The sequence below is a fragment of the Phocoena sinus genome, chromosome 1, assembly GCF_008692025.1.
Source record: "Phocoena sinus isolate mPhoSin1 chromosome 1, mPhoSin1.pri, whole genome shotgun sequence".
Lineage (NCBI taxonomy): Eukaryota > Metazoa > Chordata > Mammalia > Artiodactyla > Phocoenidae > Phocoena > Phocoena sinus.
Window position 1 is genome coordinate 150,655,510 of NC_045763.1, and position 129,667 is coordinate 150,785,176.

General features: G+C 43.3%; 4 protein-coding genes across 21 annotated transcripts; 2 read left to right on the forward strand and 2 right to left on the reverse strand.

Moving 5' to 3' along the window:
• Window positions 1-4,521: 4,521 nt before the first annotated feature.
• C4BPB (complement component 4 binding protein beta) lies at window positions 4,522-16,161 on the reverse strand. 5 transcript variants are annotated; one of them, XM_032640762.1, is made up of 8 exons: window positions 16,063-16,161; window positions 15,125-15,310; window positions 14,481-14,680; window positions 13,748-13,918; window positions 11,828-12,004; window positions 7,733-7,826; window positions 5,709-5,832; window positions 4,522-4,726 (listed from the first exon to the last, which is right to left on the reverse strand). In XM_032640762.1, the coding sequence occupies exons 3-8, from the start codon at window positions 14,536-14,538 to the stop codon at window positions 4,583-4,585; spliced, it is 768 nt and encodes a 255-aa protein (XP_032496653.1). In that variant the 5' UTR covers window positions 14,539-14,680; window positions 15,125-15,310; window positions 16,063-16,161; the 3' UTR covers window positions 4,522-4,582. The 5 variants fall into 5 exon arrangements, with proteins under 5 accessions (XP_032496653.1, XP_032496679.1, XP_032496644.1 ...); XM_032640788.1 differs by having other exon boundaries at window positions 14,481-14,589; window positions 16,063-16,155; XM_032640753.1 differs by lacking the exon at window positions 16,063-16,161 and having other exon boundaries at window positions 15,125-15,534.
• Window positions 16,162-19,969: 3,808 nt separating this feature from the next.
• On the reverse strand, window positions 19,970-45,528 carry PFKFB2 (6-phosphofructo-2-kinase/fructose-2,6-biphosphatase 2). 9 transcript variants are annotated; one of them, XM_032606921.1, is made up of 16 exons: window positions 45,276-45,405; window positions 44,047-44,151; window positions 38,034-38,159; window positions 37,421-37,517; window positions 36,927-36,993; window positions 36,720-36,794; window positions 36,296-36,352; window positions 35,274-35,398; window positions 33,265-33,472; window positions 32,506-32,652; window positions 31,640-31,744; window positions 30,755-30,884; window positions 29,922-29,984; window positions 29,600-29,664; window positions 28,813-29,004; window positions 19,970-22,217 (listed from the first exon to the last, which is right to left on the reverse strand). In XM_032606921.1, the coding sequence occupies exons 2-16, from the start codon at window positions 44,129-44,131 to the stop codon at window positions 22,155-22,157; spliced, it is 1,605 nt and encodes a 534-aa protein (XP_032462812.1). In that variant the 5' UTR covers window positions 44,132-44,151; window positions 45,276-45,405; the 3' UTR covers window positions 19,970-22,154. The 9 variants fall into 9 exon arrangements, with proteins under 9 accessions (XP_032462812.1, XP_032462864.1, XP_032462885.1 ...); XM_032606973.1 differs by lacking the exon at window positions 28,813-29,004 and having other exon boundaries at window positions 19,971-22,217; XM_032606983.1 differs by lacking the exons at window positions 19,970-22,217; window positions 28,813-29,004 and adding an exon at window positions 23,380-24,991.
• A 397-nt stretch (window positions 45,529-45,925) lies between these two features.
• YOD1 (YOD1 deubiquitinase) lies at window positions 45,926-55,038 on the forward strand. Its single transcript, XM_032607007.1, has 2 exons — window positions 45,926-47,549; window positions 48,541-55,038. Exons 1-2 carry the CDS (start codon window positions 47,207-47,209, stop codon window positions 49,242-49,244), a joined length of 1,047 nt encoding a protein of 348 aa, XP_032462898.1. The 5' UTR covers window positions 45,926-47,206; the 3' UTR covers window positions 49,245-55,038.
• On the forward strand, window positions 47,427-85,448 carry C1H1orf116 (chromosome 1 C1orf116 homolog). Of its 6 annotated transcripts, none has more exons than XM_032606883.1 (4): window positions 47,427-47,549; window positions 79,019-79,204; window positions 81,572-81,749; window positions 83,141-85,448. In XM_032606883.1, exons 2-4 carry the CDS (start codon window positions 79,100-79,102, stop codon window positions 84,676-84,678), a joined length of 1,821 nt encoding a protein of 606 aa, XP_032462774.1. In that variant the 5' UTR covers window positions 47,427-47,549; window positions 79,019-79,099; the 3' UTR covers window positions 84,679-85,448. The 6 variants fall into 6 exon arrangements, with proteins under 6 accessions (XP_032462774.1, XP_032462764.1, XP_032462757.1 ...); XM_032606873.1 differs by lacking the exon at window positions 47,427-47,549 and adding an exon at window positions 73,486-73,554; XM_032606866.1 differs by lacking the exon at window positions 47,427-47,549 and adding an exon at window positions 73,497-73,677.
• Window positions 85,449-129,667: the final 44,219 nt, after the last annotated feature.

The following is a 129,667-nucleotide window of genomic DNA, read 5'->3' on the forward strand; positions in this document are numbered from 1 at the left end:
CTTTCTTGATAACATGTCACAATTGTTTACTTTCTCCTCTGCCAACCATTTCCCCTAAGTGGAAAGGTAATATAAATTTGACGCCAGAATTCGTTTTTTTCTTTTTATAAACAAAAGAGGGTTATACAAGATGCAAACCAGCCAGCCTGGAAACCTTAGATACTGCAGGATACAGACTAGGTCCACAAAAATGATCCACTTTCTGTGATTCTAGGTCCAGCAGGCTTTCTTTGGGTTCAGGGACAGATGACCTTCCCCTGTACTGGTCTCCAGCCCACTCCAAGAAAGTACAGAGGGTGCTGAGTTGCCTGGCACATGATCAGTACTCCAGAAATACATGACCTCCAGAAGTTGGTCTATCACTGAGTGGTCCTCAGAAGGATGCAACAAAGGGCCAGCCATGTTTGTTATCACATGTGGTCCTAAGAAGGACCACAAACCCTGACATTATCCAATTAAGCTCTTAATCCTCAGGATTAAGGTTTGTATGCCCAGGGGACTGCTACTAAAGAGCAATCCTTCCTGACCACTTCACCTTTTCTGTAATAAACACCAAAAGTCCTATAAAGTTTTCAGAAAAGGAATTGAACCACAGCAGAAGATTTGACGAAAGATAGGAGATTTGAGCAGGGCTTTGAATGAAAAGTGGAAATTATTAGATGAAAATGAGAAAGATACTAGAGGTAAAGAGAACATAGACCAGGAATTCCCTGGTGGTCCAGAGGTTAGGATTTGGTGCTTTCACTGCTGGGCCCAGGTTTGAGCTCCGGTCGGAGAACTAAGACCCTGCAAGCCATGTGGCAGGGCCAAAAAAAAAGAGAGAGAGAGAAGCGTTTAAGCATGGACCAAGTCACAAAGGTGAGGCTGATTTGCTGATTTTTGATTTGACAAGAATGAGTATAAAAGAGGATACAAAACTATGCAGTCTTGAGAACAAAGTTGGAGGAAATATAACCTTTAAAGCTGGGTCTTCAAATACCATTTCTCAATCAGCTGGAATCCTTTTCTTTACTTGCCATAGTAACTGTTCCAAATTTTTCTCTCCAGGTCACCAAATTGTCTTACTCTCAGCAGATGATCTTGCCTCCTACTTTACTAAGAAATCATTCCACGTTAGCTTCTATCTGCCTCAGATTGTCTTCCCTATTCACTCCTGTTTCAGAAAAGGTTTCTTTTCTTTCCTTCCTTATTTTCAATGTATCTTCCATCCGGAAATGTTCCCTCAGTCTTGCCAAAACCTCAAATTCAAGTTTTCTTCTGCTGTGAGATGTTGAACTGCTCAAAAGAATCTCCTATGTTTCCTGCCTACTTTTTCTCTATAATCACTCCCCACCTCTCCCATTGTGGTCTTCAGTCTGGCTTCCTCCCACCTTTACTGACACACCTCTGTGAGCTGCGCCCTTGTCTCCAAATCCAAAATTTCTTTAACTCATCACTTACGACTTCTCGGCAGCCTCTAATGCTGCAGATCATCTCTTTTCTGAAACTCTCTTCTTTGGCTCCCATTACCCTAAACATTCCTGATTTTCCTATCTTACTAACTGCTCTTTTTTCATTGTTATTACCTGTCTTTCTACTTTTCAACCCTAAATATAGATAAATCCCAAGTCCTTCCTTTTAAAAATGTTTCTCTTTACATCTATCTTACCTGTTCTCATGGCTTTAACTGTTCCCTATAAGAGGGCTACCCCATAACTACATCTTTATCTCTCATTACTCTCCTAAACGCAGACTTACATTTTTCATTGCACCTTTATACTCAACAAAGGAGAACTTCTCATTTCCTGCCCAGAAACTTTACCTTCTGACCCCAAGATTAATCCAGGCTTCCTGGAATGGAATTTCAGCCTCACCTTTAAACACTTCATCTCCCTCATCCTCCAATGTTCAATCAGTTAACAAGTTGTTTTGATCTTGCAATGTCTCTCAAATCTGCTGTCTCTCTTCTATTTCTAATGTCATCAAAGCAGTTCAGGTCATCATTGTCTCTCGGGTGGATCTATTGCTATAGACCTTTCATTGGTTTCTCTGTCTCAGTTCTTTTCCTACTACACCTGACCTACATACTGTGGTGAGAGAAATCTATGTTCTTCCTTGCTTGAAAGTTTTCCATCTCTACTCACTGCCTACGAAATAAAGCTTAAATTCTCTAACTTGCCCTTTAAAAGCCTCCATAAACTGGCCTTTTTTTAACATCTTTATTGGAGTATAATTTCTTTACAATGGTGTGTTAGTTTCTGCTTTATAACAAAGTGAATCAGTTATACATATATATGTTCCCATATCTCTTCCCTCTTGTGTCTCCCTCCCTTCCACCCTCCCTAACCCACCCCTCTAGGTGGTCACAAACCCCCCAGCGGATCTCCCTGTGCTATGCGGCTGCTTCCCACTAGCTATCTATTTTACGTTTGGTAGTGTATATATGTCCGTGCCACTCTATCACTATGAATGAAATTTTGGTCAATTTAGATTAATCGTAGGAGTAGGAGTAACCATTTACTTGGTTAAAAAGCTTATGACTCTCATTTGCAACACTGTGGTTGGACCTATAGGGTATTATGCTTAGTGAAATAAGTCAGGCAGAGAAAGAAAAATACTCTATGTTATCCCTTGTATGTGGAACCTAAAAAAATAAAATAAATTAATGAATATAACAAAACAGAAACAGACTCACAGATATAGAGAACAAACTCGTGGCTACCAGTGGGGAGACGGAAGCAGGAAGAGGCAAGATAGGGGTAGTAGATTAAGAAGTACAAAATACTATGTATAAAATAGTTAAGCAATAAGGATATATTGTACAGAGCATGGAAATATAGCCATTATTTTTTTGTAACTTTAAATGGAATATAATCTATTAACAATTGAATCACCATGTTGTACACCTGAAATTAATATAATATTGTGAATCAACTCTACTTCAATTAAAAAAAAAGCTTATGACTTTTTACTACATTTCTCAGATCTTCTTTCCACTTGGAACATCCTTCTCCCTAATCTTTGTCTCTAAATCATAATCACTTTCAAGGACCCAAAAACCCATGCCGTTTGGGCTTCCCTGGTGGCGCAGTGGTTGAGAGTCCGCCTGCCGATGCAGGGGACACGGGTTCGTGCCCCGGTCTGGGAAGATCCCACATGCCGCGGACCGGCTGGGCCCACGAGCCATGGCCGCTGAGCCTGCGCGTCCGGAGCCTGTGCTCCACAAGGGGAGAGGCCACAAAACTGTGCCGTCTACCTTGACCATTTTCCTGCCTCGTCCTCCTCTTAAGACAGAAGTCAGCCTCCTCCCATGCAAGCGCCCATAGCAGTTTTCATGAGAGGGGTGTGCTTCATTCTAAACACACTGAATTAATGATATGTATATATGTGTCTATTAACAGACTGTAGGCTACCCGAGAGGCTGTTTCTTGTTCTCCCTCATAACTTCCCCTAGAGATTTTCCATTATTTCAGGCTCTTTTCTGTATTTTGTTTGTATTTTACCAAGTGTTCCTATGCGTTTGGAGTAGAGGTCAGAGTCAGAGATGGGAGAAGCTTGTCATACCAGATCAGTATAAAATCTTGACAAGAAAACCTAAGGATTCTTATTACTTTCGCCCTCTGATAAAAGAATAAGAAAATATATTCAGGGCTTCCCTGGTGGTGCAGTGGTTGAGAGTCCGCCTGCCGATGCAGGGGATGCGGGTTCATGCCCCGGTCCGGGAGGATCTCACATGCCGCGGAGCGGCTGGGCCCGTGAGCCATGGCCGCTGAGCCTGCGCATCTGGAGCCTGTGCTCTGCAACGGGAGAGGCCACAACAGTGAGAGGCCTGCGTACCGCAAAAAAAAAAAAAAATAGAAAATATATTCATATGTGTTGCAACATCTCAAATTGAGGGCTAAGTTTCATCCAAAAGGCAGTGAGCAATATTACCACAGAAGGTTTGGAAACCTGGTTTTATAAACAGGATGTCTGGGAGATCCAGGTGAGAGTTTGGGTTCTAACTCTACTTTTGTCTCCATAAGTCATTTTAAGGCTATAGCTGTTCTGAGCCTGCTTTCCCAAAATGAGACATTAATTTTTGCCTCATAAGTTTTGGTTAATTGGGGGTTAATTTTTGTTAATAACTTGCATCTCATATTAAAAAATGAAACAGTAATTCCCTGGCAGTCCACTGGTTAGTACTCCACGCTTTCACAGCCGAGGGCCCAGGTTCAATCCCTGATTGGGGAACTAAGATTCCTCAAACCCGTGCGGCACCGCCAAGAAACGAAAAGAGAAAAAAAATAAGGCATGTACCTTAGCTGTGATCTGAGCTTCCCATTCTCTTTCAGACAGGAAATTAAACCTTTCCCTCCCCATTTTAATGCGTTTCTAATTCTGGTCTTAGACAATCACCACACTTGGTCATTCTACATCCAACACACACGCGCACACACACACACACACACACACAGACACACCCCATGTGTCATGCAACTGCAGCTGGTTACTATGAAGTTGCATTTTGGCCCAAAGAAAGAAAAATCTGAAACCAATTTCAGAGCCAAGAGGAAATTTTATTCATAGGAGTATTTCTATTACCCAGTCTGCTCAGACAATGTCAGGGCAACATTTTTGTCTTCAACTCAGCTTTCCTTATTTCCAGAGAACATTTTACTTTCTCCATCGTTAAGCCACTTTTCTTTAATCTTTGTGTAAAGTTCTCTATGGATTTGCAAAGTTCCTTACTCTCCTGAAAGGCAAGCTGAAGAAAGAACATTTTTTGAAGTTAACAGTTTAAGAACTGAGACTCAGCTCTACACTCGGAAGGTAATGAGTAGTGTTTAGGTGCCCAAATGGGGGCTCAGAACAAGGCTAGCTTCAGTACGGATCTGGGTCTTCAACATGATGAATCATTTAAATTTGCAGGTTGGTTGGGGGCTGCCTAGGGCCCTTTTCAGGATGCTGCCAAGTGTCCCTCTCTTCTCCCTGGGGTATAGAGATATGCATAAAATCTTGCAACTTGGTGTGTCTTGGGGGAAGTTATCACTGCCTGCCCCTGGGGTACTTTATTATTTTCTGAAAATAAAATTTAGTGGCTTAAATCTACTTGTCACCTCAGTAATAAATATAGACTAAGAGAGGAGTCTCAATGAAAATGGATCTGTTCAGCATTTTTGTGATTTTTTTTTTGGAAGTCTAGAAAAATTTTAGAGACTTTTTGCAGCAATACTTCCAAGTCTAAGACATAAGTTTATGTACCTTGCTCTTTATATATTTTATTTATTTATTTATTTTTGCGGTACGCGGGCCTCTCACTGTTGTGGCCTCTCCCGTTGTGGAGCACAAGCTCCGGACGTGCAGGCTCAGCAGCCATGGCTCACGGGCCCAGCCGCTCCGCGGCATGTGGGATCTTCCCAGACCGGGGCATGAACCCGTGTCCCCTGCATCGGCAGGCGGACTCTCAACCACTGCACCACCAGGGAAGCCCTACCTTGCTCTTTAAAGCACATGAGACAACAACCCCTACCAAAAGGGCCTCATGAGGTATTAACAATGGTGGAGAATGGGAATTCATATACAAAAACATGAGTTACTAGTTTATAGGCCCCACTCTACAATCAGGCCAAGACCAATCCATTCAAAGACATTCCAAATTGAACAGCTATTTACTGAGCATATGCCAACAGCGACACCAGGCCCTGGAGGCACAGCTGTGAATAAGACAGAAAAGAGTCCACTCTTACCGCTGCCTTCTCCAACTCCAACTCAGCTGGTTTGGGAGCTTCTCGGATCAACTCACAGACCGGAAGGGTACTGCTCCACTCCCCATCAATGCACTGTCGCTGCTGTGTGCCCACCAGGTAGTACCTGGACGCAAGTAAGAATGGCAACAACGTTTACACTTCCACTTCTTGAACTGGGCAACTAAAGCTGGTTTTATGTAACAGTATTTCACACTGTAATAGAATCTACTTTTCTGCCCCAGAACCCTAATGCATGCTTAAGTTATCTCAATATCACAAAGCAGTCATAAAGTAAAACCATTCTCCTGGGGGTGGAGAGGACCCAAGTGATGAGTCAGACTGTAAGACATGGAGGAGTGAAAAATTCTAAATATGTGTTTTTACACACACAGTTTTTGGGTGGGAAGGGTGAGGAAGGAACCTCTTCATTGTTCAGTACTTTAAAAAGGCATCTGTCAGGCTTCCTTGGTGGCGCAGTGGTTGAGAGTCCACCTGCCGATGCAGGGGACACAGGTTCGTGCCCTGGTCCAGGAAGATCCCACATGCCACGGAGCGGCTGGGCCCGTGGGCCATGGCCGCTGAGCCTGCGCTTCCAGAGCCTGTGCTCCGCAACGGGAGAGGCCACAACAGTGAGAGGCCCCCGTACCGCCAAAAAAAAAAAAAATAGCATCTGTCATCTATGCTCTAAAAAGGAGTAGAAAGCTAGAGACAGCCTTCAAATAAATCTTGGGGAACTGCTTAAAAGGAGCCTCAGCTCTTAATCAGAAAAATATGAGAGTTGATGGCAAAGTGCATTGGAGGTAAATAATGAGATTGAAATGCCAGTGAGGTCACATGACTCTGAGTTAATAAGATTGAGGCCAGGAAAAGAAAAGGTTAGGAGATCTGTAAGCAGGTGACCAGACAGTCTAAGTTAAGGTTAGACTTTAATTACTATGTCCTAAGAATCTCTACTCTAAATAATTCTATTTCTGTACTTCCATATATTCTGTGGTGGGTTTTTTTTTTGAGGTTTTTGTTCTGAGACTGTTTAGAAAAACATACTTTTTTTGGGGGGGTGGCTTCATTGGGTCTTTTGCTGTGCGTGGGCTTTCTCTGGTGGTGGCGAGCGGGGGCTACTCTTCGTTGTGGTGTGCGGGCTTCTCATTGCAGTGGCTTCTCTCGTTGCAGAGCACAGGCTCTAGACGCGCGGGCTTTGGTAGTTGTGGCACATGGGCTCAGTAGTTGTGGCACACAAATTCTAGAGCGCAGGCTCAGTAGTTGTAGTGCACAAGCTTAGTTGCTCCACGGCACGTGGGATCTTCCTGGGCCAGGGCTCGAACCCGTGTCCCCTTTATTGGCAGGTGGATTCTTAACCACTGCACCACCAGGGAAGCCCCAGAAAAACATACATTTTAAATATTTTATCTTGTCTTAGCTAAGAGAAAAAGGAGTGATACTTCTATTAGGATAAATAGGAGGATCAGTCTGTCTTCTAGGGCTTGTGGAGAGCTGGCAATGGGCTAAAGCAGCTCTCAAAATCAGAATGTGTAGGACTTCCCTGGTGTCACAGTAGTTAAGAATCCACCTGCCAATGCAGGGGACACGGGTTCGAGCCCTGGCCCGAGAAGATCCCACATGCTGCGGAGCAACGAAGCCCATGAGCCACAACTACCGTGCTTGCACTCTAGAGCCTGCGAGCCACAACTACTGAGCCCACGTGCCACAACTACTGAAGCCCGCAGGCCTAGAGCCTGGGCTCAGCAACAAGAGAAGCCACCGCAATGAGAAGCCCACGCACTGCAATAAAGAGTAACCCCCGCTCTCTGCAACTAGAGAAAGCCCACGCACAGCAACAAAGACGCAACGCAGCCAAAAATAAATTAATTAATTTTTTTAAATGTTTAAAAATCAATTCAAAAAAATATATATCGGAATGTGCTAGGTAATCAGGGGACTAGGCTGAGATAGACTGGGTCTTTTCCAAAACAAGGCTACTAGTCAATGGGCAAGTTCTCATATTTAAAAGGCTGCAATACACTTACCTCGCTTCACAGTAATAAGTAATGGTAGATCCCGAGTTGAAATCTATTCCTTCAAAATAGCCATGAGTTGGATTCTCAGGAGGGCCACAGTCTCCTGAGAGACAGGAGTATAAGAATGGCAGCTGTGAAGTCCTGTAATGCTCAATTAACAACGCCAGGCCCCTAAGTGCAACTGTGTAGTCCAGCACCTGCCACCTTCACAAGCCCATGTGGGATCTGGGACATGTTCTCCATTCATTTCCTTCTGGTCAAATCATATTTATCCATGAGAAAGACTCCCTCCCCTGGCTCATTCTATGAGTCATTAGTGATGTGAGAGTACCTTGTGATTGGCAGGAACTTGAGGAAAGGAAGGTTAAGTTGTAGAGATGCTAATTGTCAGTGTACAAGAAGGGAAAAATTAGGCTATAGGTAGAGATGGAAGAAGTAACTCCTGAAACAGTAAATAGTGTGAGCTCAAATGGAGGTTGACTACCCCTGTGTGACAGTTGTTCCATATGAGAGATTCAGCAAAAAACGGAGAACAGAGCTGTGAGGAAAGAGGATGAGTCTGTAAAATTATGGAAAGAGAGTCGGACAAGGTACTAGATGTTGTGAGTTTTGGTTTTGGCTCTTCCACTGACCACATGGCATGAAAGAAGCCATTTTACCTTTCTCAGCTTCCTTCTTTTTAAATTAATTAATTAATCAATTAATTTTTTTTTTTGGCTGCATTGGGTCTTCGCTGCTGCACGCAGGCTTTTTCTAGTTGCGGCGAGCGGGGGCTACTCTTCACTGCGGTGCGCAGGCTTCTCACTGCAGTGGCTTCTGTTGTGGTGGAGCACGGGCTCTAGGCCCGCGGACTTCAGTTGTTGTAGCACATGGGCTCAATAGTTGTGGCTCTCGGGCTTTAGAGCGCAGGCTCCGTTGTTGTGGCGCACGGGCTTAGTTGCTCCGCGGCATGTGGGATCTTCCTGGACCAGGGCTCGAAACCGTGTCCCCTGCACTGGTGGGTGGATTCTTAACCATTGCACCACCAGCGAAGTCCTCAGCTTCCTTCTTAATCTGTAAGATGAGCAGGCTAAATAATATTATCCCTAAGGTCCCTTTCAGCTCTGAGGTTATATGAGTCTAAACTTGTTGATCAAGATTAACAGCTGGGCTTCTCTGGTGGCTCAGTGGTTGAGAGTCCACCTGCCGATGAAGGTGACATGGGTTCATGCCCCGGTCCGGGAAGATCCCACATGCCGCGGAGCAGCTGGGCCCGTGAGCCATGGCCGCTGAGCCTGCGCGTCCGGAGCCTGTGCTCCGCAACGGGAGAGGCCACAGCAGTGACAGGCCTGCGTACCGCAAAAAAAAAAAAAAAAAAAAAAGATTAACAGCTAAATTAAGAATAATTATGTATTTACTGAAACACAAAGTCTTCAAAACAAATAGATAACTAAAACAGCAAAGCATAAAAGAGCATGTATAATACAATACTATTTTTGTAAAACACAGGCACATACCAACATATATGAACAGAAAGAAAAAGTCTGAAAATTATATACCAAAGTACTCTGTTATCTCTTGGTGGTAGGTTTGTAGGTAATTAAATGTTTTCTTCTTTTATTTTCTGTATTTTTCCACAACAGATGTATTACTTGAGCAGTTAATAAATAACTTTTAAAAGATCAAAACCTGAGTTCAAAAGTTGTGTAGAAGAAAGGAAAAAGAATTTCAATGAGTTGATTAAGGAACTCCAGTGTCCCAAATGGACACCTCACCAAAGATATACAGATGGCATATGAAAAGATGCTCTACATCATATGTCATCAGCAAAATGCAAATTAAAACAACAGTGAGATACTATTACACATCTATTAGAATGGTCAGTCTCTGGAACACTGACAACACCAAATGCTGGGAAGGTTTTGGAACAACAGTATTGATACATTGCTGGTGGGAATTCAAAATGGTAGAGCCCCTTTGGAAGACAGTTTGGTGGTTTCTCACAAAACTAAATATACTCTGACCACATGATCTAACTCCCAAAGAAGGTGAAAACTTACATCATAGAAAAAAAACCTTCACATGGATATTTTTAGCAGTTTTATTCATAATTGTCAAAACCTGGAAGCAACCAAGATGTCCTTCAGAAAGTGAATGGATAAGTAAACTGTGTACATCCAGAAATGAAACATTATTCAGCACTAAAAAGAAATGAGCTATCAAGCCATGAAAAGACATGGAGAAACCGTAAATGCATGTTACTATGTGAAAGTAGACAAACTGAAAAGGCCACACAATGTATGATTCTAATTGTATGACATTCTGGAAAAGGCAAAACTATGGAAACAATAAAAGATCAATGGTTGAGAGGGGTGGGGGAAGTAAAGTGATAAATAACAGAGCACAGAGGATTTTTAGGGTGTGAGAATACTCTGTATGAGATTATAACGAGGTACGTATGTCATTATACATTGGTCCAAATCCATTGAATGTACACCACCAAGAGTGAACTCTTAGGTAAACTGTGGACTTTGAGTGATAATGATGTGTCAGTGTAAGCCTATCAATTGTAACAAATGTACCACTCTTGTGAGTGACGTTGATAATGGGGGGGGCAGGGGGGAGGCTGTGCCTACGTGGGAACAGGGGCAATAGGGGGAATCTCTGTATCTTTCTCTCAATTTTATTAGAAACCTAAAACTGCTCTAAAAAAATAAAGTATTGAAATAAATAAATTTGCAATGTTGGATGTGTACCATTCCAAATGAGATTTTAAAATTAATATTTTGTTTCCTATTTTTTAATTTAAAATTCTGGTTAGGAGTGCATTGTAATACCAAGTCTGCCCATCCAGGATCTTTTCTTTTAGTCATGTCTTATTTTATGTCCTTTGGTAAATTTTCCTATAGGTGTCATGAATGGAATTATTTTTACATTTCAATATCCATCTGATAACTATTACTAGAAAGTGAAAACTGTTGATTTTTCAATATTTATTTTGTATCCAAGAATGAAGTTTTTAGTAGAATTTCTTGGATTTTTCAGGTGTATTTTGCAAATAATGATATCCTATGACTCACCAATCATTCTAGGACTCTATCTTATAGAAATAGTAGCATAAAGATGTATGTGTATAGACATATATATATACAATAACATTCATTTCATCATTGTTTGTAATAGCAAAAATATGGAAGTATAATAAATGTTCATCAATATGAGAGATATGGAATAAATCATGGCATATCCACATGTAGTTAAAAAGCAGGAGGTAGAGCTATACATACCAATCTGAAAAAGATTTCCATGTATATTGTTATATGAAAAAAGAAGGTATTTAAAAAATATGTATAGCAAAGTCCCATCTTTGTAGGTATATATGTGTGTTGGTATGTGTGTGTGTGCATTTATTTAAAATATCTGTGTAGGGACTTCCCTGCTGGTCCAGTGGCTAAGACTCCACGCTCCCAGTGCAGGGGCCCCAGGTTCAATCCCTGGTCAGGGAACTAGATCCCACATGCCACAACTAAGAGTTAGCATGCCACAATGAAGATCCCGCATGCTGCAACTAAGACCCAGCTCAGCCAAATAAATAAATAAATATTTTAAAAAAATAAATAAATAAAATAAAATAAAATAAAATATCTGTGTAAACATAAGAAAAAGTCATTAAACACATCCAACTAATTACCTCTGAGAGCTATGAACTATAGTGATAAAAGGAGGTATTTTCAACTCTTATTCTATATAATTTTGCAATGATGAGTTATGGTCTTTTTTCCCCCTGTTCTTGTTTATCTTTCAAAAAAAAAAGTTATCACATAATCTTGAAATTTAAAAAAAATATAGTCTGATGTCCCAAACTACCCTGTGTTAGATCTAGTAGTACAGGAATCCTACTTGGGCCGGGGGTGGGGGGCGGGTGTTGTTTATTGTTTGGGTGCTGATCATTTCATTAGAATGCATTGCTTGTGTTGAGCTTGGCTCTTTCTTGGCTGCCTGCTAGATCCTAAACCCTTCCCAGATACATAAAAGAGGACAGTGTTGTGGGCATGTGGTGAATGGCTAGACTTTTACTGCCGATCAGTATCTTTGGGATTTACACTTTTTTTCTCTTATACTTACTGCTCTTGCAGACAGGAAAGGGAGGCACCCAGGTGTGGTTCTCTAGGCACCGGCTCCAATTGCTGCCCTTGAGGACGTAATGCTCATTGCACTTAAACGTGACAGTGTCATTCACGTTCACAGGCTCCAAGGAACTAAACTCACCATTCACCAGCAAAGGGTCAGGACAGTGGCCCACTGAAGAAGAAAACAGGCAGAGATCTGAAAGGGCTATGCGGAAACCTAGCGCAGCAAAGGCTAGACCTCCTCAGGCTTCATCAAGAAAATTGAAAATGAGAAAGTAAAACTGCACCTTTTAATATGGACTGGTACATGGTACGAAACCATATCAATGCAGAATGAGAAAAGACTGGGTTGCCCTTAACTGTGGTAGAAAATGTCCTTATCGTGCACAAGAGTGACAACTGACATTTGAACTTACTAAAATTAAGCATGTAACCGGAAATTACCAATAGCATGTTCATCATTCTCTTATGTTAAGCATTGCTCAAAATTCTTGAGCCCATGTTTGAGCCAAATGTTTCCTTCCCTTTCATCCTGTCAAATACACACATTAGTCATCATTTTTTACTTTGTTTTCTTTTGTTCTGCCCAGGTAGAAAAACAGGAGAATACAAAGGGATGTGAATTTGGTTGTATGAATAAAGGATAAATATACAGGTGTGCTTTAAGGTATAAAGGAGAACTTTACACTCTAGGTTTAAAGGAGAACTAATCCAGCTATTCCTAAAAACAGTATTAATAAAGAGAATGTGGACTAATTATTCTCCATCTCTACAGACACCACAAATGAGTTTTATGTACCTGAACAAATCACTTAGATTTCAGTTATCACATTTGTAAATTGAGAACATAAATTTTCCCATTTCAAAAATTATATGATGGGGCTTCCCTGGTGGTGCAGTGGTTAGGAATCCACCTGTCAATGCAGGGGACACGGGTTCGAGCCCTGGTCCAGGAAGATTCCACGTGCTGTGGAGCAACTTAGCCCATGCGCCACAAGTACTGAGCCTGTGCTCCAGAGCCACGAGCCACAATTACTGAGCCCACATGCCACAACTACTGAGTCCACATGCCACAACTACTGAAGCCCGTGCGCCTAGAGCCTGTGCTCCACAATAGAAGCCTGCACACTACAACGAAGAGCAGCCCCCACTCACCACAACTAGAGAAAGCCCGCGTGCAGCAACGAAGACCCAACGCAGCCAAAAATAAAGTAAAAAAAATAAATTTATAAAAAAAAAAAATTAGGGGGCTTCCCTGGTGGCGCAGTGGTTGAGAGTCCTCCTGACAATGCAGGGGACACGGGTTCATGCCCCAGTCTGGGACGATCCCACATGCTGCAGAGCGGCTGGGCCTGTGAGCCATGGCCGCTGAGCCTTCGCGTCCGGAGCCTGTGCTCCGCAACACGAGAGGCCACAACAGTGAGAGGCCTGCGTACCGCAAAAAAAAAAAAAAAAAATTGTATGATGGATGAAATGAAATAAGATATATTTACTTCAAAATAATAATAATGCAAAGCAGAATTGTAGATTTAAAAAGTCATGTTGATCATACATATGAATTCATTTTACACTTCTGTCTTTTGTATATATTTAAAATTTTTCATAACTTAAAAATTTTAAAGCAATATGATATTAAACAAATTACAGCCCCCCCCAAAAAGTAGTTTTAATATGTAGAAGAAATCCTTTCCTTCTTGTAGGGATGATTGCGTCTACTAATTCAACTAAATTAATACTAAGAGCTGATTATGTACCTACTAAGAGAAGTTCCACAACTAGAGTGCTTTAAAAATGTATTACTAGAAGTTGAGAATTTTTTTTCTTATAAAGTCTTACCATGGCCTACTGGAGGTACGATATGAAAGAATACAGAGGGATGACAAGGTGAACAAAGTAGCAGAAAGATCAAACTTACAGCGGCACTCTGGAGCAGAGGCATTCCATCCCTTAGATGCATTACAAAAAAGGGTTTTCTCTCCTACCAGGTGGTAGCCATTCTTACATAAGTAAGTCCCCAGAATTTGTCCTTCCCCCTCCTTTGCAACAAATATGCTATTGTCCACTGGGGGATGTTCTGGACAGATCTCTGTTGGAGGGGAAAAAAAAAAAAAAAACAGATTCGTTTGACGTATCACATGCCCTGAGGAAGCACTTACTAGATTCCCCATCCAAGTGTATTTTGGCTCGATTATTAATTCTGATTCCTTGTACTCTTCCATGTCCATGTACATCCACATCCCTTCCCGCCCAAGGACTCCCAAAGTTTTGTTTTCAAAAGAATAACAGGAGTTTTACTCAAGTTCAGCCATAAGTTATCCACTCCTAAAAAAAACAATCCCCTTTCCAAATAGTGGTCCTGAAGTTTATCATAAATAAGACCTCTCAAGATTTTGAAATTGGTACACATTTTGTTCCCAGAACAGAAAGGGAAAGTAGCAGACAATGACCCACTTCATAGAGCAAAATCGTTAAATATTTACTATGTCCCTATTGAGTTCAGAGCATTAGGCCAAGTAATTTGAGATTTTTCAATGAAGGAAATATATTTTATAAACTTCAGTTTCATTAAAACCCCAGATAGAATGCCTCATAATCCACAAACTGATATCACATGCCTTACAAACTGAGGTTTAGAAAAGCATACGTACCATATGAGGCAGAAATCAGCCACATATCCACAAGACAGCACATAAACCAGAAAAACATCTTGCGATCAAAATTATTTGACCCGGGTTGGAAATAAGCCAGCCTAGGATCCTGGTTTAGATCAAAATAGGTCTTCTCACAACACTTGAGATCAGACCAACCACCTCCTTCCTAGAGAAGGGGTTGTCTTGATTCCTCTTCCCTGGAAGGAAAAAAAATTCTACAACAGGAAATAAGAGTAGCTGTAAGGAAGTTGGTACAAGGAGGGATTTTGCAAAAACCCAAAGGGGTGATAAAAAAGAGTTGCCAGTTTTAAAACTCAGTTTCAGAAATAGCCCAAGTGTTGCTTATGCAAATCCAGTTGACCAGTCCCTTTGAACTGCAGGCTGATCCTTCCTCAACAGATTTGGGCCAAATGGTCTTGCCATGACCTTCACATCTGTCGATATTTGCCAGTGTTTACAGTCCACCTTCTGCAACTCTCTCCAGCATTGTGGGTAGAGGCGGGGAGGTGTGCATTCCTTGTGCTTTCCCAAGTAAAACCCAACTCTGGGTGCTACCTCCTCCCCCTTTCTTAAATACCAGGTATCCTAAGACTGTAAGCAGCATTGAAGTCTAAAAGCTCAAGGAAGTCAACTAGCCTTACCTGTCTCCAACCTTCCAGACCATGTGGCTTCCCAGAAAGCAGCTGGTCCTGGTGGATTCCAACCTTGAGAAGGACTCCAAAGTCCTGCAGCAACACAATGTCCTCATTTGCCAGCTCCGCACCAGGCTTCCCATTCCGTGGTCTTCTGTGCAGGATTTGACCTGAGTCCAGAGTCAACCAAATGAGCTAAGAGAGAGATGAGGGGAATGCTTTGGTCTAGGGAATGAAGAATGTAAAATTGCTTTTGGGTTCCCATAGCTTCTTACTCATGATGATTACAGCCACTAGCTAGTTGTCTGTGCTCCAATTACAAAACTGGGGTAAAATTCCTACAAAATCTTAAGTTTAAATAAAATAACAAATATAAAGCATAATAATAAATATAAAGGCATAAAAACACAGTAAGGTCTCTAATGTTATTCTCATCCCCACCCATTATCATTACTTTGTTTTTTTGTTTTTTTTACGGTACGCGGGCCTCTCACTATTGTGGCCTCTTCCGTTGCGGAGTACAGGCTCCGGACGCGCAGGCTCAGCGGCCATGGCTCACGGGCCCAGCCGCTCCGCGGCATGTGGGATCTTCCTGGACCGGGGCACGAACCCACGTCGCCTGCATCGGCAGGTGGACTCTCAACCACTGCACCACCAGGGAAGCCCCATTATCATTACTTTGTAATGATTTGTTCATGTCTTTCTCCCACACTAGACTATGTTAAAAAACAAAATTCAAGATCTAATTGGCTTTATTCAACAATTCATTAATCGGGCAGCATCCCACCTAGTAAATACAAGGGCACTCTGAGGAGTTGTACAAAATGGAGGGTTTTTATAGAAGGAGAGTGGGGCAAGGAAGTTACTAGCAAAAGAAAAGGAAGAATTCTTTCAGGATAGGTCACCTTCTTTGGGGGAAAAAATGAGAGTCTAATCATGCAGATTACCTCATTAGTGCTGACCAGAAAATTCCAGACTGGCCCAATTAAGAGTATATTCCTGGGGGCTTGTGCTCCGCAACAAGAGAAGCCACCACAATGAGAAGCCCGCACACTGCAGCGAAGAGTAGCCCCCGCTCGCTGCAACTAGAGGAAGTCCGCATGCAGCAACGAAGACCCAACACCTCCAAAAAACAAATAAATAAATAAATCTCTTAAAAAAAAAATGTCTCCAGTGATCTCTGTTTGTCTAGTTCCAAGTTTTGAGCAATTTTTAACATATCACATGTTCTATTTCTTGAGGAATACATGTTCCTCAGTATCTAGTGCACATAATGTTTGTACAATAAATAATAAAAAATGAAAGAAAATTTTGTTTATTGCTACATAAACGAGTATAAAATAGAGCATTATTACAGGAAATAATTGCAAATAAGTCTTCGTCTCAACGGCTTATTTTAGATTCAGAATGATTAGGACTTTAGAAAGGTACAATATTGCTTATAATACTGTCTTCCTAACATTTCTTCGTGAAATGTAAAAATATTTACACTAAGTGGGATATAGAGAGACTATAAATATCCTCACAAAGTTCAGGTCAGGTTTTATGGTCAAATAAATTAAAAGAAAACTTTGTTTTCAAAGCGTATTGAATTTTGTACTTCCATATAAGGGATTACGTGTTTTATTATGGGTGTCCAAGGTTGAATAAACTAATAAATGAGTATTAACTGACGCTTCTAGACTGTTGAACAATTTGATCTAATCCAGATTGTTTCCTGGAGAACTAGGGTAATAAATCAGGTGCAGAAGTTGTACTCAGACTGGTTTGATTACTTTACAGAGGGATGGCGGCCAGTAATTAGCGGAAGAGATCAGAAGGTGAGGGCAGAAGGGTAGAAAAACAAAAGTCCGCAATGCCTAGGCTGGGGGAAGAGCTGTGGGGAGTTAAACAAGGGGAACACACCCTGTGATGTGTGTGTGTGTGTGTGTGTGTGATTTTAAGAGAAATGGGAAAAGATTTTTAAAACTTCTACAGTACGTTATGAATGAATTTCCTTCGGGTCTTTGTCAAGACAATTCAGAAAAGATCTAAATTGCTTCTCTGATTATTTTTTATTTACCGAGTTGATGTTTCTTGAATGCCTCATCACGAAAAACCTGGGCCAGAAAAGTAGACTTTATTCAGATTACATGAGAATAAAATATATAAATTTTAAAAAGGTCAAACTGTTCATGAAGCATTGTAGAATAAGCTTCGCTTGTGAGTCAAAACAGACATGCACTACCGCAAGATCAGACTTGATGAATGACGAATAGTGTGTCTTTAAGTGGTGGCAATATAACTCTTCAAAGACTACTGCTCACCTTGTTATGTCCCTTCAGACTTACTGCAAAGTCCCTATTTCCTACTGAAGCAGATTGCTATTCATTCCCAAAATGCCTTCCATCCTTCTTCTTTAGTAATTAAACCACAATTATAGCTGGCACAAGGTCACTTGGAATTTTTTTTTTTAAATACATTTCAGTCTGCCTGCAGTAATATATAGCCATGAGCTATGAGAATAAGTACTGCGTGCAACATTTAGAAAACACCCTTAAAGGAAGGTGGTGTACCCTTTTTGCTCCCTTTTTACTGACTGGAATGTAGACATGATTCCGGTAGCTCGATATTGTACTATGAGGTAGAATCCAGCACATTGTAGGCGAGAGTAACCTTCTGCATGTGTAAGGTGCTGTTATTTTGGATTTGGTGACACCTTCAGCTGAAACCAACTCTAATCTGAAACACTCATGAATACAAGAAAATAAGGGCCAACTGGTATTTGAGTGAAAGGACCCAGGAATTTAAATTTGGAAAAAAATGTTTAATAGACTTTACTAAATTGTGCCTAGAGGCTGTTTTCCATCCCACGCACAAATTCTAAAAAAGCAACGGATGAAAGAGAAAACCTAGGAAGTGAAAACTGAATGTAAACAATAAGGTAAATGGATCCCTAATGAAGAAAATCCAAAGGGATAAACAAGCTATTCCCGGAAAGTAGGCTGGATACTTGGTGAAGGGCATTACACTTTTTGAGGCGAGGTCCCATTAGATCTGGAATGCTCTTCCCAAGGGTTCCTATGCTTCTGAAATTATTTCACTTAATTGCAAGGAGAAACTCACCTATAGAATCTGACTTAGTTTTCAAATGTGCGGTATCACATATACAACCGAAAAGCGTACCTAAATGTCTTTGGGAATTCAGAAGGGAGTTATTCTGCCCCAAATGCAGCTGGCTTAATGAGAATAAACGAAGAAAGACTTTGTTCCCTCAAGTTAAGAAAACGAAAACATTACTCTCCATGATTAGCAATGTTATCTTATTACAATCTATTCAAATTCTTGACTAATCCACAATGTCCAGTTAAAAAAAAAATGAGCATTTCAGAATCTCATATATTCCCCTTCTCTGCTTAAGAGTTAATATCAAATAGATGTCTTCATTTTTTATGTCAAAGGAAAGAAAGGAAGATGAGGTGTATCTGTATGTGTGTAGATTATCATCTACCTCCTGGTTTCCTACCTTGACGTCCAAGGATAGGCTTCAGGAGGTCATGACCCCCCACTAAATTGTATGTACAACTTATGTGTGTGTACCTTTTTATGGGGAGAGACTCCTTAGCTTTTATCAAATTCTCAAATGATTTCAAGACAATGAGTGTAGGTTGGATGGTGCAGAATACTTCAAAACCATAAAGCATGGTAACAGGCTATTGCCAGACTGCCAGAGGAAGTATCAGTGGGGTTGTCACCAACAAGGACAAGCTAGTGAACCCAAAGGCTGACCCTCCTCATGGTGAGTCCCCAGTGAAGACCCTGGAGAAATTTAACATATGATGTAACAATTACGGCTACAGAAATAAAGCAAATAATGACTCTTACCCAACACGGGAGCACTCTCCAAAAAGTCATTTTCTAATCCTGATAATCTTTTAAGTTTCCAGCTATATTGAAAAGTAGTATGTTATGTGTTTATTGGGCCCTCACCATCACAAATCTTATAATTTGACAAAAACTCCATCATTATTGAGGTGAGTCACACAATAAGGGTGTTCATTCACCTATTTATAAAACAGGGAGAATGATCAAAGACACTCCCCAGCCTTCTTCAAACAGTGGCTTGATTGCTGAATAAGAGAAAACTTAACAAAAGGGCTTGGAGAGTTTTCCAAGGAAATCACACCCTTGACACCTTCGTTATTGTTACTCCTCCAGATACATTACTAAAGCTCATACATTTAGCACTTTCTCTCAATTTCAAACTGGGAGAATTCCTAAGTCATTTTCATGCTATCAGAGCCCTTGAGCTTATAGAATTTATAATTGTTTTACTGTTACTATGAACGTTTCATTTTATCTCCATTGCTAACCACCCTACAGTGTTCCAAGTTCCTTATTCATAAATATTTGCATAACTATCACCTAAAAATGGTTTTGGTCAAGGTCATTTATAAGGGGAAGGCATTCCCTCCCAGAAGGGAGGGATGGGTTACAGACTTGCTGTTAAGTGTTTCCTTTCTAATAATAAACACTAGAAAGAGGACAGACTGTGTTTTAGTCATTGCATGGCAACCAATAGGTGATCACTAAATATCCATTAAATAAATTAATAAAGCTCTAGAATGTTGATAATGCATGGCAGTAATGATCCCACTAATATCATTTTGAAATGTTAATGGAACTTGATAAAGGCAGAAGTCACCAGTTAAAACCACCAGTTGGAAATATATACACAATCTAATAATTTGAGAATCATTTTAAAGAAGCTAGCTTCAAATACATTATGCATGATGTTACTATTGTGTATGTATAAGGTACCAAATATTACCTTCTTTTGTGTGTGATTTTAAAAATTAGCTGCACTTTTTAATTAAAAATAACTTTTATTACATTTCTTATTACAAAAGCAATACATATTATTCACAAATTTTAGCACAATCTTATTTATCCAGGAGGTAAACTTTTCTCCAGAGAAATGTATCTCTTGGTTTATACTTATAATAAAAATCAATGAAAAAAAAAAGTATTCAAAAGAAATCCACTGTGCCTTCACACAGTTATTATCCTTTTACAGAAGACGGATACCTACATTCTGAAATTTTAATTTAAGGTAATACTATGGACTTTAAACACTCAAAATATCTAAATTTCTACCAAACACAAATTACCTTACATTCTGATTAAATACATGCAGATATTAATATGGGGACTTAAAAATACCTTACATGGGCTTCCCTGGTGGCGCAGTGGTTGGGAGTCTGCCTGCCGATGCAGGGGACACGAGTTCATGCCCCGGTCCAGGAGGATCCCACATGCCGCGGAGCGGCTGGGCCCGTGGGCCATGGCCGCTGAGCCTGCGCGTCCGGAGCCTGTGCTCCGCAACGGGAGAGGCCGCAGCAGTAAGAGGCCCGCGTACCGCAAAAAAAACAAAAAACAAAAAAAAACCTTACATGGATGAATAAATAACTAAATAAAAACATTTATCAGATCATCAAAAGACGGTGTATTTAGATGCAGAAAGAAACCTGCATCACAAGAACAAAATCATTACAGCACAACATGCTATGAGCAGCTAGATGAAAATTACCTGAAATAAGCTCCTAGTTGGTTGCTGAACTGCCAGCAGCCCAGCACATCACATCTTAGGTAACAGGGTCCTGTATCATCCACAGTATACAAGAACCATTTGGGAAAATTGCATTGCATCTTCTTGCTACTCACCCTCTTGACCAGCAAGTGGGCATCCGAATGAAAAGGGGGAAAAAATTTAAAAAGCTAATAACTTACTATTCTTTTTTTAAAAAAAAAAAGATTTTGCTTGTAAGATATAGTATCCTTGGGAGCTTCCATGCCTTCCTTCAGGAGCAGTGACGTATTAAAATCACATCTGCAGGGACATATTTATACATTTGACAATCACTGATCTAAGGAATAATTACCTGGTTTATCTTTAAGGGAAACCACATGATTAATGCATTGAGGGCTTGGTTCCCCCCCATCCCATTCCTCCAAGGTTCTACATAAGAGAACAGTAGACCACAATAGTGACAATTAGCTAAGAGGAAGGGATTAGAAGACCAGATGCTCTTGAAGTCATAACCACAGCTTTCTTAGAGACCGCATCACGGTAGCAGACCCCACAGAAGGGCATGTCTCCCTGCACCTGTTCTGAAACCAAAAGAACTCCTTGGGAGAGTTGATTCCCAAGGAAACTTCTTTTACTTCTTCATGTGATCCAAATGGCACCCTACTTTTCTCTCCAGCCCTCATTTCGAACCACGAGAGAGGATGACGTCAGCCCTCTTCAGCTTTGAGAGGCACACAGTATCAGGTAGAAAATACAGTAGCTACAAAAGAGAACTCAGAAGAAGGGTACATATTTTGTGGAGTCTTGTAGTCAGATCCTGCCCTCAAGGGGCCTGAAACAAGAAAAACTTCTCTAAACAAAAAGATGGCTACTAACGCTGCTCTTCCGTCACCGCAGAAGAGACGTTTTAGGGACTGAATTTCTCAGATACCCTCCATTCACCTGGTGAATTTGTCTCGTTTCCAATGTGACAAAAAAGTGACCGCAAACCTATGTATATTGTACCCTAGCCTGCGCACTTGTAGTGGATGTAGAGACCAGCTCTTACAGCACAGAAATGGTTTGCTGGAGTTCAGCCCTCTCACTTGGGAACAATTAAATCTGAAGAGGTACATTTGCACACTAGGCAAAGAAAGCCAGCTAGGGATACAGTCACAGGTCAGATGTTAAATGCCAAAATGGAACAGGATTGACCAACTTGGGCCAAACCTAGCAAAGAAATGATCAAAACGAAATTGGTTCAGGCTGTGAAATGTTTTGAGGCACAGGGAAGTCAAGTTTTACAGTGTAACTGATATTCCCATTAGGCATGAGGGGAAGAAATGTGGTGCAGCTTTTTCAGGGCTCATTTGGGTGGCCCCGAATGTCCAATCCCCACTGAACTTCCTGTTCAAGCCCCTTTGGAGCTGACATGCCAAGTTTTTCAGTAGGCCAGTCTCCCGGACAGGTCTGGCCTCAGCCTTCACATCATCAGGAGAGCAATGGGGGGGAGGCCGGAGAGGAGAGCCTATGCACAGCCAGCGAGGTCTCCGCCTAGGAGCCAGAGAGGAAGAGAAATAAAGCCATTACACCGCCGCCAAATGACTAACGGAGGAAGTTGAGCAGAACCCTCACCCACCCTTCCAGTGCTCCCCGCGGCTCACATCCCCACATCCGCACACGTGAGTTAAAACGTCGGTGGGCTAGCACATGCCCCTCTACCCTCGGGAGTCAGACAAACTCTAATGGCTTAGTCCTGAGCTTCTTTCCCTGAGGAACCGACCTTGTGACCATGTTGGACCAAGCACTCCTTTCAGACCTGGAGCTAAGCTACATATCCAAGATAGGAGGCGGAAGCAGTAGGGAGCCCCGTGGTAAAAGGAGAGTATTTAGGCTACATCAGCCAAAAGACCAGGCCAAAAAAATGATACTGCGGGCAGGGGCTACTTGGCTTCTGAGGAGGGTCCCTACCGCTGTAGTTATCCCGGTCCATCCTACCATCAGTCATCAGAGCAGAAGTCAACTTCCTCCCATAAACTGGGATCCAACGTTTGAACTTGTGAGAAATTCTTCCCCCGAGAACAGTGTTTCTCGAATGTTAAATGTGTGTCTGAACTGCCTCGTCATCCAGTTAAATTGAATATTCTCATTCAGCAGGCCTGGGATGGGGCCCAAGAGCCTGCATGTCTAATGAGCTCCTGGTCCTTGTTAAGGTAACAAGGAATAAATAAGGCATGAGAATAGTGACACAATCCCACCCTATTTTCCCATCCCAGAAGAAGTTAAATGCCATTCTACCCCACCAGCTGTAATCTCTTTAGAAACAGGAAGGTAATATTTTAGAAGGAAGAGTCCACTAAATTCTAAGAGATCGCCAAAGGTTGTTTTTTTTTTTTCCACAATAAATAATGAGTTCCATGTTGCTAGTGCGAGTCAGAGCACAGTGTGGTCAAAGGTAATTTTTTCTTAATTCTTGTAGAGGCGCCAAAAAGTACACACGACTAAGTTCAGGTGCCTTCTATAATGTCCTTCCCACCTTCCCCAGAAGGTGGTGCAAGAGAGCCACGCCTCCACCAAGGACTCCAGTCACTCTGTGGGCTGGCTTTTGCTGGTCTGACGCTCAAGTGCCAGGCAGCCTGAGGCAAAGTTTTGGGGGTGGGGGAGTGGTGGAGAACACAACCCAAAATACAAAACAAAAAACCCAGAAGCCTTCTGATAGATTCAAGTTACTCAACAATTTTATTTACCCATTCTACACACACACACACAAAAACACATTTCAAATACAATTATACACCTTATGTGGATCTGAGTGCCATATTTTGACATCAGTGTCACCAGATTAAATTAGAATGCCCCTAAGGATTAACATTCCTTCTTTCAACACAGCTTTGCCTAGGAAACATGCAGGATAGCGCTATTGCTTCGGTTCCCAACTCAGTCCATTCCATTTAACCCAGTGGTGCTCAGCCCACTCCCAATCCCTCCAAAGGGCACAGCTGGCAACAAGTCCTTTGCTTTTGCCACAGCAAAACCATCACCATTATCAGAATGAATTCATTTTGTTACTTCAACGCAAGAAAAAAAAAATGGACACAAGCAATTCAGATACAAAAAACACGGAGTAGCTAAAAATTGGTCATGGATCCCCAGTGAAAGCCTTACTGAAAAGAATACTTTTGCCAAAATTTCCTTTGCATTTTTATTGATTATATTAGAATTAAGAGGCAAATGGGTAGCGGACTAAAAACAGCAGCATTATCCAATGGAATGCTACAAGCCCATAGCGGGGAAGCGGAGGACACAGAATGTTCAGAAAGTGAAGTCCTGCCCAGAAGTGGGGGAATGGATAGGATGACTTCAAGTAAAGGTAACAGTGTCAGGCTCTGAGCAGGCATTTCCTTAGCTGAGTTGACAAAATAACTTACACGTGATGTTCAACCTTCATTTTCTACAAAATGATTAGGATTTGGCTGCTACTCTAAAGGAAATATCTGTGAAAAATCATAGTGTACAGAACTTCCCCCTAAAGAAAACACGTGGAGCGGTTACTTCCTTTCTTTGTAGGACATGTACAATAGACAGAGAATTGCAGTAACATGCATACACTGTCAACTGGTACAATTAGAAAACAGTCAGACTTGTCAGCTTACAGATCTCAGTAGAGACTGCTGGTCAGTCAGCACAGGGACCCTACCAGAATCTGTCGGGCAGCATGCGGACCCTACCACACTCCGTCAGGAAGTCAGCAGTCAGCACATAGATAATTCGAGATACAGTGTTCGGGACATGACGAGTCTAAATTAAATTCCTGGACATACTTCTGATGTCTGTGTCACCTCGATCGGAAGTCAGAGGTCAATCCTGCCAATGTTGCAACCTGATTCAGATTAAAATATTTAATTCCAATAAAATTATTTAATTCAAAGTAAAATATTTTAAAACGCAAGTCAAAATGTATACCGGAAAACCTATGTAAAGTTATCAAATTTCTGGAAAACAAACACAACATGGCCTCTGGGCTGAACAAAGACAATGGAATGTACATAAGGCTATACAACCCAGATAGAGTTCCCTCAATTATTAGGCACTTATTCCCCTTGTCCTCCGGCTACCCCAAGCATCAGTGAGCTTCTCTGGTACTAAGACCTTCTACTCACAGATACACCATAAGATGGATTTATTTCCAAACAGCCGTATCATGTTTCTTCAAAATGCCAGTGTCTCTGAAGATGAAATGTGGGTTGCAAAGAGGAACACCCAGATCCTCACAGGAAACACTCAACCGTTCAGTCTAGGATACAAATATCTTGCACTCCTAAACCTAACTTCTTGGGAGGTAGTGGGTGGGTGGGGGATGGACAAAAAAACACAAAAAAACAAAAATCAGAGATAAGGATATGGGGCAGACCCCTGGCACAATGCGTGTTTTTAACAGATTTTCTTATTCTACTTTCCAACTGAATGCAAAACAATCTCCTTACCAAAACAAAAGCAAAAACAATACAGATAATAAATAAGAGCTAAATTCCAATTTAAGAATTAAGATATAGGAAAGGAAGCTAGTTGTCTAAATCTGCTTTAGATTCCTCTTCACATCTGTCACGCAATTCCTCATTTAGTTTTTTTTTGTTTTTTTTTTTTTTTTTTTTTGCCGTACGCGGGCCTCTCACTGCCGTGGCGTCTACCGTTGCGGAGCACAGGCCTCGGGCGCGCAGGCTCAGCCGCTCCGTGGCATGTGGGATCCTCCCGGGCCGAGGCACGAACCCACGTCCCCTGCATCGGCAGGCGGACTCTCAACCACTGCACCACCAGGGAAGCCCCTCATTTAGTTTTAAAGCAGGGAAAAGATAATCAGTGATTATCAAAGATAATACAGTGATTTTTTTCCTTTCCTAATTTTGTACCAGTAGATTAAATGCTAAAGCCTTCACCTATTTCTCCCATAACACAGCTGAAAGCCTCAGCAAACGGTACTCTGGAGTTCATCCTTTCTTACTAGCATTCGTGATAAACACATAATCAGAGTAACGTGTATATACTACCGACACACATTCAAATAAGAAGGGGAGAGGAGGACAGGAAAGAAAAGATAGGGAACAGGAATTCTCTAAAAGGTAGAATAAGAGCTCTCTTCTATTCTATGCTCTCCTGGCTCCTTTCTGCTGAAACTTCTCTGGAGGGAGCTTGCTCTAAAAACCAAACAACGCTGAAATCCTTGCTGTTGTCAAGTTCTAATTTCTCATGTCCAATCTGAGAATTATAAGACCGCCTCACTCCTCTTCTTGGGGAAGCAAAGTAACACATGGGGAGAATGGCAAAATATCGGCAGGCTGAGAACCCAATGAACATCCCAGTGCCCTGTGTCTAATGCAGGGGTTTATAACAAGGTAAAACAATGCTAGTTTGTTAGAGAATTCGCTTCTCACTAGGAGTACGTACAGCCCAAAGCCAAGTCTCGGATCAAAATGCTCCTTCTCATGCATTAGTTCTGAATCACTCTCACCTCACAGCAAGAGAAAAGACTGAATGCCCATTTGGGCTAAAGATGCCACCAGCCAAGCAAAGCTAGACAAGACAACCTTGTAAAAGTACCACACACACACCTCCTAGACCACATCATTCTGGGGGACATTCCCACCTCCCAACCCTTTTAGTCTCATACATGTAGGACAAGAAAAAAGTCAGAAGGAATCTCTACTCCACTTCGATGTCCACATTTACAGACTCAACGTGTTGCTCTTTCACAAATGTTCATTTATTATAAATTATATGCTCTTTCTCTAAAATAACTTTTTCAGGGCAAGGACCTTTTCTGCTGCTTTGGTGTCTCCTTCTCCCACCACCACTCCACCCAGCCCAAAGCCCCACAAACATGGACACTAGGTACACGTTATATAATGGCTAAACAGGAATAGGAAGTTACCTTATGTCTGGAAGGCAATTTAGAGCAGAATCTAGGCAAGTGGCCTTTGAGATTGGCTGTGATGTCCTACTCAGGATGTAGGAATAAAGGACTCAAGGTCACAAGCCAGCTGCCTGTGATGATAACCTTTATCATCCCACAAGTTTTATCTCAGTACCTCTCTCCAGGGTGCTTAAAATTCTCAGCTATTATCATAGGACATTTATACGACATAGTGATTTGTTCCACATCACCCTGCAATGTAAAGTGTTAAAGCCGGAACAGGCTGCTGCCTGAAGTAACAATGGGGGGGTAACTTCATTCAGTACTGTGATCTGTTCACACATCTAACTCCAGGGAACTGTCCTTTCAAAACCATGAGGAATTCAGAATTCCCAGGTTGACGCTTAGTCCAAGGAACTACTGTTTCTCCACCCAACAACACAAAATAGAGTTCTAACCTGGAGTATGATTCAGAATCATAAGAGAAGCCATTTAAACACATGCATGCCCAGACCCGAATCCCAGAGACTGAGTCAGAATTAAGCCTAGAGTGGACACAAGCAAGTGCATGTTTCAAAAGTTCTGTAGGGGATTCTAATGAAGATTCCTAGGTGAGAAGCACAACAAAAGGCCTCCTATTACCAAACAAAAACACCCCTGGCAAATAGCTAACTTGCTCTCACTGGTCACCTCTAAGAGACAGATTGATAACTTTAAGGTACGGAGTCCTCTCTCTCTTTTAAAAATCTCACGAGAACTCTAGACTCACCTCTCAGAAAAATGCACATACGTATATTCATATATTTTGTATACAAAACTGGGGGAGGTATACCATCGTGGGCCACCAAGGGGCTAAGGATCCCTACTCTAAACATAACCTTGCAGAAAAAAATAAAATGACACAAGTAAATGCATAAACAGTCAACAGCTAGACCCCACAGGATTCTAAGACTACTCTGGACATCAAGATGATGTAAATTAATACCCTAGTGAGGGAGATTTAATTTATCACCAGGCTTTCCCAATATCTGGGGAAAAAAATCGCTCACGCAAAAAATTTTTTGACTTAAAAAGGAGACTATTTTGAGAATTACTAGAATGTGCTGAAAATTACTAGTTCACTAGCAGCTCTAGTGAACTCTTCTCTGCCTTTCCCTTGAGCAATTCAAACCTCAGCGGTGACTCCTAAATCTAACTCTGTCCTTCTCAACAGTCCCGGAGGTCACTGGCTTTGGCAGGAGAGTTCCTGTAGTTGGCAAAGAAGCCAGGAACCACTGGAGAAAATGTATGACACTCCTCCAAGAGCCCTGTAAGAGCTAGAGGCCAGCCTACTCTCCTAAACCTTACTCCTCTGCAGCCCAGAGACCTCACACCTCTGCAGCCCAGAGACCTATGTCTGAAAAATACAAACCAAGATATTTCACACAGGCTGAAAGCCAGCTTCCCCCCGGGTACTGAAGACTTTAGGATCGTTTCGCATGAAAGGAGGCAAGAACTCTCATCCTATGTCTACCTGCAGTGTCTAGAGCACCTGTGGATGTTCTGTAGCCTGGGCTGACCCTTGTAGGACCTGGCTTGAGAGGAAGGGAGAAGGGAAAAGAAAGGCTCCCCCAGTCCAGATCCATCTAGGCCCACTGCAGAGAACATCAATGGAGGGCAAACTTCTCTCCCACCCACTGCCCCTTCCCTCCTAGACAGACACACAACGATGCCATGCATCACACTGGGCAATCCAAAGGGGACATGAGAGGGGGGAAGAAAGCGGGCAGGTCAGGACTGTGAGTAAAGCACACCTGGAAGAGACAAAGGTGGAGGGGAAATGGGCTTCTGTGTCCCCCTCCACCCTGCCCCCACTTTACCAACACAAGGACATTAGTGAGTTTAGACACTGTGGATGGACAAGAACCACGGCATGCTCAGCCTCAGCCCCAGCCCCAGCTCTGCCAATCACCCCAGGAGAGTGGATCCCTTTTCCTCCTCCTCCAGACCCCCCCCCAGACTGAGGACCTGTCCTAAAACACCCAACTCGCCAGCTTGCCCCTGGGCGAGGAGATGTCTCACACCGTACACTAGCTAAGGTTGGTCTGGAAACACGTGACCTCACATTCTCTGCTAAGATCCACAGTGTGGGGCTGGTGGGGGTCGGGGTGGGGAGGTGGGAGCTGGAAGTTAAATGACTCCTTGGTGATTAGTGACAAGGGCAGGAGGCCAGGATGGGAGGGAGACACACGGTTACACCACCGGAATGCTGACTTGGGTCTTCGGCTGGTCGGCCCCTTCTTGCATGTCCAGGGCACGGAGAGGGCTGAGGGGCTTGAGGGGCCGGCTCCCAACACTGTAATTTCTCGGACGCCTTACTGTATTCGAACTGGACAGAGGCGTAAAGCTGTTCCTTCTCATCCTTACAGGGGTTTGGTTCTTGGGGAAGTTGTTCTGATTGGAAACGAGGGACACCACACAAATGAAAGCCAAGCCAAAAGCTCACTCATAAACCACAGCAGCCTCCTGCAGATGGGGTCTCTCCTAAGACATGGGCCACGGCCTGGTCCCCCAGCCCCGGGAGACTAAAGGTTGTGGGGGTAGAAGCTCCGTGAGCACCATACTTCAAAGCAGGAAAGAGGCTCAAGAAAGGAAGGGGTTTATTTAAGATCACACACAGATTACCAGGACAGACCTAGGAACAAACCTATACCTCCTGACCCCGCCTTACAGGCACCTCTGGATCCTGCTTTCTAAAGGGAGCGCTTTCTGGGGGGAAAATTTGCATTTCATTTCTGCCAAACACTTTCCATAGTTCATTGGATTTCCAAGAGCCAATCCGCAAGGTTAAGACTCAGGAAAGAGATACTGATTTTAAAAATTAGTAATTGCAACATCTCTTCTTTTTGGAAGTAAGCAAACTACATGGGACATGAGTTCTGGATCGGTTTTCCTTTGGTACGTAAAAGAAACCCAGTCTCTCGATGTCAAAGGTTCAAAGACTCGAAGTGGTGGGGAACCAGCATGTCATCCGTGGGGAAATACTTACAGTTGGCTTGTCACGGTGAGTGTTCACAGCCTCCACGTTAAGTTTAATTGTTTCCACTTTGCAGCCTGAGAAAACAGGAAAGTGGAGAGGGCTTCAGGAAAAAAGCTCAAAGAAAAATTCCTTAGTTTCAGTATGGTAATAAAAGAACATATATATTCCCCAATACATACATACATCCCTTTAAAAATGGAAGGCACTGATGGAACTTCCCTGCTAGATACAGGTGAGGAAGTTGAACTTCTAGGCAAACTTCAGAGAAAATTCAAAAACCCTGACCTTCCTCTATCCCCACCTCCTGCCCAGCTCCTAGGTTCATAGTTACCGTAGGCTACAGGAGTAAGTTTGAAGATGGTATGGAGAGGGCACCTCAGGTACGGTAGCTCATCTGAAAGCAGAAAGACCAGGTGGAGGAAGTCTCAGTTATTATGAAGCAAGGTTAAGTTAGTGGAAGAGAGCATCTAGGGCGCTCCTGAGTTTTCTTTACCCTGACCTGGAGTTAGACATCTCCTCCTCTAAACCCCCAGACAATTATCAACATAGCCTCCAAGGAAGCCACCCCAGCTACTGAGTGGCTAAGAAAGGAAAAAAGCCCACTTTAGATCCTTCCCTGCAGGCAAAACGAGAGGAAGTGCTGCAGCCAGGGCCCCACACACGGGAAGACTGGGGCACCGCGGGTACCCCAAAGGTCAACCTGCAGGCTTCCCAGCAGCTCAGGTAGATCAGGAAGGGAAGGGAGGGGAGTATCAGAGAAGACAGCAGCACTTCCTTATTGCTCTCCCCAGAAACCATCTACCCTGAATCCAAAGGATGAAGATGCTTCTAAGATAACACCCTCCTAGTAGCCCAAGTAACAAGCCGGGAATGTTCAACCACTTTTCTAATGCTGCCAGGAGTGTTAGCGCAGTGCTGTCCCTTTAGCCAGGCAGGACCAAGAGCTAAAGCAGCAGTTGCTCTCCACTGGGGGTTTTTGCATCAGCAGAGTAAATTCAGCAAGTAGTTGGCCCAATGGCTGCTGGGAGCCCCACACTGTTGCCTGAAGAATGTACTCTGATTTGAGTGGAAGAGTGGGAGGTCTCGTTGCCAGGGATCCTGGTGCCACCCCAAGTGCAGCCCCCTCCCTGTGGATGTGTGCCCGGCCCTTCCCTCCAATGGCACCTGCACCCTTGTCCAAGAAGTAGGCCAGGAGGCAGCGCATGACAGCCTGGTGGGAGATGACGAGGACGTTGCCCTGACGCTCCAGCTCCATGATGACAGGCTCCAGCCGCTGTACCAGGTCCTGGTATGACTGTGGGGGAAGTAGGGTGGGTTGGTAGGAGGTGCAAGCTGGCAGCCAAGTCGGTGGCTGTGTCCAGAGTTAAGAGGCCGCTTCTCCTTTCTCCCCAGCTGGCTTTCCTCCTGGAGGTTTGGCGCCTTCGTGTCTCCTGCTAACCACCCCCAGCCCTGGTACCTCTTGAGAATATTCAGACTTTTCAAGAGCAATGTTCAGACTGAGAAAATTGCAGGTCAAGAAGAGAAAATCTGAATGCAGCCTGTGGGGTTCTTTTTCTCTGGACAGAATAGGCAAGAGTGCAAGGCAACAAAGACTCCTAGGGATTTCCTAGACCCCTGTTGTTTTATTTACCTTTGCCTCACACCCCTAGACTATGAAGCCACTTGGACCAGCAAGCAGCCTTAAACACCACAGATGAGAGGAAAATCATTCATATCCCATATATTTACTTGGGGCCTATACCTGCTTGGGTGGGGGTGGAATGAAAAGAAAAGAAGTTACAAAAGACCATGTGGATTCTAACATATACTCAGCAACAGAGGCTATCTTGTTACCCTTTCTCTGAAGATCTTAACAAATCAATGAGGCATTGGACTGCCGACTGCCAGAGCTGAATTAAACACAGCAGGCCCCAAAAGTAGGAAGAGAAACTAAATGATGTCTTAAGTACTCTTTCTCGGTCCCTAAACTCACATTCAATCCTTCCCCAAAATTCAAGCTAAGCCCCTAGCAAAGGGTGGGGCAGTCACCCCTCGTGAGGGAAATCTCACCTCCCCTCCAGGATATCGATACAGGTATTTCTCTTCATCTCGAAGCGCAAACTCGTCTGGGTACCGCTCCTTAATCTCCGCATAAGTCATCTCCTCGCACACGCCCTGCAGGAGCCACACGGCTGGAAGAGGCGAACTGGACCCACACAGCCCCCCAAATGAAAAGGCGGCCGTGAAGAATATTAGGCATTCGTGCCAGGCACTGGGCTGGCTCCCTTCATGCACTGCAACTGACCGACTAGCAGGGTGAGGGGCCCCTGGGAGAGGAGGCCGCCTCTCTAGCTTAAGCTGCTGCTTTCTCCTACTGCTGTGGGGAACTTAGAGGTCAAGAAAAGTCAGCAGGATAAAAGGAACAGGAAGCAGGGAAGGAGGGGAAACTGCAGGCACTAGGGAATTCTTGTAGAAGGCATAAAAGGGTACAGAGGAAGGAAAGAAAAAGAAGTGCCTACTTTTGCGCTCAAGGACACAGAAAGCCAAGAACAAACTGGAAAGGACTTTTCCAGAATAGCTGACCAGGTGGCCTAAGCAGAAATTAAAGAAGTGAGTTGTCAGCTATTTCTTTTTCCTAGGAGGAAAATATATGAAGGGTCCAAATGGAGCTTCACTCTCTCCAGGTGCCAGGGGCTAGGTCAAAAATTGGTTCAGGTCCCATCACTGGCACAGGTGTGTCAAGCAGGCAGGAAGCCCTGATTGGGGGTGCATTGTTCCCACTTATTCCCTAAACTGGCCATAGATTCAGCTTCCTCAAAGTCTCTACTTGGTGGTTCTAGTTTTCTAGATGAACGGCCCACATGGTGACTTCTGAGTGTTCCTGCCTGAATAGGAGACCCTTACTGGCTTTTTAGCCATCAGACCTTCCTACTCACAGCATCAATCTCATTCAGAATCTTCCACTGCTCATAGGTCACCCCCAGAGATTCAGCGGTCTGGATAGTCCTCTTCAACTGACTTGTCCACACTTTGAGGTCTGCTATCTCCTGTTCCTCCAGAAACTTCCTTAGAGCCTGGGCAAACTGGGGTGTGAAATAAAATTTTTAAAAGAAAACACACACACAGGGAATTCCCTGGCGGTCAGTGGTTAGGCCTCCACGCCTCCACTGCAGGGGATGCGGGTTCCATCCCTGGTCAGGGGAACTAAGATCCTGCAAGCCTCGCATGGCACGGCCAAAAAAAAAAAGAAAGAAAGAAAGGAAATAGAGACACACACACAGACACACACACACACACACACACACACACACACACAGAGGACTGTTAACTCAGCCTGAAAAGGACAATGTGTATGACCCCAGTCAAACTCTGAAAGGTGCTACATAGTTATAACAAACCCAAGAGGAAATGAACTTTAACCAGAGCATCCTGTACCGTGCTGAGCATACAAGTTGAGCTCAATAAACATGGGACGGCTGAATGATCACAGCAGAAATGGTTCCAAGTTACGCACCCTTCAATACACAGCTAGAACCAGTGAATAAGCAAACGTCTCTTTACTTGCTTGACTATCTGAAACCACAGCCTAAACTCCAATAGGATTCAGTAAGAAGTAAGGGGATCAAAGAGATGACATCCACCATGCCCTCCTAACTCTAAGCCTGGGAAATCCAGCCGGCTGGCTAACTACTCACCTGTTTTCCCCGCACGGAGAGGCCTGAGTCACCCCCAATCTTTCCCAAGAGATTGAACTCGCTCTCTCCGTGCCGGCAAAGGTAAATGGTGCGAGGATGGACATGGATATTCATGAGGTAGTAGACGATCTTGCTCTGGATGTAGTCCTGGACTTTGTTCACTAGAAATCGCTGGCCCACGTTTATCACCTTGATGAAAGAAAGATCCCTGGGACAGAGCAGGGAAAAAAAAAAAAAATGTCCCCTGGGTATGAAAATCTGAGGATAACAGGAGGAGGGGAAAGGATCTGTATAGTTACTTGCAGGCTCCCAGCAGCTCTTCTGCCTCTCCTGCCACACCCCGACCCAAATGTAAGGAATCAAATGGAAAGAGATGGATGGCTCCTCAGAACAAAGATGCAGTAAACTTTCCTGAACTTCTCATCAGGCAGTACCATTTCCTCAGTGCCTACATTGTGCCAGGCACTGTAGCTAAGTTAGATAAACAGAATTCAGGCTTCCCCTCAGGGGCTAGACTAGATGGATGACCTGAAGATTTTGCTAACCCTGAAGTTTGTTGAGAAGCACAGAGCCCACCTGAGGCGGTCAAGACGGAGTCAGAGTGTGGCATCTACCAGCGGGGAGGGGCGAGGAGGGGGGTGCAGAACCATAGACAGAGATCTCTGTGCGTTCCCCCCCATCTACATAAATCAAGTTTCTCTCAAAGGCACTCACATAGACTGTTTGCTTTATGGCCATCATGGAATTGTTCTCACTATAGAAATAATGTGTTTATTCCAAAAAAAATTTTTTTAAGAAAGAATGATGCAAATAAAAATTACCCATAGCCCTACCACCAGAGGTAACATCTACACACACACACACACACACACACACACACACACACATTCTTCTAGAATATTTTTCTATGTAGGACTTTGGGCTAACTGAGGAATATACTATTATACCATATCTAGGGCAGTGGTTTTCAACTTCTGTATTAAGAAACACCTGCAAACACTAACATTGTGGGCAACACACTTGAAGGAACTGAAAGACTCGAAAGATGAAGCAGACCACTGAAGCAGTTTAACCGTGGCTATGCACACTGTCTTGCCATTTGCTTGGCTTCAGGGCTGTATTCTTATCTGACTAGAGCTGTACTGACTGCATGCTTTTTCAAAGGCCACCTTCTCACGGGTCTCCCTGTGCACATGTCATTCTTCAACATGGACTTGGCATCTTGCTACGGCTCTTTTCGCCCACACACGTCAAGTTAACCTGTGTTCTGTGCCACACTGCTGATAGGCACTGCCATAGTAAGTAATATCTAAAAACCACTTAAACATATATATTTATATATGCATACACATGTACAATATATTGTTTTATGCAAAATAAATTTACATATTATGTTATTTTACATATGGAATATATGCACATATATTCATATGTATTACTATATATTTTTATACATGTACATATATATATATATATACCTATACACACACAATAAACTTTAAAAATTGATCAAAAACTGATGACACACCTCTAAGAGGTGTCCTACAATACCCTAATTCAAAACTACTGATCTAGAGCAGTGGTTCTCAACAGGGTGTGATTTTGCTTCCCAGGGGACATTTGGCAAAGTCTGGAAACCTTTTTGGTTGTCACAGCTTGGGAGTGCTACTGGTATCTAGTGGGCACAGGTCAGGGATCCTGCTAAAGACAGCTACAGCACAAGATAGCCCCACGGCACAGAATTATCCAGTTCAAAATGTCAATCATGCTAAGGTTGAGAAATCACGCTCTAAAGGACAGACCAGAAGAACTCAGGATAAAAAACACTCCAGTGTTCAGGTATAAGATTCAATCTGCCTAGAGGCCACAAATCCATACCTTGTTTCCCTGGAATGATGTAAACAGAGGTCTGGATGGTCAGAGGGAAGTCTAGGGACAAGGGGAGAAAGGCTCTTTTCTCAAATGAGACCCCTGCCTCAGGCCCTTCAAACCTTGGCCTTAAACCTTACTTGTCATAGTTGTCTGGGTCAAGGGGTTGATAGGTGACTTTGTAGCACTCAATTCTCTTTAGGAAGTCCTCCATCACATTCTCCCTGTTCCTTTCAGGGTAGTCAGGGCTCGACACCTTTACTTCCTGGAATCACAGGGAGAGCAGGGCCTAGTCAGAGGTCTGCCCTTAACAGCCCTCCTGCCAACAGCCACTGCTAAATAAAGAAAAGGAAGGCCATAGAAGTGGCCTTTCACTGGAGCATTGGCAATCCCCATTCACTGAGCACCCCCTCCCTGTCCTGTGACCCTGGCAACCAAGAAGGGAAAGACAACTGGGGAGTCATGTGCCCGCCCTTGGCTGAAGGACAGAGGCAGTCACGCAGCTGAGGCAGTTCTTGGGCCCCAATCCTTTTATGTACCTTCCTGGGAAAACAGAATGGGATCCAATTTCTCCCCAAGGGCAATTAGAATAGGGTGCTTGATCTGATACACTGCTGACTCAGACCAGACACCTCTTCAGCAAGTTCCCACACTGCTGGGAGAGCACCACCATGACACAGCGCATGGATATCCACTCAGCACAGCACAGCACAACCATCAAATGGGCACTGGCATAAGCTGTGGCCACACACAGCACGAGGTGCCCAGTGCATAGAATGCTGACCTCAGCATTAGACAATTGGTGGGCAGATGACCTTCCTGTAAGGTGGCCCTGACGGATAATAAAGAGTCTGATCTATTCTAAGAACATACCTGGGTCTCAACATCTAGCTAATACCCAGAACACAGGGCCAGGGCTACTACAGTTTAAGTTTGGCCTCTGTTCAACAGCTAATTCTTCCTTTCTTCCTCAAAGCCTCTTTCTTTTCCCAAGGAAAGAGTGTGGAAGTACAAAATGGTGTTCTGGCAGATCAAAAAGATCACCCTGTGTTGTTAACCATGTCTATTTCTCTCTTTCATTACCGGGTTGACTCCCCACACCACCCCCAGCAACACACACACGAGGCATAAAGAGGTGGTGGTGTGAGGGGATGTCACCTACCAGGATGTTGGCAGCAATGACATCGGGATCATCGCAGACAGATTCCACAAAGAACACCTGGCCAGGGAGAGAAGGCAGTGATCAATGAGTCAGTAATGGCCAGGCTGTTATTTAAGAGCACACGCTCATATCTGCTCCACCGCAGCCACCACATCCCCTGGGATTTTCTTTCATGAAAGTGGCCTTCAAGGCCTCTTCATTTAAAAATAGCTCTTACCACGTCCCCAGGGCCTCATACATACAGGCTAAGGAGCTGAGAAAGGACCTGAAAGAAAACACTCAAGGACTGGCGGTGACTCACCGAGAGGAGAGAATCAGATGTCCAATCCTGTCCTCACCCACCAGAATCAAACAGATCTGCGTGTCCCTCCTAACTCCCCACCTCCACTCACCCCTCCTCCTCCAGCTTGGAGGCAGATTCTACCTTGAAGGAATTCTCCTCGGCAAAGTTCAGAATCAAGGCCCTCCTCTCTCGAGTGGTATTGGTAGCATCAAACACCTGGGAAGAGAGCCCACAAGACAGATGAACGGGGGCCGAGAAATGAAATCCCACCAAGGCGGACCCCAGGTGGGGCGGTGCAGTCAGGCTGCTGGAAGGGGGGAGATGGGGGAGGAGGCAGGTGAGGCTTACCGCAATCTGCCCACTGTCCTCCGTGAGATACGCCTTCACATCCTCCAGCGCCACCAGAGCACACTGTCTGCCAAGAGAGCAGAGGAATCAGCCAGAGGACTGGGCCAGGGCCAAGCTTAGGCACAGACAGAGACATGAACAGCTGGGGCACCACAGGGATCACACCCCTTCCTGTTCAGTTTCCCCACTGATCAAAAATTTTCCCTAATTAGACCTTTCAACTTGCCCGTTGAGATTTTTCTACCATCCTATGTCTTTCCTCTTCCCCTGTCCCATGCACGTGTCTTACCCCTCTGGAGGCTTAGCCTACAAACACACACGCAACTTTCTGAGCCCTGTTCTACCCACCCAAGCCCATGGCGAGCTGCCCAGCAGATAACTTCCACTTAAAATCCCCACAAGATATTTACTGAAAGGGAAACCAAGCCCCATCACATCCAGTCTCATGACGTCCAAGAAAGAGCTGGCCTGGCAGTCAGGCCTAGAAGACTCACTTGCGTATCTTCATGGCCTCCTCGTTGTCATGCCGGAAGAAGTCATAGGATTTATAGGACTTGACCGCTTGACGCCGATACACCCCAAGATTAAACACTGCAGAAGACACCCATACCCTCCAGCAGTGAAACAATACGATGTCCCAAAGGGGACTTCTTGGTCTAATGTCAGAGTGGCCAAGGGGATGAAAAAAGCACCATGGTATGTTGGAAACAACACCAGATTAAGAATCAGGTTAAGTTCAAGTTCAGACTTACTAGAATTTGGACAAGTCTTAAATTGTCTGACTTTCAATTTCCTCAGCCATTTTGGCTATTCCACATGGATACTGCTAGATAACGTAGATGTAAGGGATTTGGAAATGTAAAGCTCTATACTCATTTAATTCTTAATACTCCTATCAAAGGCACTGCCCCCAAACTAGGCCAATTGAGCCAGGCCAGGAGGAACAAGTATATGGACAGGGAATAAATCCAGTAAACCAGGAAGCAACCACTACTGCTGCCAAGAGAACACTGTATCCTTGATGCCAGGGAGAATAAGTCTCCCAGAGGCCTGTGAGGCCCAGGAACTGATCACTTCCTTTCCCAAGGAATGCATGGTTGCACCTACCTTTGGTGGGCACCCCAATCCAGTTGAGGTAGCGTGTGAGTTTCTTGGACACGTAGGTTTTGCCCCGGGCTGGTAAGCCAATCATAACAATGAGGGTCGGGGAGTTGGTCATGTAGGATGCCCACGCTAGAGGGAAATGGAACAGAACAAAACTAAATAAAGAGGGGTCAAGTAAGGTTTGTGCATGGGGCTGGGACTTCATGGTCAGGTTTGATCCTCATACACCTCAGTGAGGCCAGTGTCCAGGAGGACTGGAAAGGCAAACCGAGCAGATATCGGGGAAACCCTCCTGAAAGACAGTCAAAGGGTCATGTAGACTTCCAGAAAGTACCCAAACTAAGACACGTCTTTCCCACTTGTCCAAGGTCTTCACAGAGGTGCATAAGATGGAAAGAGGAAAAAAAGTGGCCAGGATTAGAAAGACAGTAACCATAGCATCTTCCTTAGCATGAGAATATCTAGTAACACGGCAGTGATAAAGCCATGAAGGAAAGTCTTGGGCCTGGAGATTCTACCAGTGCAGCACTGAGCCAGTTCCTATAACAGATCCAACAGAGTTTCTACCCTGAGGATCCCATCTATCCCTTCAGAACCACAGGCAAGAGTCTGGCCACGAAAAAAGAGCCTGGCCTTAACCCGTTTTGGCCTTTGTGCTCAGGCCACGAGTTTAAGCCAGAACTTCTAAACCATTTAGACTGTGTCAACGCCTACCTGACAAAGGTTCTGACTAGACCTCAGGAAGCTTCGTGGTAAAGCTGGCCCACAAGGGCATCACAGCCAGCCTGCCTCAAAGGCCCAAGTGAAAGCAAGACAGTTTAAAAGCAGGAATAGCCATTGGTCCGCCCTTCTTCAGAATACAATTGATTTCAGGAATGCTCATTTACAGAGACAGGTCTCACTGGGCAGCTGGGGGCAAAGTAGATTCCCAGAGGCCAGGTGACTTGCCTAAGGACACGCAATGAGTCATGGGAAGGGCTGGCCCTAGAATCCTGATCTTGTGCTTCCTTGGCAGCTTTTCTCCATAAAAAGAGCCTCTGATTCCGCCATCAGCTTGCTCACAGGCGCTGGCTCCTTCCTGTCCATCCTGCCACGAAGGAGTGGTGGCAGAGTGCCCTGCAAGCTGCCAGCCACATTCCTGGGGCCAAGACCCAAACTGAGGTCATCTGGGAGGGCTCAGATGGGAAAGGAGGGAGGCCCTGTGTGCAGATGGGGAAGAACCACTTTTGTCTTCGTCTTCCCAGCACTGTTTTTCAGAAGGTGCCCCACAAGTAGTTGCCACTCTTCTTCCCTGGGACAAGGTGACCCTGTCAGGCTAAGAAACGATTCAGCAAAACTGGGGTACTTGGATGGGAACGTCATCCTTTCTTTTCTGAGAGGGGAATGTGAAAAGATCTCAGTGGAGAAGTGGGCAGAGAGGTGTGGGTAGAGAACAGAGCTCGGAAGGAAGAGAGTTTCCTAGGGGTGTTTGGCAAGAAGTACCCAGAAGCCAAACAGGGCCCTGGCGGTGAGGGAGGGGTGGATGCCCAGACTTGGGGTCAGAGGGGTTGGCTTTTAGTCCTTTACCTACTACGCACACGGAAAATTCCCGGGCCTGAGCAGGAGCCCCTCCAAGGTAGGCAACGAGCAACAGAAGTGATTTTCATCTCTGTCCAAACAGGGAGCACAAAGACAAGCAAACGCCATGCTGCAGCCTCTGCTGATGTTCATGCCTAATCTCTGACCCCTAACAGACAGATCAGCTGCCTCAGGTTTCAGGAGTGAAATCCTCCTGAGTCTTCACTTTCTCCAGCTCTGCACTGCACTCTTCTCAATCACCATGGCTTGGCTCATTACCTGCACTTCTAGTACTGCTTGGTCCACACCTTCCAGCCCATTAGGCACTTCTCCCAAAGGTCCTGTTATCCTCCCTGAAGCTGAAAATGAACTGATACTTGGGAGACGCTCTGAGGCCGACCAGGGAACCAGCTGCTCCATGTTTACCAAACTGGACAGAGAGTTCTAAGAACAAAAGAAAACACAGGCCACCAAGGACTCCCCACGGTGGCCCCCAGCACCACACCTCCCACCTCTGCCCATAACACACCCACGTACACCTGCTGCAACCAGAGCTGCTCAATTTCCGGAGGACAAAACTAAACCACACTTCCTATCTCGAATTGCCACATGGGCAAAACTAGGTACATTCTGTCCTGCCTGTTAAAAAACAAAGCCATCACCACCTTAATTTGAACAGTAGACACTGTATGCTGATTAATTTTGGAGACAATGTAACTTACCCCTTGACAAAGAACGGAAAGCTGTTTCAATCCTGAAATTCTCTTCTACCTTCTTTACACAAGGTTGAACTCACTTTCTCAATCTTAAACTTATTTTCCCTTCATGAACACGCTTCGAGGGGATGAAGGTGTAATAACTTCCCTCCTACGGACAGAAAACCTCAAGCCCAGAAAAGGGAAGAGCTTGGCCCACAGTCCCTCAATAGAAAGTCAAGGTCAGGGCTCTGACCAGACTCCTGGTTTCATGACTGCCCAATCAGTCCTAGTACCAGCTCTTGTCAGCACCTGACAAAGGGAGCCATGTGGCCAGCATAACTCTGCTCTCTAATCTAAACCTGAAGGGTGGTCTAGAAGGCCAATGGTTCCCGGCTTTCTCATGACCATGTCATCTTCCACTTTTTGCTCTAAACAGCCCCAATATTTTGAAATATGCTGCCCTTTAAAGTGTGCTTCATTAGTAGTACCTTCTTTTTATTCATCAGAAGTCATAAAACTGCCAATTATGTCCTGCCGTTTGACTGATAAGCATAACATATCGAAGTTCTGCAGCCAAACGCTAAGAAAGTTTATGCTTTAGTTAACCATCGAAGCTATAGTTTAATGCCCAATTTCTATCACGCGCTTTGAAATATTAAAAACAGCTAACAATATAGAACTTTTGAGGGATGCTGATCAATGTTTCAAAGGTGTCTACCTTTCCTCCTGTTATTTCTGTAGGGAAAGCTGCTAGCACAAACAGGTGTATATGCAAGGATGCTCACTACAGCATTGTTTGTGACGGTGGAAAATTAGAAACAATGTAAATGTCCATCAGGGAGAGGCTGGCATATCCACACAAGGCAATACCATGCAGGATGAAGTAAATGTGAACTTATCGACATGAAAAAAATGTCCAGAATATAGTTTAAAAAAAGTGTGTGTGGGGGGGGTGATGGTAGAACAAAATATGTACAGTGTGGACCTATTTCCATTAATAGGATACACCAGAATAAGATTTTGGAAAGAATCAAACATAACAGGGACAGGAGAAATGGTGAGATTTTCTTGCTTTTTACTTTCCTTCTGTATTGTGTGAATTTTTCATGAACATGTATTGCTTTTATAATTAGGAGAAGGTTCATACAGGGACTTGTCTGTTCCAGACCTATTCAAAATATCAAAGAATAAAAGAAACAAAGAAGGAAAAGCATGTAGACCTTCCCTGCTACCCCTAATTCCTGCTTTCACTGAGCCCTGAAACCAGTTATCTGAGCACCTTAAGGGCACCTCAGCCAGCACCAACCCCCCTTCTCCCCCATCCCTGGAGCAGCTGAAATTCCAGTACTGCTCCTTTGGAGGTTCTGGCTCCCTAAAGACATTCTTCAGCTCTCTAGTTCAGGCACTTCCCAAGTCAAAGTCAGCCAACGACAGGTATAATTAACAGCAATGGGATAACAGGAAAGCTATTAATAAAGCAACTGCTGGGTGTGAACACGAAGCAGCCCAAGAAGCCTGTTCCAAGATACAGGAAAATAACAGAGAGAAGGGAAATAAACTAACACATACTCTCATAGACTGTCACAGTCCCACAGTCCAACCACGAAAGGAGAAGAGCGGGGGGCGGTAAATGAATGACAGTGGCTTCAGGATAACCCAGATACCTCCAGTGGGGGAGAAGAGGGTAGAACTTGGAAAGGAGATCAGGAATTAGAGTCTAGAGGAAGGAAAGAGACCTGGGATTACTGCTTCTTTGACTAATCAAAAGCCCTCAAGGCAAAAAAAAAAAATGCAAAAAAAGTTAGGAAGGCAGGTAGGAGAGTCCCACGGAGAAAAAGCAGAACTAGAAGGACTGACACTGAGCACTGCACAGGGTCAGAGACTCCCACAGTTATCAACTCCCCCTGACCCCCAAACACCACCACCTGTTCTCTGCTCTTGTTGGGCTCAAGTGTCCTAGTAGCACGAGGGCACCTCTATTTAAAGCGTGCATTCCATATCCCCAAATCTGGGTTACCATATTGTCAAACAAGAGGAGAAAACATTTTTGACTGAAAATATAATTCTTCACAGAGCTCTTTTAAAAAGTGAGCTCCCAGCACAGCATCTAGACTATAATTCAATCTATATATAATGTTTCAGGAACAAACACAACATGCAAATAGAGTCACCAGTGAAAAATAACACAGTTTAGCCACATGCCTAGTACTCTTCTAGAAGCTGTCCTGTATTTACTCATTCAATTCTCACGTCACTCTGGGGAGAGATACTATTAGTATCCCCATTTTATCAAAAAGTAAACTGGGGCATGGGGCAGAAAAGCAAGTTGGTTAAAAGCCCACAGTTAGGCAGTAGTGAAACCAAGATTTGAACCCAGGCAGTCTGACTCCAGAGGCTGCACTCAAACGTCATGCTATACTAGTTATCTTCCACAGGGTGTTTGCCCTCAGTACCTGGCTTCCTGCCCTGGCGGAGAAAGAAGACCCTAATCATAGAGGTGCACCAACCCCAGTATCACACCCAAACAACCTGCCTCTGCTGCAGCCCAAACCCCCAAAAGCCTCATCAGTGCTACGTGAAAACAGATGACCATCATGAATCACGAGACTGGCAAGGACATCAAGGTTGAGACTCTGGGGAAAGCTTGCAACATGAGATAATTCCAGGTCTCATGCTAGTTGGCTGTTTCCACCTGCTGATATATATAACCACTGAAGTGAGAAGAACTGACTGATAGCGTTCCAGAGGGACCTGGTAGCAGGGACAAGAGTTAGCTTTCCTAGAGGTTCCCCAAAACATCTGGGGACAAACTGCTCAGGACCTTTGGGCCTAGGCTCTGCAGTCTTGCAGTCTATAAGGATGCTTAGGCATGCAGACGCATGGGGACAGGAAACAACACTTCATCTCTCTGCAAACCCACCTGCTGTCTCTGTCTAAAAGATGGGCATGGAAATGCTCCTGTGAAACCCATCCCCAGAGCAATGAACCTGCAGGGAAAATAGTCTGCAGAGTGTAAAGACTAAACCTGTGAGAAAGTAAGGTGCCCAAGACATGGCAAGAAGTGAAATATCAGGGCCGATTCCCCTTAGGCCTGTAGAAATAAGCTAATGGTTCTTACCTGCAATTTCTGCTGTGAGCAGCACCCTCACAAAACTTAGCACAAGAGATAAAGGGAAACTGTTAACAGTATCAACTCCAAGGAATTCCTGCACCCTGCTACTCAGCCTTATTCACTGCGTGTACAATAACACTGGCTCTAACTTTCAGCATCAATCAACTGTGCAGATACCCCCAGGGTGGGGGAGATAGAGATTCAGTTAAAGAAAGCAGGAAGAATATGCTGGGCTAGGGCTTCCCTGGTGGCGCAGTGGTTGAGAGTCCGCCTGCCGATGCAGGAGACACGGGTTCGTACCCCGGTCCGGGAAGATCCCACATGCCGCGGAGCGGCTGGGCCCGTGAGCCATGGCCGCTGAGCCTGCGCGTCCGGAGCCTGTGCTCCGCGATGGGAGAGGCCCGCATACCGCAAAAAAAAAAAAAAAAAAAGAAAATGCTGGGCTACACCAGCAGTCTAGCCCCAAGGACAGACAATTCACTGAGTCTACTTGTTTCAGAAAGGAAATTCCCCTAGTAGACTTTGTTTTAAATTACCATGTCGAAGAACTATTTCTCACTCCCACCAAGCAGCAGAGTCTAGAATTACAGCAATATTCTCAAGGTAAAATCCTGGGAGACAGCAGCCCCTCCTCTTTACCAACACTCACAACATTTCTTCTCTGACATTCGTAGATTTGTTTTCGTTTCATAGTTGTTGTTCTGTTCTGACGAAGGGGCAGAATTCCCAGACATGGCAGCTCTTCAGGGGATGCCTGGAAGGGACAAAGGGGATGTAAGGAAGGGAAGGAAGGAAATATCCCTCAAAACACTCAAAAGAGGATCAGTGCAGTATAAGTGAAAGAACCCTCGGCCAAGGGTCAAGTCCAGCCCTCCTTCTCCCAGTTAATAGCTACATGCCCTAGGATAAGTCATGAATGTCCCTAGCCCTCTATTTCCTTATCTGTGAAGAGTTGCACCAGAACCCCGATCTATAATGCTGACTTAGGAGTTTACATTCACATGAATTATCTCCTTCAATCCTTCCAATAATCCCATAATAAAACAGATTTTGCTACCATTATTACTTCTCCCCATTTTACAGACTGAAAAACTGACGTTTATCAAACTAAGTGGCTTATCCAAGTTCCTTCCTGACCTCAGATTCCAATTTAAGAATCTGAGGAGAGTAGTGGCAGCAGCTGGGGGTGGGATGGGTTGCAAATAGATCAAGTTCATTATCATAAAGTAATTGCAGTCCAATGGTAGAATTCAGTTCTGAAAAAAAAATTAGTGGGGAAATCTCAAACATGTTCCCTTAAGGAAAAACTGTAGCTAGTCCCGGGGACAGCCCTAGCACGTCACTATTTCTCCTCTGGTGTTTTTACTCTCAAGCCCTTGTCCGCACCCTCTCCCCATCTATCTCCTAGGAAGCAGTCTATGGAAGAAACACTGGGGAGCAAAGAGGTGGCAAATAACTTCTCTTATTCTGGTGGTAAATAACTTCTCTTATTCTGAAAGATCACTTTCAGAATAAGGGGTAAGTCCTGACTCGAACGGGGGTGGGAGAGCCCCGAGTTCACTGCGCAAACCCAGACAAGGGACTAGTGAGGAAGGAAAGTCCTACTGCTTCAAGGATCTTGCACTGTTATTCCACTGACCACACAAATCCTCTAACTCACACGTCAGCTGCGGCTCTGGGTCCCTAAACGTCCGCACTCCGGCAATGCCTGGGGGCCCGCACTTCCCCGAAACAGCTAGGCTTCATCTTCCCGCTCCTCATCAGGGTGCACGCAGCCCCCCTTCTCTCGCCCGCCTAACCCCTTCAAGGTGCTGTACAGCCGTCGCTCACCCTAGGATCCCTCCTAAGATCCCTCCGGGCTGTGGCCCCAGCACCTACCCGGTAACGATACAGCCAGGAGCCGACACGGTGGCCGGGGTCCGGCACACCAGTCTCCGGCGAATCACGTGCCCTGCCTGGCTCCGCCCACTCTCGCGTTGGCCCTCACCTGGAGAGAATCGTCCACCAATCGAGCGCCCGCAGGCTCCAGGGGGCGGGGCTCAAATCGGACTCGCTGTCGCTAGCTCCGGAAGAAGGTTGGAACTGTGAAGGAGAAAGATCACAAGCTCGCAAGTTTACCAGCACTGTGGCTATTAGTTACATCGTTGCCTGGCAACTAATAGGGATGGGGGCGGGGTTAATTAAAAGCACGACGTTTTTCATACTCTCGCGAGAGTGAACTAGTAGACGTCTTGAAAGGGTGTGACTTTCTGGTGACGGGAAAAGTTTCTGCGGAGATTAACGCTCTCCTCCCTGAATCCCAGCGGGACCTCGTTAGATCCATGAATTGAAAAGTAAGCTATAGAAGAGGCTTTGCTAGAGTAAACTACCAAAGTACTTAAGCTGATTACATCTTAGGGTGTTTGCATATTCCCTTAGGTCAGACACTGTAAACTAAGAAAATCAACTACTCTCTTCGCTGAACCAGGGGCTTCCCTGGACCCATGCACATACTCCAGTGGACTTACCACCTTATTTATTCTCTCGCTTACAGCCCACGCTGTAACGTCTGTTATGGCCATCTTGAAGAACAAAAAAGGAAAACTGCTCCAGGAGAAAACTGGCTCATGAAAATTTTGAAAAGATGCATAGTTTCCATATAACTTATTCAGAGGCAGGTTTTTACAGTGGAGGTGAGTTTGCACATTTCAAGTGAACTTTTCACAGTTGCCCCCAGGCCCATCTGATGCTTGATTGTGGTGATAAACCCCCTCTAAGCAGGGTAGGCTTTGCTCCTCTGGATCCAGGATAAAAAAAGAACGAGTACATATTTCTCGGAAGAGAGGTAAATTCAGAGGTGTTTTTATTCCTCTTTCACCTGGGGATTAAATTCATCCTTCAAAACAGCTCAAATAGTACCTCCTCTTTGAAGCTTTTTACAACTCCAGTATGTCACAGTTGCCCTCTCTGTGCCTATACAACTCCGTTTTATCCATTCAGCAAGTATTTACTGAGCACATATTTGCGAGGCACAGTCCTTTGTTCTAGGGATACAGGGTTGAAAAGGGTCACATAATCTAGCATTATCACGTTGCTATGAAATTCAGTAGTTATATGTCCTTTACACACCACCCTCTCTCTCGATTACGTAAGTAATTTGCCATTTTGAAGGCAGGAATGGAGTCGCCTTGGTATTTGTATACCTAGGTCCTGAACTGGAATCTGGATGACACATGTTGGTCTTCTTCATTCCTCCTTATACTGCCACCACCTCCTGAGTGTAGCAATTGCCCTCAGCCCAGATGCTGACCTCATATTGCGCTTTCTGATGTGGCAAATGGACGTTTTCAAGTTACAGTCTTATGGAGGTGGAAAGGCCAGTCTTCCGGCCCCCTTAACCTCAATGAGTCAATGTTTGCTGCAGCCATGAGTCTAGCCACGAGTATTTGTTTGTCTTTGACTGGTCATTTGAGTCACAGACCATTCTTGGCATTCGTTTGCATTCCGAACTATGATTCTGTTTCTCCCGGTGTAGTTTGGAAGCCCCAATTTAATCATTTCCGACCTAATTGCAAGGATACATTCCACTGTATTCGATTCAGGAGCTCCTTCCGCCGCTCTCTTCCCTTAAGCTTATATGCTTCCGACGCGGAGGGTACCTCACTTGCTCTACAGGTAGCAAGACCAGTCGTACGTTAGGAATACGGGTAAATCTTCATCCTTTGCCTCCTGAAGGGGGTGATGGTGAGAATCAGTTATCACTTTAAGAGTGTGCTAAAACAGAAGCCGCAGAGTATCGCGAGAACTGTAACAACCAGCGACATCTCGCGATGTTTGGACCGGCAAAGGGTGGCTATTTTGGAGTCCATCCGCCGGCTTCTTACCCCGGCGGCGCCTGCCAACCTGCTGCCGGGACCAGAGCTGGCCCCACGGGTGTCTGGCCTGTGGCCGGCCGGACCGACACGATGTGGCGGCTCCGCTGCAAGGCCAAGGATGGCACCCATGTTTTGCAGGGGTTGTCCAGCCGGACCCGGATGCGGGAACTCCAGGGCCAAATTGCCGCCATCACCGGGATCGCCCCCGGCTGTCAGCGAATCCTCGTAGGATACCCGCCCGAGTGCCTGGACCTCAGCAACGGGGATACCATTCTGGGGGATTTGCCCATTCAGTCAGGTAAGGGAATCGAGGCTAGGCCAAGGCTAGTCCTGAGAGGTCGGAGAGAGGCATAAGGGAGAACAAACAGTCAGGGCGAGGTGGTGTGGGTCAGCTGGGAGCTTGGAGGAACAGGATAGGAAAGATAAAAGAACAGAGAACTCTGACGGAGGCCAGGGCAAGTGTCTAGCAGGGAGGGCCCAGCCTCTGTGAGAAGCCCAAAGCCTTGGACTAACCTTTCCTCAATCTGCTTTCTGGTCTCTCTTGAAAACGTCTCATTCATTTTGTTTCCCTCTGCGTCCGCAAAAGTATTTTAAAAATGGGACCTATTTTCTCTGTCCTGATGGCTCTTTTCCCCTATATCACTGAAATAAGACAGCCGGTCTGAAGGATGTAGGATACTTTTTTGCTTTCCTGGTTCATTTTTGCAATCACCTTCATATATACTTACTTTGACAGTTGTATTCGTTTTAGAGTTTGCTCTGACACACCCAGTAAAGGCCCTTTCAAGTTCTAGACAACAGCAGTTATTTCTGTGCAGTATTAAAACTTGAACAGCAATAATGGTAATTAAAAGCTTTCCGTTGTTGTATCAAGGATCCTGTAAACACTGAACAGGATAGGTATGTAAGTTTCGTAAGGAGAGGACCCCCTAGTGGCCGAGTCTGTGACAAACACCTTTTGGAAGTGTTTTTAAACTGCAGAGAGCAAGCTTAAGAAAATTTTGTTCTTGAAATGTATCTTTTTAAGCAAGTATGAAGGTGTATAATTCAGGCCCCTTTACTAAATGAGGTGCAGCCTAAAGTGTTTTGCTCTTTGTTCCATTTGCGTCTTTATGAAGATACAGTGAACAGAAAGTGTTACTGGTCACATGTTTGCAAAGCTGTATTCTCTCTAGTAACCCCAGCTTATACCTTAACTCCTTCTGTTTGTAATTTACAGACTTGGTTAGTGAACACCCAATTTCATCTATACTTTCTCTTCAGTTCTGGATTTGTTTTATTTTTGACAGGCGACATGCTGATTGTTGAAGAAGACCAAACCAGGCCCAAAATGTCACCTGCATTTACAAAACATGGTGCTCCTAGTTACATCAGGGAAACTCTGCCTGTGCTTACCAGAGCGGTGGTCCCAGCAGACAACTCTTGCCTCTTTACCAGTGTGTACTATGTTGTTGAAGGAGGAGTCTTGAATCCAGCTTGTGCCCCTGAGATGAGACATCTCATAGCACAAATTGTAGCAAGCAATCCAGACTTCTATAGCAAGGCAATACTGGGAAAAACAAATCAAGAGTACTGTGACTGGATCAAAAGGGATGATACTTGGGGTGGAGCTATTGAGATATCCATTTTGTCTAAGTTTTATCAGTGCGAAATATGTGTGGTGGATACACAGACAGTACGAATTGATCGTTTTGGGGAAGATGCAGGATATACCAAAAGGGTCCTGCTTATTTACGATGGCATCCACTATGATCCGCTTCAGCGTGTCTTCCCCAACCCAGACACCCCTCCTCTGACCATTTTCTCCTCTAATGATGATATTGTTCTCGTGCAAGCACTGGAATTAGCAGATGAAGCTAGAAGCAAGAGACAATTTACTGATGTAAACCGCTTCACCCTGAGATGCATGGTATGTCAGAAGGGATTAACTGGACACGCAGAAGCAAGGGACCATGCCAAGGAGACAGGCCATACCAACTTCGGAGAAGTGTGATCCATGCATAATGAGGATTGACGCCTACTACCTCACAGATCCAGAAGGTTCTGGGTTTTTCAATAAGCTATTCGTAACCCTAAAGAACAAAAGGACACAATGCTTGAACCATCCTTTTAACCTAAAGCCACTAAGACACTGAATTCCTTGTTAAGATTAAAATCAGTGTGCAAGTTTACAGATGTGTGTCTACAGTGGTGATACATGCCCTCTCTCTGCTGGGGTGACAGAATATAGGTGGTCCTTGCTACCTACTGACACTAACCTGAAGACTGAGTTTTAGTATTATAAACTAGCACCCAGCAGCATTAACTTGTAGAAGAAAACAACTTCATATTTTGGGTAATGCGAAAGGCCTCAGGTGAGGCCACCGGACATCAACCACAGTGTCTCCGGTAATTGAGTCCTTTTAAAAACTGAGTTAATAGTTTCTAAATTATGAATTGATTCCTCAAGTGAAGATACTCAGAATTGTCAAAACTGATTTATATTGCAACTTGGTAGACTTTATAAATGTGTACTTCACCAGTTAAAAGTACATAAGAAGCAATTTTTACAGGGTTGAGTCTACTCCTTGAGAATGTTACCTAACAACAAGAATTAATAGTGCCCAGTTAAGGATTTCTAGTGTTATAAAAGTAGAATGTATTAGAGAGGAGGTGCCGGAGCAGATTACTGAAGCTTTAAAAGACCGTTGGCCTCATGTTTTGTTTTGTGGTTTTTTTTGTGATACGAGGGCCTCTCACTGCTGTGGCCTCTCCCGTTGCGGAGCACAGGCTCCGGACGTGCAGGCTCAGCGGCCATGGCTCACGGGCCCAGCCGCTCCGCGGCATGTGGGATCTTCCTGGACCGGGGCACGAACCCGTGTCCCCTGCATCGGCAGGCGGACTCTCAACCACTGCGCCGCCAGGGAAGCCCGGCCTCATGTTTTAATGCAACTCATTTATTCATCTTTGGCGCATTGGATAAAACTTTAAAATTAAGCAGGATATTTTTTTTAATTGTAGTTCCTTGAAATTTGAATGCTCTCTTTTTGCCTTTCTACCTAAGATTTGCCTTGAGGGATTTGATTTCCTCAGCCTTTTGTTAAGAGCACTTCCTCCGACTCCTAAAAAAACTTTTCATCTAAAATTATAACGTGCTTTGGTTTGGTTTTTGTGAGATCTTTGGCTAAACGGAATTTGTTTTCATGCTAGCCTTATCCCACCACTAATGCTCTTTTAAATGATTTCATGTGTCTGAAAATTAGCACTTTTATCCACCATCTTTTACCTTGACTTTTGCATAGTTTTAAAGTAATCGGAATAATAATATTGAATGAATTTGTTTCACTTACAAAATATGACAGTTTTTAAATCTTTGCCTTATTCAGCCTTCTCAGAATTCTGCTTCTTACTGATATTAGATGTGTAGCCATTTGCTTGGTGGGATAATCCACAAGGCACACCCTCTAAAACTTAGCTTCACTATGAGATCTTCCAGATAAAAGTTTTCTACCTCTTTTCTTAATTCTTCTGACGATCAGGGATGCTAAATTATAATTTGTTATGCATTATCTTACATAATGTGAAGAGGCCTGATGTTGTAAAGTTTTATTATCTTGGTCTCATTTTTGATTAAGTATCTCACTTAGAAAACCAATGGTATGGGAATTCCCTGGCGGTCCAGTGGTTAGGACTCCGTGCTTTCATTGCCAAGGGCATGAGTTCAATCGTTGGTTGGGGAACTAAGGTCCCACAAGGCGCATGGCGTGGCCAAAAAAAAAAAAACCCAATGGTATACTTTAAAGCACATGTATATTTTAGCATATCTTCTTGGCAAATGTTTCAAAATTGAGATTTACTTTTAGCACTTTCACTTGGTAGAGATAGCCATATAAAATTAAGGAATATGTAAACAATTTAGGAGAAATGTACCTTTAAGAAACAATTCACAAAATATGCTTGAAATCATTAGATGACATTTCTTGAGTACCTTTTGTGTGAATAGGTCTTTTAGGCATTATAAGTTATTGTGGTCACTGTAGCTCAAAAGTGTTTAATTTTCTATTTAAGCCTTAAAAATAGCACTTGTGAGTTTGTGAGACTTAATGTTTGGCGATCATAATGTGTACAAGTGAATATGATTGAATATCTCTTTGTACCTGTCATCAGGTCTAAAAGGATTTTGTATCTTATTTCCCCCAAAAAATATTAAATTTAAAGCTGTAGGTTAAGAGTATACCACTGGGTGGCACCCATCAAATTGAGCTTTATGCATCATTATTCATAAACCTTGCCTTCCTTTCTTAAGTATTTCAGGGGCCAAACTTGATACTTGCTTACTGGAATTTTAGAGAAGTCTATTCATGCAACAGATATTTATTGAGTAATTTATGATGTCAGGTATATATTGATGTTTCCCAGCATAAATTTCTGTTGCTTTAAAATTGAGTATCCTTTATCTATCAATACATTTGATTTTTTTTTTAATTTTAATTGAAGTATAGTTAATTTACAATGTTGTGTTAGTTTCAGGGGTACAGCAAAGTGAGATATATATAATTTTTCAGTCAATACATTTGATTTTAATTTAACAAATTTCCAATTTAACAAATGGAAAGAAATAGAACCTGATATTTTATAAAATTAAACCTGTTATTTTAAGTGGTTTTGTTTGCATATTTAAGCTTATGCTTTTATAACAAGTCAAATATTTATTCAGGGGCTCTTAGTTTATTCTGTTTTACCTGTTAATTAGGTTGTGCATTCTTCAGTTGGACACTGATAGATCGCTCTCAATTATGACTTTTTAAATTAATCAGCTGCTGAAATTCAGCACTAGGACTTTTAAGTAATGTTCTGATCATGGGGAATTCAAGATGAAGCACTATTTGCAGATCATTTAATTATTGAGGATTTAAAAACCTAAACTTGTGCTAATTCTGAACTCAAGCTTGTAAGCCTCACAGAACTTAGATGTTTTTAATTGTACTTCTTATACTCTTGAAATTAGTTTATTAATGTCTGTAAATTCTAATCTTGAGAATTTTGAAATCTTGCAACAGGATTAAAAGAAACTTTTTCTTAAATTTGCTGTTGAGTAGAGTGAAACCCCTCTTCCTATTCATTCAGTTTTTGACTGCCATACAAGATTTTTTTTTTTTTAATTAAAACGAGGATAGTTTACATTGGTAGCAGAATGAATGAAGATTGTGCTTTCCCATCCCCCACTCCTCCTTTCCCTTATTCTTCTTTTTCTTACTCTTCTTTGGATTTAAAGATTAGATGTAGGGCAATGAATGTACTTCTAGATAGAGAGAGTGATTTCAGAAGTTAATATCTCTGGGAATTTTGTGATGTGATAGCCACGTGAAGACATCAGTATGGTACATCTTCTGTTAGTGGTTCATGGTTGATTTCTTAATGGTTTTCCATGAATGGATAATGGGCACAGTCAAGTGATACCCTTGAAAGGTTTGGGGGCTGGTCAGCTTGAGGCTGTTGGCAAAAACTAATATAGTCATACCACTTGATTATTCCATGAAGTTCAAGTCCCGGCAAAATCATAATCAGGAATGAATTAACGTATTATTTAGCTATACATGCCCGTAAATGTGCCTAACTTGCATGTCTAGCTTATCCTTTCTATCTTGTGTAGGCATTAAAACATGAATGTTGCAAGTTGCCCTAACTGAACATAGTTTTCTATGTCTGTTTTGAAAAAATTGAATAGGGAGTATAGAAGATGAGCAGCAGAGTGATTTTTTGTTTTCTTTATGTGTCAGGTGGCCTTCCTAAACTTCCATATATTAAGATTTTTATGTTCTTTCATGTATTGAGAACACACATTTGTTATTATTTGCAGCACTTTAAAAATATGAAATAAAAGTTTACATGTTAGCCCTCTCCGGGGACCTTGTCAAAGACATTAAAATATAATTCTGGAACTGCCAACTATCAGTTCTTCTTAATCAACAGTTACCATCAGTGAATAGTGTATCCAATGGTACAATGTTCTGGTGTTTTGGTAACAGTAGAACTCCATTTCAGTAACTATTAGCAGCATGCTCTGTGCCCTAGCATTCAAAGTGTTACTTTTTTCTATAATGTGATTGTTCTTTATTCATTGTACAAGGCAGTATTCAAATTTGTCCTTGTAGCACAAAGATGACTACTACAACCCTGAAAAGATTAGATTCTTAAAACCCTTCATTTGTTTCTAAGCAAAACGATTTTGAGCTGATTTTTGAGTCAAAGGCCTTAAAAGCATCATGTGTAAGCAACATCATTAAGTCTAAAGTGAAACACTTGATTTGAATAAGCTAGTTTATTAAGTAAAGATGTTTTCTTACTAAGAGTTGTGGCATTTCGGCACATTTCATCCAACTTAAAAGATTATAAAGCTTCCCTAATTGTGGAAAAGGGTTTGTTTGTTTGTTTTTCCTTCTCCAGAAATTAGTTGGCATTTTGTTTACAGTACTTTGAGTATTTGACTAAGAAGAAATTATTACATTGATATTGAATTGTGGGGTGCTGCTTTAGGTCTTGGTTGATAGAATTTAGAGGAGATTGGTAACCCTGCTGTGCTGTTTCAGAGTAAAGGGAGAAAGGGGCAAGAAGATAAAGTGCCACATAAACAGAAGAGATCCTCAAATGAATGCATTCCTAGTCTTGAATTATGCTTTTCAGAAAATTTTTCAAGCAATGCCTTTGCATCACCTTAACCCTCCTCCCCCATTTCTTGGCATAGAATGTAGCAAGGCCGTAATGGAAAGGCTTGTCAGTACAGTATAAAACCATGACTACAAGGATTTTGCTATAATGCTTTTTTTTTTTTTTCCTGCGGTACGCGGGCCTCTCACTGTTGTGGCCTCTCCCATTGCGGAGCACAGTTCTCCAGACGTGCAGGCTCAGCGGCCATGGCTCACGGGCCCAGCTGCTCCGTGGCATGTGGGATCTTCCCGGACCGGGACATGAACCCGTGTCCCCTGCATCAGCAGGCGGACTATCATCCACTGCGTCAGCAGGGAAGCCCTATAATACTTTTTTATACTTGTTTTTAAAAATACAAATCTATGTCTAAGAGTTTAGGGATAGTGAAGATATGATTTAGTTATGTTGTAGGCAAACAGGTTAACCTAAGAAAGGTTTACAATTCCTACTAAGATTACATGAGCGTGACTCTGTACTGGTATAGGATATGTAGTTAGTTGTAGCCTGTAAGTTACTTAAAAGGACCAGGGCACCTAATTCTTGTCAGTTTTCCAGTTCACTTTGGTGCCATTCATCACATAAGTTGTTTACAGGAAATATAATTTCCTTAGCAAAGAGTAACTTTTTTTCCTTTAAAAAAGTATTAAGTTTAAAATACAGAATAAGTACATATAGTTTGTCAAAAGGAATAGAGAATGACAATAGTCCTATATTTCCTATATTAATGCAGTAGAGGTTGAAATTACTGAAGCAAGAAGAAACCCATAAAACTGTCAAATTTAGAGCTTTAAAATATGACTTGAAAAGTATAGGGAAGGACAAACAACAAAGTTCTCTTTCACTTGGCATAAGAAAATATTTTTTCTTAATGAAGATGGACAGTGCTTTCTTGTTTTAAAAATATTTTGTCTATTTGCCAGCATCTTTTCAAAGTTAACGCACTGCTGCTACTTGGGAGATGTCTGCTTTCATTTTGTACAACTCTTATGTGATTTTGCCATTGTCATTAAGATGCATTGATTTTATGTGGTGTATAATTTTAAATACATAAATATTGTATGAATTGACTTGTTTTAAAGGAATAAATGAAGTGAAAATATTGTTGTCTGAGCATATTTTGGGGAGGGCAGAGGGCCAGTGAACAGCTGCTACAGTCAAGTTACATATTTATCATCACTGCTTTGACTTATGTACGAATATCTGCCAAATCTCACTAGGTGGAGTCTTAACCCACTTGGATAAGAGAAAGTAAAATGTTTTTTCTTTTTAACACCAGAGGGCATTTGAAATTTCCCGTCTTTGACTCCAAACTTTCTGGTATGCAATCAGCTCCTGAAAGTTGTAATTCAGTGTCTGTTGCTGACAAAGTGTCAAAGTGGAAAGGCTGAATGTTCCCTTTCATTTATAATAGACTGAGGTCTGTGTGAACTTAGATCTATCTGTTTGGAAACTGCAACATCTCTCTGGGAGAATTTATTTCACCTTTGATAATATCAACATTTAAACATTTATTTGAAACAGCACTGGGGTTAGAATTGGCCAGAGTTTCGGCTCTCTAACTAAACTGAACTACTTACCCTTTCCTTCTCAATGGAAGCATAAAAATTATGGAAGTGGAACCATAATGCAATCTGATCAATTTGTGCATCAGGACAAAATGTGTCTTTGGGGGTCAACATAAATCCAACCTTAGAATAAGTCAAGCCAAACATCATATTAAAAGGTTTGTAAGGAGTCTCCTGGCATATGCGGTGGTAGTTTGTTGAACAATTAACTACCCATAAGGCAATGCTTCTCAAAATGTGTGCATCACATTGCCTGGGAACTTTTTAGAAATGTAAATTCTCAGAAGTCAGAAATAAATGAGGCCAACAATCTGTTTATCAAGCCCTCCAAATAATTTTGATGATAATAAAAATTTGAGAACCACATCTATGACCACGGTTATATAAACGAATCAGTGTCAACTTCCAGAAACCTCTGATGGCTTATGTCAGTCCTATATCCTTGGCCTCATGCAGTCCGTCTTCATCCACTATTTAAAGACAGTTATTAAAGTTACAGATAACAATAGATGACAATTCAAAAATCTCAACAGGCTGAAAAATCCTAAGATTGAATACTCATAAATGTGAAGTCCTGCCCTTAAGTTCTAACACAACACATTATGTGAGTCCAGGATGAGTAAAACCTGGCTTTATAGTTGAATTGAGGAAGAAATAGCAATAGTACTTAACTATTATTCTGATCCCAACAGGGTGATATGACTTTGGTTGCAGAAATAGCTGCATTTTAATAGTTAAAAGATCTAGAAAAAAGGAAGCAATAGTATTAATGTATCCTGCTTTAATCACATTGCATTGGTTTGGATGAGGGTTTTACTTGTAAAACATAATGAAAATCTAAGGTTTGACAGCTGTAATGGGATATCTGAAGGAACTGTAGACAATTACCTGTAAAAGAGAAAAGGGGTCTCAGATTGATGTGACGGCTAACTTCAAATCTGGGAAAGTGTTGTGTGAACGATGAAGTACATTTATTCTCCGAGGCTCTGAAGTACATTTATTCTCTGAGGCTCTGAAGGAAAGAACTCAGACCAGTAAGGGGTGAATATTACAAAGTAAAATTTACCTGAAAAACCTAACACAAATAGAAAGGGATGCTTTGATATTAAGGTCAAATATTGTGATGTAACCTCCTGCAGAGTGAAAAATAGAGCTACAAGTCATTAGGCCCCTGACATCTTGAAAATTTTGTTTCAAATGCTAGTTATGAAATGAATAATTAAAAAAAGAACTTCTTCGCTAGGAAAAAAAAAAAGCATGTGGTTTTCTTTCTTTTTTTTTTTTCCTCTCTTTTTCTGCTCTTACCATCCAGTTAGTGTTTGGAAAGGAATGGCTTACATTCTTATTTAGTAATAAGGTGGAGGCTACAAAGTAGGGCTTCAATAATTAGGAGTAGTATATACTATGTTTATTATATCTCTAAATCTAAAATGAGAGGTTCAAGAATAGAAAAGCATCTCAAATACATTTATGTTTTAAAAATTTGTTCTGACTTGGATTGTCTTTATCTCTATTGTGTTTATAGATTTTGAGGGTATTTATCAGATGACATCAAGTGCCAGGGTATCATGAACGTATTTTCCTACACTCACTAAAACTTTTATGACTTCCATATGTGTGAGTTTAGTAAAAAATCAAGAATTCATGAGAAACCAGCTTTGAGAATAGTCTTTTGTCTTTACTTTGGTAACTGCCTTCCTCATAACTGCTTCTCTGCCATTCTATCTTTCTAAAATTCCTTCTGTATAACAAGAAGAGTTTTCTGATCTTACTATGATGGCATTTCTCTGTATTCAATTGAAGGGCTTCATTAATTAATCTTGTTAATAATTAGAGTAGGTGTCACAGTGACTTCGCCAGGTCTAAAACCCTAATGATGGCCCTCTTGAATAATTGCAGTAGGCTGAAAGCTGTTAATTTGGAATTGAAGCTTACTCAGGAGTCAAGTTCAAAATCAATGCTGAGGTTAAATACAACATATAGACAAAATTATTCCTGATAGCCTCTTAACTGGCTCACAAAGTAGAGTATATAGACATAACCGTAACTTAGTAAGTCCAACAGAGCTAGTCCCCATCCCAGTGCTGGGAGAGTTTACGCTCACTCTTGGGTTACAGCTCTTTGAGGTCCCAACCTGCAGTGAGTGTGGTTTACTAGGTCCCAACCATTAGTGGATCTGGACTCCAATCTGATCCCTTGCTTCTGTGGAGCTATCAGAAGCATCCCTCAGCATCTCAGCCACCCATTCTGGAATAGAGGAATGTCTCCAGAATAAAAGTGGTCCAAATGTTGGTTGCATCACACCTGACTTCTATCCTCATCCTGATACAGGCTTTGGCAAGCCTTCAAATTCTTCACTGTATTTTTGGCTTTCCACTGCTTCAGCAAGAAGGGTTTGTCTGAATGCCTAGCCCAACATTACTGGAAATGGAGGTCCACAGCAACACCTTTTTTATGATATTCAAACAAAACTACCATAAAATGTGTTTTAAAAAAAGGTATAACGTTGGAAATGGAAATATCACTTATGAAGCAAATGATTTAATAATTTTAGGGCTTCCCTGGTGGCGCGATGATTAGGAATCCGCCTGCCAATGCAGGGGACACAGGTTCAAGTCCTGGTCTGGAAAGATCCCACATGCCGCAGAACAGCTGAGCCCATGCACCACAGCTACTGAGCCTGCGCTCTAGATCCCACGAGCCACAACTACTGAGCCTGCGCACCGCAACTACTGAAGCTCACACGCCTAGAGCCCGTGTTCTGCAATAAGAGAATCCCACACACTACAACAAGGAGTGGCCCCCGCTCACTGCAACTAGAGAAAGCCCGCGTGCAGCAACAAAGACCTAACGCAACCAAAAATAAATAAAAATAAAATAAATTTATTTTAAATAATAATTTTACCATCAACAATGGAGGGGGGGATAGTGAGAATTTGTCAGTATTTATTTTAAAGGAAGAAGTACTTTATCAAGTAACAATGAATATGTCTAACACAGTTCACTTCAATCCTGTTGGATATTTATGTTGAATTAAATAGAAAAAGAAAATGTGTCCTTTATCATAGAGTAAGAATCATTTTTAGAGTTTATTACATGGGATATTTCACAAAATTATCCATCCTAATTGTGGACATAACTTTACAACTATAGATTTCCAAACTTCCTTCTACTATGACTCAAATACTTTGTATTAGGATTGATAAATCTTTCTCTTATGAATTTTATTAGACTGAATTACTTCTCCCAGAGCTTGAATATTATGGAATAAACTAATCAAGTTTTTTAAACCTACAAAACTAAGGAACAGACTTTGAATTATGTTCACCTTCTGCCAAAGTGACTCTTCTCATTAGACCCTTCCTTTAACATCCAGCCGTATTTTTTTTACTCTTACTCTATAACAGTGAAGACTGAGAAAATGATCTTGAATTTGGCTAGAAACAGCTAAAGTCAATATATCTCAGATAAATTGTTAAGCAGTTTTCTTTAATTTTACTTCTTGTACCATATGGTATCAACTACCTCAGGATTACAGGGATAGTCATTCACTCAATAAGCATTTTTGAATGTTCATGTTGTTCTAGGAACTGCTCTAGGTACTGGGTATACACAGGGTAGGGGAGGGGAAACACAATGCTATAAAGAAATAGAAATACAGGTGCTATGACGAGAATAATGGGGTGGGAGAATCTAAAGTGATTAATCTGGGAAAGCCTTTTTGAGAAAGTGACATTTGAGCTAAAACCTGAAGCATGAATAGGAGTTAGCTGATGAGTAAGAAGAGCATTCTAAGTAGGGGCTATAACACTTGCAAACACTATGTTGCAGGAGGAAATGAAATATTTTCCAGGCCAGTCTGGCCATAGTGTGGTAAGCAGGGAAAGAGGAACATGAGATGAAGTTTTAGAAGCAAGTATTCAGATTCGCAGCATCTATAAGCTATATTAAGCACTTATCCTAATTCATATTTACCACATGTTATTTGCTTATTTTATGTGTGTCCCCAAATAGTTTGTCCATGAGGGCAGGAACCAGTTATTTCTTATTACCATTCTATTCTGAACACCTAATAAGGTACTAGATATATAGTAGGCATTCAATATTTATTCAAATAAATGAACATATAAACAAATGATGTTAACGTGTAATTTAGGAATATCCTAAGAGCACTGGGAGGACAAAGCACTTTAAAGAGGGCATCAGATTTATGTTTCTCCAAGTTATTTTAACTGCTCTGTAGGGAATGGATTAAGGGGGCAAGAGTGGAAGTGGAGGACCAGTTAGGAGGAAGCTACTGCAGTAATATGTATATGTGGTGATGATGGTGATAATAATTATAATAGCATATGTTGAGTGCTTACAATGTACAGGGCATTGTCATGTATTATCTCATGTAATCTTCACAGTAACTCTATGAGATAGATATTATTCTGTATTTTGTAAGTATGGTTACTGAGGATTAGAGAAGTTTGATAACTTCTTCAAGGATCAAAAGCCAATAAATGGATAATAGCTTGGACTAGGTAATATCAACAGAAGAGGATCATTTTAAGATTTATTTTGGAAATAGGATCTCCAGGACTTGGTGACATGAGGAGTAATAGGGATGCATCTAGAATGTCTCTCAGGATTTTTACTCAAGCATCTGGTGGATGCAAGTGACATTTTTTGACCCATGGAAGATAGAGGGGAAGAATATTTGGAGGAAAGAGAGAAAGTAAGACTTTGGACATGTTAGGTTTAAGATGTTTGTGAGTCATCTGAAAGGAAATGTCATAAAGGCAACTACAGGCCTGAAGTTAAAAAAAATATGTCCAAAGATTAAGATTTAAATTTTCAGTTTCTTGACCTATAAATAGTTACAAGATATAAGAGTGGAAGAGATCAACTAGAGAGAGTGTGTAAAGAGAGGAAGGCTCATCACCAAACCACAGAGAAACTACCAACATCTAGAAGTCTGTTAAAGAAGGAGAGCCACCAAGGATAACTGAGAGTTCAGAAGAGATCAGAGGTGTGTAAGAATTTCTTGTCATGATATCCAAGAGAATATGGTTATTTAAGAAACAGAACTGTTTGTTGGATGTTATACAAAGGTCAAATTAGAGGAATCTTAGAGGAGTCTGTAGAATTAGGCAAGCTAGAGCTCACTGATGAACTTAACAAGAGCTATTTCAGGGAAATAGTAGAGAAAGAAGCTAGATGGATGTGGGTTGGAGTAAATAGGATGTCTGGTTAAAGATAGCAGGTTGGGGCTTCCCTGGTGGCGCAGTTGTTGAGAGTCCGCCTGCCGATGCAGGGAACACGGGTTCATGCCCCGGTCCAGGAAGATCCCACATGCCGCGGAGCAGATGGGCCCGTGAGCCATGGCCACTGAGCCTGCGCATCCGGAGCCTGTGCTCCGCAATGGGAGAGGCCACAACAGTGAGAGGCCCACATACTGCAAAAAAAAAAAAAAAAAAAAAAAAAAAAGATAGCAGGTTGAACATATTCATTGGTCATCTACTCTCCCCAAACAGCATTAAATAATAATTATGGGATTTTTAAAAGGCAGAAACTCTCAAGGACAAAGAGATGATAAATAATACCAACAAAATTTTGGAAGATAGCCAGGAGTTGGATGAGTGATAACTGACCTAGCAGATTTGAAAAAGCTGAATCCTAAGGCAGCAACCCTATTTTTCCATGGAGCTCCCCTCAAATTCAGGAATTGGTGGTGTTAATACCTCTGGAAACAGGGGTGAAAAAAAATCATGAAAATGGAGAATCTGGTTAAGAAATATACCTTTCAGATCTCCTCTCTCACTCCGAGCAACTAAGTGCTTGCTACATCGCCTCTAGTTGAGGGCAAAACAGAGGGTCTCTGTACTAAAATAAAGAGGATGACGCGGTGTTTTTATATGCTGAATGTTGAGACAAAAAACCTTCTTCTGCCGCTAGGCTCCAAGAATGCTAGCTGCCAGAATTATGCCCTTCAGGCAGGATTTTGGAAAACTCTTCTCTGAGGAACCACACCAACAAAAAAGACTAATGATATTGACATGAAATATTTTCCAACCAGCTGGCCATACATGATCACTCTACAGTAAATTCCACAGTAAACCAGCCCCATCCACACCACAGAACTTAGTTTTTGCCAAATTCTTAAATTTGAGTGGATAGTCAAGAATCATCAGACATCTGAAGATACTTTTAATAAGAAATACAAAAGTGAAAACAAACTTAGAAAAAAAAATAACATGGAATAAACAGAGACTATGATGACAGAAAAATACTAACATTGTATTTACACATATATTCTTAAAGTAGTAAGAGAAGATTTTGCATCGATGAAACTACAGAAAAATATGATAAAAATTCAAAAACAAACAGTAATTCTTTGAAACTAAAAATGCAACAGAAAGCTGTAGGTAAATTTTAAAAAAGCTCCCAGTAACAGAGAGATAGAGGTCCAGTCCAGGAGGTCCAACATCCAAATAGTGGAAGTTCCAAAAAAGAAAGAATAGAGAAAATGGAGGGAAGGAATCCAACAACTAATAGTTCAAGAAAATGTCCCAGAACTGCAGGTCATGAGATTCTAGATTGAAAGGACTTACCAAGTACCCAACATAGTACACAGATCCACTCCAAAACACAGCATCATGAAAATTTGAGAATACTGGAAACAAAGAGAAAGCCCTAAATTTAGAATCATAAATCCTTTTGGCTTTTCAACAGCAACACTGAAAGCTAGCAGACATTAACCTAAAATTCTATACCCAGCCAAATTAGCAATCAAACATGTGGATGAAATAAAAGATATTTTCAGACATATAAGATCCTATGTGCTCTTTCTCAGGAAGCTACTGGAGAATGTGTTTTGCTAAAATAAGAGAGCTAACTCAAGAAAGAGGAAGAAGATATGAGATCTAGGTAATACAACAAAAGAAAGAGGTGAAAAGATTTTCCCCAGTAGGATGATAAAGGCAGATATCAAAATGACAGACATGCAACAGGCTGGAGGAAAACCTATCCAAATGGAAGTAGATCAGAATGCCCTGGAAAATATTTCTTCAGGATGAAATTAATAGAATACTATTAAATCTGAATGTATTGAGAGAAGATTTACATAATGGGTGGGGGTGGACAGACAAAAAAGATATATAGAAAAGGAAGAGTAAACATAGTATATCTCAAAGCATTAACTCTCAATAGCATTTATTTAATGCAAAAGCAGGGAAGCAAATCAGGCAGTTTGGCTCCAGATATACTATACTATAGTATTGTACATTTGAATGCTGACAGGAATTCTTATAGAAGAAAGGTCAAAATGATGATGTATAAGAGAGGATCACAGGGATGGAGTTCATAAGATGAGATCCAGAGTACATGTACCTCATCTGGTTTTATAGGAAGAATATTTCCTTTATTGTACCAAAAGAAGAATAACATGGGTGCAAAGGAAGGTAGGTTTGTAAATTTGGTGATGGAAATATGGAGTTCCTGCCTACTGGCTGCTGTTTTCTTACCAAATTTTTCTAATTTTGTGGCAAACTCATTTTCTGAAAATAAAGGAAGCAAAAGAGGAGTGGAAAATTTGAGGAAAGAGAGGTCTTGGAATATGGGAAATCCAGCTTCCTAGAGAAATGTGGTAATTGCCTGGGAGTATACAGTACCCATTTGAGGTTGTTATTCTTGAGTTTATAATAGCGCCAATCTTCTTTACTTTGAATTTTTTTTATTGAAGTGTAATTTACAATATTATATTAGTTTCAGGTGTACAGCATAGAATTCAGTATTTTTATAGATTATACTCCATTAAAAGTTATTATAAAATAATGGCTATAATTCCCTGTGTTGTACAATATATCCTTGTTGCTTATATGTTTTATACATAGTAGTTTGTATCTCTTAATCCCATACCTCTGTCTTGCCCCTCCCCTCCCCTTTCCATATATATATATATATATATATACACACACACATGCCACTTTTTCTTTATCCATTTGTCTGTTGATGGACACTAGGGTTGCTTCCATATCTTGGCTATTGTAAATGACTATGAACATATGAACATTGGGGTACATGTATCTTTTCAAATTAGTGTTTTTATTTTTTCCAGATATATACCCAGGAAAGGAATTGCTGGATCATATAGGAGTGCTATTTTTAGTTTTTTGAGGAAACTCTATACTGTTTCCCATAGTGGCTACACCAATTTACATTCCCACCAACAATGTACAAGGTTTCCCTTTTCTCCACATCCCTGCCAACATTTGTTATTTGTGATCATTTCGATGATAGCCATTCTGACAGATGTGAGGTGGTATCTCATTGTTGTTTTGATTTGCATTCCTCTAATAAATTGTGATGTTGAGCATCTTTTCATGTGCCCACTAGTCACTGTGTCTTCCTTGGAAAAATGTCTATTCAGGTCTTCTGCATATTTTTTGATTGAGTTGTTTTTATTTTTGATATTGAGTTGTATGAGCTGTTTATATATTTTGGATATTAACTCCTTGTCACTCATATCATTTGCAAATGCTTTCTCTCATTTCATAGGTTATCTTTTCATTTTGGTGATGGTTTTCTTTGCTGTGCAAAAGCTTTTAAGTTTAAAAGAAAGATTCACAGATATGGAAAATAAACTAGTGGTTACCAGCAGGGAGAGAGAAGGGGGGAGGGGCAAGAGGGGGAGGAGATTAAGAGGTACAAACTTTTATGTATAAAATAAATAAGCTACAAGGATATATTATACAGCGAATATAGTCAATATTTTATAATAACTATAAGTGAAGTATACCCTTTAAAAATTGTGAATCACTATGTTGCAACCTGTAACATACAATACTGTACATCACTATACTTCAATTTTTAAAAAAGCTTTTAAGTTTAATTAGGTCCCATTTGTTTATTTTTGCTTTTATTTCTTTTGCCTTAGGAGACAAATTTTTTTTAATTACTGAGATTTACGCCAAAGAGTGTTCTTTCTATTTTCTCTTCTAGGAATTCTATGGTTTCAGGTCTTACATTTAGGTCTTTAATCCATTTTTATGTTATTTTTGTTTATAGTGTAATGAAATGTTCTAATCTCATTCTTTTACATGTAGCTGTCCAGTTTTCCCAGCACCATTTATTGCAGAGTCTCTATTTTCCCCATTGTATACTCTTGCCTCCTTTATTCTAGAATCATTGAGCATATAAGCGTTTGGTTTTGGGCTCTCTATTCCATTCCATTGATCTATGTGTCTACTTTTGTGCCAGTGCTGTACTGTTTTGATTACTATAGCTTTGTATTATAGTTTGAAATCCAGGAGTGTGATAACTCTTGCTTTGTTTTTTCTCAAGATTGCTTTGGATATTTGAGGTCTTTTTTGTTCCACACAATTTTAGGATTATTTGTTCTAGTTCTGTGAAAAATGCTATGGGTATTTTGATAGGGCTTGCCTTGAATCTGTAGATTACTTTTCATAGTATGGACATTTTAACAATATTAATTCTTCCAATCCATGAGCATATTATATGTTTCCATTTCTTTGTGGCATCTTCAATTTCTTTCATCTTCAACTTCTTTCATCAATGTCTTGTACTTTTCAGAGTATAGGTCTTTCACCTCCTTGGTTAAATTTATTCCTAGGTATTTTATTCTTTTTGATGCAGTTGTAAATAGGACTGTTTTCTTAATTTCTCTTTCTGAGAGTCTGCTATTAGAGTATAAAAATGCAACAGATTTCTGTATAATAATTTTGTATCCTACGATTTTACTGAATTCATTTGTTAATTCTAACAGTTTTTTTGTGGCATCTTTAAGGTTTTCTATGTATAGTGTCATGCCACTGGCAAATGGTGACAGTTTTACTTCTTCCCTTCCAATTTGGATTCCTTTTATTTCTTTTTCTTGTCTGATTGCTGTGGCTAGGACTTCCAATAAAATTGGTGAGAGTGGGCATCTTTGTCTTGTTCCTGAATTTAGAAGAAAAGCTGTCAGCTTTTCACTGTGGAGTATGATGTTATCTGTGGGTTTGTCATAAATGGCCTTGAGATATGTGCCCTCTATACCAACATTGATGAGAGTTTTTATCATTAATGGATGTTGAATTTTGTCAAGTGCTTTTTCTGCATCTATTGAGACGATCATGTGATTTTCATTCTTACTTTTGTTAATATGGTGAATCACATTGATTGATTTGTGAATTTTGTTCATCCTTGTGACCCTGGAATAAATCCCACTTGATCGTAGTGTATGATCCTCTTATATATTGTTGGATTTGGTTTGCAAATATTTTGTTGAGGATTTCAATATCTATATTCATCAGAGATATTGGCCTGTAACTTTCTCTTTTGTAGTGTCTTTGCCTGGTTTTGGTATCAGGGTAATGGTGGCCTCGTAGAATGAATTTGGGAGTGTTCCATTGTCTTCAATTTTTTGGAATAGTTTGAGAAGGATAGGTATGAGCTCTTCTTTATATGTTTGGTAGAATCCCCCCTCTGAAGTCGTCCAGTCCTGGACTTTTGTTTGCTGGGAGTTTTATTGGTTATCAATTCAATTTTACTACTAGTAGTCATTCTGTTCAAATTGTCTGTTTCTTCTTGATTCAGTCTTGTCAGGTTATATGTTTCTAGAAATTTGTCCATTTCTTTTAGGTTGTTCAAGTTGTTGGTATATAACAATTCATAGTATTCTCTTATGATTTTTTTGTATCTCTGTGGTATCAGTTATTTCTCCTCTTTCACGTCTTATTTTATTTGGGTCTTCTCTCTTTTCTTCTTGGTGAGCCTGGCTAGAGGTTTATCAATTTTATCTTTTCAAAAAAAACAGGTCTTAGTTTCACTGATTTTTTTCTATTGTTTTGGGGGGGTCTCTATTTTAGTTATTTCTTCTCTGATCTTTATGATTTCCTTCCTTATGTTTACTTTGGGCTTTATTTTTTCTTCTTTTTCTAATTCCTTTAGATGGTAGGTTATTTGTTTATTTGAGATTTTTCTTGTTTCTTGAGGAAGGCTTGTATCACTCTAAACCTCCCTTTTAGAACTGATTTTGCTGCATCCCATAGATTTTGGAAAGTTGTGTTTCCATTTTCATTTGTCTTGAAGGATGTTCTGATTCCTCTTTGATATATTCATTGACCCACTGGTTTTTTAAGTAGCATGTTGTTTAGTCTCCACGTGTTTGTGCTTTTCCTATTTTTCTTTCTGTAATTGATTTCTAGTTTTATATATTGTGATCAGAAAAAAAATGCTTGATATAATTTCTATTCTCTTAAAGTTATTGAGACTTGTTTTGTGGCCTAGAATGTGATGCATCCAGGAGAACTTTCCATGTGCACTTGGAAAGAATGTGTATTCTGCTGTTTGTGGATGGAATGTCCTGTAGATATCTACTAAGACCAACTGATCTACTGTGTCATTTAAGACCACCGTTGCCTTATTGATTTTCTGTCTGGATGATCTGTCCATTGACTTAAGTGGAGTGTTAAAGTCCCCTACTATTACTGTATTACTGTGAAGTACACTTTTTCCCCACAGCTGATCACTGCCCCCACCCTGTTGTGGAGCCACACTGCAGGGCAGGTGGTACCCACATGGATTCTTCATGTGTATCAAGGTGTAAGCTGTGGTGGACTGGCCACCATCAGAGTTCTGGGTCTCTTCTGAGGCCCTGCTTGAGCACACGCCAACAATGGCCACCACCACCCCACCCAGATGACACTCTGTGACCCCTGTTGCCTCTGTGTCCCACGGCCGAAATTCTTCTCTGGTCACGGCAGCCCTAGATCCAGTGCTGAGCTACAACGTGGAGTAAGTGAGACTGGACCATTTACTTGGCTCAGACTGGGGCACACACAGAGGTGGTCAGGGGAAACCCAGCAGCCACTAGAGGAGTCTTCAATCCAACCTCTCTACTCTGCCTTGGGGACAAGCCAACATGCATGCACTCCTCAAGGGCAAAGTTCAGGCTTCCCTCAGCCCTCCTGTTAGTCCCAGTGGTCCTCTGACCAACCAAGGGGCTCATCTCCCTGTGTAGGACCCCAGGAGTGGGGTGCCCAATCTGTGGCTCAAACCACTTACTCCCCAGTGTGGGTCTCTGCCCGTGTAATCTCCCTTTTCCTCTGAGTCCCCTTCCAGGGGCACAGATCCCAACCTGATCACTTTTCTTTCCTTCCTATCTGATTTTGTGTGGATCTTTCTTACAGCCTTGTTTGTACAGAAGACTTTCTGCCAGTTTACAGTTAGTTTTCAGAGAGAATTGCTCCACATGTACATGTATTTTTGATGTGTTCATGAGGGGAGGGGAGTCCCACATCCTCATACTCTGCCATCTTGATTGATTCGTGGTGTCAGTCTTCTTGTTGTGTGATCAACAAGAGATGTTAGTAATTTGAAGGAATCCAATGATAAAAAAAAAAAAAAAAAGCAAGAGCAGGAAATTCTGACACGTGGAGTAGAAGGTTAAAGTTTACATTTCTGGGTACCTAGACACTAGCAGATAGGAGGGAAATGGTTACAGTCTAATCCATCTGTCTGGCTTATAACTGTTACTATAATATAAGTATGTATTCCGTGGTCCTGCATACTGCTAACAATGAATAAAATAAATGTTAATATATTATACTCATAGTATACTTAATGCAAATTCTATGACAAGTGTTCCAAGAAATAACAAGTTTGAGAAGCAAAATATATTCTTGAATTGGCAATTTCAACAAATGACTTTGTGTAGAGCTATGAGGAGCTTGCTGGGAGATCCAAATATTATCCATTTATGTTCCCTAGTATTTTCCAGTATTGAATATTTGCTATAAGCTACAGTTCTTTGTAAATACTATTAAACTTGATATTTCTCATTTATTAAACAATGTTTCAATACAGATACCGATAATAATAAATAAAGAACATAAAGAATGTTAGAAGCATGTTAAGAAAGATAATTGAAATCAGTCAGCCCATTGCCAGATGCGTTTTAAATTATTGCAATGTAAAGTATCGTCAATTGAGGGCTTTCATAATACCTCAGACTCATAGGTATATTCATAACATCAAAAAGTCAAAAACCTCTGAAACAGTCCTGATGAGCCAATGCCTACTACTTTTAAGAGTTATGCACAGTTTAATAGTATGTCAAGGGACAAGATTTGGGGAAAAAACAATAAGCAAAACTGTAGCAGTAGATGGGTTATCTACAGACACTATCTCCAAAAAATGACTTTTTTAGGGCAAGTTTGTTAAATAAAGGACTTCAGTTTCCCAAAAGTTTATCATCAGTTTTGACATTAATATATAACTACTATAATATAATAGAAGAATTATACATAGAAAAATTTGGTGCCCTTCATGAATTCAAATTTTTCAGGGAGAGAAAGAGGACAATTACATCCTAGTGGGTTAAATCTAGAGATATGTTCATTGTGTTAAGAGATTGCAGTGAAGCAGTACCTAACATCCTATTCCAAAAGGTGGTACTTGGGCTGAACCTTGAAGGAAGGCTAAGACTAAGCCAGGAGAACAGGGTGGGAATGGGTCCAAGCAAAGGGTGCAGCCCAGTAGCATGAAAGCATGACAGTTTCAGAAAAATTAGATGTGACTTTGGTAAGGAGTATGGATGAACATGTGGTGGGGAAATGCACATAGGCCGTTTATGAAGGTTTTTTAATGTCTTATAGGGACTTTGAATTTCATCCTGAATGCTATGAAAATGCCTCAAAGTATTTTAAGGAGAGGAATGACAATTCAGATGTGCCTCTATAAAATGAAAGATGTGAAACAAGGAACTTCTGTAGTTTCTTCCATCCTTAGTGGTCTGTGATCCTACAAATAGTGAAGTCCAGATCAGAGTAGAGAGGATGAAGAGCCGGAGACAGTTATGAGAGTGATCTCACAGGAGCTATGGGAGGATTGCTGTGAAGTATTGAGTCTGGGTGCTGCAGTTAGCTGGCATGGGGATAGAGGAGAGAGGCCAGAGGTAAGACAGGTTCCATTTTGAACATGTTAAGATTTGGCATTCCTTACAAAACCCACTAATGCTACTAGATGATCTCAGCTCTCCCCTCAGACTTTCATTAACACTGGGAAGAAAAGGACTACTGAATCCTCTAAATTTTTATGGTAGGTGGGCCAACACTGCTCTCAAAAAAGGGAGAAAAAAAGCTACTCCCAGCAACTACTTAACGATTAAGTCATTTCAGAGCTTCATCCAAATCCACTTAATTACACCTTTAGTTCCCATCTAATTAGTTTAGGCTTAACACTAATATCAGTTTGGTGAGAACTTGCTGATCTATTTGATCTCTTAGTCTGGCCTATCAATTCCACAGTTTATAGGCAAGTTATAACCATCCTCGTCTGAATCCTTTCCCAACTGTTCTCTCTTTAAAGCAAGTTCTCGCTACTACTTGAAGAATAAAACCTTCCCTCTCCGCAACAGTACATTCAGAGACCCAGCATGGAGTACCATGCCCTACACCATGAACATAGTGGGTACCCAGCATTTCCTAGGGCTGGTGATAATACATGTTCAAACTTCATTTTTTCCTTTGGAGAGGAAAAGGAAAAGAAAAGCATGGCTAGGATGTGACTGTAATATGAATGAATAAGTATCATGAATGGTTAGAGCGGAGGTCCACTCTATTTTGCAGAGAGTCCAACTTTATAAGGGGCCCAAAGAGGAAAGATTGACCAATGACTGATTGTGGTATATTTTGGTTTTAAGGTGGTGTGTGTGTGTTTGTGTGTAGGGGAAGTGAGTTGCCTCAATGGGGAGGTGGTACTGAGAAAGGAAATAAACTAGTTTCAGACAGTCGAGAAGATGACTGCACCACAACAGCATGCAAGGATGGAGAAGGAGTGAGGACACAGATGAGTCAGGTGGGCTGGACTGTAATTAGATTCCACGGTCAGGTCATCAAATAGGAATTCATATACAAAGAGCAACAACACACACTGCTGCTCAAATGATGATCTACATCAACCAGGGAGCCTTAGTCTCTCAGGTTTCTGACTTGGGAAATCCTCTCTTTCCCCTGGTCCAGACCTCCCTCTCAATTCTCTTGGAACCTTAGAGACTTGGTATTTTTCTTTTTTTTTTTAGTAAATTTATTTATTTATTTTTGGCTGCGTTGGGTCTTCACTGCTGTATGCGGGCTTTCTCTAGTTGCAGCGAGCGGGGGCTACTCTTTGCTGTGGTGCGCAGCTTCTCATTGCGGTGGCTTCTCTTGAAGCAGATCACGGGCTCTAGGCACACGGGCTTCAGTAGTTGTGGCTCGCGGGCTCTAGAGCGCAGGCTCAGTAGTTGTGGCGTGCAGGCTTAGATGCTCCGGGGTATGTGGGATCTTCCCGGACCAGGGCTCGAACCCGTGTCCCCTGCATTGGCAGGCGGATTCTTAACCACTGCGCCACCAGGGAAGTCCCGAGACTTGGTATTTCTCCAAGCCAAAAATAAAGAAAGCAAATCAAAACGAAGAAAGATTCCAAGCAAAACATTTAAAGATATGGAGAATGAAAAACACCACATTCAGAATAGTGATTTATTTCAGCTGGGGGTGTATGTCTGTTTGGAGGAGGCAGGAAGGAGTGGGGAGCAAAGTTTGTTAGCAGCTTGAACTGTAATGTTAATGTTCTATTTCTTGAACTGGGTATTAGGTACAGTGGTGTTTTTATGCCAGAATATCTGAAATATTTCATAATTTTCAAAAAGAGATGTTAAAAAAAGGAAAGAGGAGCTTCTCTGGTGGCGCAGTGCTTGAGAGTCCACCTGCCGATGCAGGGGACACGGGTTCGTGCCCCGGTCTGGGAAGATCCCACATGCCGCGGAGCAGCTGGGCCCGTGAGCCATGGCCGCTGAGCCTGCGCGTCCGGAGCCTGTGCTCCGCAATGGGAGAGGCCACAACAGTGAGAGGCCCGCGTACCACAAAAAAAAGAAAGAAAAAGGAAAGAGTAACAGAAAGATCATTTTGTCTATGCCCCTACTACTACCTGGGAAAAGATAGGGGCCCTTCCTAATTATTCTACTTTTATTATAAACGGAAAAACTGTTCACAAACAAGACTGTGCCTCCTCTCATCTCTGAGGTTAATGCTCACAAGTCAATTCATTTTTTTAGCAAATGTTCAAATCACACACCTATGAAGCTCAATCAACTGCGGTGACTCCATCCATGGGTGTAACACTAGTTGCATTGAACTTCTGATTTGTAACTTCCTGTTTTGTTAGTATTATGACATCATACATGTTTGAATGACACATCAGGAAGAGAGGTCATCCTCCTTAAATGTTCGATCAGTTCTGTTATCCACATGCCGCTGATAGGGTACTGAATTATTCCAGGCTTCCTCAAACCTCCTTTCTCCTCACTAGTCCTGCCCTACCTCTTCTGTACCTAAGCCCCAGGGTCACTGCAGCTCTGCAATGATCACATTGCAGAGACCACACAGAGAAAAGATGAAAGCCATGTGTCATCTTGTTATAAAAGACATGAATAGAGCTTCCCTGGTGGCGCAGTGGTTAAGAGTCCGCCTGCTGATGCAGGGGACATGGGTTCGTGCCTCGGTCCGGGGAGATCCCACATGCCGCGGAGCAGCTGGGCCCGTGAGCCATGGCCGCTGAGCCTGCGCGTCCGGAGCCTGTGCTCCGCAACAGGAGAGGTCACAGCAGTGAGAGGCCCGTGTACCGCAAAAAAAAAAAGACATGAATAGCTACAAGACAGAAATGAGACAAGACAGGATAAATCTAGCTATTAGAATTAGACCTGCACATTATCTGTGTATTTCATGTTTCCTACTTGGGATTTTTCTCCAAAATAGAGGCTGATTGGCATCATACTGATAGATGGCAAGCTTGATGTCAAACTGCCTGAGCTGAAATCCCTGCTCTGCCACATCATAGCTACAAGATCTTGAGCAAGTTATTTAACCTCTTTGTAAAATTTGTATATTAATAGTGCCTACATTCTGAAGTTCAGATAAAGAGTAAATGAAATGATGCATGAAAATGCTTAGCACAGCACAATTCCCAGTGCATAGCAAGAGCTTAATAAATGTTGGCAATTACTGTGTGCATTGATTTTAATTTTTCTTTCTGCCCTCTGGTATTGAGGATAACATATATCCAGGAAAAACCAGCTTCCAAGCAAAAGGCACATCTGGTGAAAGTGGCTTCCATTCCTGGAGGAAGATTCCTTCCTGACTTTTGGGTTCTTCCAACTACTCTCTTCTCCTTACTCTCTTCTGGTTGTTTTAACTACAGGTGCCAGAAATCGGCTACTGGAAGGAGATAGGAGTTGCTAAACTGGTTGGTAGCTTCCTTTGTTTTCATTTCTTAATATTCATTGCTACCTTCCATGCACAGCTAAAAGGGACCAAAGACCCAAATGACAGCACGCATGTTCCCTCCCTCAAGGCTGTCCAGTCGCTTTTTCATCAGAACAGGGACCTCTTGGGGGAGAAAATGGTTTTATTTCCCCCAGAAGTAAATGAGGCCAAGAAGGTCGTTGGCAAACTGTAGGGCAATGGTTGTCTCAGTGCCAGCATCTCTTGCCTTAGACGCCTTTTTCTGTGGTCCTGAGTGGAGATGCTAGGATTATGAGCCGCTAGGAAAAAGCTTGAGGATGACAGTGACTCTGAAAAGCTAAAAAACCGAGTAGCAAAACTGGCCACAAAGGATTTTAACTTGCAGAACTCAGGGGAATATACTTCGAGAGGAAGAAGGCAGTTATAGATAGAAAATCAAGTTTCAAACAGACACACGGAAAAGCATACTGCCTAGTGGACTGTGTTTCTTTATAACAATATATTTTTTTAAATAACATGCCGACTCTCCTTCCGTCCAGTCTCAGCACAAACCGGTCCCCCTCCTTCCAGCCCTCCTCTATTATTAAAGGCTCTTTATTGGCTCTCAACGAGGAAGGGAGGGCAAGAGACGATTGGCTAAGTGAGAGCAGCACCGCCCTGCGCCATCCCCTCCCACGCCCTCCCTGGATAAACAGCTGGAATGAGAAGCAGGGAGGGAGGGCTGGGATTGGCTGAGTGTCAGTTGCCAGGGTGGGGTGAGGCAGCGCGGATGAAGACTTTACCTGTCTAGGTAAGTCAGGGAGAGGTCAAAAGAAGAACAGTAGGAAGCAGGGGAAGCAGTCTCTGTCTCCGTCTCTGCCCTTTGAAGTATAAGGGTATTCCTTTCCTCTCTTCAGCCCCCCGCCCAGTGAAGGTGAGTTAATTCCTATAATTCCTAACCAACTAACTATTGCTTATTCTGCAGCGGGGTGGGGGGGGGGGTGGCTTCATGGGAAGTCAGAGCTATAGAGTTGCGGGGAGCCCTTTATACACCAGGTGGGAGTCTTTCCTCTCTGTTCCTCAACTCCCTGTGTCCAATACGGGATCAAAGTGAGTTGGCAGCTTCTTGAGACTGGAGTGTTTTAGTGGAGACCCAGGCTGAGACACATTTCTTTTTTTCATCTGCCTGTTTAGGTTGGATGAGCATATTGTGCTGACAACAAGAAAACAGATTTGCTTTAGAAATTTCCATCTCTGAATAATTGAAGTTGCACTGTGATTTTGGAAGAGAATTGTTAGAGGAGGTCAAAATGGAAAATCTCCTGGGGAAGAAAAGTGCTTTGGTTTTCCATTCTAACAGGCAAATCTCTCATGGCTTTATGAACTCAATGTCTATTGTTATTTAAACGAAGGGTGCAGTGTGTGTGTGTGTGTGTGTGTGTGTGTGTGTGTGTGTTCAGTATTGGTAGTGTAATAATGGAGCTCTTTGTGGATGGGTATGTAAGATGTGAGCTGTGCTATGTTTTTGTAAGGGTGTGTGAGATTTGGTTACATTGGGAAAATGCCAGCTCAGGCTACCAGCTCATCTCTGGAAAACCCACGGATAGTCTAGTTGCAAAGTCAAGCCTATTTGAGTTCAGCTTCATTAAATTTCTGACTTTGCCTGTTAATAGACACAGGGACTGGCAAGCAGGAAGCTACTCAACTGTACCGGGGCCTCACCTACATTAATATTTCACGGTAGCAGGTTGAGTCTAGTAGGAATTACGAGTGGGGCTCAGGCCAAAGCAGTGTGGCAGAGTCCAGAGAGGAGAACCGGACCAGTGTTGTGGTTTTGCTTTGACTTCCTTCGGGTGTCCCAGTTGGCAGTCTGTGTGGCCGGATTCCCTGCACAAGGACGCTGGGTGTAGAAGTCAAGTCAGAGTAGCAAGTCAGCTCTCCGCCATCCAGCTTGTGGGGATTAACACTCTGGTCCCTAACTTCTCCCCTTTTCCTCCTGCTTCCAGAAAGAGGGAAGTGGGAAGACCCAGTGCCAGGATCCCAGAGCCTGGCACACAAGCCCTGAGTGAATATATTGGGTTTTGTCCTAGCAACTGAAGCTTTAGGCTTTATTTAGCTCAGCCCACACCACAGAACCAGTCCACCAAGCTCACTGACTGAGGGCTGCCATACATGGCGACCTCATCGGCAATAAAGGTAAGCTGCAGTGTCAAGCAAAGTTCTTCTGTGCAGGTGATATTTCCACCCACCCTCTCCCTCAAACCCACTGGTGAAAGAGGCGATTATATCATTGCTTAAACACAAACAGAAAATTGCCCATGTGCTTGTGGAGAGGGATACACACACAGTGCAACTTTTAGTCTTCTTGGTCTTTTCCTTAGGATGTTCTCCAGCCCAAGGCACATTTTGGGTGGTCAGCAAAAAGCAGAGGCACCTGGTCTAAGAGAAACAGGAAATCTCTTTGACCGCTGGGGAGAGAGCTCAGCTCTTGGAGGATATAGGAATGGGCTCACAGGAAGAGGGTGATAGGGGGGCCTTGGGTCTGTTCAGATGGTACAGAGAAGCCAAACAGGAGTGGAGCTGGAGGCCTCTTCCCACCCCGCCCCCTCCAGATGCCAGAGTTCCACACGCCATTTATTTACTCTCCTCCAAGGCTTGGCTGGTTTCAGGGAGTAGTTAATATTTAATGTACCTTTGCATGGGTGGCCCCGATATAGGCTGTGCACATTTCTTAACCTGTTCCCTCCTCCCCTCAAGCTGCCCAAGGAGGTCAAGGGTTAAAAAATACAGAACTCTCACCTTGAGTGTTCTGCGTGCTGTTCAGGCTTCTTACCAAGTAGAAATACCTCAGGTTTCAATGGCTGCCCTGAAGTAGCCCCCAAGTTTCAAGGTTGTAAAGTTGGTGGAAGGAAATTCAGCCTCCAGGTCAGGCCAGACTGGTGAGGGAAGGAGAGAGTGGTGAGAAGAAGAGAAGACATCTTTATGGTTCAGACTTTTAGGGTCAGGACACTAGGTGTGGTGATGAGGTGTGAGCACCTTAGAGCTCATTCAGCTTCGGTTTCAGGTTCAGGTTAATCTCTGCAGTGATTTCGTTGTGCCTATGACTTGAGCTTCAGTGGCATTGGGTGTCTTTTCCTTATTCTGGAAATAGCAATTTTGGGGACAAAAAGCTGGCCTGGATGCATAAATCTGAATCAGAGAGAGTGGTCTTAGGGCTTTCGGTGTTTAGTCAGATGTGGCCAGTGGCCCTTCTTTAGGTACCCGGCCCTCTTGCCTCTGGACAGCTGCTGTAATGCCCTCTAGAAGGGCTGGGAGCCACAGGCTGCCCAACAGATGCAGTTATAAATCATTTCCTACTTCCCATAGGAAGGGGAGGTAGAAAGAGCCCCAGCGTTTGCATCTGTCAAATGGAGAAAATGCCACATCCTGCCTAAGGTATCAGGTTATCTGAAAGCACTTTGTAAGCTATACCCTGGTATGTTTTTTAAAGCAATGCTGTTCATATTGTTTCTGTCTCTTCCAGCTGCTTCAGGCCATCCTTTGTTCCAAAGTGAGAATGTGTTAGGCTGCCCTGGGAGGGAGGAGAGGCTAGCACACCACTGTAAAGTCCAAAGTGTGCTTGGAAGAACAAGGGTAGTCATTTTTCTCTGAAAGGGAAAGGTAGCGTCTGCTCATCCATTCACAGAGAACATTCTACAGTGTGTCACTTTTAATAGTTACTGCCCCAGTGTAACAGATAGGAAAACTAGAGCCAAAAAAACAGACCCTTGGATCTACACTGACTTCTTGGAAACAATACCTTTGTCTTAACAAAGTTTTGCATGCCCCATGCCTATTAGGTACTCATAAATGTTAGTGTAACTGAAAGCATTGCCCAAATTCCGTTAAGCCGTATATTTTCTGGGAAACAAAATAAAAAAGAGCTTACATGGGGCTTCCCTGGTGGCACAGTGGTTAAGAATCTGCCTGCCGGACATGGGTTCGAGCCCTGGTCCAGGAAGATCCCACATGCCGCAAAGCAGCTAAGCCCGTGTGCTGCAGCTAGTGAAGCCCACATGCCTAGAGCCCATGATCCACAACAAGGGAAGCCACTGCAATGAGAAGCCCGCGCACCGCAACGAAGAGTAGCCCCTGCTCACCACAACTAGAGAAAGCCCGCGTGTAGCAACAAAGACCCAATGCACCAAAAAATAAATAAATAAAATAAGTAAATTTATTAAAAAAAATTTTTTAAAGAGATTACAGTAATAGGGTAGAAGCCAAAAAAGAGAACTTCCAACAGTTCAACTAGTTCTACCGTCTACTGAGTTCTAGTGTCAACTCAGTAGACACTAGAACAGATGACGTTTATTCATCAGCGTTTTTTGAATGCCTTCTGTGTGCCTAGGCTAACGAGAAATGGGTCCTCTTTGTTGTAGTGGTCTCAACCCTTCAGAATTTTAGGAATGAGTTAGTACTTTTGGAACCTAGACAGTCATTAATGGAGAGGCTAGCTGAGGTGACTGAACTTCATCCACATGACTTCTCACATTTCTGTTTCTTTGGGATTCTGGATAATGGGGAACTAACCTCATGAAGGAATCCCAGGAGTTATCTTACCCCATGTTGATGTATCACTGGGTTTCTTTGGTATCTCTGTCCCCTCTGGTTCTCCCTCTCTCTCCTGAGAGGCTTTGGACCCGCGTGAACTACATGTGTCTTGCCCATAATGGATCTTACCTCTTCCTTCCCCATTGTCCTGCCCCCTCCCTACCTGCCCCAGTTGAAAGAGACTCTCCTCCCAAGCAGGAGGGGAGCTCTGTGAGGCCTTGTGTTTGTCAGCTCTAGGTGGTTGGCAGACTGACTCACCCAACACAGCCCAAACCTGACTTTGGCACTGGAAGCAATTATTGGCAGAGGCAAAAAAGACAACCCGCCTTGGAATCTAAAGCCCAAGTCTCAAGATCTCAAATAAAACTCAATTTTCCAGGACATTTTACCTAGTAGTCAGAAGGTGGGAAAGATGGTAGAAAATAAAGCATGGCATTGTGGGGAAAATATGGATTCAGAATCAGACAAAGTATACTCTAATTCTAGCTCTTCCCCCAGGTCCCTACTTGATCTTAGAACTGTCTTTTAATCTTAATTCTTCTAGAATTTCATTTGAGCATAGGAGAGTCACCTTTGGCCTTTCCAGCTCTGGTGGAGTTTTTCCCACAAACAGGAATATGAAAATCCCTGGGATTCCCTGAAGGAAAGATGGCACTACCTTCCTTTGCTATTTCTGTTGGCACGATGAACTTGAAACTGTTCTTTCCCTATGAGTTGGAGTTGGGAGAAAGCTACCTAGAACATTGCTCTTGTCCATTTGACACAGATTAGGGAATCTCATTGGGAATAAATGCAACATCAGGAGGGTGATATACAAGAGGGAAACTGGGTTTCCGTCAACCACTGGGGTGCCATGCACATCCCTCCCAGACTAGGGGGATGACGGTGGCTGGGGTGGGGGTCATTGTGATGGTGCTGATGATGTGGCTATGGTAGCAGCTGAGTGTTACAGGGCCGTGCACTGCACAAAGTGTTTTCCATGGAGTATTTCATTCTATAGTCACAAAAACCCTTTAAGGTAGGTACTATTACGGGCCCTGTTCCTTTTTTTTTTTAAAAAAAGCTTTTATTTCCCTTGCTTCAGTCTACTTTGATCCGAGATGGATCTTGTCTTTTTCTTATTACAAAAACAGTAGTAGTTACTCATTTATTCTTTAAGTGTTTGCTTACTTACTACAAACTAAACTGTGCTATCGGCTCTCCTTTAGTCTTACTATTAACCCTATTTAATGAAGAAAAACAGATTCAAAGAGTAATTTGCCTCGTCACAACACTTTAAATGGTGGAACTGGAATTTGAACCCAGATCCAGCTACCTCCAGAACCCAAGCTTTAACCCCCGGAATATGTAGTGTTTATAGTAATGAAAATGTAGGTTAAGCTCCCTGGTTCAGAGAAAAAAACGTGACCAAGAGAAATGATGGAATCTCTTTTCTGACTAGACTGCTTCTCCACCACCTAAGTCTGACCTTCTGCATGTATGTAAGCCAGCTTATGCGTCCTTACATGTCCAGCTTATGTGTCCCCCTGCAGGCTGGGGATTTGGGTTTGGGTCATGGCTGAGCATGGCCCCTTCCAGCTCTCTGTTTGCTTGGTGTCCCTGCTGCCATGCTGCTCCAGGGCCTGGGCAGAGCCTTGCTGGAGCCTGGCTCAGCTCACACGTGGCTTTGATTCTTCTCTTTTCAGGCCCGGCCTGGGACATTCTTCGCTTCCCTTCGCTTCCCCTCTGAGAGCCCCTTTCACCACCCCTGCACCTTGCTTCAGGCGATGCCCGAGAGAGAGCTGTGGCCAGCAGGGCCTGGCTTGGAACCCGTGACCCACATTGGCAGCTGCGATAGCATGATGAGCACCACCTCCACCCTCTCTGGATCTGTACGTACTTTCTGTCTGCAGCCTGGCCCACTCTCCGCACCCCTGCCCTGCCCTGCCCTACCCACCACCGTCCTTGCTCACTGCTCCTTGTCTTTCATCTTCCTCGTCAGGGAGTGAATCACACCAGTTGGTGTTCTGCCTCTGAGTCACCCCTGGTTCTACAGAGAATAGAGTGGGACAACCCCAGAGAGTAATAGGACAAATGAGAGTTTTTCCCAGTTTTCATTAGGTTGGGTGGTTTAATTGAGATGAGAGAGTGGGTCAGTGATCTGAGGTCACGGTGGAAACTAGAACATAGATCCTTGTAGCACGTGGATTCCTCAAGTCCTCTGCAAAGAACAGCGTTACTTCCGTCTTTTACAAAGATCAAAGAGCACGGAGCAGTTAAGAGCCTGGGTTCTGGAGCCAAACAGATCTGGGTTCTCTACTTATAAGCTCTATGACCTTGGACAAATTACTTAATTTCTCTAAGCTTCAGTTTCAGTTTTAAGATGGGCATAATATTAATACCAAATTCATAGGGTTCTTGAGGTGAGTAAATGAAATGCATGTAAAGCACTTAGCACGTGCTTCTATGTAGAAAAGAAATAGCCTATCTGTAAGTAGAGACTGAGAATTTTCCAAAGTCACTGTGTTTAACTATTTGTGAGTGACATGTAATAAACTGTAATTTTTCTGGACATGAATTTAAATCTCAATTCTTATAAGGTTGGTGTGACAGAGTAAATCTGTCCTATGTCCAAATGTAAGCATTCCTTTGTTATGGGTACTCATCACATACATAATAACCCTTGAGAATTTATACTTTATTGTTCTATATCCTATACATAGAGGTATTTGATAATTTAAGGATCGTAATGATCTCTACTGAATGTCAACGATGTTTGATACAGTCGGTGAGTTTTGATATGTAAAAATGAAGTGGAAAAAGCAGCACACAACACACAGAAAACCTAAAGTGCAGACAATCTGTAGATAATTTCTTTTTAACCCTAGATGATGGGACCTCACAGACCGCGTTCAGTTTCTGTTAAGCAGAGGCCAACATGAGTAGTTACATACCACTGGACACAGAATGTGACAGGGATTAAAGGTTTTCAGAGTGAATCATCCATAAAGGAGAAATTCAGAATTGGAGTTTTGGAAGATTATTTTAGTAGGAAGAGGGCAGTAGAGAAGATTTTGTTTAGGGAACCTCTGGGGTCTGCATCAAGGCTTCCAAGGGCTGTATTCGGGACTTCCCTTTACAATGTAAGCCTCCCTCAGTCAACTGACAGATGATTCTTTAAGGAGCCTGGGGAACTGGAGAAGTTATTCCAACAACCATCTCCCCTCCCCCTAAGATATTTTTAGGGCTTTCTCAAAATCTTTCCTGGACATCTGAGTGGGTCTGGAAAATATATAACTCTGAAGTATCTCCAATATTAGGAAGAGGGGTAGAGACGGCAGGAAGGGACTCAGGCCAAATTTCCTATATTCCCATCTGCCCTTTTGGTCCTCCCTTCAACCTTCAACTTTGGAGAGTGGTTATTCCATTGATCTTCCTAGCCTTGTAGAACATAGGCAGTAACCATCTGAAATGGCCTCACCTGTTCTCCCAAACACTCCTATGTGCTTTCTCATAATGAAAATTATTTATTTTAATTTCTACTTAATATTTAATACTAAGTTGCTTTCCCCTCACCCCATACCAGTTTCTCCACCTTCCTCCCTTAAGTTAATATTTGCTTAAGAAATAAATGCACACGTTTTTGAATGTTAGCCAGAGCCAAATGCTATCAAGAAAGTAAATACACAAAAGGGGGGAAAAAATCCTGTATGGAATGCATTTCAAAGTCAAGTGTAAATTATTTAGTAAATTGATTTGTGACTAGTCATGATAAATTGGCTGTCTTTCCTGTTTGTCCTCATACTGTCCTTGACATGCCAGATCAAGAATGCAGAAGTACTTTGAAAAGTTAAGAGCAATACCATTCAAGTTTAAGGTCAAATCATTATGCTGCCCATATAGTTTAGAACGACATTGGAGACATGCGAAATGAGATACTTGACATAGGTTACACAGAAGAAGTGGAATTAGAACCTGGGACTGCTTCTGATCTTTGCTCCTAAGCATTCCGCCCAGGAGTGAACAAAAGAAAGGTCATTTGCCATCTGCCTGCCCAACTGGGTGCTACTGGGACAGCAGCCCGACGGTCTCTGCCCTCCTTGGTGCCCGCAGTTTCAGGAAGCAGCTCCAGCAGGTCTGCAGAGCGGCATGATGGAGAGGTTTCCAGCTCTTCAGCAATCCTTCCCAGTGCAGGGTGGTTCTCGGGCCCCGCCAGTTTCTGGGGAGCTACTTCTCACAGCGCCCTCTCCTCGCTCTAGAGTGACAGCAGCTACGACTTCCTGTCCGCTGAAGAGAAGGAGTGTCTGCTCTTCTTAGAGAAAACCATTGGCTCATTGGACACCGAGGCTGACGGTGGACTGTCCACTGACAAGTCTGGGCAAGCCACAACTCCCCAAGGTCCCCGAACACTGCCCACGACCCAGCCTGCCGCCCAGGGTAAGAGAGAGTGTCTAAAAAAATCAAAAAAGGGGACTTCCTTGGAGGTCCAGCGGTTAGGACTCTGTGCTTCCACTGCAGAGGGCACGGGTTCGATCCCAGTTCGGGGAACTAAGATCCCGCCCACATGCTGTGAGGCCAAAAAAAAAAACAAAAAATAAAACCCCCAAAAAAGCAGTACATCCTCTGGCCACTCTCCATCTTGTCTGCCCTCTGCTCTAAGGGTCACAGGCAGAAGGAGGAACAAATGCTCTCCTCTGCATTCTCATGGCTGGAATTAAAGACTTGTTGTCCCTGCAGGGAAGGAGGGTTTGCCGATAAGCCAGCCTTCTATGTCTTTCTATGAAGTATCAGAGGCCTGGGAGGGAAAGGGGTTTGAGCGGCACCCATCCTCTTATGGAGAAATTCTAAAACAATATGACCACAGAGGTGAGGGAGAGATTCAGGGAGGGGTGGGTGGTTGGCTCTGGAAAAACTAAGTCAGTCTGTGGAGCTAATCTGGGTGACCCAGAGGATGAGGCTGCAGGAGATAAGAAGAGGGAAGGGCTCCCTTAACTTCAGTGGGTGACGTCTCAAGGGCCTTGTGAGAGAGTATGGAGTGGCGTTGAGGCTCAGTAGACGGGAAACAAGATGACACGTAAGTGTGGCCATGAATGCAGGGCCATATGCCCCAGGGTGAGGGGGGCATTTTACTCCTGAAGACAGACCCATTGGTATCAGGACTGTGATCACTTATTCATTCATTTAGCAAATATTTATTGACAATGTGTTAGACCCTCCCTGAGATAGAGGAGGAAGTGGGGACGTGGGGCTTCCTCTGCTGCCTGGTGCTGATTTCCTGGTCCAGTGGGCCTGATACGTGTGCTTATTGCTGGAAGAAAAGAACCCCTGTCACTCTGTGGTGTGGGGACAGCTGTGGCCATTACAGAATCATCCAGGTGCCTATAGAAAGTGAAGGCAGAAGAAGGCAGAAGTCTGGTCCGGCAAGAGCAAATCACCTGTTGACCATGTTCAATGCTGAATGCTCCCACTGGGCTCAATTACCTGAGGGCCCCAGGATAGCTAGAGGGACTGTCCTGAACCCCAACCAACCCTGCCTCTGTAGAGGGTTAGAAAGAGCCTGAGTCAGGAACATGGAGCTGTCTGGGGCTGCCCTTTCCCCAGCCATCAGGAAACATTAATCCTTGGTTGAAGGGAAACTGCTAGTACTGATCTGTTAGTCTAAATGACATCCAAACAAGAGTTCTGCCCTTTAAGAGCAAAGAAACCGCAAAAAACAAAACCCATCCATTGCTAATTAGAGATCAGAGTCTGGGAGGTGTTTTCTTTCCCCCCCGACAGCAGGGTTCTCACCACGCACTCTTCTCTGCCTGTTTTCCCGACCCTCACAGGACATCCGAAAGAGACCGTTCAGCAAGGAACAGAGCCAAAAAGAGTGACTCCATTCAGCTTGTCTCATCTGCCTGAGCCTCAAAGCCTGGGCCTCAGGTCTGGCTCCTGCAGCCTCCCCAGAAATATCCACATCGGCAGAAACCAGATCCTCAGAAAAAGCACCACACAGACTAACAGCCACACCCCAGGGGTATCTGACGAGCTTGTCCCAGGGCCTGAGAAAGAGCAGGTGGGCCAGAGCAGTGAGCCCCCCCAGGCACCGACGGGCCCCCGGGACGCTGCCCTTGATCTGGACAGAGCTTTCATCCCCCCACCAGAGGCCTTCCGGGACACCCAGCCAGAGCAGCGTGGGCAACGCGGCCTGCCCAGACAGCCAGGGGAGCTGAGTCCCAGGCTCCAGGTCCACACATCACTCAGCCTCCAGCAAAAAAGGGAGACCACTTCAGAGGCCATGTCCCAGAAAGCCAGTGAGGAAGGCTCAACCGGGGAACCTGGACAACCTCGGCCTCCTCCAGCTGTGTCCTCTCAGAATGCAAAAGCTGAAGATGTTCCTGTCCCATCAGAGGGGGATCCAAATGCCCGGCTGCCTCCCCTCACAGCCCCTAAGCCACGGAAGCTGCCACCAAATATTGTTCTGAAGAGCAGCCGGGGTGGTTTCCACAGTGATCCCCAGAACCGGCTGTCTTGCCACTCGGAGGCTGGCCCTGGAGACTCGGGCCCCACCTCGTCATCACTGCAGGAGCAGAGGAGAGCACGCAGGGAAGCGCTGGAGAAGCTGGGGCTGCCCCAGGACCAAGATGAGGCCAGCACCCACTTAAGTAAGCCCTCCATCTGGCTTAGGGAGACTCGCACTCAGGCCCCCTCCCCGGCTCCACCTGTGGTTCCAGCTCAGGTCTCAGCAGCGACAGGAAAGGCTCCAGCACTTGCACCAATGTGGGGACCTTCTCCAGTGAAAGCTCCGGGTCCGGCTCCAGCTCAGCCATCTTCTCCAGGCAATGTTTTGGTTCCTGCCCAGGAACCCACTCCAGGGAAAGTTCCAGCTGACAAATCCATGCCAATTCCTATCCCTAAGGCCCCAGAGGCAAATAGTCCCCTCACTCAGCCGAAGCCAGACTCTGGGCTGACTCTCCAGGAGAGCAGCATCCCTGGCCTGAGACAGATGAACTTCAAGTCCAACACGCTGGAGCGTTCAGGCGTGGGGCTGAGCAGCTACCTCTCAGCAGAGAAAGATTGCAGCCCCAAAACCAGCACCTCTCTGGGAAAAGGCTCCTTCTTGGACAAGATCTCACACAAGGTCTTGCGTAACTCGCGGCCGCGCCCGGCCTCCTTGGGCACCAGGAAGGACTTCGAGGGTATCCAGGTGGGCAAGTTGGCCGACCCGGAGCATGAGCTGGGTTCCAAGCACCTGTCTTACCAAGGACAGAGCCGTGACATGCTGCCTCGATCCCACTGTGTCAGTGTCAAGATCTCCCCAAAAGGTGTGTCTGATGAAAAAAGAAGGGAGGCTCTCAAGAAGCTGGGCCTGTTGAAGAAGTAGGCACTGGCCACCAGCACCCCCACACACCCCTCCCGCACCCCGTTATTCGAGAAGAGACCCAGGGCTCCACTTAGTCTACCCCCCCTCACAAGTCAGGGGCTGGGCAGGGGTCGGCTTCTCTGCAGTGTCCTCTTCTCTCCAAGGGAGAGATTGGAGCACACATTTATATTCAGAGTGGCTGTACCAATGAGTGCCTGCGTGAACCACCCTGAAGATGATTTCCACAGGAGGGTGTGTGTGTGTGGTATAGGCTGTGTCTATCACTGAAGCTGTTTATATGACACAGAGTCATTGCTCAGAATTCCTCACTTGTTGGAAACTTTCTTACATCGGGTAGAGCTCAGCCAAGCCAGAACTGAGTGCAGAGGGGTGGCTAAGCCTGAGAAAAAAAAAGTCAAATGGGACAATGGATGTACCCGTGACACTAGGCAAATGCAGGATCACATGAAATGTGGGTCTCCCAGAACCCCTGCAGTGGGTGGAGACTGGCACAGACCTTGCTGGATTCCCCTCTCACTTCTGGCCTCCCGGATAGGGGCCTGCGGCCAAGAGGAGTTGGTTTGTTATCTCATCATCTGCTGGGCTTCTCTCTGTCCCTAGTCCCAAGGACCAGACACATCCCTGTCACTAAAAACTCTTGGTTGACTGATACCAGGAGAGCTCTTGCTGGCCTGAGAAGTCAGGATGAGTGCCCACACTGTACACCTCCACTGGAGAGGACTTTGTCTGTGGGCTTGTTAAATTCAGTAATAAACTACGGTGGTCTCTGACTCTGATGTGCCTATCCTTCCTGCTCTGGATCTCAGTCTGCACAGTGACCCCAGGGCTGGGCCAACAGTGAGATGGGAGCCCAAGCCCAGAGGCTTTGTAAATTCCGAGGGACTCTTACAGGCCTTTGTCTACACGATTGCAAGTTGTTTTTTGATTTCCTCAATTCCTATGGAAAATCAGCACAGTGCCTTCTCTGCTAATTATTCATAGAATATCAGAGCTGGGAGGGGCCTTAGAGACACTCTAGTCCCACCCTGTTGGGGAAGGGAAGTGACTCATCGTGGTCACTCTGCTGTTTAGCAACAGAACTGAGATCAGAGCTGGAGCGCCTGAGGCCGCTCCCATGCCGCATGCCCCTCCCCTCCAGCAGCCCCTTTGTCCCTCCACTCAGCAACCAGCAAAGGTCCAACCCTAAAGCTCTTCAAGATCTAAAGTGTCTTCCGAAACATCAGAGATTAAACGTTGTTCAGGATCGTATTTAGTGTTGTGGGTTTTTACTTCGTTTGGGAAAGTAGCAATATAATAACTCATTTTTAATCCCAAATTCCCTGACCAAGTTATGCACCTTGAGCACATGCTGGAAGAGCGTACTGTGGGTAGGTGGTGTGGGCTTGTGAAAACAAGCCTGGAGATCAGACATGGCTGGGCGTGACCCCTGCTTCCCCTTAAGAAATTAATGTTATTCAGAGACGTGACCTGGTTGGAGTCCAAGGTCCCCAGATGTGAGAGGCAGATAAAGGGAACCGGGTTGAAAGAGTGCCCTTTAGGTCTGCTGAGCGTTTCTGGGCTGTGTCCTTAGGGACCCAGCACATCAAGGCTCAGTATCTCTGCAAGTGGTGAGGAGGTTAAGGTAAGGACAACAAATGGCTGCGCCCTGCTATGGCATGTGGGATGTGGTTGTGACAGTTTCTATGTACACTCTCTCTCACACACACACCCAAAAGCTGATGCCTTACTCCTGGCCCTGGGTGAGGACCTAGCCTGTCACAGCCGATAGGGTCACCCATGACTGTCTGAGCCACATCTTATCACAGACACTCCCCAGAGAGAGAAGACCCCCCTCCTGCAATACTGGTCAGACATGCTGTATTTGGTTGAACTGCTTCCCAAGACACAACCTAAAGGATGCTCACTTTATTATTTATTAATTTCCCTGATAAATAGGGAAACTTGGGACCAGCTATAAAGTAAGACTCGGTAGGAATCTGGGGCCTTGGCATTAACACAAGCCTCACTAGCAGGTTAGTCAGGGCCACATCCTGTTAAATCCCACTCCCTGGTGAAGGCAATTTCTCTCCCAGACAAAGCAGAGTTACACACAGCCTGCCCTCCTGCTCTGTATTCTCATCCTGCCTGGTTCCCCAAGTCACCCAATTTGAGATACTCCGTCCCCTTGTTATTTAAAGATACCATGCTTCCCCATGTCCTTGGCCTTCAAAGAGCATGTTTTGCTCTAAGGATGGTCTTTGGGATTCAAGAATAGGATAATAAATCCAAACCTGGTTGTCCTCATTTTGAAGAGCATCAAGCATCAGGTGAGGACATCCACCGTCCTGAGTTGTATCCATCTTCCTGTCCCAGGTAGGACTGCTCTTCATTCAGCTAGAACTGATTGGGGGAGAGGTGAAAGTGGGGTCAGGGTTGTTCTTATCCCCTTTGAAGGATTTTAGGCAGAAATACGAGTTTAAAAACCACAGTGACAACTCTACTTTCACGTGGCCTTATTTCTCCACTATCCCCTGCCTGCTGTAGTCTTGCTGCTGCCAGAAACAAACCATCTGCCAAATACAGGAGCTGGCCCCTCCTCAGCCTAGCCCTCTAGGTGGGGTCTGTGCCCTCAGATGCATTGGCAGCCACTCCTCTGAATCACCACTCATATACCACCCTGAGAGTTCTCCAGGCCCACGCACTATCGTACACAGAGGTCAAGGGATGGACTCAGTCACCTCTTAGGTGACCCCCTCCATAGTGGGAATTGTGGTATGACAGATGCCACCCTGGGGGTACGTAGGTGTGCAAAAGTTGGTGTTTATTGCATGCAAGAAGAGCAAGTGAAAGACTGGAGAGCAGGCCCTACTTGACGTTATGAGTTAGAGCTGGAGGTGAAGAATTTGAATATGTGTAAATATGTGAGATGGACCACTTCATCCTCGATCCATGATCATTTTGTAGGAAGAAAAGGATCATACTGTCAGAATATGAAGCTGTAGGTTCATAAACTAGAGGAGGGGGAGAACCAGGGGCATGGGCAGGAGAAAGCACGTCTACCGCAATCAGAATCTAAGAAGGAAGGCAGATACAGTGCTCCCATGCTCTTTTCTTCACGTGAGTGACTATGGAGCCTATAGATCTGGGCTCAGGTTACCTCCATCACTTACCAATGAGGGAACCGTGGGGATGACACTTTAATTTTTGAACCTCAGAGTTCTCATCTGTAAAATGGGTATAATAATACCAGGCTTTCAAGATTATTAAGATGAACAAGTGATATAAAAAATCTAAAGCTTAGTGCTTGACATAGCATAGATAGTCGATAAATGACAGAATTATTCCTTCTGGGTCTTATTCCTTCCTTCTCAAAGGGAGCAAATGTAGACAGGGTTGGCAGCCAAGAGCTCACCCAGTTCAGCTCTGAAGAAATCGGAGAGAGCTTGCTGCAGATAAAAGTCCAAATTAACAAGTAGGCTTTGGCATGCTCTCCAAGTGACTCAACTTCATCCAAGCCGTGAGTCCCGGAACTTGAAAACAAAGGGATCAGAGTGAATATGGTGTTTCTGTCTCCATGAAGGCTGAACCAGCTATTTCCAGCTTCTCTATCCCCAAACCCAGATTGCCATTTATCATCAATCTCTTGTTGTCCATGACCATAGAGTTTACTTCTGTTTGCTTCCTTTAACTTCTTTTTACTGTGGTTCAGGGAACTATATGATGCTCTATAGTTATTTATTTTTCAAATGGAGGGAAAGAATAAACATAACAGGAGGGAACTCTGGCTAAAAATCAGGAAGAGACAGAGGTTTCAAGATTCCTGGGGCATTTTCTAAAATAAGGTAGGCATCTTTCAAGAATGAGTCAGGCATCCGTTAGCAGGAGGAAAGAAGGTATATTGGGCGAACTCTCCAAATCCTTTTGATATGAGGGCCCTATGAACTGGAGGAGTCATCACCAGCATCACCATCCCCCCCACCACCATCATCACCATCACTGACTTAGCATACAAGTGAGGTGAAAACAGATGATGTTCTAAATCCCACCCATCATTCCCTCTTGCTCATTGCCTATCTGGAGCATTGTCACTTGCCATGTATCCAGAGTTCAAAATAATCTGAAAAGAACTTATAACAGGAATGAACCCCATGGAAGCAATAGCAATACTTACCTGTTACAGTTGTTATGAGCATAGAATCAAACGAGATAATACATATAAAAAGCACTTAGCACATTGCTCAGTAAATGGACTCTATTAACGTTATCATCATATACATATTTAATTCAGATACCAAATGGGTCCCCCTTGAGGACTGGATTAATCCTAGCCTGCACCTAAATTCCTCAACCTGAAACAGTCAAAAGCCCTCACCATCAATCCTCCTGTGTTCCCTCTACATCTGTGGTGCTGCTTCTGGGCCTCCCCCCACCTGCCCACCCTTCCACCCCACACACTGCCCACCCCACAGCATCTTCACTGTCCCTAGAGCCCAGGCCTTTAACTGATTCCCAAGGGAAATCAAGTTTAAGCATTTTGTCGCTTTCTGAGCTTCTAACTGAAGATTGAGTGGGAGATGCCAAGGGACCGAACATGAGGCACAGAGCCTACCACCACCTCTGTGTCACCCTTTTTTCCCTCTCTGTCCCTTCTGGTGTGTTACAGCGCTCCCAGGAAACTCTCACCTCCATCCACACTCAGGGCCCCTCATGCTCTGAGCATTTGCCGCGAGAGACTTTTCAAAACATTTCTTATCCATGAATAGGGGTGTCTCGTTGAAATGAGCTCTGGAGACTGCAGTGTTCTCTAGTTCCTTACCTTCACCCTTGAAAGCTGGGGGGTGGGCTGGGGCACGGAGAGTCTACAGCACAAGATGGCTTGTGACATCTACGCTTCCAACTCACACCGACCCCACTACATTCTTCCCAAGGGCTTCAGCAGGGCCTCCTTTGGATAGCTCCTTGCTCCATGGATAAGCAGAGAAGTTTGGTCCTCTCTTCCAGTGACACCCCACCCTACTTTTTCAGGCAGGGGCTCTTCTGTGTTAGCCAAGGCCCCAGGTAAGTGTTGTGGGCTGTGGGAATGTCATTTAGCTGGTTAGTTCAAATATGGTATCATTAGCATTTTAGGGTGATTTTGCTGACTTAAAAAAATTGAGATGTTTTATTTGGTGGACAAAACTGAGGACTTAAGCCCAGGATGTAACCTCTCAGATAGCTCTGAGAGATTGCTCTGAAGAGGTAAGGGAGGAACCAGGATATACAGGAGTTTTTGCAACAAAGACCAGGTAGTTAGAACACCAAAAAATTACTGTTAATTAAAGAAAACCAGACATCTCAAGTTAAGGGATTTAGCACTTTTCTATGTATGGGAAGATGTAAGAGTCTGGACTCACTAATATCATTCCTTTGATATGCACCTCAGCTATCTGGGGCCAGTATCCTGTGCTTTCTCAACCTGAGTCTCCTCAGGGTGCATCCCTGGGGGGTGGTTGCAGTGATGACTGCTTGGTGGTGGGCAGCCTGTTTCCATCTTGAGTCTCCTCAGGGCCCACCTTCAGGGATGGCTGTAATGTGATGGCTTGATGGCTACAGCATCCTTTGTTTACTGATATGGCAGGCAAATTTTTCACTGAGATTTGAAATCAGGCACAATTCTAGACCCGATCTTCTGCCATCCCACCTCCACCTTGAGAGGCAGGGATTGCCCTGTGCCTCTGACATCACCCACTGGTAAGGCACATTCTCTGGTGAACACCATGCCCTGAGCAGCCAGCCTTCTGCAAGAAGATGGAGTGACTACCAAGGTTTTGTTTATGTTTTTGTTCTTCTGCATTGGACTGGAATATCTCCCTGTGATTTATAATTGAAAATGTATATTTGGTCTTAATCCCCATTTCTGGCACAGAGCTCCTAAAACCTTTGAAATAGCCTGTGATGAAAGCAATAAAGGTATCTTTCCTTGTGTTAATGAGGTGACTTTGGGAAAGCCCCTATAGAACCTATGAATGGGGACTTGATCACCAGGGTAACCAACCGGGTGATTAAAGAGTTCAGTCCCACCCCCTTCCCTCCCCCTCCACCCTATACCCATACCTCTAGGGAGGGGAGAGGGATGGGAGACTGAGTTAAATTGCCAATGGCCAATGATTTAATCAATCGTGCCTATACAATGAAGCCTTCATAGAAACTCAAAAGGATGGGGCTCAGAGAACTTCTGGGTTGGTGAACCAGAATGCTTCCATGTGCCACTGTGCCAGGCTGCAAACTCCACAAGGACAGAAGCTCCTTTGTTCAGAACCTTGCCCTATACATCTCTTCATCTGGCTGTTGATTCATATCCCTTAATATCCTTTGTAATAAACCTGTACTCTAGTGAGTAAACTGGTTTCCTGAGTTCAGTGAGCCACTCTAGCAAATGAATTGAACCTAAGGAAGAGGTCATGGGAACCTCTGATTTATAACCAGGCAGTCAGAAGCACAGGTGACAACCTGAGCTTGCAATTGGCATCAGAAGTAAAGAGGAATCTTGTGGGACTGAGCCCTCATCCTGTGGAATCTGATGCTGTCTCAGGGTGGATAGTGTCAGGATTGGGTTGAACTGTAAGACACCCTGCTGGTGTCACACTGGAATTGGGTACCAGATCCTCTTCCCCATGCTGTTGCACTCACTTCTTGACCAGATCAGGGCAGAATTCACAGCTTGAGGAATAACTCTTTAGCCCTCCCCTCTGTGCTTTATGCCTCAGGTGCCTACTCCATTGCCACTTCAAAGTCGACATGTCCAAACACAGACCCATGTGAGGGACCCCTCACCAAATCTGACCCTTTTACAATGTTCTCTATCTCAGAGAGCAACGCTAGCATCCATCCAATCAGTCAAGCCAGAAACCAAAGCATCATCCATGACGTCACCCTCAGAAATCAGTTACCAAATTGTAACAATATCACCTCCAAACATCATTCAAACCTGTCCTCTTTTCTGCTGCCACTGGGGCTGCATCAGTGTCAAAGGCTAACGACAGATTCTATTTGATGAATGTGTTTTTCACGTTTACGGGTTAGCATTCTGAATTTGTGTGTATTACTGGATTGAACAATGAGTACCTATATTATGTATAAAAGAACCATATTTCTCATTGTCTGAAAAGGGAAATAAGAAGGGAAAAAAATACTCTGAGACTATGCAAGTATCTTCTCATCATACTTTCTTCCACTAATTTTAGCATCCATTAATGATACTTGCCTGCAACAATTATTACAATTACTACCGTGCTGTTTGCAAATTGTCATTTGTCTATTTCTACCATTCCTTCTACATTTACTGTTTGGAATTTTATCCTTTACTTTGACTCTTTTTTTTTTTTTTGCGATACGCAGGCCTCTCACTGCTGTGGCCTCTCCCATTGTGGAGCACAGGCTCCGGATGCACAGGCTCAGCGGCCATGGCTCACGCACGGGCCCAGCCGCTCCGCGGCACGTGGGACCCTCCCGGACCGGGGCACGAGCGTGCATCCCCTGCATCGGCAGGCGGACCCTCAACCACTGCGCCACTAGGGAAGCCCTACTTTGACTCTTGTCCTTTTGACATGCCCCTATACTTTTTTGAGTACTTCCTTACTTTTTGCCACCACAAAATGTTTTAGACCCATCTGTTCTTTCCCTGTCTTTACCCAGGAATTCCTCACCAAGGATTGATGGATCCTCTTCTTGGGAAATGATATTTGGAAACTAAGATCTGGGTGCTAGATGTGCCCATTGCTTCTAGACCCTCTCAGCAGAAAGAGCTAGAAAATATATGTATGAATATCTACACATATCTACACATATCTATATCTTGTCTACATTTATCTATCTGTAATATGTTAAAAATCATGAGTTCATACTGATAGCGGGGCAGGAGATAGATGGGCCCCAGGCTGAGCAGCTGGACTTTGTCCCTTGCGGACAGATACTCCAAGATGAAGATAATAGCAAGGGGAGGAGAAGCTGAGCCCCTGCCCAGATAAGAGACAAAAGACCACATATTTCTCATTCTCAAGGTCAAGGAGACCTTCCTGACTACACATGCACAGAAAGGCTTATCGGGGGTTAAAAATGTAGGGGATGCCACCCCATAGTAGGTGATGTCAACCTACCCATAGACCTCTTTGCTAGAATCCATCTTGGCTAAGAGATGCGCGTGCATACATGGGAGGACCCTGAGATAAACCAAATACGAACTCAGAACCAGGCAGAGCAATACGATTGGCCAAAGGAAACCCAGAAGAAATGCCCCATATAAGTGATTCAAACTACCACGAGGGTGTGACTCTTTCTCTGAGTCTGCCTGTGTGTCTATCCACATGTACTCTTTTTCCTCCTAATAAACACTTTCTTTTTTTCACTATATCTCTTTGTGGAAATTTATTTCTACAAAGCTGATGGGCCACGGCCTTGTCACTGGCCGCTGGTCCCTGGTGGTCTAGTGACTAGGATTCAGCACGCTCACTGCTGCAGCTTGACTTCAATCTCTGGCCATGGAACCAAAATCCTGCTTCAAGCCGCTGCAGGCCAAGGCTACCTGAGATCAGTACCTCCAATTCCAACCCAAAATCACAAGGTTTGTTCTAGTCTTCCTCACTTTCTTATTTATTTTTAATAAATGTCAAAAGGACAAAAGAACCAATATAAATAGTCTCTCGATAGCCAAGTATGGAGTAAGTTGAGCAACAAAATAAATGATAGCCGTGGACTATAATCCAGAGAGTAAAATAAGTATACATGATTCCATACTGATATAAATAAATAATTGAAAAAATAATTAAGTGGAGTTTTAAAAAAAGTTCTTTTTTACAGTGGAATTCTAGCAAAAAATGTAGAAAGGATGATGGAAATAGAAAAATAACAATTTGACAAACACCACAGTAATAATTACTGCAGGCAAGAATCATTAATGGATGCTAAAATTAGTGGAAGAAAGTATGAAGAGAAATAGGATATTTGCATAGTCTCGAAGTATCCTCCTGCAAAATACTTATTCACTGAAAAGGGAAAAAAAGTAACTGAGTGATCAAAGTTAACATCGCCAATTATGACACATATTGACATAAGGTACCTCCTATTACACTGTATTGAGAAAGACACAATACCACAGCTGTGGTGTTCTTCCCAGAAAAGCACAACCTGAACTTAAATGAGGAAACATCAGGCAAACACAAATTGAGAGACATTTTACAAAATAATTGGCCAGTACTCTTCAAAAGCAAGGTGGTCTTGAGTGATAAAGACCGAAGAACTGTCACACATTGGAGGAGATAAGAGAGATATGGCAAATAAAAGCAATGTGGGAGCCTAGCTTGGATCTTGCAAAACATCTCAATTTGTTTTGTTTTTTAACATCTTTATTGGAGTATAATTGCTTTACAATGGTGTGTTAGTTTCTGCTTTATAACAAAGTGAATCAGCTATACATATACATATGTTCCCATATCTCTTCCCTCTTGCATCTCCCTCCCTCCCACCCTCCCTATCCCACCCCTCCAGGCGGTCACAAAGCACCAAGCTGGTCTCCCTGTGCTATGCGGCTGCTTCCCACTAGCTATCTACCTTACGTTTGGTAGTGTATATATGTCCATGCCTCTCTCTCGCTTTGTCACAGCTTACCCTTCCCCCTCCCCATATCCTCAAGTCCATTCTCTAGTAGGTCTGTGTCTTTATTCCTGTCTTACCCCTAGGTTCTTCATGACATTTTTTTCCTTAAATTCCATATATATATGTTAGCATACGGTATTTGTCTTTCTCTTTCTGACTTGCTTCACTCTGTACGACAGACTCTAGGTCTATCCACCTCATTACAAATAGCTCAATTTCGTTTCTTTTTATGGCTGAGTAATATTCCATTGTATATATGTGCCACATCTTCTTTATCCATTCATCTGATGATGGACACTTAGGTTGTTTCCATCTCCGGGCTATTGTAAATAGAGCTGCAATGAACTTGGTTTTAATAAGTACTGTGTTAGATGGTAACATCTGGGGAAGATGGGGGAATAATATGTGGGAACTCATAGGGCAAATTTTTTTAAATCCAAAATTCTTTTAAAACAAAAATTTCAAGAAAGAATTTTTTTTTCAAAATAGAACAGTGAAGCGTACATGACCTGGCTTCCCCACTGCTCTTAGGATGTAGATCAAAATCTTAAACGTGGACTGTAAGATCTCCAAGTTCCATCATAGGCAGCCCCAGTCCATCCCTCCAGCCTCCAAAGCACTCTCTCTGAGCTGCAAGTCACTCCTTCAGTTCATGGAATTTGTCACTCTCTTCCCCAAAGGGCATTTGCTTATAGCTATTTAATTAATGTCTGCTCCTCCATTAGCCTAAGGCCCACAAAATCAAAGACCATGTCTCTTTTTGCTCATCATTGTATGCACTGCCATTGCATAATTCCCAGCATGCAGTAAACACGCAATGAGTATTTGTTGAATGAACGAAGGAATGAATGATGGAATAGGGTGCGGGGTGCCACAAAGGCCCATCATTTCTATAGTTCATACAAAAGGTGAGTCAGTTTTGATTAACCAAGTCTCAGGTACACCTTTTTAATTTTTCCAAATATGCCTCATTCATATTGAGACCTGCCAGGTATTAGATAACCTGGTGGGCCTAGTGGTCCTCTTGATAGTCAGGCTTCATAAGCAAATGTGTGGACGTTGTCTCTACCTGGGGCTTGGATTGTACTGTGGAACTTTCTAAACAGAGAAGGGGAACCTCATCCCAACTCCCCAGGACCATGCTCATGTGCCTTGAGAGGTAGCAGAGAACAAGTTAAGAGGGAAAACTCAGGAAATCAGATCCTGGGGCTCGTCTTGAGAATTGTAATGATAGGTAATATTTACTGCAGTTAATCTGTACAAGATAGGAGACACAGAGGCAGGCATTTTACCCACATTATTCTTTTTAATCCTCCCAACAATCCTACTATTATTGCCATTTTGTAGAAGAGGAAACTGAGGCATTAAAAGGGTAAAAGATTTGTCCCAAATCACCTGCTGCGCACCCTTGAAGAGGTGATTCACAGAGTTGTTTTGAAAATTACATGAGATACATATTTATGAAAGCACCAGGAGACCTTTTCAGTGCTGTGAGGATGTTAATAGCTCTTCTTATTCCTCCAGCCTGGGGGCAGAGACCCAGAGAAGCTCTGCATGGAGTAGCTGGCCTGGCAGCTGCTGTTTGCACAGTTAAAGGAGGCAGACAGCGTTCTATGGCTTTGGCTGCCCAGCAGCACGTGGACCGCGCCTCTCTTCTAGGAATAAAGCTGAATCAGGCCTCTGTACCCCGACACTGAGTTAAATCTCGGAGACAGAGTTTTGGGTGAAGTAGAAAAGAATAGCTTTATTGCTTTGCTGGGCAAAGGGGGCCACGACAGGCATTAGCCCTCAAAATTATGTGTCCCCACCTTGGGGGGGGTGTTGTAAGGAGTCTTATAGTCCAGGGGCGGGGTTGCTGATAAGGATCAGGGTGTGTGCAGGGCCTGCATTCCTTAATCCAGAGATCATCTGGCGTCAGGTGGTGATGGGCAAACTGTGACCGTCGCTGGAATGAAGAGTGCTTCATCAAGTAGTTAACATCTTCTATTTGTGGCGGGGGTTGGGGGGTGGGGGTGGGGAGGTGGGGAAGGGATGGTGGGGGGTGGGGGGTGTTAGTTCTGCAGAAGAGCTCAAAGACATTATGTATATCGCTTGAGGTGGAACCAGGACCCTGCACCAAGGCTGCACTAGTGTTTCTTGACTGCTCCTCCCTTGTCTCTGCATCCCCTCCCTTCTTTGATTAGCAAATGTTTAAACTGTACTTTGGAACTCAGGGAAGGGGACACAGAAAGGCTGTTTGGCCCAGGAGCCCCACAGGGTCCTGCTGGGTTTCAGGAAATGGGCATCCCAGGCAGAATCCCACTGAGGTTGAAGACCTCTTCTCCTCACCTCCACTTCAACTAATATTTACTGAGCCCCCGTTATGAGCCAGAAATTCTCACATCCTGTATCTCATTTAATCCTCATAACAACCACACAGGTTTATATACAACCTCCTAACAATTAAGAAACTGAGGCTCAGAGAGTTTGCTTAACTTGCTCAAGTTTGTAAATTAGTGATTAGTAGAAAGGTGGTTTTTAACCTGTGTCTGCTTGTCACCAAGGCCAGTGCTGTTTCTGACATTACAAAGCTGCCACAAACATAATTTCATTTGAACTCCAAATAGACATAGACAAAGGTAAAATTAATACCCTTGTTTTACATATGAAGAAAATGATTTTCAGAGAACGCAAGGGGTTATGAGAAATAGAACTAAGGAGGGAATCAAGACCCCTGGTTCAGGGCACTCATTCATTCATTCGTCTATTTATTCATTTTACAAACAATTGCCTAGGTCCCAGTCCCCTACCCAATATTGGGAAGACAAAGATGAATAAGACAAATCCATAGAGGTACTCATAGTCCAGTGAGAAGAGAAGACAATAAAATGTGATTGTGATAAAGATAGTAAGGATATGGAACCATAGAAGATAGAGCTCTAAGAGAGGGAGGTGAAAAGCTTGAAGAAAAGAAGGTATTTCAGGCAGAAGAAACAGCATGTGCCCAGAAAACATGAAAGGACATGGTTTACTTGGAGAACTCTCTGTGATGGACAGTGCCAAGTGATGAGGCTGGAAAGACAGACCGCGGGAGATTGTGGAGGGTCTGCATGTCATGCAAAGGAGTCTGAACTGTATCCTGTTTAGTGGAGAGCCAGTGGAGGATTTAATTAGGGAAGTAGTGTGATCAAATTTGCATTTTATAAAGGTGACTCTGGCCAAGGTTGTGAAGAATGGAAAACTGCAGTGAGATTCAAACAAGGAAACCAGGTAGGAGACTACCAGTCAAGGATGCTTTTGTCTGCAAGTAACAGAATCCCCTCTGGCTTAAATAAAGGTTTATTTTTTTTTCCACAATGAGAAATCTAGGGGTAGGTGGCTGTTGGCACTTGTCAGGGCTGAAGGCTCTAAGATTCTCTTTGTCTTTCCCTCAGTGATTGCAAGGTGGTGGCGGTCATGATGTCAGCAGTTAAAGGAGGAAGAAGGGAAAGAAAGAGTGGCAGCAGCTGTACCTGCCCCTTTTAATCAAGAAAGCAAAATCTTTCCCAGTAACTCTTCAACAGGCTTCATTTTAGGTCCATGAGACAAGCCTTCCCTGGCTGAATGTGTCCCTTCCCTCAACCTCTCTATTAGAGGTTAGCCTGGGAGAAGCAGGTGGGTATGAGTATTCTGTTGGCCAATCCACAATGTCCCCAACAGTTCAAGTGAGAGTTTAAATAAGTCAGTGAAAATGGAGAGGAGAGAATCAATTCCACGTATGTTCCCAAATCTAACTAGCCGTTTAGTGACTGACCAGATATAAAGAATAAGAAAGAAGGATTCATAATGACTCCCACATTGCTGGCCTGGGTAAGCGGGTGGGTTTCAAGGAGTTGCTATAGGAATAGAACCAGGAGGAACTAGAGGTTCAGTTTTGGACATATTGAGTTTGAAATTGCTGTGAGAATTCTAAGTTGACATGATCTTTAGGTAGGTGTACTATGGATCTGCCGCCCAGGAAGGAGAGAAAATAATGGGGCCAATTGATGGGTGATCATGAGCATGGATGAGGTTGTCAAGGGAGACTAGGTAGAATAGGAAGAGCAGGGGTCATGGATGGATCTCTAGGGCACACTAACAGCTGAAGGGAGATAAAGAGAAGTTCAGGAAGAAAGATGTACCTCCAGTCTCTATGTGATCACTGCTGTGTCTAGTATCCACCACATTAAAATATTAACTACAGGGACTTCCCTGGTGGCACAGTGGTTAAGACTCGGTGCTCCCAATGCAGGGGACCAGGGTTTGATCCCTGGTCAGGGAAGTAGATCCCACAAGCAGGCTGCAACTAAGAGTCCGCATGCCACAACTGAGACCCGGCACAATCAAATAAATAAATTAAATTAATATTTTTTAAAAAATTAACTACAACCCAACCAACGAATAACAACAACAAAATTAAAAAACCTTCCTTAATCCCACATCCTCTACTGCAAGCTTGTCCAATAGAACTTCCTGCAATGATAAAAACATATCTGCTCTGGTCAATAGAGTAACCACTAGCTGCATCAAGCTGTCAAGCACTTCAAATGTGGTTTGTGTGACTGAGGAGCTCAATCTTTTATCTCATTTTAATGAAAATGTTTAAATAGCCACATGTGAGTAGTGGCTACCATACAGTACAGCGCATTTCTAGAGCTCTGACCATCTCTCTGTTCTTCTTCTGGAAATGCTCCTTGAAACAGTCACAGTTCCTCCTTTCTCACCTCACACCCACTCCTCCACCCCCTGAAAACAAACATCTGTCTCCTCCATGTCCCTGAGACTGCACTTGTCAAGGTCACCATTATACCCATTTGGCAAATCCAATGGTCCTCTTTACTCTCATTTTATTTTATCTCTTGGCAATAGTTGACAACTTCCTTCTTTTTGAAACACTTTCATTTCTGGTCTTCTGAGTTCTGTCTGCTCCTTCTCAGTTGCCTTTGCCAGTTCATTCTCTTGGGCCCCAGGGCACTACCTTGCTCAGATATATCTACATGTTCAAAGGGGAAATCCTTTAAACACATCAATTTTGTCCCAACTCTGGGATTCTGCCTTGGCTGTTTCTTCTGCTAGAATTCTCTTCCCCTCATTTTTACATAGCTGGTTCCTTCTCAGCCTTCAAGTCTTGGATAAAATTTCAGATCCTCAGAGAGGGCTTTGCTTAATGCTCAGTCTAAAGATGACGCTCAATCTTTTCTTTAATAGTATCACACTTTAATTCTCTGCATAGTACTCAATGCTATCTAACATTGTCTTGTTTATTTGTTTCTTATTTTTTTTATTTTCTCTTTCCCTCAACGAAAGTATAAACTCTGTGAAAGCAAGGACTTTGCCTATCTTGTAGAAGAATTCTTAGCACATAGTAAGCACTCAACAAACATTTGCTTAATGAATATATGAGAGGATTTCTCTGAAACACAGTAGAGAAACAGAGAGAGAGAGGCTGAAAGGGAGAGATTGTGAAAGCTAAGAGAAAAAAGAGCTTCTAGAAGGAGACACGGTCAACAGTATCAAATACCCCAGATGCATCAAATATGACAATGACAAAAACGCCTCCACTGGATTTGGAAATTGAGTCACCAACAGTCTCAGCAAAGGCATTTTCAGTGGAGAGTTGAGTGTGGAAGCCCAACTTTAGAGGGTTGTCAGGTAAATGGAAATTAAAACAGTATAGATTTAAGCTTAGCTATAAAAGGAAAATGAAAGCTAGGGCAATTGACAGAGAGTCATCAAGGGCCAAGGAGGGTTTATTTTTAATTGTTTGCTTTAAGATGAAATAGATTTGAGCATGATCATATGCTAGGAGGAAAGAGTCAGCAGAAGAAAAAATTAAATATACAGGAAATGTCATCATTATAGAGCAAGGTTCTTAAAGGAAAGAGGGGACAGAATCTAGTGAATGAATTCTTGGGAAAGAGGGTCAGTACCTTCTTCAGGTAACAGAGAAGAAGGAAAAGATGGAGAGATATAAAACAAAAACCAAAAATCTTTGTGGGTAGAGGGTGGAAAATGAAGGGAGTCCCCTCTTAATAAATTGCATTTTCCCTTTTAATTTGGAAGCAATGTCAACTGCTGAAAGCAAAGGAAGTAGGGGAAGGGGAAGGAGCTTGATAAGAGAGAAAGATAAAATAGCCATAGTGGTAGGGATGAGAAACAAAGTTCATTGGGAAAAATGACAGAAAAGAACATGTGGTGATATCACAGGTACAAACCAGGTCAGAAACCACCCAGAAAAGCGTAAATATGTAGAGAAAGGAAGGTGGCATTGGGTCAATCAGGTTGGAGGGGGTGCAGGCTTATCTCTATCCCTGGTCCTTTGACTGAGGCCCTTCACTCACCATTATACAGCTACTATATAAAAACATCCCCATAAAGAAGATGTGGCACACATACACAATGGAATATTACTCAGCCATAAAAAGGAATGAAATTGGGTCACTTGTAGAGACATGGATTGGCCTAGAGACTGTCATACAGAGTGAAATAAGCCAGAAAGGGAAAAACAAATATCGTATATTAACGCATATATGTGGAACCTAAGAAAATGGTACAGGTGAACCGGTTTGCAGGGCAGAAATAGAGACACAGATGGAGAGAACAAACGTATGGACACCAAGGGGGGAAAGTGGCGGGGGCGGGGGTGGTGGCGGTGGGGGCGTGCGTGGGATGAATTGGGAGATTGGGATGGACATATATACACTAATATGTATAAAATGGATAACTAATAAGAACCTGCTGTATAAAAAATAAAATAAAATTCAAAAAATAATCTCCATCAGAAAACAATTGTTCTGAAAAAACAATTACCCCAAATTTCCACCCAATTAAGCTAAATTCACAGCTCTTGCAGCCATACCTACTCATCCCCAGAACCTGTGAGAACCACTCCAGCATCCTGACAGTACCTGAAGAAGCTCTCAGCGCCTGAAGGCTGCTTAAAATGGACTTTAAGACTTACTCTGGAAGCACTGAGGATTGGTATTATGCGGAAGAGAGCGGAAAAGGCATGTTCTAGAAATGGTCTGGGGTAAGCAGAATGCTGACACTGCCTCCCAGTGTCATCACAGACCCTTGACATAAGGGGGCCAGGAGAGGGCGCTGCGGAAGCATCTTTCAATTAGCACAGGGGATAGAATGGGTGGCCTGTGAAATTCTGAGGATATGTCAGAATTTTGTGTCCAATAAAGAATGTAGGGCTGTTGCTGATTAGAATGCTGGTGTAGGGGCCTCCATTTGGACTGGGCTGAGATCCTTCCTTTGTGTCATTAGGGTTAAGCTCGTCTGGGGTCTACTACAGCAGAACATAGGCTGAGAGTAAATTCCTCCCTCTGAAGTTTTCATTTCTCGGTTATGGGAGTTGGGAGTGTCAGGGTGGAGAGGAGGTGATTAAATAACCCTCACCCCTTTCTGAAACAGGACTTCAAGGCTTGGAGGAATATAACTAAACTCATTTTGTACCATTTACTATAGTCAAGGTGAAACAGGAGGGAAGGGGGCAGGGCACAACCTTTAAAAGAATGACATAGCCTGAGGACATGACATAAACTGATTAGAATGAAATAGCTGCAAGATGGCAGATGAGAAAACTCCCACTAGACCTTGAGCCTCGTATATACGCTCATTGTAACACATCAGCAAGCTAAATGACACACCCACAGCTACCATGACAGTTCTGAGACCAACCATAATGGTCAAAAAGAGGACAGTGGCCCAATTCCTAGAAATCCCCACCCCTTCCCCAAAATAGCTGGAATACTCCACCCACTCATTAGCCTATGAAATTACCCACCCCTATAAAAACTGGCAACCCCGTATCCTGGTGCCGCTCTCGCCTTCTGAGATGGCCCACACTCTGTCAGTGGAGTGTGTTTCTCTCTAAATAAATCGACTTCTTACCTATCGCTTTGTCTCTCACTGAATTCTTTCTGAATCCAAGCACCTGGGTTTCTTTAAGTCCTGAGACCAGGTGTGTGATCTCGATTAAAAGATCATGGGTTCAAGTCCCAACCTGGGTTTTGGCTGCATTCAGGTCCCAGCGTGTGGGTTCAAGTCCCGATCAGAGTTACACAGTTTCAGGGACAGTAACTTGGTGAAGGATGGATGGTTGATCTACATGAAATAACATACAGCTTAAGTCCAATCCTGAGAGAAAGAGAGACAGACAGTCTGCACACAGACCTTTCTAACACTGCCCTTGGAAGAGGTGTGGCTAGAATTGGTATTTAACAAACATTTAAAGAACATGATGTGTCGTATTCAGGCTTCAAGATGGAAAGAAGGAAGCCATGGATTCGGCCCTAAGAAAGCCTTCCAATGCGGGTTAGGTTAGGGGGTTCCCTGGAGAAAGAGAACCAGGAGCACCTTTTGTAACATTTTGGCCGCAGCCATTTTGTGACCTAAGCATGACAGATGCTTGCCCTTGAACAGGCCTCGGTAATTAATGATCCTAAGGGAGGGAATGCAAAAACAAGGGAGGAGCAGTCAAGAAACAGTAGTGTAGCCTTGGGTCAGGGTCCTGGTTCCTCAAGGGATATACATAATATACGTCTTTGAGTTCTGCAGGAACTAAGGCCCTCACCCAGGTGGAGGATGGCATGATAGTGTTGACCCTCCTGACTTCAATCAGCTAAAGCTTGGATTCTGTCAACCTTGGCCCCAATTCTGTGCTGAATTCTTCTCTGCTCAAGCTCCCTCATGAACATGCATATACCCTGAGCTGAAAACTTCCCCACTTTTGCTGTTTGGGGAGACACTGCTTTGGGAAATATCCCCGAAGTTCTCCTTACTTGCTGCAAGTAATAAATCCTTCCTTCCCCCAATCTTTGGCTTGGATCTCTCTATTGGCTCAACACCCACCAACAAGTGAATCCAGTTTTCAGGTAACAGAGACACAGCACACAGATGAACAGCGCCACAGAAAGAAGAGGGCAGAGGAGCACAGTACAGATGAGGCGTGTCACCACTAAGGAATATGGCGGAGCTGACCAGAGGAAGCTGACTGAAAGCAAGGGACATTGAGCTCCATTTTTGAAGGATGAAGAGCTTAACCCGAAAAGCAAGGGGAAAAGGAGTCTTTAACAGGTTTGAGTTTGGAAGGGAGGAAGGAAAAGGTGTAGGGACTCCTCATCCTGAAGAAAGGCAACTGTGTGTCCACTCGGCCCGTGGAACCCTGGTCATGCCTGGACAGGAAGCCCTGAGCAAGTGCATCACATCAGCCTGACCCAGGTTTTCCTCTTGCTTGGAGCTGGGCCACTCTCTTCCTCCTGCTCCATTGCATTCAGACCCATGAACTGAAACCAGAGGCTCTGGGTGTCCTCCCACCTCTGGAACGGTCCAGGGAGAAAGGTAACAATGAGCCAACGTTTAGGTCAGGAGACAAAAGGCCTTTTGATAAGACCCTGGCCTTGGCAGCCTCTTCCTTTCTGTGAATAAGCTTGGATTCCGTTCAGGGAACACAGGAGCAGGAAGCAACGGTTAGTGAGGGACCCCTTGTTCTTGCAGACGTGTGTGGCTGTAGCATGGGGTACAGTTTGGACTCTGGCCTGGTTATCAAGTTTCCATTGATGCCCTTGATAAGGTCGTACTAACACCCGGGAATTTTGTACCTGCTCTGAGAGAGATGGGTCTGGGGCCAGGAACCATGTGGAGAGTGAACAGGACTTGCATCCACACTGGGGGGTCCCAAAGCACAATGCCTGGTTCAGGACCTGCCCTCAGGTTAGAGACCATGAGCTTGTATTTCTAGAGGCACATCTACCTCTGTGAAGTGCTAATTCCTTGGTCAACCTCAGTTATAGCAGTTAATCACGTTTCCAAGACAAAACATAGAAGAGTAAACTAAGCAGTTGTGTGGATCTACAGGGAAATGGAGGACTGAGCCAGGGAAGGTGCATTGAGAAGTGGGACCCAATGTTCCGGGGTGAGGTGAGGAGGCAACCACTCAGGGGCCTGGTGAGGGAGGGGATATGGTGATGAGGGGAGCTGAAAAAGGGCTCCTGGGCCAGCCCCCGGGGGTGGTGCCTGCTAGACCCGCCGACTATTCTAGAATCACCCTCCCTGAAACACACTTTCTAATCCTTCCACAAGCTTCAGAATGATCTTCCCTTCCTCCCTCCTCAAGTTCCCCATCCCTCCAGGAAGTTTTTCTTGGGATAAATAGAAGACCCTTTCCTGGATTGTGTCAATTTATCACAAGGAGTGCATTGTGGAAGAAGACCATTTATGCCCTTCTAACTTGGGAAGGGAAATAGAACGGTTTATAGGGCTTCAGCAGGAGGGGTCAGCTGAAGTTCAGCTAGTCTCAGGAATAGTTGACTAAGAATGGTTCTCAGGGGGCTTCCCTGGTGGCGCAGTGGCTGAGAGTCCGCCTGCCGATGCAGGGGACACGGGTTCATGCCCTGGTCCAGGAAAATCCCACATGCTGTGGAGCGGATGGGCCCATGAGCCGTGGCCGCTGAGCCTGTGCGTCCGGAGCCTGTGCTCCGCAACGGGAGAGGCCACAACAGTGAGAGGCCCGCGTACCGCAAAAAAAAAAAAAAAAAAAAAAAAGGTTCTCAGAAGAAGGAGGAACTGTGCTTGCAGATTAGCACCCACTGTTTGAGCCATTTGTATTTTATCAAGAGAAGTGGAGAGGAACATTTAGAGGTTTGTAACACTGTGATTCATAAAAAGAAATATATATTTGGTCTTTGACACCAACCTCTGTTCTTGGCTTGGAACTCCTTCCTAAAACCCTTGGATTTTCTAACTGAGGAGAATTGTGAAGGTGTCTTTCGTTACGTGACTTTTGGAATGCTCCTAGGTCACATAAAGACTCAAGCTGGTCGCCTGGGGACCCGATCTTGTGATCAGAGGGTTGGAACTTTCAGTTCCACCCCCGAACCTCTGGAGAGGGAAGAAGGGCTGGAGGCTGAGTTTAAACACCAATGGCCAATGAATTCATCAATCAGGACTATGCAATGAAGTCTCCATAAAAACCCCAAAAAGGATGGGGTTTGGAGAGCTTCCATATTGGTGAACTCATGGAAATTAGTGGAGAGTGGTGGCCCAGAGAGAACATGGAAGCTCCGTGCTCTTTCCTCACCCCTTGCCCTAGGCATCTCTTTCATCTGACTGTTCCTGAGTTGTATCCTTTTATAATAAACCAGTCATCTAGTAAGTAAAATGTTTCTCTTGAGTTCTGTGAGCCATTCTAGTAAGTTAATCAGAACCCAAGAAAGGGGTTGCTGGAACTGGTACCGAGTGCAACTCACTCTGCTCGCCACACGACAGGCCAATAAATCAGGAGACGAGGTGTTGAGGCAAGGAGTAACGACTTTATTCGAAAAGCCGGCAGACCGACAAGATGGCGGACAAGGGTCCCCCAAAAAACATCTTATTTTGGTCTGAATGCCAGTTTCTTTTATAGAACAGAGAAGGGGAGGAGGTGAGGAAGTAATGTAAAAAGGCCATAAGCCTTGCAAATATCTCCTAGAATGGCCAGCCTCTGGGAGGGGAGGTGTTAATTTCTTCTTTTCTGCAGCAATTCACTGGGTCAAGATGCTTCCCTGAACAAAGGCACTTTGGTTTAACATTCAGACAGAGGGTCAGGGTTCTGAGGCAGGCCATTATGTATGATTATAATAATAAAAGCAACAAAAAGCAAAGGTTAAACTCAAAGATAACAGATCTAACAAGGAGTCCCATTTAGCTCTTCCCTGGTACGGAAACTCAAGGAAGCGGTCATTGGAAGCTCCTATTTTACAGCTGGTGGGTCAGAAAGACCTGGACTTGTGACAGGTGTCTGAAGTGGCAACTGGGGGAAGGGGGCAGTCTTATAGGACTGAGCCTTTAACTTGTAGAATCTGATGCTATCTCCAGGTAGATAGTTTCAGAATTGAGTTGACTGTAGGAAACTCAGGTGGTGTCCGAGAATTGCTTGGTGGTGTGTGGACTCCTGCCCCCGTGTTACTGAACTCGGGTTTGGCTGCTCCCTGCTCAAAAGCTAATGCTTCTGAGAGACAAGTGCTGGTAGGAATGGAAAGGTTGCTTTATGCAAGAGATTGGCAACTTGTGTCCAAAAACCAACTCCAAAGATTCTGCTCAACCATGAAAGTTTTTAAAGGGAGACTCATTAGTGGAGGGGGTCAGGGTCTTTTATTATCTTCCACTGTGTGCAGACTTTCTTCTGATTGGTTGGTGGTGAGGTAACAGGGTGGCATTCCCGGAATCTTGTGCTCAGCCTGAAGTACCGTCTTCCACCTGGGTGGGAGCCTCAGTTACACAGAAGAACTCAAAGGTATTGTTGTGTATATTTCTTGAGGAGGAACCAGGACCTCGCCCCATCGCTGCACTATTGCCTCTTGATTGCTCCTCCTTTATTTCTGCATTCCCTCCCTTCCCTTATAAGCAAGTGTTTGAATCTGCCCTTTGGAACTCAGGGTAGGTCAAAGAGGCTGAATGAAGCTTATTTCTTACAAACAATGAAATGGTGGATGTAAGGTCGGATCTTAACAAACGGCACCGCGAAACAGAGGAAAGCTTCAAGTGAGTTTTATTAGGGACCAGTGAACCTCCCGGGCGAGGTTCACTGGTCCGAGAGAAAGGGGCCAGAGAAGTCGCACCTGGGCGAGGGTTGGGCAAGATTTTATAGGGGAAGAAGGGAAAGGGGTGTGGTGAATCTGGGAGGGCGCAGGGTATTCCTTATTTGGTGGTCTTTTCGGGTATCCTGGGGGACCGTTAGTCCCGCCCCTCGAAAGGCGGGAAGGCTGGGCCGGGTTCAAAGTCCCCAGGTCAGGTCCTGGAACTGGGTGGTCCGGAAAGTCTCCAGGTCAGTTTCAGGAACTGGGTGGTCTGGAGAGTTTCGGTCTGATGCAACCTGTGAATCTGATTGTGTTCCCCTGCCTCGGGCCAGTTGGCCTTACATCGGACACAGGATTTGTACCTGGGAGGTCCCCACAGGGTCCTGCTCCGTTTCACCCATACCCCCCATACACACACACATTGGAATTGGGTGCAGAAAACAGGGTTAAAATCATGTGTGTTTGCTGAAGAGATCTAATCCACACCCCCACTATTAATTAATATCTACCTGCTGATGAATTTCAAACCTTATAGCTCTTGATTCTGAGTTTCAAGCCTTCAGGAAGTCTCCTTCTCACTGTCCCATAGGTGATGCGAATGCAATTGTTTCAAAGTTAATCTCATCATCCTCCATCTCCCACCCCTACCTAGGTCTCAAGAACTACCTCCTTTGATGACATTTCAGTGAATCACACCATCATACACTAAATGACTCTTAGCATCATCCGGTACTTATTCCCCTATTCATACTTTCTGCTTCCCAACACATGTTTTTTTAAAATTTTATTGAAGTGCAGTTGATTTACAATTTTGTGTTTAATTTCTGCTGTACAGCAAATTGATTGTTATACACGCATACTTTTTCATATTCTTTTCCATTATGGTTTATCACAGGATATTGAATATAGTTCCCTGTGCTATACAGTAGGACCTTGTTGTTTATCCATCCTATATATAAAAGTTTGCATCTGTTAATCCCAAACAACTGTGTCTAAAATATGACACAAACGAACATATCCGTAAACAAAAACAGACTTACAGATATAGAGAACAGACTTGCAGTTGCCAAGGGGGAGGGGGGTGGGGGAGAGAAGGACTGGGAGTTTAGGATTAACAGACACAACACATAGTAAATCATTGCCAAGGCTAACATTTCTGTCTCCTAAAGAAATCACTAAATTTTCTTTTCTGCTTTCTTTTTTTTTTTTAATTTATTTATTTTATTTTTGGCTGTGTTGGGTCTTCGTTGCTGGGCGCAGGCTTCCTCTAGTTGTGGCGAGTGGGGGCTACTCTTTGTTGCCATGTGAGGTCTTCCCATTGTGGTGGCTTCTCTTGCTGTGGAGCACGGGCTCTAGGCACACAGGCTTCAGTAGTTGTGGCACGAGGGCTCAGTAGTTGTGGCGCATGGGCTTAGATGCTCCGGGGCATGTGGGATCTTCCCGGACCAGGGCTCGAACCCATGTCCCCTGCATTGACAGGTGGATTCTTAACCACTGCGCCACCAGGGAAGCCCCTCCATTTTCTAATATCAGCAAACATTTGGATCGGGACTCTCCTATGGCATATAACCGTAACCACTTCCTAAGTTCGCTCCTTAGTGCTTTGGTCTTGCCCCTTCTAATCTATTCTTTACATTGATATCCTCAAAATTCAAATTGGATCATGCTAACCATGTCCTCATTAAAATTCTTCAATGACTTCCTGTCCTGTTTAGAATAAAATACAAAATCCTAAACATAAAAAAAAAAAAATCATGTGTGTTTGGACAAAATCATGTTTCCTGTCATTTCAGTAAACAAAGAATGTTGCCTACCATCAAGCCATCAGCCACTGTAGCCACTCCAGTGCGTGCCCAGAGGGGAAGTCAGGATGGAGATAAAACAGGATACTGGCCCTGGATAGTTAAGACGCACAACAAAGGAATAATCTCATGGAGTACAGACTTTCGCCTCTTAGAAAAGCACTAAAATCATTAACTTGAGATGTCTGTTTTTTGTGATTAGTAGTAATCTTTTGATGTTCGACTGTTGGGAGCCAAGAAGTTTTCGCCATTAGAAGATGGCCGACATCCTGCTTCTCTTCCTGCTTAATGAGATAAAAGCCCGCGCCTAAAACGAAAGCCCGCGCACGCAGCACCAATGATAATTTGCCAAGTACTTCCCTTATTCTGGATCCCGCCCCCCTTTCTCTGTACTGTATAAATACAGCTACTGCAGCAATAAAAGTTTGAGGCTTGATCAGGATTCTGTCTTGCCTCCATTCTTTCGCGTCTCCTGCCCCTTCTTCCCTTTTCAACCCCTACAGGTTCCTCCTCGGACTCACAAGGATTTGTCCTGCTGGTCGGGACTCCCGGGGACGCCCGGGGCCGAGCACATTCGACTGCATGTTTTTTGTTTGTTTTTATTGTTTTCTTTTTTTAGCAAAAACTCCTATGTATCCTGGCTCCTCCCTTACCTCTTTGGAACCGTTCCTTAGAGCTATCTGAGAGGCTGATTCACAGGCTATAGTCCTCAGTAAGGTCCCTGAAGAAAACAAAACTCTCAACTTTTAGGTTGTGTAGTTCTTTTTCAGTCGACATGTGTGCAAGAGGGGTTGGGAGGAATAACTGCTGGGGACAAGGACATGAGAGGGCCACTGTAGAAGACTCTCAGCCTTCTAAAAGTGAAGTAGTATATGAACAAATACATGTGACAGCCCCCCGACCCGCCCACCCCCATCCCTTTATTATCAGCACCTGCCGCCTTCCTTTTGCTCCAGCCATGCCTGTGCCTCACCTCCCTGGAAACAGAAGAATCAGGACTCTGCTGGGCCTGGCACTTGGGGCTGGGCTTTGGAAGAGGGGCAATAAGACCTGTGTTCTGGGGAGCGGGGAAGAAAGTAGAAGAACCGGCTGAACTAGGAGGAAGCATTCTTGTCATTCTCTTCCCAGACTGAAAAGGAAAGGGAGTAAGAGAGCAAGTGCGGTGAACTGTGGAAGGGGTAAGGAAGGACTGAAAAAGGTTGGGTACTCTCCCCTCCTGAGCCAGAAGTGGGTGCTGCTTTTTTATCCTTGCTTCCAGCAGGATCTGAAGAAGGCAGACTGCAGACTGGCCCCATCTTGGCGGGCTCTATGTGAGGAGGGGCAAGGTAAGGTGCCCAGAGGAGGATGGAATTTGATGGGCAGTAGACAGATGGAGCTGTGGGCCGTGCATAGCCATGCCATCCAGATGCAAGACGGGAGAGGCTGGCACTGCCTGTACTAATGCATTTTCTGTGAAAAGTAAATTTGTAAGGCATTGTGTTGGCCAATGCCTAGGTTCCCTCCTCCTCACGTATAAAATGCATCATGTTTTAAAGTTAACCAGCAATGAAAATCGGTAAGTATTTTTTTCCTTTTTCTTCTTTCAACAATGGAATCGGATAGGCTATGCCTGTCATTTATAACACAAATATGTCACAGATGGTGAATTCATTGGAGAAGGGAGATGGACTGGGGAAAATGTAAAAGGAGGCTCTTAATCTGTCTCAAGATTTGGATATGAGTAACTCACTATTTACCAACAGCACAATGGATTTATTTGACTTCCTCTTTTGAAACACAGTGAAGAGGAAAAGTAAAAGAAGGGTTGGAAGAGGATCGGAGCAAGACTTGTCCAGACAGTGGTTTAAATAAAGTGGTGCTTAATAAATAGGCAATGAATTGATTGGAAGTGATGGTCAAGGAGAAATAGTTGATGACAAGCACCCAGTTCAGGGCAACAGCTCAATGAAAGTGTCCACTGGATCCTGGGTGAGGAAATGCTCCCCTTCAGGCCTTGGAGTTAACCTGCCCATCACCCCCTGACCTCTGATAACAACAACCATTTCTCCCACCAGCCTAGCATTTCTCAGTAATCCAAACACACCCACAGTGACAATTTCATTTGGATCTCATAACATGGAAGATGAGGAAGTTGAGATTTTAAATTTTATTTTACAGATGAGGAAGCTGAGGCTCAAAGAGATTAAGTGACTGATCCAAAAGTCCCAAAGGGATGCTTTCATGACCAGAACCCAGTTATCCAGGCCAGGCTGACTCCCTGGCTCTAACTACATATCCTGAGACTTTGCTCTGGATTCAGCTGTTCACGTGGCTCCACATGGGACGCTTCTCCCAGGACTGACCTTGTGCTGCTCCTGAACTCTTTGCTAGAATTGTTCGAGCATGCCTGCCATGGTGCTTTTAGAGCTGGGTGCCAGAGATAAACACAATCATTTTCGCTCAGAAAAGTCCCCAAAGCCACCACCCTATTGAAACCAATCAGGACCCTGTGGGGCTCCTGGGCACAGAAGCCTTTCTGTGTCCCCCATTTCTTACTTGTAGGGAATAGGCTCCAGCCTCCATGACCTTCCCTGAGTTCCAAAGGGCAGCTTCAAACAGTTGCTAATCAGGTAAGGGAGGGGATGCAGAGACAAGGGAAGAGCAGTCAAGAAACACTAGTGCAGCCTTGGGGCAGGGTCCTGGTTCCACCTCAAGGGATACACATAAAAATATCTTTGAGCTCTTCTGCAGAACTAAAACCCCCAACAAATGGAAGATGAACTACTTGATGAAGCATTCTTCATTCCAGAGAGAAGGTCATAGTTTTATAACCTCAAGAACCACAAAAGCTCATCAGGAGACCACCTGGGGCCAAATTAAAGGAATGCAGGCCCTGTACACACCCTGATCCTTATCAGCAACCCTGCCTTGAATCATTGCTATAAAACTCCTCACCATATTTCCCTGGGTTGGGACACACAGTTTTTGAGGACACGAGCCCACTGCGTCCTCTTTTGCCTGGCAAAGCAATAAAGCTATTCTTTTCTACTTCACCCAAAACTCTGTCTCTGAGATTTTATTCAGCACCGGTACACAGAGGCCAAGTTTTCAGCATCACTGTGACCTCCTAACTGGGCTCTCTGTCAGACGTACTTTGTGATGCAGTGGAAAGGTTGCTGGACTTGGAGACAAAATAACCCAAGCACTAGGTCTGGTTCCTATCTGGCTAAGTAATCCTGGGCAAGTTATTTCACCTCTTTCAACTCCAGCCTGTTTATCTGTAAAACATGGATGGTAATACACTCCATTTAGTGTTGTTGACAAGAATAACAGAGATAGCTCTTTTGAAGGGCCTACTAGGTTCTCAGCAAGGGCTACCTCTCCCTTCTTCCTCCATCTGTCCATCCTGCCTCCTCCCCTCTGCCTTTTCTTCTTTCTTCTTTGCTACAGTTCATTTTGCACATAACTCCCAGACTGATCTTCCTGGAATTCCACTCACATCAGGCTGCTCCCTAGATCACAGATCTCAACTGATTTCCCATTGCCAGGTCCAGTCACCTCTCCATCTGTCATGCAGGACGCTCAGCCACTGGCACCCCCTCTCCTCTTCTCCCCATGCCTCATCTCCCACTGCTCGGGAACACGCTTGGTCTGGTTGCACAATTCCCACTCATGCTGAGCTGTTCCTCTTTGCCTTTGCTTCCGCTGGCTCACCCCTCCTGGATGCCCTTCCATGCCTCTCCAGCCCTGGAGGCATCCCTCACTACTATGTGGAGCTCTTCCTTCTCTGATTTCCAACTTCATTTCCTGTTTGTATCTGTTGCTTTGGCACCAAGAGGCACCTACGTCTTCAGATTGTTTCCTGTGCCTATATCATTTTCTTATCAATTTTACTGTCCCTCCAGGGCAGACCAAGGTCTTTACCATTTTGAGTGCCCACTGGACCAGCAGAGATAATTGGGAACACAGGGTGAGATCTGGACTCACCTCTCCAGGCCTGGGTCCAAATCCCAGGCCCAGGAATTCCTAGCTGTCTGATTTAGGAAATCTGTTTTTCTCAGCTGTAAAATAAATAATTTAACTTCTTCAGCAGAGGGTTGCTTTTTTCAAATGTGTTTTTCCATCAAATAAATATTCATTGAGCACCTGCTATGTGTCAGGCCTGTAGTTTTCAACATATTGAGCTCATCTAATACTCATAATCTCAATGCAGTAACCTCAGCTCCTGGAACCTCAAATCCTAGCATAAAGTTCATGGAGATGGGGGCTTCCCTGGTGGCGCAGTGGTTGAGAGTCCACCTGCTGATGCAGGGGACACGGGTTCGTGCCCCGGTCCGGGAAGATCCCTGTGCCGCGGAGCGGCTGGGCCCGTGAGCCATGGCCTCTGGGCCTGCGCATCTGGAGCCTATGCTCCGCAGTGGGAGAGGCCACAACAGTGAGAGGCCTGCATAATGCAAAAAAAAAAAAAAGTTCATGGAGATGAAATGAAATAAGATTGTATCAGAAGTTGCATCATGCCTAACAAGTAGTAAATGCTCAGTACGTCTTTGCTGAACCTGAGTATTAGGTCCTCAATGAGTTGGACACAGTTGACTCCCTCATGCAGTAGAACAGACATGTTCCCTGTCCTCAATGGAGAATTCTGTCCAGCAAAGGATGAGATAGGCATTAAATAAATAATGACAATTACCATATGGAGTATGATAAGAGCATGTAAGGGGACCTAACCCAGGGTACCCTATTGGGTTAGACATCTCTGAAGAAGATACTGAGCTCACATTTTAGCTTTCTTCTCCAGTGAGAAGTGAGATGTCTTTTGTCTGTCTTCCTCTTGGTTTATTTTTATTTTTCTTACGATTTGTGGGTGTTTTTCCTATACTCTGGATAAAAATTCTTTTGTTACCTATGTGCCTTGCAGATATATTCCCTCAGTTTGTGGCTTTCACTGTCTCTCATTATGGTACACTTTGATAATCTGTATCAAAGTATTCAATGTATAAAAATATATACAATGTATTAATGTATTCATATGTATCCACCTTTTCCTTTAGTTTGTGATTTGTGTCCTGTTACAAAAAAAGAAAAAACCTTCTTTTCCTTGAAGTCATGAAATTCTTCTATAATCTACTAAATTTAAGTTTTTTGGTTTTTATATTTAAGTTCTTAATCCATCTGGAATTTATTTTCCTGTATGATGTAGTTAGGGAATTAATTTCTTTTTTCATCATAGGTAAATAATCAGCAATACCCCCCTTCTCATATATCAAGCTTTCATCTATGTGTTCGACTCTTCCCGGGTCTTCTTATTTATCCGGTTCCATTGATTTATATGTCTATCCTCTCCTAATATGACACTGTTTTAATTACTCTAGTTTTATTTTTAAAAATTGTGACAGCAGAGAACATGCTGTCCCACCCCAATCACCAATCTTGTGCTTCCTCAGGAGGGCTTTGGATATTCTTGGCCCTTTGTTCTTCCAAATAGACTTTAGGGTAAGATCATCGTATTCCAGGGAAAACCATGTTAAGCCTTTAATTGGAATTTCTTTAATTCTATAGGTCAAGATAGAGAAAATGTAAATATTTGCAAAGTTGATTTTCCTTCCCCACAAATATATTGTCTTTCTATTTATTTAAGACTTCAGTAATATCTTTCAAAAAGTCATATTACTTTCTATATGAAGGATTTACACATTTTTAGAGTCACTTCTAGATATTTTTGTTTTTTGCTGTTTTTATCATTGGAAATTTGAAATATATTTTTCTGTTTATTGCTGGTATAAAATGAAGTTAGTTTTTGTATATTGGTTTTATACTTAGCAACTTTGCTAAACAGTCATTAATTTTAATAATAAAGATTATTAGTAGATTATTTGGAGTATCCCATGTGGATATTCACATCATTGGCCAAAATGAGACTTTTATTTCACCCTTTTTCATTCTTATACCTTTTCTCTTCTTTTTCTTGCCTTGAGCTAGCTAAAATAGTCACTTCAATCTTTATTTTGTTTCTGAATTTAAAAGCAATACTTTTAATTTTTCACCAATGACTTATGATGTTAATGCTGTAGTTTTAAAAAATAGTTTTCCTTGACCAGGTAAAGAAAATTACCTTCTATTTCAAATTTATTAAGAGGTTGGTTTTAATTTTTTTAACAATGAATGAATGTTGAATATCATCTAACATGCTTTCTAGACCTATTGAGATGATCATCTCTTTAAATCTCTAACGGGATAAATTATATGAAGATATTTTCCTATATAACTTTGTGGAATAGACTCATATTATTTTTTTAATGTCTGGATTATGTTTGGAGCATTTAACTTGGGTTTTTTTTTCATCTATATGAGTGAATGAATCTGACCTGTTATATTTTTTTTCAGACTGTCTTTGTGCAGTTTGGGGATCAGGTTCCATTTAGCCTCATAAAGTGAAGTTGGGAGTATTGCCTCTCCTTCTGTATGAGTCTGAGTAAGTTTGGATTATCTCCCTTTGTCTCTTGGACACATGAGAGAACTCACCTTTATAATTGTTTGGGCTCCATGTTTTCTTTATGATTCAATTTTGTTAACAGTTATAAAACCATTCTAGCTTTCTATTTTATGTAAAGGTAATTGTTACCAGTTATATTTTTCTAGGAGTTTGTCCATTTCACCTAAGAATACAAGTTCATTGGCATAATTTATAACACCACCTTTAATCTTGTAGTAACCTCCTTTTTCATTCAAGATACAGTCTGTGAGTGCCTTTGCTTCCCTTATTTGAAGAATCATTCCAGAGTTTTGTTAGTTACTTTGGTTCTGTCACTCTCTATTTTACGTTTCTATTTCATGTGTTGCTCTTGTCTTGCATTTCACTCCCCACTTTCACTTGGTTTTCTTTGTGGTTCTTTTCCTAACATCTTTAGTTGGATCCAGTATAATTACTTAACCTTCAGCCTCTCTCCTCTTCTAAAATAAGCAATTTAAGATTATAAATTTCCCTCACATTTCTACTTTAGTTTTGAAAGTTGGTATTTTTATTGTTTAGATTTAAGTATTTTTCTAATTCATATTATCATTTCTATTTTAACCCATCAGATATTTAAAGATCTATTTAAAATTTTCCAAACATATGGCTTTTAAAAGATAGGTATGTTTTTGTTATTGAATTTCAGCACAGTTGTTTTGTGATCAGAATTAAGATCTATCTGCTGGATACTAGCTCTGAAATTTGTTGAAAGTTGATTTATGATTTACAATGGCAGTCAATTCATAAATTTTAAATATATTTTTCAAAGACTGTTTTCTTTAGTTATTAAGTATAGTAGTTAATGTATGTCCATTAGACCAACCTTGTTAATTGTTTTATTCATAATAATATTTTTAGAAATGCTGAAGAAATTTACCTATCAAACCTCCTGTGTTAGTAAATGATCAACAACACACTTCAGCAAATACGGGAGTCAGCTAAGACAGGAAAAACATGGGACCTCAGAAACAGTGGCTCTCGCTCGTGAAAGCTATGACAACCTGGGACAGCTATGCCACGCGTAGGTCTTGTAAGCAAACAATACCCCCTGTGGAGCAGGACATCCAAGGGCTCCAGGAGGAAGGTGTTCAGCAAAAAGCATGATTCAAGAGGTGTAACACCATCCTCGAGACTGGGGAAATTTGACCCAGGACAAACACTTGTCCACTGATATAGCAAAGCCAGAGTCCTTTAGAGTTGGGGACTGGGAATTGATCAGGGTATCCGGAGCACAATGTCAAGTAAAACAGCTTTCAGTTGCTGTTACTAGTTATGGGTTGAATTGTGCCCTGCCGCGCCCCTCCCCCAGCCAATTCATATGTTGGAGTCCTAACCCCCAGTGCCTCAGAATGTAACCTTATTTGGAAATAGGGTCATTGTAGATGAGGTTGAAGCCATGCCTCATAGGGTTAACAGAAACTGGTGACTAATAGAAATCCTTGAGTTTGTCTTGCAGCTTGCTAAAAAACCCCTTCTCTTGTAGCTTGCCTCCAATGAGCAAGCTTGCCTTAATTATTTTGTTGCAAATTGCATACCCTCCAAGCTTCAGGTAGCCTAAACAATAAGATGTACCCCACTTGTTTACCAGGAACTCGGAGTCAGCAGTGTCTAGTTCCAGCCTGAGCCTGCTAAGACTGGCTGGGACCACCAACCCTAAAATTGGGCCATGCATAGGTGTCTGATGAATGAACTTTCGACATCAGAAGGCCAAAAACTCCACCCTTAGATTGTGCTAAGCGCCTCCATTTTTAAACATACATCCCATGAAGAAGCATGTAACTCAGATATGCCTGCACAGAACACTGATTACCTCACCTTTTCCCTACCTCTCCCCATGCCTAAGACCACCCTGCTTCTTTATCCCATAAATATCTCAAGCCCCTCACCTTTGAGGTCAGATTTGAGATTTGTTCTCCAGTCTCCTCACTTGGCTGCCTTGCAAATAAACCCTCTCTTTGCTGCAAACCTCAGTGCCTCAGCATTTTGGCTTGCTGTGCATTGGGCAAAATGAACCTGGTTTGGTAACAAGGTCCAGTTAAGAAGAGGTCATACCGGAATAGGGTGGATTCCTAATCTAATATGACTAGTGTCCTTATAAAAACAAAAACAGAACTTTACCTGAAGAGACAGATATGCCAGGGGGTGAGCATCACGTCAAGATTGGAGTTATGCTACCACAAACCAAGAAACTACTAGAAGCTAGAGAAAGGCCTGCAACAGATGCTTCCCTGGTCTACAAAACCATAGTAATCAAAACAGCATGGTATGGGCAGAAAAACACATACATAGATCAACGGAACAGAACTGAGAGCCCAAAAATAAACCCACACATATAGGGACAATTAATTTACAACAAAAGAGCAAAGAACATACAATGGAGAAGGTATAGTCTGTTCATTAAATGGTGTTGGGAAAAATGGACAGCCACATGCAAAAAAATGAAACTAGACCACTATCTCATACTACACACAAAAATCAACTTCAAATGGATCAAAGACTTGAATGTAAGCCCCGAAGCCATAAAACTCCTAGAAGAAAACATAGGCAGTACGCTCTTTAACATGAGTCTTGGCAGTATCTTTCTAGATATGTATCCTCAGGCAAGGGAAACAAAAGCAAAAATAAACAAATGGGATTACATCAAACTAAAAAGCTTCCGTAGCACAAGGGAAACCATCAACAAAAAACAAAAAGACAACCTACCGAATGCGAGAAGATGTTCATAAATTATATACCCAGTAAGAGGCTAATATACATAATATTAAAGAACTCATACGAATCAACAGCAATAACAAAACAAACACACAAACAAGCAAAATTACAACCAGATTAAAAAATGGGCAGAGGACTCGAATAGGCATTTTTTCAAAGAAGACATACAGCCATACAGGCACTGGAAAAGACTTCAATATCACTCATTATCAGGGAAATGCAAATCAAAACTACAATGAGATATCACCTAACCTGTTACAATGACTACTATCAAAAAGGTAAGAAATGACAAGTATTGGCTAGGATGTGAAGAAAAGGGAATGCTTAGACACTGTTGATGGGAATGTAAATTGGTGCAGCTACTATGGAAAACTGTATGGAGATTGCTCAAAAAAATTAAGGCTAGAACTAACCTTCTTGACCATATTTCCACATGCCATTCTCTCCTGAAATGTAATGAAAACATTCTGTTTTTAAAACAGTTGTGACAGACTATGAAAAGTGGATACTGTACAAAAATGTGGAATGGAAGAGATCGTGGGGCAAGCGAAATGAACCACCGCCAACCACACCAAAGACCAGTCTTCATCCGAAGAAGGTGATGTTGTGCATATGGTGGGATTGGAAGGGAGTCCTCTATTATGAGCTCCTTCCGGAAAACTAAATGATTAATTCCAACAAGTACTGCTCCCAGTTAGACCAACGGAAAGCAGCACTCGATGAAAAGCATCCGGAATTAGTCAACAGAAAACGCATAATCTTCCATCAGGATAATGCAAGACCGCATGTTTCTTTGATGACCAGGCAAAAAAACTGTTAAAGCTTGGCTGGGAAGTTCTGATTCATTCGCTGTATTCACCAGACATTGCATGTTTGGATTTCCGTTTATTTCGGCCTTTACAAAATTCTTTTCTTGGAAAAAATTTCAATTCCCTGGAAGACTGTAAAAGGCACCTGGAACCGTTCTTTACTCAAAAAGATAAAAAGTTTTGGGAAGATGGAATTATGAAGTTGCCTGAAAAATGGCAGAAGGTAGTGGAACAAAAGGGTGAATATGTTGTTCAATAAAGTTCTTGATGAAAATGAAAAAAAAAAAGAATAGAACTAGCATATGATCCCCTTTTCCCATTTCTGGTTATTTATCCAAAGAACACAAAAACACTAATTCAAAAAGATATATGTTCATTGCAGCATTTTTTACAATAGCCAAGATATGGAAACAAACTAAATGCCCATCAGCAGATGAAAGGATAAACAGATGTGGTATATAATACCGTGGAATATTACTCAGCCATAAAAAGATGAAATTTTGCCATTTGTGCAAACATAGGTGGACCCTGAGGGTATTTTACTAAGTGAAATAAGTCGGATAGAGAAAGACAAATACCATACGATTTTACTCAAATGTGGGATCTAAAAAACAAACAAACAAACAAGCAAAATAAATGAACAAATCTCACCAAACAAAAGCAAACAAGCAGATACAGAGAACAGAGTAGTGGCTACCAGAGGGGAAGGAGGAAGGGCAGTTGAAATGGGCAAAGGGGATCAACTGTATAGTGGCAGATGGAAACTGAATTTTTGGTGATGCTGTAGGGTGTAGAGAAATAGAAATATGACGTTGTATACATGAAACATATAATGTTATAAACTGATGTTACCTCAATAAAAAATAAATTTAAAAAAATGTATTCTGCAACATTTATTTGTCACCTACAATATGCTGGACTCTGGACTAAGCATCAGGAATTTGGGGGGTGAAAAGAACACAGTCTCCCATTGTCTGATGGGACAGTCCAGTGTGTAAAATGGTCATCACAGTGTAATATGAAAGGGATTATAAAAAGCGTGTATAACTTGAGTCTTCTTTTAAATTATTTCCATAGGATAAATTCCAACTAGTGAGATTCCTGGGTTACATTGACAAATTGCTTTCTGAGAGGTATCACGCAGGACAAGAATATCTCAGCGGAGAATGGGGAGGACCAGGTGATATCTGAGCAATGTCACTGTACCCAGACACCATCCTGAGAAGGGGTAGAGGGACCCCTTCAAGCTGTTAGGAGTTTGGGCTTTGAATTGACTGCTTTACCTAAAAGAGGTCTGAAAATGAAAGAGGTTAAGTTACCGTTAAATCATCAGGTTTAAGTATCTTGCCAATGCCACTTCATCTTTGCTATCAACAGAAGTTAACATCCAGAATAAAATGCAATTATAAAAAAATTTTTTACTTTTACGTTTCTGAGTAATATATAAATTTCGAAACTACCACCACCAAACACACACACACACACACACACACACACACACACACACTCACTTGAGGTCTTTTCTGGGCTTTTTGTTCCTTTATTGGTTTAAAATGTATCTTTTTGGGTGGGGGGGCCACGCCCTGCCGTATGCAGGATCCTAGTTGCTCAGCCAGGGATCGAACCTGTACCCCCTGCAGCAGAAGAGGGGAGTCTTAACCACTGGACCACCAGGGAAGCCACCCCTAAAATGTACATTTAAAGTCAGAACTAAACTTTAAATGTGCTTGGGGCAATTTGAATCCACAGGCAATGTAGAAAGACATAATTCTTTTTTTCCCCCTCTATTAATAGGCGTAGTTGGCATTTCCTTATACTTTGTCTCAGAGGAACTCAAAACTCTTTCTTGTATTGTTAACATTGAATGAGATGGGTGATGGCCAGCGTGGAAGGAAGCTTCTTGCTGAGAGTAAACGGAGGAGAGTGGGACACTTTGGAAAACTCTGCCAAAATTGTCTCTAGAGAATCCCAGCACGTCCTTTTGTTCCCTCACATTCCCTGTCCCCGTTTGCACATGCTGGCCCAGCACCACGATTAAAAGCCCCCTTTCACTTTAAAAAGTGTCCTAATCTGAGTAATGAAGGACATGGTCACCGTAGCTATGAAGCCCTTTGGCCACAAGGTGGCAGCATCTGCCCATGGTTGAAAAAACACCGTAGCTGGCGGGTGGTTCCAGCATCTGTGGCAAGAACCTATCCCCTTTCTTAACCCAGGAGAGGGCTGGAAATACAGCACCAGACCAACGAAATGAGGGTAGCTTAGAAAGCAAGGAGGTCATCTTGCCCACCCCCCAGACCTGACAACTATGAGAGAAGCTCATAGGATTCTCTTAGCGTGTGAAGTCAGACCTTGTTTCAAGCACTCTTGTGTGATACCCAGGGAAGGGTCCTCTCCACCAGCAGTTTCTGAGATCCTGACCCACAAAGACACTAGTCCTCGCACTGAAGGTGCACACTACTTAGATATGTTCAACTGGCCCATGAAGAAGGTTTTCCCAATGATCCTTTAATTGTTAGCTCTCTTCTTTTTTCTTCCTGTTTTTGGGCTGAATTCTTTCCTCCAAAAGGATAGGCTGAAGTCCTAACCCCTGGGACCTCTTGAAAATAAGGTCGTTGAAGATTTAATTTGTTGAAATGAGGCCGTACAGAGTAGAGTGGACCCATAATCCAATATGACTTGTGTCCGTATAAGAAGAGAAAGAGGTATGGATTGGAGTGATGCTACCACGGGTCAGGGAATGCCTGGGGTGAAAGAGGTAATCATTTCCTAGAGGCTTCAGAGGGATCGTGGCCCTGACAGAAGTCCTTGAAACTGAACAGACATTTTTTCAGAGGAAATGTAGATGGCCAACAGGCATATGAAAAGATGCTCAACATCACTAATCATCAGGGAAACGCAAGTGAAAACCACAATGAGTTATCACCTCATACCTGTCAGAATGGTTATCATCAAAAAGAACACAAATAACAAATGTTTGGCAAGGATGTGGAAAAAAGGGAACACTTGTACACATTGGTGGGGTTGTAAATTTGTGCAGCCACTATGGAAAACAGTACGGAGGTTTCTCAAAAACCTCAAACTAGAAGTACAATGTGACCCAGCAATTCCACCCCCGGGTATATGTCTGAAAAAAACAAAAACACTAATTCAAAAAGATACATGCACCCCAATGTTCATAGCAGCACTATTTACTATTGCCAAGATATGGAAACAACCTGTGTCCATCAACAGATGAATGGATAAAGAAGATGTGGTACATATATACACAATGGAATACTACTCATCCATTAAAAAGAATGAAATAATGTCATTTGCAGCAACATGGATGGACCTAGAGCTTAGCATACTAAGTGAAGTAAGTCAGAAACAAAAAGACAAATCCCATAGATCATTTATATGTGGAATCTGAAAAATACAACAAACTAGTGAATATAACAAAAAAGAAGCAGACTCACAGATATAGAGAACAAACCAGTGGTTACCAGTGCGGGGGGTGGGAGGGGTGGAGGAGTGGGAGGTACAAACTATTGGGTATAAGACAGGCTGCAAGGATGTATTGCACAACGCGGGGAATATAACCAATATTTTATAATAACTATAAATGGAAAGTAACCTGTAAAAATTGTGTAATTTTTAAAAAAAAATATAAAGATCAAAAATAAATAAATAGGGACTTCCCTGGTGGCGCAGTGGTTAAGAACCTGCCTGCCAATGCAGGGGACACAGGTTCGAGCCCTGGTCCTGGAATATCCCACATGCCGCGGAGCAACTAAGCCCGTGTGCCACAACTACTGAGCCTGCGCTCTAGAGCCCGCGAGCCACAACTACTGAAGCCCGTGCACTTAGAGCCCGTGCTCTGCAACAAGAGAAGCCACCGCAATGAGAAGCTGCGCACCACAGCAAAGAGTAGCCCCCGCTCGCCGCAACTAGAGAAAGCCCGCGTGCAGCAACGAAGACCCAACGCAGCCAAAAATAAATAAAATAAATAATAAATAAATAAAGAAGTCTTTGAAGGTATTGTGCGTTAAGTGGAAGTTTGATTAGGTCACTTCTAAGGTCCCTCACATCTTATGATTCTATGATAATTTATGGTTCTAGGAGAATCCTTTCCTAACTTCTTTGGCCCATTGAATTCTCTCACTCTTTTGAGGTCTTATTTTTTTGAATATGTAAGTTTGTATTGATATTTGAGTTTTGATGTTTCTTCCACAATTAGGTCGTACATTTTTTGAGGACCATACCTTATATTTATGCTTTACTACCCCCTCCCTAAGGCACCCAGCAACACTGCAGATAGTCACTGGGTTCTCAATAAAAAGTGGTCAGGGAGAGTTGGACAGGGAGTTTGGGGTTAGCAGATGCAAACTATTATATATAGAATGGATAAACAACAAGGTCCTATTTTATAGCACAGGGAACTATATTCAATATTCAATATCCTGTAATGGGAAAAAAAAAAAAAAAGAGTGGTCAGGGAGGAAGGGTGGATCCAGCCCAGTATTGTTTTTAGAGAGCAAAGCTCCCAGGCCCAAGTAGGTGTAGCTGCAGGATTCCAGCCCCTTCTCTCCTTCAAGATAAACCTCAGCTTCAAAAATTGAACAGTTAGGAAGGAAATAACCCCAGGAACTTTGAGGATCCTAGGCATCGGCTTTTGAAATGCAGAATGAGGCATCATTGTAGAAGCCATAAAAAATTAAAAGATTTTAAAAGATTATCTGATTATCTGAAGATAATCTGCCTTCTCAAATTAAGATGTTTTGTTACTGTAGAGCTTAAAAGGTGATAATGTGAACAAATAGGCTTTATTTAGAACTTACAACTCAATTAAATGTCCTATCATTGTGGAGACTGTCCCATTGTAGCAAATCTGGAAACTAAATGCATCCGTCTGCTTGTTTCAATATTTGGTGAGGAAATGGCCCTTGGGAGCCTCCTGTTATCAGCTTCTGCGGGATTTCGGGCAAGTTGGGCAAGTAACACAGCATTCTTTCTGTAAAGGAAAGCCGAACCTGCCCTTTCTGTTTCCTACACGTATACAAGCTTAAGTCCAAAGAGCATGGAGACATTTGTGGGGGAGATGGGACCCGGGAGCTTGAGATGGGACATCTGGTGGATGACCCCTCCAAAATTTTAAGTCTCAGCTTCTTCTAAACTCTCAGAGTGTGCAGAATTGATCCACCTCTCCCTATTAAGAACTAGCACCACTTTCTCTACCCCCCAAACGCCACCACCCCCTCCTTGCTTGAAGACACTACAGAGACCTCTCCCCACCATCTACTTTTCTAGTAACTAGGCTTCTAATGAGAGGTAAGTCCCAGCATCGCCCAGCTGGGATATACTGAGCCTGATAATGGAAGAAAGGGAATAGACCTCAAATGAGCTGCAAGTCCCAGCCAGCATGAACGAGCAAAAGTCAGAGGATTTCACATGGGACTGGATTCTGAAGCTGCTGAACCAAGGGGGCTGAAACATAAGAAAAGATATGGAAGAGTTTCTTGTTTGGAGAGCGCTCTCCAAGGATATAAGAGTTAACACCCTGGCAAGGACTTCAGGAAGTCCTCACTGTTCCAACGGCTCCTAGAAGCATGGAAAAATTGATGGCCCAAGCCCGATGCAGCTGAAAGGCTAGAGCTGCCCCAGCAGGCAGTGGAAGAAGAGATGAAAAGGTTCAGGAAGGGATCATGCTAGAGAGGATGTTCTATAAGGCTGGAAGACTTACCAGATGATTCTGTTCCATGAGAAGGCCCGGCGAATACACCATTCACAAAAGCTAAAAGAAATGAGCTAGTGAGAAAGACATCAGCACCACCAAAAAGTCGAGAGGGGCTCTCCTCTGTAAGCCAGGCTGCTGGTAGGAAAGGTAGGTGAAGAAACTGGGGCTTCCCTGGTGACGCAGTGGTTGAGAGTCTGCCTGCCAATGCAGGGGACGCGGGTTTGTGCCCCAGTCCGGGAAGATCCCACATGCCGCAGAGTGGCTGGGCCTGTGAGCCATGGCCGCTGAGCCTGCGTGTCCGGAGCCTGTGCTCCGCATGGGAGAGGCCACAGCAGTGAGAGGCCCGTGTACCGCAAAAAAAAAAAAGAATATGGTGTCTTTAGAGGCAAAATAAACACTCAACCAACAAGGGTGTTTCTTAGCTTGTATCATTAGAAGAAGTCAAGGATGGATGACAAGGAGTCTAAGGGCAGCAACCCCAATAAAATGTCAGACTCAGATTCAGCCAGGTCCCGAAGAGAAAAAAAAAGGGAAAAACCTACAACACCAAACACACAGAGTCATGATTCCGTAAGTCCTTCCCAAAGGGACCCACAGTTGTTGGATTGGGTAACTGGGGGAAGGGGACCCCCAAATGTTCTAAGGACTATTGGACACCGACTCTGAGCTGACATGATACCCAGAGAACCAAAGCATCATCACAGCCCCCTGTTCTAACTAGTGGGGTACATGGGTAATGACTAAAGTCCCTGCCAAGGTCTGGTTTACAGCGTGCCCACTGGGTCTGCAGATATACCCGGTGGTAATTTCTCCAGTCCCTGAATGTGTAACTGGGGTTGACATGCTTTTTAGCTGAATCATTGGGTCTTAGGCTTGTGGGTAAGAGCTATCATAGTAGGGAAAGCCACATGGAAGCTTGTGAAACTGGCACATCCTCAGCCGAGATAATAAATACAAAATATTATTGCATGGTAGGGAGGAACTGTTGACATTGGTACCACCCTTAAGGATCTAAAGGATGCAGAGTGGCAGTTCCCATAATGTCACTATTCAGTTCAATAGTTGACCCCTTCAGAAACCTAATGGAGCCTGGAGGGTGACAATAAACTACTGCAAACTCAACCAAATAGTAGCCCCAATTCCAGCCACTGTATCTGTTTATCTACCACAGCAGATTTGACCTGGCCTCTGGCACATAGTATGAAGCCTTGGTCTGGTGAATGCATTCTTTGCTATTCCCTTCAGAGGAAAGGATCAGAGACCATTTGCACTTATACGGGTGAATAACAACATAGGTTTACAATTTTGTCCCCAAGGCTATGTTAACTCCTTTGCCCTATGTCATAATAGAGTCCAAAGAGATCTGGACCATGTGGACATCCTAAAGAATGTCACATCGATCCATTATTCATTGATGGTATTATGCTAATCAGGCCAGGTGAACAAGATGCAGCTAGAATGTTGGAGGCCCCAGTAAGACCCACATGCCTCAGAGGATGGGAGGAAAACCTCATGGAAGTTCCAGGGGGCCGCCACATCAGCGATGTTTTTAGGGGTCCAGTGATCAGGGGCCAGCCAGGAACTCCCATCCCAAGTGAAAGACAAGATATTATATCTTGTACCTTCCACCACCATGAAGGAAGCAGCGTATTTGACAAGCTTCTTTGGTTCTGGAGGCAGCATACCCTCCACGTAAAAATACTGCTCTAGCCCAGACACCAGACAGCATGAAATGCTTCTACCTTTGAGCAGGGCCCAGATCAGGGTCCACATCCAGGACCTTGGCAGCAGGTCCAGGCTGAGATGGAAGCAGTCCTGCCGCTTAATATTAGAGGTAGAGGTGTTGGGAAAAGACGCTATGTGGAGCTAATGACAAGCCCCAGTGGGAGAATCACAGCCTGGTCACGTAGTCCCCTGTGGTTGTTCGGCAAGGCCATGCCACCTGCAAGGGAGAATCACGTGTCTTGAAAAACAACTGCTAGCGTGATACTGGACCCTGGGAGAGACGTAACACCTGAACACAGGACCCCAGATGAATATGCACGTGGAACTGCCCATCGTGAACTGAGAGCTATTACACCTACTAAGTCATAAGGTCAAGTATGCCAGCAGCAGCTCAGAATAAATGGGAAGTGGTACAGCTGGGACCAAGCACAATAAGGGCTTGAGGGCACAAGCAGGCTGCATGATCGAGTAGCCTGTCCCTCATCTCCACGACCGCTGCTGCACCAGTGCCCCTCTATCAGGGGCCACACAAGAGCACACATTAAACCACATGGAAGAAGACCAAAACCCAGGCTTTGTTTATAGATGAGTTGGTTTGATATGCGGGTTCAAGTTGAAAGTAACCAGTAGTTGTGTTACAAGGAGTGGCCTTGCAAAGCAGAGAGAGAGAGAGAAAGTCCTTCCAGGAAGTAGAACTTTAGGCAGTGCACCTACTCTGTGTTAAAGGAAAAACGGCCTGATGTTAGAATATAGACGGAGGCCTGGATAGAGAAAGATTGAAAGATTGGTTAAAGACACATGGTTGGACAAGGGAGCCGTATGAAGTATGAAGCCCTTTGTATCATAGGCTAATGCCCACTAGAAAGTATCCACCATGGAAGAGGCAGTAAATTACCAAGCAGACAGAATGATTTGGCCATCTGGCATCAGCCAATTCCAGGCATTGGCCACCGTGGTGCTGGTACAATGGACACAAGAGAGAAGTGGGCTCCCAAGAACAGCCTGGGCTCCCACTAACCAAGGCTGAGTTTAGCACTGTTGCTAACGAGCGTCCAACCTGCCAGCAACAGAGCTGAACGCCAAGTCCCCCGTGCAGCACGATTCCTCGGGGAGACCAATTGCTCCTCCATGGCAAGTTAATTATTTGGAGCCCCTTCCATCCTGCAGGGGCCAGTGATTCGTCATCACAGGATAATGTCTATTACAAATAGCATCATAAGTAAATAATCCCAACCAGTAAGAAATATCTTTGTTTTAATCTCCAGACTCAAGTCACTCCAGAAAGGTTATGCTAAGAGCTGTGGAGCATGTTTTCTCACACTGATCTATACCAACGTCCTGAGATGAGTTTCAGCTAAGATCTTAGGCTGTATGTATACTCCTATGATCTATGAAATAATATCCTGGGATTCTTTACTCTGTGCTTTTACCAGCAGGAACTTAACCATCTCAGCGCTCTCCTGGCTGCCTCCAGAACAAACGTCTTCTGTGTTTGGAAGGTGTGAATGTTGCTGGATCGTAATCTTTGCTATCAGCCAAATGATGGTTGGAGTTGTAAAAGCCTGCTAATGGCATTATAAAACGATTATTTGTTCTATACAATTACTTTCTTCTGTTATCATTTGGAGGAGTGACAAGTTGCATAGTTCACCTTCCTCTATGAGTTTCTTTTTTTAAAAAAAAATTATTTATTTTTGGCTATGTTGGGTCTTCGTTGCTGTGCACAGGCTTTCTCCAGTTGTGGTGAGCAGGAGCTACTCTTCGTTGTAGTGCACAGCCTTCTCACTGAGGTGGCTTCTCTTGTGGAGCGTGGGCTCTAGGTGCGCGGGCTTCAGTAGTTGTGGCACGTGGGCTCAGTAGTTGTGGCACACGAGCTCTAGAGCGCAGGCTCAGTAGTTGTAGCTCACAGGCTTAGTTGCTCCACGGCATGTGGGATCTTCCTGGGCCAGGACTAGAACCCGTGTCCTCTTCATTGGCAGGCAGATTCTTAACCACTGCACTATCAGGGAAGTCCCCTCTATGAGTTTCTAAGGAAGTGATAAAGAACTTGTAGTAATCCAAGTGTTTTAAAACAATGTTTTCTTCAGCCTTCAGTATTCGGACCAGAGCTTGGCTGAGGGAGGGGGAGGAAGGATGTGTCTCTCCTGTAAATAACAAGGATAGAAAAAAGCTTACATGTGTGGGTAGAGGAAGCAGAAAAATTTGCAGTGATGTGTAAGGAGGAATGTAAGTCTTGACCACCAGTGACATGGAAGCATAAAACATCTCTATACATTGCTCTTATTCATTAGAAAACATGTTTTGGAGAGGAAAGAGATCAATACAGATTGTTTCAGCACAAATGACTTTTCTTGCCTTGGTTCGCATTCTGTTTGCTGATTTTCCCTCTGCTGTGTCTACTGAGCAAATAAAATCCTTTGCTACAACTGGGATTGGAGGTCGGAGGTGGGGGGTCAGGGAGTGGATAAAGCTCTTCCCAGATGTGACATTTGGTCTAAGTATTATTTTGCCTTTTTCTGGAGTCTGGGCCCTGTAATCAGAAGGTCACAGTGTCATAAACCTGTGTAAAGAAGCCACCTGTGGCTTTGTGCTGGGCAAGAGAATTCAGTTATGTTCCCAAGAGAAGTAGCCAGTACCGTTTTCACCCCCATAAATCTTCAGAGAGGGGACCAGCTTGGCTCTGGACCAGTGCTCTGAAAACTGGCCCATGCTTTCCAAACTAACTGGACTTTATAACTTAACGTCTTTATTAATCAAATAGTCTTTAAGACACTTGCTCCCTGTTGCTATAAGCTAAGCTATTAATACTATCAGATAATATTTATTAAGAATTTACTGCCGGTTATGCACTTTGAGTTACATGGATTATCACACTTAATTCACGTACGAACTTTATAAGGTAGGTGCTATTATTCTCCTGTTTTACAGATTAGGAAAATGAAGTTTAAAGAAGATAAGTAATCTGACCCATATCACTTTCTCAGCAAAAAGTACAACTGGGATATTAATTTGGAAGGAGCCTGACTCCAAAGTCTGTGTGATCAACCATGAGGCTATACTGCTCTCTGAGGAGCTGGGAGGGGAGAATCTAGCCAGGCATCAACCCTCTCTACCACCTGCACAGAGATCATTCAAACCTGGGGATAAGCCTCTGAAGGCAGGACCACCATGTACAGTTCTTCAGGTTGTACACTGCTCCAGCATGCCACGCCTAAGGGGATGCCATCCACACTGTAGTGTGTTCAAACTTACATGGGAGGCCCTAGGTATTTGTGAAGATCTGGAGCTCATGACCAAGTCCTGGGACAGCAGTACACACAGCTGTGCACAAGGACACTGGCATGCATGGATGCACGAGACAGTCTTGTCCCAGCCATATTCCAGGCATCCCATGGTGGTGTTTCTTCTCCTCTCCTATTGCTTTCAGTGGCTCAATTCCTACCCTTACCCTGTCTGCAAACCTGGAAGGGGGAAAGCATAGGTAATACATACTGCCCCAATGGCTATCCAAGTTATGCAACAATATACCAACTAAATTTATTTTTCTTAAGGAAGAAGCGCCATTTCTA

Coding starts and splice junctions, on each gene's coding strand:
- C4BPB (XM_032640762.1), bottom strand. CDS start 14,538: ATGTTTTTCTGGTTTATGTGCTGTCTTGTGGATATGTGGCTGATTTCT. Junction 13,919..14,480: donor GCTGATTTCTGCCTCATATG/GTACGTATGCTT, acceptor CCCCTCCAACAG/AGATCTGTCCAGAACATCCC. Junction 7,827..11,827: donor CTTTCCTGTCTGCAAGAGCA/GTAAGTATAAGA, acceptor CCTGTCTCTCAG/GAGACTGTGGCCCTCCTGAG.
- PFKFB2 (XM_032606921.1), bottom strand. CDS start 44,131: ATGTCTGGGAATTCTGCCCCTTCGTCAGAACAGAACAACAACTATGAA. Junction 38,160..44,046: donor AATGTCAGAGAAGAAATGTT/GTGAGTGTTGGT, acceptor ATTTCCCTCTAG/CGTGGGCATCCTACATGACC. Junction 29,985..30,754: donor CTTCTTGGACAAGGGTGCAG/GTGCCATTGGAG, acceptor TTCTGCTTTCAG/ATGAGCTACCGTACCTGAGG.
- YOD1 (XM_032607007.1), top strand. CDS start 47,207: ATGTTTGGACCGGCAAAGGGTGGCTATTTTGGAGTCCATCCGCCGGCT. Junction 47,550..48,540: donor GGATTTGCCCATTCAGTCAG/GTAAGGGAATCG, acceptor TATTTTTGACAG/GCGACATGCTGATTGTTGAA.
- C1H1orf116 (XM_032606883.1), top strand. CDS start 79,100: ATGCCCGAGAGAGAGCTGTGGCCAGCAGGGCCTGGCTTGGAACCCGTG. Junction 79,205..81,571: donor CCTCCACCCTCTCTGGATCT/GTACGTACTTTC, acceptor TCCTCGCTCTAG/AGTGACAGCAGCTACGACTT. Junction 81,750..83,140: donor GACCCAGCCTGCCGCCCAGG/GTAAGAGAGAGT, acceptor CGACCCTCACAG/GACATCCGAAAGAGACCGTT.